General features: G+C 36.4%; 1 long non-coding RNA gene across 1 annotated transcript; it reads right to left on the bottom strand.

Annotated features, from left to right (window-relative positions):
- Nucleotides 1–22649: 22649 nt before the first annotated feature.
- LOC120227196 lies at nt 22650–73186 on the bottom strand. The gene is made up of 3 exons (XR_005527202.1): nt 73123–73186; nt 62306–62356; nt 22650–22767 (listed from the first exon to the last, which is right to left on the bottom strand). It is a non-coding gene; the product is annotated as an uncharacterized LOC120227196 (long non-coding RNA).
- Nucleotides 73187–114964: the final 41778 nt, after the last annotated feature.

Consider the following 114964-nt stretch of genomic DNA (forward strand, 5'->3'; position numbering starts at 1 on the left):
TTCGCACTCACGTTAGAAGGCTTTCTCAGTGGATTCTGTGTCCTTTTTCTCCCAGTCTCTCAGGTTTTGTAAGGTTTCCAATGGCTTCAGATCTTTTCTGTGTGATGCATGGGCGCGAGTGCAAGTACGGAGCTCATTACTTCTCCGCCATCTTGCCCCCTCTCCGGGAAGCATCAAAGCCTTATCACTGGACAGCTGGCATGAGTCCTTAGCTATTGTCATTCTGCTTTTCTCTTCTCCATTCAGGACAATGTATGCTTCCTTGGTATGAGAAAAAAGACTTCACTGAGGCTGATAGAGTAGTAAGCTGGAAAGTTCATGGTCCCCAAGGACATCAAGAAACAGAGGCCACTTTCACCTTGTGATGCATGCCTCCACACTTTCTTCTTTCTTATTTAAATCACTATAATCTGCATTACTTTCAAAGTTAAACTTAATTATAACGGATAATTAATATAGCTTTATCTTAGTATTGATTGTTCTCTATTAAGTGCCTTCAGAACTATATATACTTTTTATTTATTGATCTGAATTTCTTATATCTTGGGAAATTTTGTCTATTTCTGGCTTTAAATATTTTTCATTGCTTTTTATCTTTCTCATACCTAATATCCATGTTTGGACACATATTTTCTTATTTTCATATTCTTTTAAAGCTTGCTTTCTTGCTTTATTTTTTCTTTCCCATCTGTACTTTATTCTATTATTATATTCCCAGTACTAAAACAGTAGCTGGCATTCTTAATTTGTTGAATGAATAAAATAATGAATTAATTAAAAGAATTAATCATTTTCTGACTACTTTTAGCTGGATCTATTCCCCTTCAACCACTTCGTGATTTCTATTCATATTTCAACTTCTCTGGCCATCTCATATTTCTTTGTTCTCTTCTGTTTGTTCATGTCTTTAATACTTTTTATTAGTGTTTTCAGTGGTATAGTGAAATATTTTTCTGAAATTTTGTATGGTTTCTTAGGGATAATTTTTCTTCTTGTTTTTTGCAGTATCTATTTTTGGTTGGATTATACATTTGTGTTTTTTTTTCTTCTGTGACCATATACTTTTTCTTACTTTGTTTCAAGCCAGTGGTCATATTCTGTTGAATCCTTTTTACTTCAGAAATGTATTATGTCTCAGCAGTAGAAGCAAAGTTGCTTGTGTCTCTTTTCTGTTTTACAAGCCTAAAACTGATTAAGGGATTCAGTTTAGTGTCCTGTAAGAGGGTAGAGAGATTATTGAGAACTAGTGTTCGAGGCCATATTTGACCGAGGCTTCATAGAAGAGATATGGTGGAAGAGAAGAGGGACATTTTCCCAGTGATCACCATCAGCACTCTTGGGATATATCAGGAACTCAAGAAGGATGCCTTTGACCACCTGGTGCTATTAGGAAGGTGACTCTGAAGGCATTTGCACTTCCCTAAGACTTACAGAAACTAGCAGAAGTAGCAGCCTTTAAAGAATTTATGAAGGCCAAGACAGAAACCATCTCAGCCTTTTTTTAATGTTTGTTTATTTTTGAAAGAATGAGTGTGGGAGGAGCAGAGAGAGGGACACACAGAATCTGAAGCAGGCTCCAGGCTCTAAGCTGTCAGCACAGAGCCCAACGTGAGTCTTGAACTCACGAAACATGAGATCTTGACCTGAGCTGAAGTTGGACGCCTAGCCAACTGAGCCACCCAGGCGTCCTACCATCTCAGTTTTAATCAGTGTAAACTGCAGTCTGAGGATGCCAGTGGCCTCACTCATACTCAGAACATTGGTCTGATCAAGGAGTCCCAAGAAAGAGCTAGATTTTTCCATCAACTTCACAGTATGCACATTGAAGCCAGATCAAATTAATTTAAAGAAAACAAGGATATTCAATCTCTCTTGTACTTCTGATTCTCAATACTAAGATTTATTTATTTATTTATTTATTTATTTATTTATTTATTTATGAGTTAATTCCAAGTTGTATAGTTTCTCTATGTTGTTCTTTTTGGAATGGTGGTATAATCTAGGCCTATAATTTATGCTGGAATTGGAGGCAGTGACCTAAAAGTTGGCACTTTCACTTGAATATGTTGTCTCAGAACGATTTCTCCTCAACTTTTCTAATGACATGTCTTCTCTCAGCTTTCTGTGTTCACTGCTATTTCAGGCAAGAGGTGAGCTAAGTTCACAGTGACCATTAGTTGTGTGTGTGCACGCACACCTGTGAGTATTGGTGGTGGTGTTTACTGCAGATTAATTGACTGGTAAACAGTTTCAAAGCTGGTGACTATCTTTTTTTCCTCTCTGATTCTCCTCATAGTTTTTCTGAGTTAATTACTTGCGCCGTAGAAAAATTAATATGGTATATATAAACAATTCATTGCCATATCAGCTTTCTAGTTTTCTTTTCTTTTTTTTAATGTTTTATTTATTCCTAGGAGAGAGACAGCATGAGTAGGGGAGGGTCAGAGAGAGAGAGAGTCACAGACTCTGAAACAGGCTCCAGGCTCTGAGCTGACTGCCAGCGACGGGGCTCGAACCCTCGAACCGTGAGATCATGACCTAAGCGAAAGTCAGACGCTTAACCGACTAAGCCACCCAGGCGCCCCTTTCTAGTTTTCTTTTGATCAAATTCACTGTAACTGATAAATATTATTCATAGTTTGCAGTTTGGGATTTGAGCCTTTTATCAGTTTCATTACAAATGAGTCTAGTTATCAGTTTCTGTTCATTGAAAAGGTGTCCATAGGTTTGAAGAATATGGGTTTACTCTGTTACTATTTTACCAAAGCCTTTAGCCTCTGGAGTATGTATTTGTCTGTACTGATGTGTGTGTGTGTGTGTGTGTTTGAGAGAGAGAGAGAGAGAGAGGAGAGGGAGAGACAGAGAGAGAATACTACCAGGGACTCAGTTTTTATTTTTATTTTTTAATTTTTTTACATTTATTTATTTTTGTAAGACAGAGAACACAAGTGGGGGAGGGGCAGAGAGAGAAGGAGATACAGATTCCAATGCAGGCTCTGAGTTGTCAGCACAGAGCCCCACTTGGGACTTGAACTCAAAAACTTTGAGATCATGACCTGAGCTGAAGTCAGACGCTTAACTGAGCCATCCAGGTGCCCCAGTTTTTATTTAAAAAAAAATATTTTTTAGTCCTCCACCAACACCATTTTTCCTTTCCCAGTGCAGCGAAAGCCACAAAGTAAACAATTCAAATGTAATTTATAAAATCTTACCCCTTTCATTTCTCATACTGCAGTTTCTGCTCTTATACCTAGTTATTTGTTCAAGGCATCCTTTCCTCCTTTTCTGTCTGAATCAGTATCAGTAGGCAGCACTTGGCCAACACTCCTAATTGGTTTTCTGCTATACTTGAGCTCTGTCTCGAAGATTAGCAGTCCTTTCCCATCTCTCACATTTACAAGGCAACAATTGAATAGCAAGTGACTTTAATGAGGTTGAGTTAAATTTCTCCTGCATCTTAATATTGGTACCTACAAAATTAAAAAGATGAGGGGGTTATTAAAAAAAAAACAAAGATCATGTCTGGAAACTATATGAGCTGCTCATTACTGAGGCTGACAACTATTTAATTAATTTCACCAGATCAAACATAGAATTTGAACACAGGTCTCTCATTTCAAGTATATTACCTTAGATTGTTTCTGTTATCATGGATGCCAAGGACTATTGAGATTTACTTCAGGTCTGTAGCTGAGTATAGAATAATAATGCTACTGCTTTTCAACAACTGAATTAATTCAATGAAGAATGAAAGATCCTCACAGTTTGGCCATTTTCTGAACAGAAGTTACAAGAGACTATCTTTCAAGAAAGTCTATCCAAAACTTTGATTAAAACAAAGTTAATAATATAATAAATGTTTATTCAAATAAAACTCAGGGCTCAAAACTATGTATGAAAATTCTGTTAACAACTTTTTCAAAATTTTCCTTCTTTCTAAAAACCCATTTAACATCCTTTTCTTCGAGTTAACATACAGGTATTAAACAAAGCTGACTAGATGCAACTTAGAGATTCTCCGTAACTATTTCTCAAACAACTGTTTGAATGCAGGATAAAATCAAATATTTTACAAAATCAAATACTGATTCACTTTACTTACCAATTTTTTTAATGACAGGTGATTGGAAAAGTAAAATAAAATAGGCATTTTAAAACCTTTGAATAACTTGAAAATGATGTTGTCAATATTTTATCAAGAGGGACCAATAGTTTTTGTTGTTGTTGGTTGGTTGGTTGGTTTTCCTAGCCATTGAGTTGATTTGGTATTTTAATCATCTTAAAATAAATATTTTTCTTGTTCTAAATGTAAAGACTTTAAAAATCTCCAAGTTATATTGGTTGTGACTATTTTATAAATATGACTTTATTAAACACATCTCTGTAGGGACTTGTATCTTAAAGAACCAGGATAAAAAAGCAATCAATCACATATTTGAAACTAGTTGCATTGAGTGTCAGTTTATGGCTTTAATAGCTCTGAACAGTTAAAGTGGAGTCTCATTCCTGTAACTGATGGACTGTCTGCATGGACTAGAGCTCATTCAAATGATGCTCCCAAATAAGCTTCCAGTTATAATGGAGGCACATGCAAAAGGGCAGGAATTTCACATTCAATCAGAGTACAGGAGAAGAAAATTCTTCCTGTATAATGGAAATGATAACCTTGAAATACTTGGGCAATCACCCTTGAGAAAAGCAAAAAGACCCAAATTCTAAAATATGATGAGCCCGTGAAGCCCAGAATTATAGAGTAGATTTAATTTCATGGCATCTGACAGAAGAGCCTCAAATGGTCACTCCACACTCCTAAGTAACTTGTTAATCATCTTCAGTTTGTATTGAATTCATATAGTAGGCATCTTTACATGAGTGGACCTTAAATACAGGTAATTTTCAGGCACAATTTGTTACATACTGTTTAAACAAAATTTCTAAAATTATTTGAGGCTTTATCCTATTGCACAGCTAGATTCCATTTCAGTTGCAAAATACATGTCAAGTTGAAAGGTGTGAAATTATTTTTTAAGCCGGCACTATAAATTATATGCCAGATATACAGGGTCACTTTCCCTAGTCATAGCAATGTTCAGGTACCAAGTTAACTTTTAGAAAGCATATTTTTAGAGGATACATGGGAATCAACTGTCACACTGAATCAGGACCCAAGCAGCTGAAAATATTAATGTGTTTTTGATATAGTCAATAATTTCCATACAGGGTAGGGTCATATTCTAGAGGACAGGCTGCACATGGAGTCAAAACTAGATCTGAGTCCTAGCTTTGTTCACTTAAAAATCTTGAGTGATATTTAGTGTATTAGAAGCTTACTTTTCTATCTCCAAAATAAAGATAATGATATACATCATAAAAGGCTATAGTGAGAATGCACTGAGTTATGTATAATGTATATGTACATATGGCTGTAGGGCAGGCAAGACTTCCGTCTCCTTTACTTCACTTCCAGAGAGGAGAAGCACTTATTAGCATTATCATATTTGAGGACACAGACTGGATCACCTTTGCTAGTGAGGAACACTGTGCTAAAATATCTCTGGATGGGTATGACTTCTTCCCATCTCTGCACTGCAATGACAAAAGTCCAGTCATCTGTTTTTTTTTGTTGTTGTTGTTTGTTTGTTTGTTTTGTTTTGTTTTATTTTTTTCCCCAGTGTGGCAGCAGGGAATATAGGACTTTTGAGTTTGCTAAGACTCAGGACAGTTTTTACTATTAGGGGCTCACATGTCATCCTTTTAGTTAGAAAATCAAACTTCTCTGTGTAAGCCTGTGCATATTTGGATTGCTCTGTTTTAGTTAAAAAAATAATTTAGGCCTAAGAAGTTTAGAATAAAGGACTGTGACCTTCCCAGCTTATTGAAGCTCTCTGCAATGGAGGCTGCCAGTCTAAGCTCAACTAATAATAGCCCATGTTCCTGGTTCCATTAAACACTTTCCATTACACATAAATACAGTATTTTGTGGACCTTATGAAGAGAGATGATTCAGTTATTCCTGGGCCACCTGGTTAAATAAAATACTATTATTTTGAATAAAGTCTCAATTCCTCTGTTAATACCAATATATGTAATAGTTGCTTTCTGTATTTTAGGTGTTAATTATCACAATTTTTTGTTCAGTTAACTTTGTGTTAAACTATAGGACATTTGGCTCTTATAAGCCCTTCACTCCCTGAATGTTGAAGTTCATTAGTATTTCCTCCCGGTCTTCTCTTTATGCTTTCTGGAATATTCTCATCCACATCAATGATGTTAATTATTATTTCTTCACTGATTACTCTGAAATTCATATCTTTATTTTTAATCACTTCTTTGAGACTCAGTTCTATATTTCTCTGTGACTATTAATGTATCTACTGGGTAGAATCTTAATACGGCTAAAACAAATACACTTTTAGTATGACTTATATGTATTTCTCTTCCTATTTTAGTGATAGTAGTTGACTGCATTATCACCTTTCCAACATTCCATCCTATTCCATCTCATTCCATTGTGTTATGTTCTGTTTCCTCTCCTTTGATTTCATATCCATCCAGTTGCAAAATTTCAGTATATTCTGTCTCAGACCTGCCTCTTAATAAAGCCACTATGCTCCTTCATTGTCACTACCCTGCTCTATGGATATTTTTCAAAGTCATGCCTATTATAAGGTATTACTTCCTGCCCCTGGTCTCCTCCATTACAATTTCACTCCACTTTGCTTCTCAGATATTTTCCTAAAGCAGAAAGCAAATCTTGATTTCTTGCTTAAAGTCTGATTGCTTCCCATTATCTACTCAGTGAAGTCTACATTACATATTATATTAAACATTATTTATAATGATCTGTTGCCTACTCAGTCCTTTGGCCTCATCTCTACAATATTTATCTTACTCACCAAGGACTCAGAATATGCTATTTCCAAAGGCCAGGATATTTTCCCAGATGATCCTTTCCATCTAGACTTTTCCCTTCCTCCTCTGGTAATTTCTATTCATCTTTTAAGGCTCAGCCTAATTTCCTCTGTTGTGAAGCTTGTCTTTATTATTCCCTTGCCAGCCAGTCACTCCCTTGGCACCGTCTTTGGACCTGTACTACGGCACTGTGACATCTGCTGACGTGTCGCTCTCTCCCAGGATACTCTGTGGTATTTAATGAAGTATCGGTCTCCAGTTAGGTTCATAGTTTTTGCAACACAGCAGAAGATAAGGAAATATTTCTTTGTTGGCTAATAGGTCACGTAGCAAAGAACTTTGCCATTTTCTTCAGTTTTTGGGTTTTTGTTTTGTTTTGTTTTGTTTTTGCTTACCTAATTTTATAATCCCTTATTTCATTCCCAGTTTCCAGCCCTCCACTTCCTTGTCTTATCTCCCTAGCTACACTGCAAATGCAGCTATTCCTCTTTTTTACAAGGTTACATGGGGGCGTACGTAGATTATGTAGATGTATTTTAAACACTAAAAATAAAGAATAATTTTTGAAGTAGATGAAAATAAATTCAGGAGAATTTTATTTCATTTGGCATTTGTTCAATGCATCAGTTTTTTAAATACATACATCTTTTTCCCCCAGGTTTATTGAAATATAATTGATATATTATTTAAGTTTAACAGTATACAATGTGATGATTTGGTATATGTATCTGTTGAGAAAAGATTACCATAATAACGTTAGTTAACACTTTCATAATCTCATACAATTACCTCTGTGGGTGTGGGTGTGGGTGTGGGTGTGTGGTGAGAACGTTTAGGATCATATGAGTGAATAAATAAATGGATGGATAGATTCCTAGGATCTGTTCTGGGTGGTAAAAGACTAAGGGCAACTAACTTGAACTCCCTTACTTTGGCAAAGGCTATCTAAATGACTGGTGTATTGTGGGGAAATGATTTAAACTATGTTTATGCAGTAGTAAACATCTGTGTTATAATTACCCGAAACATTTTGTTCTGGTAGTTAAGTAGTATTTCCAGTTCAGAACTGACCAGCCTTTGGTGAAATACCTCTAATTAATCTAATTGATTAAATAAATCCATGCTTGAGGGATATTTTTCAGCCAAAGCCTCTTAATTGTTTATCAATGAGTGTGATTCACATTCAGCTTTATCTGTGAACTACTTGTGTTCCTTAAAGATAGCCAAAGAGAAGGGGAAAAATGATTTAGAAACACTTGGCCTCGTATTAAATGGACTTGAGCCAGTGAGTAGAATGGAAACTGGTGAGTCACTGCACTTGTTAAAATAGAATGCAGATAATCATGGGTTTTTGTTGCTTTATTTTGTTCCTTTTTATCTTGGAACCCACTATTTCAGTCATATGCTCATTCATGTATAATTGTCAAAGACCTCTTGATCATACTAGCTATTCCTGGAACTCTCTTAGGTGTTTTTGCCCCACCTCTTTTTCTTTTTTCTTTTTTTTTCTTTTTTAATATTTTTTATTTATTTCTAGGAGAGAGAGAGAGAGACAGCGTGAGCAGGGGAGGGTCAGAGAGAAAGGGAGACACAGACTCTGAAACAGGCTCCAGGCTCTGAGCTGGCCGTCAGCACAGAGCCCGACGCCGGGCTCGAACCCACGAACCGCGAGATCATGACCTAAGCGAAAGTCGGACGCTCAACCGACTAAGCCACCAGGCGCTCCGCCCCACCTCTTTTTCTTCATCTCATGCACTCTCTTTCACATCCTTAAAGGGGCACCCATGTGTCTCTAGTTGATTGAGCAACTGACTCTTGATTTGAGCTCAGGTCATGATCCCAGGGTTGTGGGCTTGAGCCCTGTTGGGCTCTGTGCTGAGTGCAGAGCCTGTTTGGGATTCTCTCTCCTTCTCTCTAAAAACAAACAAACAAAAAACCCTTTACTCCTTTTCCAAGTTCTTATTATATATTTTTCAAATTAGCAATTTATATTTTTGAAATTGAAAGTAAACAATAGATAAACAGTATATCATGTTAGAACGATTGCATTCAAACACATGAGTGGAATGTGGTTACTAACTTTCTCTTTGCAATTGGAAATCAAAGTTATTATGCATATGAATATGCTTTATATACTAGTATAGGAAATAATTTCATTGCTTACAAATAGCGCATTGTAGACTTTGGCTCTTTGAACAAAACATAGCATGTGGTCCTCTCAGCATTCAGTTTGTGAATCAAAGCACGCCTTGTTTTTTGGACCATTGGGGAATCAGGTATAAATTGTTTTCTAATTAAACAGACTTATCAGGATTGTCAGTGATTTAAATGCAGTGCTTTTTATTTTGAAGTTGACAATTTATTAGGATATTTATGAATTACTATGTTTGCTTTAATTGGCAAAAAAATCACCTAGGTTGGTTCTTAAAACATGTATTGTGAAAGCATGTATTAGTGTAACCGAATGTCTAGCACTGTGTGAGGAGTTGCACATACTCAAGAAATAATTTGTGTGTCTGTATGGAGATTATAATCCAGTTGGGAAGAAAAGATAAATACTTGGAAAAATTAGAAATCAGCTCCAAAGTGCGTATGCACCTTCTGTTTACATTTCAGAAGTCATGGTTTCCAGTCTTAATCTTTAAACCATGGTCCAGACCCAGAAGTTTTGCTGCCAACAGAATTTTCCTTCCATGTTCTAACATTCCATAACTGACACCTCAATACTGAAGGAATGATCTCCTACTCACCTCAAAATATTCCTTAAAAATGTCCTTTCCCATCAGTCATAGTAGCACTGTTTTTCAGATGATTAGACATTTGAGTTTGCTTTAACTCTCAGTCCCTTGTGAGTATGGCTGACATTTCCTATGCTGAAAAAAAAAAAAAAAGTTCTCTGATATCAATCTTGTGACCTCAGCTATTTCTCCTCTGTTGATGACACCCAAATTCATACCCCACTGCATTTAGTCACATGTTCTGAGTTACTGTATGTAAGGCATTTAGTACATGACATGGCATGTGCTAAGCACTGTAACGTTTTTGGCTGTTACTATCATCATCATCATCATCATCACCACTATTATTTTTTTTACATCTCCAGTAGGTTGTCTCAGAGCAAATGCACGTAATCAAATCTTTTCATCCTCCTGTATAATGTTTTAATGTAGATAGTAGCTTTAATTTTAACATTTATCAGGCTCCTTTCCCTTAACCTCACATTGAATTGCTATGGTTTACAACCTCTTCAAATCTCTTTTATCTATTCTTCTCCACAGATACCTTATTTGTCTTGGTTTAAATACTCATTTTGCTTTGCTTGGATTCTGCTGTAGACTCTTAATTTTTTCTCTCTCCCATATTTTGTTTTATGTAAGGTAATTGGATAATATTTTAAAAGCATAATTCCGTTTATGTTATTTCTATTCTCAAAAACTTGGAACAGTACTCTGTTGTCTCTTGAATAAAGTTCATAGTCCTTAACCTGACACTGTAGTCTTAATGTTCTGCTTTCAGAACATTTAAGATGATGATCAGCATTCCAGATGATGTTCCTAGCTTTGTCATACCATTTCCTCCTATAGTGCAACTAATTTGAATAGTATTTAGTGTTCATTCATTGCAAGTGTGTAGTGAAAGCTTCCTGTAGAGCAGGTTTCATTTTGAGGTCCTAACACAATGTGAATAAGACAGACCTGACCACTGCTACAACACATCACCTTGCTCATTCCTCCACCTCTGAGATACTTGTGTTATCATTAATCCACATTTTGTTGATCTGATATGAAACAGATAATAGGCCTTCTTACTTGTGAAGCATTCTGATCATTCTAACTGAAAGCTCTTTTTTTATTCTCAATTTCATATTTGCTTATATCTTTTTCATTGCACTCCATATTTTCATTTGGTCTGCCTTCTGTTTAGGGAATATTTAGAGACTTACCTGAAATCTAAATAAGCAGTGTTGAAGCTCTGAATAGTCTTTCTAAATCTGGAGGCTACTTTCTTCAACCATATGTGCCTTTAACAGCTTTCCAACCCTCATATGGAATGTGCTACTACTAAGTCTACTGTAACAGAACTAATACTGTCAGGTTAAGTGTAGAAATGCTCCTAAACTGGAGGCAATAACAAACACAGTCTAGTATAGGTGGATATTCCATATCTATATTTTTCTAGGAGTTTAAGAATTTCCCCTCCCATTTCTTCAAATAGAAGACTGCAGAAGAACTGTAAAAAAGGTGAAGATTAGCACCTGCCAAAAATTTTAAGCCAAGAAAAGTATATTGTTTGAAATATCCATATAACTGAAAGGAAAGTGGTATTTTAGCTTGAATTATCTGTGTCATAGATTCTAACGTCCACTTTGTGGAATATATGCAGACACAGCTTATGTTGCAACCCTGTTTTAACCACTCATCCTTTTTTAATATAGTTTCAGCGTTACAGGTATACTTTTTATTTTCTCTCATATTACCACATAGTTACCAATTTGCTGAAGAAGTAGTTTCAGAAGAATCCTGATTTGCAGAGCACAGGTTTCCTTAGTTCAAGGTTGTATATCCTCTGAAGTAAAAATGAGATTCTTTTCAATGATTGAACTCAGTGGAGCCAAATTTACAGTTCAGGGAATTTTAATAGCCATTTCTTGATGGATGTAGACCACCTCCCTCTGATTAAGTTTATATGTAAGTAGGCAAGGAGGAGAAAAGTCATGCTTCTTCTTCTACTGTCCAAAGTAACTTACAACAAAAACAAATAAAAAGCTACAGGGTATTGCTGTTAGAAAGTTCTGTCTATAGGGGCGCTTAGGTGGCTCAGTTGGTTAGGCATCTGACTTCAGCTCAGGTCATGATCTCACGGTTTGTGGGTTCGAGCCCCACATCAGGCTCTGTGCTGACAGCTCAGAGCCTGGAGCCTGCTTCAGATTCTGTGTCTCCCTCCCTCTCTGACCCTCCCCTGTTCATGCTGTCTCTCTCTCTCTCGCTTCAGATTCTGTGTCTTCCTCCCTCTCTGACCCTCCCCTGTTCATGCTGTCTCTCTCTCTCTCAGAAATAAAGAAAACATAAAAAAATTGAAAAAAGAAAATTCTGCCTATAAATATTATTTTAAAATATTATAGACAATTCACTGGAATGAAGTATTCCAATAATGTTTTCTTAACAAAAGTTAATAATAGGATGAATTGATTATAATGGCCTTTTATAATAATTTAAAATTGGTCCTGGATTCCTTTTTCAACATAGGTTATTTGTCAAGGGTAGCAGCATATCCATAGTGCTTAAGTATTCAGGCTCTGAAGACACTGGATTTGAATGCAGTCTTTTAGATCGCCTACTTGTATGGCCTTTTTCTAAGCCTTAACTTCCTTTGTAGTAAAATGAGATAACAGTTCTACTAATTTCACAGCAAGTGCTCTATAAATTTTAGCTCATGTATTTATTAAGAGAGCATTAGCTATATAGAAGGAAATGATATCTTTCAACATTCTTTCTGAACTTTATATATGTCTGCTGACTTAATGGATCTTTTTGAATCAAAACATGTAACATAATTTACCTATTAATCTGAGAGCAGCGTTTAAATACACATACTAGTGCTTCTTTTCCCAGGTCATCAGTGAACAATAATGGTCATCCAACAATTAGAAAATATGATTAAGTATCTGACGTGAGGTCTGATTTTAAATGTCAGTCACATTTTTTTATGTGTCTTTAATAGATGTTATATTTTGGAGTGGTTTTAGAGAAGCAGCAAACAATGAATAGAAACTACATGGACTTCCTCTCCCCATGTATACCTAGCATCCCTCACAAATAGCACTTTTAATGAAAGCTTAATTATGGATTGAGGATTGCTTGCTTTTCTGTAATCTATCATCTGTCTCTTGACTTTTGTGTCTTTTAAATCTAAATTGATAAATATTTCATATATATTTTAGTTAAAATCATAAAATTATAGTGTTAACTTTGAGGGATAGATTCAAGAGTATTTGTACCTTAGTACAGTTAGAGATACTCCTCCAATCTAAAGAAAATCTGGATCATTAAAACTTTTAAATTTCTGTGTATGTTGATGATACTCTGTTTATCACAGCATATCTGTTAACATAACTGAAAACCTAGGATCAGATGACAAAGTATCCATGTCTATAATCTATGGGTTCTGGGATAAATTAGAATACAAAATGTGGCTGATTATAAAACACTTTCATTTTTCACAAAGAAGCGAATCAGCAGTTCTTGTAGAATGTATTTGATTAAAGGGAAAGTACAATACAAATGAGAAGAGAAAAATACAAGCTATACAAATATATTTACATATTAGTACACAGAAAAATTCTCCACTAACCAGGGCATGTCTTCTGTCCCATCAGGCATTCCCCCCAGGACAAGCTCTTAATTCTTAGACCATCAGTGATTTCTGTGGCTTTAGTGAAATCAAAAGGGTTAATTAAAACTTAAACCTAGCCGTTCCCTCTCATTTTGAAAACATAGTCTAGGAGCACAGGGTTAGCTCAGTCAGTTAAGTGTCTGACTTTGGCTCAGGTCATGATCTCACAGTTGGTGAATTTGAGACCCACGTCAGGCTCTGTGCTGACAGCTCAGAGGCTGGAGCCTGCTTCAGATTCTGTGTCTCCCTCTCTCTCTGCTCCTCTGCTTCTCTCTCTCTCTCTCTCTCTCAAATAAATAAACATTAAGAAAAAAAAAGAAAGAAAACACAGTTCACCCTCTGGTCCTCAGCTCTTTCACAAATGCCACCTACCCTTTCCCTTGGGGGTCATACTTCTCTGACTAGTAAGTCCAGCTCTTCCTCTACCTCCTGCCCTTGACTTCTGTCCAGTGATTTAGACTCTCAGCAGCCCAGGTCTTAGTGCTAATACATTGTGAACTTCAGCACCCAACCCCTCATGAAATGTGGCCTGAATCTGTCAGTGGATATAAAGATGGATTTCACATTTAGAACCAGCACGACCATTGGTTACAAACATTTTCCAGAGTGAGACTTTTTTAAAAGAATGTTTGAGAATTCCCAAGAAGAGTTCTTTAATTGTTTTTCTTTCCCTTTTATGATTTTTGGCAGGAGAACTCTGTGATTTAAGTATATACATCCTTAAATCCATGTATGTATATAATTTATATCTATCTATCATCTACCTACCTACCTACATACATACACACACACACACACTTAAATACATAATGTATATATGTATATATATTTCTAATTTTACAGTTTTAGCTTCCTTGGATATGATTTGTGTTACTTTAGCTTTTAAGTATTAATTGTGATTTTTCTTGTGGTGCGAATGCATGGTTGTGTGTGTGCACTCGAGCATGTGCATGGACACATGAATGTGTGTAGCACTGTCCCAGAAAAGAGAACAAATTATTTTTACATAGAACATTTACATGTAAGTGTGCATGCACATGCGCATGTGCACACACACCCACAATACAATGTGTAATTGTGTGATCGTTATGGTGAAAAAGCAAGGACTTCAGGGTGAAGCCAGAAAGCAAATTTACTCTTTCTGTCCACTCCATTACTTCTTTAAATCTCTTCGATCAGCCTTTTTTCTTCTTTCCCTTGGATTTTCATTCAGGTGCCTTTTCCAGTTATTCATAGATACCAAAAAATTTCCGGGTTACCTTGAGATAGAAATTCTCATTTCGGTTACTGTGGGATCTAGCCTGGTGTAAAAATCAGTGCAGCAGATTTCTTTCCAAACAAAAGCTTCTTGTCCCTACCAGCTTGTTCTACTTCAGGCCCGAAGCCCATGGTAGGATGAGAAGGGCATATTTTTTCCTTAATTGTCCCTGTGAGCCCTTCCACCCTCTTACCTGCTCCCAAATCAAAGTTGGAAGAAATGCGGGAGGAGAAGGAGGTAAAATGCAGAGAAGGCCTTACTGCTTGGCATTCCTGTGACCAGGTGCAAGTTTATTCTGGCTGTTGCATGGGTTTAAAGCTCTTTCCTGTGTTCATTTTCACAGGTTACATGCATATTTTCTTGCTTGGATCTCTGAACTCAGCTCCTCCTACTAAGACCTTGCTTATTCTCCTGCTTGCTTAGCTGTACTGCAGCTTCTGTAGCAGAAGATTCATCTCCAGCTTCCTTCTGCTGAGAAGGTCTCACTTTTGGAGAATCTCTTTTGGCCAGAATTTCTTTTAACTGTACAAACTAGTGCATCTATGCAGGTTCCACGTCTCTAGGCACTGGGGGGATAGGCTTTAACTGCACCCAGGAAGACTATAATTTCCCCTTAAGTTTTCTTTCCAGAGGCCACTTGCTTGCAGACTGTTCTTTAAGTATATGAAACCACTTGTCAGGGTGATATAAGCTCTGGGGGCCACGCATCACCTACTCTCCATCAGGTCTTATTGAAACCCTTTTATTGAGCTAAGAATGAGAAGAAAGCAACCCTGACAACTTTTCCAAAGAAATATTCTAATTCTAACTCATACTCCTTTCATCTTTTATGTATCTTTAAATTTGAGCTAAGACTGTGAAACAGGTTGCCAACAGTGTCTTCAAGCCCTCTATGGGCAGTCTAGCACCTGACTTTGGATTGTAGAGAATGATATGCTCCTGTCGTCTTGGGGCTTCAGTGGGAGAATGAGACAGAAAGTGTCCCATTGAAATATCCTGTTACAATGGCGTCATTCACTTCCTTTACTGCCTCACTTTTTCTGCTCCATCTGTTAATTTCTAAGAGAGTCTTTGACTTTGCTCATGATTTTTTCATTTTTCTATTATTATTGTTAATTTATAGAATATATAAATTTATATATCTTGAAGTCACATTGTTTCGTACGTATAAGTTTAAGATAATCACATATAGTTGGTATATTTTAACTTTTTAAAAAATCATAAGACATTTAAAGCTTTTGACGCTTCAATATTTTTTCCCCTTAATCATTTTTTTCCAGCTCTATTGATGCATGATTGACAAATGAAAATAATGCTTATACGTAAGGCATATACTGCAGTGTTTTGGTGTAAGTATACCTTATGTAATAATTACCATAATCAAGATTATTAACATAGCCATCATCTCACATAGGTACGTGTGTGTGTGTGTGTGTGTGTGTGTGTGTGTGATGAAAACACTTAAAATCTATTCTCTTAGCAAATTTCAAGTTTATAGCACATTATTATTAACTAAACTCACCAGCTATATATTAGATCTCTAAGAACTTACCCATAAAGTTTATACCCTTTGGCCAACTTTTCCACATTCCCCCCACCCCCAAGGCACAAACACCATTCTACTCTTCTTTTTCTCACTTTAACTTAGATTCCACATGTAAGTATATCGTGCAATACTTGTCTTTCTGTATCTGGCTTATTTAATTTAGCATAATGTCTTCCAAGTTCATGCCTATTGTTGCAAATGGCAAGATTTCCTTCTTTAGGCTGAATTATATTCCATTATACACACACATACACACACATATATGTATATACAGTTGACTTTGAAGAACACAGGAGCTAGGGGCACTGACCTTTGTGAAGTTAAAATTTCACATATAACTTTGGACTCCTCAAAAACTTAACCACTAATAGCACTGTTGACCAGAAGGCTTACCAATAACATAAATAGTCTATTAACACATATTTTCTAGGTGTGGTATATAAACTGTACTCTTATGATAAATTAGAGAAAAAATATTAAAATCATAAGGTAGAGAAAATACATTTACAGTGCTTTATTGTATATATCAAAAAAATCTGCATATAAGTGGATATACCCAATTCATCCATCTTGTTCAAGGGTCAACTGTTTATATATACACACACATATTTATATATGTGTATAACATATATATTACAATCACATACAAGTATATGTAGTATAACATTATATATAAGTGTAAACATTTTTTATCCATTATATATAAAGATAACAGTTTCTTTATCCATTAATTCATTGATGGACATTTAGATTATTTTCATATCTTGGCTATTGTGAATAATGCTACAATGAACATAGGAAGTTAGATATCTGTTTGAGATACTGATGTCATTTCCTTTGGATATATGCATCCAGAAGTAGAAATTGCTAGATCCACTTCAATTTTTAATTTTTTGAGGAACCTCCGTACTGTTTTCTATAGCAGCTACACCAATTTACAGTCCCACCAACAGTGTACAAAAGTTACCAAAAGTTACAGTTACAAAAGTTATATTTTCACCAACACTTAACTCGTATCTTTTTTATAATAGCCATTTCTGTTATCTCACTCTGGTTTTGTATTTCCCTTATGATTGGTGATATTAAGCAACTTTTCATATCTATTGTCCATTTGTATATATTTGTTGGAAAAATACCTATTCAAATCTTTTGTCTGTTTTTTAACTGGGTTATTTGTGGGTAGTTTTTTTGTTTTGTTTTGTTTTTTTGCTCTTAGTTTTTTGCTATTGAGTTGTATGACTTCCTTATAGATTTTGGATGTTAACTCCTCATCAAATAGATGGTTTGCAGATACTTATCTCTCATTCTCTCATTTTGCTTATTCTTTCCTTTGCTGTGAAGAAGCTTTTAAGTTTGATATAGTTCTGCCTGTTTACTTTTGCTTCCATTGCCTGTGATTTTTGTGCCATTTCCAAAACATCATTGCCAAGACCCATATATAGAAGCTTTTCTCTTATGTTTTCTTCCAAGACTTTATCAGTTTCAGAATTTTCCATAAGTTTGCCATCCATTTTAAGTTGATATTTGTATATTGTGTAAGGTAAAGTTTCAGTTTTCTTTATACATGTGGAAATGTAGTTTTCCCAACACCATTTACTAAAGAGACTATCCTTTTCCCATTGTGTATGTTTGGTATCCTTGTTTAAGATCAGTGTTGGACTTATTTCTGGCTCTTCCATAGTATTCCACTGGTCTACGAGTCTGTTTTTATGTCTGTACCATATTATTTTGATTGCTAGACCTTTATAATTCAGCTTGAAATCTGAAAGTGCCATGCCTCCAGCTTTGTTGTTGATATATTACATATAGACTCTTCTTTTATATTTATTTAATATATCATCACCACCATCATTATCATCAAGGCAATAGAAGCAACAACAAAGAAATACAATAGAAAGAAACCTCCTTAATTATTACTTTGTCATTTCCAAGTAAAAGTGGTATGTTCTCTTTTCTTTTGGCCTAATGCGTTTTATCCCATTAAGGAAAATTAACTGGCATCAAAGGAAACATTAAAACAATTAGATAAAGCCTATTGAGATCATGTGATGTCTAAAAGAAAGCATTATCTTCTTATGTAGTTTTTCTGTCATTCTCTCCATTTTTGGAAGGTGTCACCGAATCACATGGTGGTGTATTTGAAAGAGGTCTCAATACCCTCGTGGTAAAAATGCACCTCTCTCTGGTTTTCCCCTCATGGCTTTAAGTGTTCTCAAACTAAAATGGAGTATGAAAAAATAGAAAGATAGCGAGATATGAAAAGAATATACTTTCCTTGCTTTATGTAATTGTGGTAGTAATAATCCTGTGGCACCTTAATAGAGACCATGCATGTTAAGTAGAAAAAGTTTTAACTTTTATACTAGGATATCTGTTGTTGTTTCACAAAAATAAAATATTTTTTCTTTGTCTTTGCATGGCTATTCTCACAACTGTTTTTATTATATGTACTCATTTTCTATTTCAAATATCGTATCATTATAAGTGGTAACCATATACCTACATGTTATAATTTTTTAACATAATCACATGCCATTATTTTATTTTGTCAGTAAATGTATCTTATCTTTAAATTTTTTTTAACATTTACTCATTTTTTGAGAGATAGAGAGAGACAGAACATGAGCAGGGGAGAGGCAGATAGAGAGAGACAGACTGAAGCAGGCTCCAGGCTCTGAGCTGTCAGCACAGAACCTGGACCAGGGCTCAAACCCCTGAACTGCGAGATCATGACCTGAACCAAAGTCAGAGGCTCAAGTGACTGGGCCACCCAAGTGCCCCCGTATCTTATCCTTTTAATTAACCCCCAACGTCTTTGAGCATACACCTTATCTTGTATGATACTTGTCCTATACAAATTTGGAGGGAAAAAAATGAATCATTCTTTTATGAAACTATCAGGGAATAAAATAAATAACTTACTGAAAACAACATTACCTTGGAGTTACTTCACTGGAGTTCAGCCTCCAAAGAGTGCTGTTTGGTTCGCTTTAGTTAGCTCTATAGGCTTAGGCAAATCACCTATTTCTCTCAGCCTTTCTTTAGTCATTTAAAATTGTTTTTATGTTTATTTATTTTTGAGATAGAACAGAACATGGGTGGGGTGGGGGGTGGGCAGAGAGAGAGGGAGACACAGAATTCCAGGCAGGCTCCAGGCTCTGAGCTGTCAGCAGCTCAACATGGGGCTCAAACCCACGAAACATGAGATCATGACCTGGGCCCAAGTCAGATGCTTAGCCGACTGAGCCACCCAGGTACCCCTCTTTATTCATTTTAAAATGAGGTCATTTGGTCAGGTTATCTCTAAACTTTCTTCATTTTAAATATTACTTTTGAAAAATAGTCTGTTTCATAAAAAGAATAGCTCAAAATCCACATTTTCCCAAAAACAAAAAAGGGACTAAGTTAAATCATGAAGTCTTATTCATATAAAGCTCTAACAAATCTTTCTCCTTTTTGATATTTAAGCGTGTTTTCCACATATCTGAATTTGCTGTGTACATATTAGATTATGAAACGATTCATTCCTAGGACAATTTAGTGCCTTAGGATATTTTCTTGATAATCTACTTATTGAAATTTGACTCTTTATAATATATGTCAAGAAAATACTTACATAATATGATTTTTAAATTCCAAATAATTAATATTAGATGAATATAATAAGAAGTCATTAGAACCACATTTTGACCACCTTTAAGAAATAGTCTTAAATCATGTTTATACATGCGTCCTTATAGTTTAGCTACCAAAATAATAAGCACTTTATCAAATCTCTATTTTCATAATAGGCACTCTTCTAAGAATTATTGGTCTCTAACAACGTTCTCAAAGAGCTACCAGGCAAGGCTATTAAAATGCAAACTATGGCAAATGTACTCAGAATATAAAACAAATACCAATTGTCACAGTTCATTTACATCCATTTGCACAATGCATTTATTTTATTTTACAAATAACTGATAGATAAATTAGTGGAAATAATACTCAACCTCCCATGATTTGAAAAAAAGAGAGGTGTCACTTCATTCTCAGAAGGTATTTTCCAGAGTTGTTTATATATAATATTATGCTATCATAAGACCTATAATTTTATTTTGCATCCTTATCTGACATTTATCTGGGGTTTATTCAAGGAATCTTTGAAAAAATTCTTATGTATTTGGACCTTTAGTACATTTAAGTTACATTTGAAATGATATTTATGGACATACTTCCTGCTTCAGATGGAGTTGAGGTAAGGGAAGGTGTTCATGATGGGAAGGCAAGGGAACAGGAACTCGGAGTGAAGCGTTAACCATATGGATATCTGAGAAAGCATTCTTGACCTCGGCATGAAAAAAAGATACGAAGAGACTCTGAAGTGAGTCTGCCCTAAGTGAATTCAAGTAACACCCAAAACAATGTAATGTAGCAAGGGCAGAGGAGCAAAGGAGAAATTTGGAGAGGGAGCCGAGGATGAATTTTTAGTTTCGGAGCCATGGTTAGATTTGGTCCTAAGAGCAAAGAGAGTCCTCAGGAGAGCTTTAAGCAAAGGAGTGACATAGTGTGAATTAGGCTTGAACACGCCCCTCTTGCTGCTAATGGGGATCAAGGGCAGGAGAGAGAAATATTAGGCTCAGATACCCATGAAACATATTTGTTGGTTTATGTCTTCTGAGAAGCAACTGCCAAACAGGATTGGATGTTGCAAGATATGTCTAAATAACTGGGAAAGATATAGGGACAGGGAGCAGAAGGAAGCAAGCGGAGCCTTCACACAAGAGTTGCTAACACCATAGACCTGCAGGGAGAGGGGAGCTCAGATGCAGCAGGGCTCTGAGAAGGTGTTGCTCCGACCAATGGGAGTCCTTAGTAGAAGTTGCCCTGTAAACAAATCCCATGTCAGGCAGGGATGACCCTGTGCTAGTCCCCCCCTCCCCTGCTACTGAACCATTCTCTGGAAGAGCCTGAAAGGACATGGCTTTGCAGACAGAAAAATGTGGCAGCTGGAGGCTGTCAATCATAATGCTCCTTGAAGGGAGGTCCAATCAGGACACCTCTGTGGCCACCACAACGTGGGTGCTTTGGACTAAGAGGTAGTAGTGGAGGTGGTCAAATTTGGTTAGAGTTGCAGTATAGGTTGAGAAAAGAAATAACGTTATTTACTAAAGGATAGCATGTGAGATAGAAATTTTTGGCTTGAGATCCTGGATGAATTATGACAGTTTCTAAAATGGAGAAGATTTGGAATAAATAGGTTGCAAAGTGAGGGAAGGAGCAGGAGTATGGGGAAAGCGAACTGTTTTGGACGTGTTAAACCTGAGATGATCATTCAGCATGTAAGCAGATATGTTATAAAAGGTAGTCACATACATTTCGTTGGGCAAATAGTGAGCTGTGGGTATTCAACAGTCATCTGTATGGTGAGTACAGTTGGAGAAGAGGAAAGGGTCATCCATGAGCCCTCGGTTCTTCACAACATCTAGAAATTGGAATAAGAAAAAGGACCTAGCCACAGTATAGAAATAGCCAGAGGAGAGTTATAAGTGGCATATATAAAAAGTGAGTATCTGACTCAGAGATAAAGCCACACAGATGAAAGAAGGGGAAAGATTAGAGAAATATCTATCTAGGGTTATCAAGTAAAAAAAAAAAGTACTTCAAGACAGAGGGAATGGTCTGTCATTTCAAGTACTGATGAGAGGTTAAAAGGATGATGACCTCAAGTGAATCATTGGATTTAGCAGTGTGGAGGTCAGCGGTGACATTGTCAAAAGTGGCTTCAATTGAATGCAGAATGCAAGCCTTACTGGCAAGAATATAAGAGAGAATGAGAAGGAAATGTAGACAGTGAGAATAGAAACTATTTTAAGGAAATCTGCTCTAACAGGGAACAAGAAATGGGAAATTGTGATTGTTTTGTCAAGGTAGAGGTTTGGATGGGTGATGTTACAGCATGTTTAGATACTTACAGGAATGATCTAAGAGTAAAATGTGTGGCCCAGCACAGAAAGGGAAGGACTGCATAAGCTAAGTCATTGAATAAATGAAGAGACTAAGATCCCGAACATGAACGAGGCAAGTTTGGCCATAACAACAAAGATAGTTCATCTATTTTGAACAGAGTATACTACTCTGGCTCCCAAACACTCTGAATATTTAATCTATAAGTCTTACCAAAAAAAAATTCCCCAAGTGTAGCATAGAAAGAAAAACTTATTTAAAAAGGCAGTTAATGAGACATGTACTAAAAGACACATTACACATAATACACATGCATTTACCCACATCCCACATGCTCAGACACACAGAAAGAGAAGAGAGGGAAGAGAGATGTAGTAACATAAGGGATTTAGCTTCCTACCTGGAAGGTAAGGAGGAGAGAAAGAGAGATGATTAATCATAATGATAATGCAAAAACTAAAGATGTTTCTTGCATATTCTCCTTTTATACTCTAGAGATTAATTACTACAAAATCTAGCCCCTGTCTCTTCACATTTCCTCCCACTGGCGCCCATTTGCCAAATGACTCATTTCCAAGGTGTTCCACTCTACTTCTTTTCTTTTCAGAAACATACTTTTCAGGGAATGAGGGCTCAATTGTCCTTATCCAATCTTCTTAACCACTTCTGTACTTTGTAAGATGGCCCATCTTGAATTCTTGTTCAGTGAATGCTTAAAAAAAAAACAAGGCAGTGAACAAACACATCATCTTCTATATCCTTCCCCAAGCATTCGGGGAAAAAACAGTACTCATTTTTTCATCATAAAGGATGGTTGCATTGTCAGTGCCACTACATCTGTCTTGTCCTTCTGCCCTGCATTTCATGCTGTCACTACTTGAGTCCCCTAAATCTGATGAAAGAAGAAAGACTGAAGTCAGAGGGAGTTGCATAGGTTCAATTTTATTGTTTGACATGAGAGGTTCTGATACCCCTGTTCGTGTCCTGTCTGTATGCACCAGCCTCAGGTGAGTGCCTTAGCCTGCAGGGCAGGCGCCTACTTGTAGCCCGAGTTACCGGGGAGGAATCTACTCTAGCACCTGCTCATAGTCTCAGAGAATCCTTCAAGGTCTCCGGTTTCCCCTCTAGCCCACTCTGCTCTTCCTCTCTAGTTCCCTATGATTCTGGGTTGTCTTGGTTTGCATTATTGACTTTCCCTTTTCATTTAGCCCAGCTCTAGGTTTTCTATTTATGACACCTTGGAGTTATCTGAGCCCCATTGCCAGGTCTCAAATCTCACTTTCTTTGCATGTCTGGCATTGTGAATGTGTGGGGTGGTTCTGGGGCAGTGTTTGTCTGGAACTGCAGATGCACGGGTGACAGTCATGGGTAAATGATGGTGCGCTGGCTTGTTTGGAGAACAAATGAGACTGATGCAGTTGCATGCATCTGAGAAAGGTAACAGTCTCTACGATGTAATCCTTTGTAGACAATCCTTACAGGTGTCTTTCCTTTTATTGTTGTGTCATGAAGTCACGACAAATGGCCATTTCCCACTATAAAATGTTTTGTTTTGTTTGATCTTCCAAAGTACGTTGACCATGGTTTTGTACAAGGATTTTGGCTATTCTGTTTTCACACAACAGTAGTCTTTTAGGTCTAACTATCAATTTAATGGCGCCAGTGACCATCAAAACAAAGAAAATTACACAGTAAGTCTGTCTGTCTTTCCTGACGGGAATCATTTGCATTGCATTGTGGCACCGCACATGGACTTTTCCCCAGTATTTCCGTAACCATCATTCACACAAAAGGGTGAACCAAGAATGTGAAGGGAATTTTATTTTCAACGTCTTTGTTTCTAGTAGGGAAACACTTTTCATAGCATCACTTTTATTGTTTGAACATTTATAGTACAGAGTGAACCAAGTAGAAAATAATAGCTTTCTAGAAGGATAAAGAAAGCATAAGCCTCATGATGGTGGTGAATGACATGCACATTGAAAAAGAGTAAACACACAAGTACACAGGACAGGAAAAATGTTTTACTGTACTTTAGATTTACATGAAACATTTTTTGGTGGATTTCAAAGTGCTTTAAAATAGTACTTTTATAGAATAAAAGAAAGGGAGATTTAAAGGAAAAGATGTTCATAAAAAGTAAGGAAAGAAAATGTCACTTAACTGGATATTTTAAGGGGAAGGCTATATGATTAAATTGTACTAGTGGAAGTTTGGCATAAAATTCCATTACCTGAGATGGATGTACATTTTCCAAGCGCTAAATTATGTGGTAGAAAAAAAATTATACCAAAAAGAATGGATGCTATATTGTTGTCATTAGTTATTGAGTGCCTTTTAACCTAGAAGGCAACACAACTCGAATGAAAATCACTTCAAAACAAAGTGTTAGAGACTATGACTTTGAGGTTTGAATAGGCAGAATGAAACTTAGTACATAGTAGTTTGAATTTTCTTGATTCTAACTGTAGCTTATGCCTTGGTTGTTTGCCATGTATCTATTTCTGACTTACATCTATGTTTGTATGTCTATCCATCCGTCCACCCTCCCACCCATACATCCATCCATCCAGAAGAGCAATTGTTACTTTAAAGTTACCGAAAACATCACAAAGCTAACCTCTGTCAATTAATTGTCTTTTCTTTCCACTTTAAAATGTTTGCGTACTGCAAACATCTATTTACTCTATTTACCTACCTTAGAGAATGAGATGCTGATCCTACACTGCAAAAGCAGTTCTTCCATCAGTGATTTCCGATCTCTCCCCTTCAACAGCCTTAGCAACTTTGTGTAATTAATTATCTCTTCCCTCTTTTGCACCTCAGATTTTCCCCCCTCACCTGGCTCCTCTCTTTGTCATTAAGCACGTTCAGGACTTCAGATCCTAAGTTGTTCGAGGCATCATTTTCTCCCATCTCACCACACACTGCTGGAGAAAGCAGTGTGTGCGGCCTCCACCCTCCCCCGCTAGTGCCAGAGGGGCCATGTGTGGTCTGGCAGGGACAGATCTGTTCTCCCGAAACCAGTGCCATGTGTTCTGTCCTCAGCCTAGATTGCTGGTTCAGAACATGGTCTCGAAGCCTGAGCTGCAGTCCTGGCTCCTACACATATAATCTAGGTTTACTTGGGCAATTTATTTAATCTTTCTTCTTGCTTCTGTTTCTTCAGCTGTAAAATGGGAATGCTAATTTTGTACATGTAAAGAGCATAGCCTTAGAATAGAAACCAGTATATAAGGACATTTTTCCTTTAAGGACATTTTTCCTTTCCTTTCCTTTTAATTTCAATTCAGTTTTATTTCATTCATTCATTTATTGTTACTATCATCCATTCTTTTTTTTAAAATGTTCATTTATTTGTTTTGAGAGAGAAAGAGGGTGCACATGAGCAAGTGCGAATAGGAGAGGGGCAGACAGAGAGAGAGAAAGAGGGTCCCAAGCAGGCTCCACTAACCAAACCGTGGGATCCTGACCTGAGCTGAAATTAGGATTGGATGCTTAATCAATCAAGCCACCAGGCACTCCTGTTATCCATTCTTTATTGCAGCTGCTCTCAGCTTCTGTAATACCACACTGTCATGTTTTTTCCCCTTGCTTCTCTTGTTACTCCCCTTTCTCTATCATAGGCTTATTATCCTAATTTTTTTAATGTTTTATTCATTTCCGAGAGAGAGAGAGAGACAGTGTGAGCAGGGAAGGGTCAGAGGGAGAGAGAGACACAGAATCTGAAGCAGGCTCCAGGCTCTGAGCTAACCCTCAGCACAGAGCCCAACGTGGGGCTCGAACCCACGAACCGTGTGATAATGACCTGAGCCGAAGTTGAACGCTCAACCAACTTAGCCACCCAGGCACCCCATAGTCTCCTTATCCTAAACTGTTTGCTATTTTTATGTTACATTAAGGGTCTGTCTGCCTTTCTTCATTTATCTATGACTACAACTACATGAATGACATCCATACATGATTGCTGAATTGTAGTGGTCAGCAGGACCTCAATCTGTGATCTAGTCTAGCACTTCCAGTTGCCTTCTGGGCATTTCTTCCTGAATATTTGAATCAACAGTATCCTACATGGCTTTAATTGATTTCATCCTTTCTTTCAAGGCTTCTGGTATCTGTGTTAGCACTTGTGTTTCTATTTAAAAAAAGAGTGTTGGGGCGCTTGGGTGGCTCATTCAGTTGAGAGTCCAGCATGGTCTCAGGTCAAGATCTAGCAGCTCATGGGTTTGGGCCCCATGTTGGGCTCTCTGCTGACAGCTCAAAACCTGGCGCCTGCTTCAGATTCTGTTTCTGCCCCTCTCTGCCCTCCCTCCACTTGAGCTTTGTCTCTCTCTCAAAAATAAACATTTAAAAAATTTTTAAAGTCTGTAAAATATCTTAGAGTTATTTTACCTAAAACATAGCAAAGTATTAGAGGCAAGGGAAACAAAAGCAAAAATGAACTTCTGAGACCTTATCCAGATAAAAAGCTTCTGCACAGCAAAGGAAACAATCAGCAAAACTCAAAGGCAACCGATGGAATGGGAGAAGATATTTGCAAATGACATATCAGACAAAGTGTCTGACATGGTGTCTAAAATCTGTGAAGAACTTACCAAACTCAACACCCACAAAATAAGTAATCCAGTCAAGAAATGGGCTAAAGACATGAACAGACACTTCCCCAAATAAGACATCCAGATGGCAAGCCAACATATGAAAAAATGCTCAACATCACTCATCATCAGGGAAATACAAATCAAAACTACAATGAGATACCACCTCACATCTGTCAGAATGGGTAAAAATCAACAAGTCAGGCAACAGTAGACACTGGCGAGGATGCAGAGAAAGAGGATCTCTTTTGCACCGCTGGTGGGAATACAAACTGGTACAGCCACTCTGGAAAACAGCACGGAGATTCCTCAAAAATTTTAAATAGAACTACCCTATGACCCAGCGATTGCACTACTAGGTATTTATCCAAGGGATACAGGTGTGTTGTTTCAAAGGGACACATGCCCCCCAATGTTTATAACAGCAGTATCAGTAATAGCCAAAGTATGGAAAGAGCCCAAATGTCCATTGACAGATGAATGGATAAAGAAGATGTGGTACACACACACACACACACACATTGGAGTATTACTCAGCAATCAAAAAGAATGAAATCTTAACATTTGCAACTATAGGGATGGGACTAGAGGGTATCTTGCTAAGCAAAATTAGTCAGAGAAAGACAAATATCATATGACTTCACTCATATGAGGACTTTAAGATACAAAGCAGATGAACATAGGGGCACCTGGGTGGCTCAGTTGGTTAAGCGTCCGACTTTGGCTCAGGTCATGATCTCACGGTTTGTGGGTTTGAGTCCCGCATCGGGCTCTGTGCTGACAGCCAGCTCAGAGCCTGGAGCCTGTTTCAGATTCTGTGTCTCCCTCCCTCTCTGACCCTCCTCTGCTCACGCTGTCTCTCTCAGAAATAACTATAATAAAAAAAAAAAAGATGAACATAAGGGAAGGGAAACAAAAATAATATAAAAACAGGGAGGGGACAAAAACATAGAAACTCTTAAATATGGGGAACAGAGGGTTACTGGAGGGGGTTGTGGGAGGGGGGATGGGCTAAATGGGTAAGGGCATTAACCTACTCATGTTGCACTATATGCTAAATAACTTGGATGTAAATTTTAAAAAATTAATAAAAAACATAGCAAATTATTCTTAATTAAAAAAATTATAACAGCACTCTTATAATCTTAAAAGCATAATTCCAATTCCAAATCATATGGTTATCATGTTAAAAGCATAGATCTTGCCTAAGATTAATAAAACCTGAATCTTTGGAAGTTTAGAAATTTATATTTTGTCAATTATTTCAAGGGTTTTTTATACATTTATGGAAGAATCATAATTCTAGGTAACAGGATATTTTTGATCAAAGGTATATCTGTATACAGTTGTGAATAACAAAGAGGAAAATAAAAGCTTGTTTGCGTATGATGGGAGATTCAAAGATCTCTGCCCTCAAGTGTGAAAATACATACACAAGTATTATGGATATCAAATAACTTGGGTTGAAGCTGGGAGAAACACTGAGAATTATTTTCTAAATATAATATTAATTAATATTTAAAATTTAAAATTAATTTGCATTATAGAGAGGAAAACTTTAAAATTCAGTAAATGAACATTATTGAAATTTTAGTTGAAACTAAAGAACAAGAACAGTTCATCTTAAGTAGAGTTTCACAGGCATGACCAAGTCAACAGCCCCAGGACCTGTGCACATATTTTAGGTAATTTTAATTATTTGTATTTGGGGGGTGATTCTGCTGAATCTTTCACACGTTCAAAAGTCAAGTGAGCAGAGGCTCTGGCAACTTTTGTTCTAGACTATCTTTTCAAGGATATTTGTATAGTCAACAGCCTTCGAACTTATATACAGTATCTCTCTCTAGGTTAGAGGGCAAGTTTGCTTGCTATCAAGGAACATTAAGAAACTATCTTTTTTCAGGAAATATTTTGAGCACATTTGCTTGCAGTCCATTATAAAAATTGGGGTTTCCTCAGTCTGGGGTTCTTCAGCTGTGAAGGAAATCCACTGTATATACAGAGTCCCCATGGTCCACTCCACATCACTTCCATGGGTGTGAACCTCAACTTCATGCTGCCTGCTATGTCATGAATGAGAAAGTTCTCTAAGGGTCTCTTATGGTTTGTTTCCCTCTCTCCTCTTTCCCAGCCCCTTCCCATTTGTTCATCTGTTCTGTTTCTTAAATTTCCCATCTGAGTAAAATATATGGTATTTGTCTTTCTCTAACTGACTTATTTGACTTTGCATAATACAATCTAGTTGCATCCATGTCCTTGCAAATAGCATGATTTCATTCTTTTTCTTTTTTATCACAAGTAGTAACCCATTGTGTATATATACCACAGCTTCTTTATCCATTCATCAGTCAATGGACATTTGGGCTCTTTCCATAGTTTGGCTATTGTTGATAATGCTGCTATACACATTGGGATGCATGTACCCCTTTGAATCTGTATTTTATAACTTTTTGGCCCAGTCTTATGTTTTATACCAGAATCCATCAAACAGTAATAATAAAATTTGTTATATGGCAAATAGAGTAGAATGTTAGATGTTTTACAGATGGCACTGCCTTTCCCCTCTTCATACAAAACTGAAGAATCAAGGCATGCTAATTTTTGTTTCTCCTCTTTATCTTTCACGTCTGGGCTTTCATAATACACTCCTAGCTCCTCTTCCTATGGTATATGATAGTTTCACAGACATTCACTGGAATCCTGTCTTCTAACAGATACTCTTCTAGGTCCTAAAAATGCAAAGATAAGTTAAAAATGTGATTATTGACCTCAAAATGCTTCCAGTGAGTAAAAGAGACAGGCACAAAGACACATATATGACCATAAACATTATTTTTCATATGGTTGAATATATGTTATAACAGTAATATTTAAAAGGTACTCTTTGAGCACAGAGGCTCATTTAATCTCAGCCTCTCATGAGGGTTCAGGAGAGCGTTCTGGAAGGCGATGATCAGGGTTTTTTTTGTTTTTGTTTTTTATTGTCAAGTTAATATACAGTGTAGTCTTGGCTTCAGGACTAAATTCCCATGATTCATCACTTGCATAAACACCCAGTGCTCATCCCAACAAGTGCCTTCCTCAGTGCCCATCACCCATTTTCCCCAAACCCTCTTCCCCATCACATCTCAGTTTGTTTTCTGTATTCAAGAGTCTCCTAAGGTTTACCTTCCTCTCTGTATCTTGTTTTTCCTTCCCTTCAACTATGGTTATGTATTAAGTTTCTCAAATTCTACATACGAGTGTAATGATATGATATCTTTCTCTGACTGAGTTATTTCACTTAGTGTAATAGCCTCTACTTCCATCTACATTGTTACACATGGCAAGATTTCATTCCTTTTCATTGCCAAATAGTATTCCATTGTGTATATATACCACATCTTCTTTACCCATTCATTAGTTGATGGAAATTTGTTCTCTTTCCATAATTTGGCTATTGTTGATAATGCTGCTATAAATAAACATTGGAGTGCATGTACCCCTTCGAACCAGCACCCTTGTATTCTTTGGATAAGTTCCTAGTAGTGCTATTGCTGGGTCGTAGGGTAGTTTTATTTTTAATTTTTTGAGGAACCTCCACACTGTTTTCCAGAGCAGCTGTACCAGATTGCATTCCCATCAACAATGCAAGAGGGTTCCCCTTTCTCCACATCCTTGCCAACATCTGTTATTTCCTAAGTTGTTTATTTTAGCCACTCTGACTGATGTGAGGTGGTATCTCATGGAGGTTGTGATTTGTATTTCCCTGATGGCGAGTGATGTTGAGCATCTTCTCATATATCTGTTGGCCATCTGGATGTGTTCTTTGGAAAAGTACCTATTCATGTCTTCTGCCCATTTCGTCACTGGATTAAGTGTTTTTTGGGTGTTGAGTTTGGTAAGTTGTTTATAGATTTTTGATACTAACCCTTTATCCAATACGTCATTTGCAAATATCTTCTCCCATTCTGTCAGCTGCCTTTGAGTTTTGATGATTGTTTCCTTTGATGTGTAGAAGCTTTTTATTTTGATGAAGTCCCAGTAGTTCATTTTTACTTTTATTTCCCTTGCCTTCAGAGACATGTCAAGTAGGAAGCTGCTGCGGCTGAGGTCAAAGAGGTTTCTGCCTGTTTTCTCCAGTAGGATTTTAATGGTTTCCTATTTCACACTTAAGTCTTTAACCCATTTTAAGTTTACAAAATTTAAGTTTACACACAAAAGTTGTGTGTGGTGTAAGAAGGTGGTTCGGTTTCATTCTTCTGCCTGTTCTTGTCCAGTTCTCCCAGCACCATTTGCTAAAGAGACTGTCGTTTTTCCATTGGATACTCTTTCCTGCTTTGTTGAAGATTAGTTGGTCTTGTATTTATGGGTTCATTTCTGGGTTCTCTATTCTAGCCCATTGGTCTATGTACCTGTTTTTGTGGCAATACCATTCTGTCTTAATGATTATAGCTTTGTAATACAGGTTCAAGTCTGGGATTGTGAGGCCTCCAGTTTTGGTTTTCTTTTTCAACATTACTTTGGCTATTCAGGGTCTTTTGTGGTTCCATACAAATATTAGGATTGTTTGTTCTAACTTTCTGAAGAATGCTGGTACTGTTTTGACTGGGTTTACATTGAATATATAGATCGCTTTGGGTACTATTAACATTTTAAAAATATTTGTTCTTCGAATCCACTAGCATGTAATGTTTTTCCATTTCTTTGTATCTTCTTCAGTTTCTTTCATAATCTTTCTATAGTTTTCAGTGTATAGAGATTTTGTTTCTTTGGTTAGGTTTATTCCTAGATATTTTATCGTCCTTGATACAATTGTAAATGAGATAAATTCCTTGATATCTCTTTCTGTTACTTCATTATTGGTGTATAGAAATGCACCTGATTTCTGTACATTTATTTTATATCCTACAGCTTTGCTGAATTCATGTATCAGCTCTAGCAGTTTTTTGGTGGAGTCTTTCGGATTTTCCATGTAGAGTATCATGTCATCTGTGAAGAGTGAAAATTTGACTTCTTCCTTGCCGATTTGGATGCTGTTTATTTTGTTTTGTTGTCTGACAACTGAGACTGGGACTTCCAGTACTATGTTAAACAACACTGGTTAGAGTGGACATCCCTGTTGCGTTTTGGATCTCGGGGAGGGGAATCTCTCAGGTTTTCCACTTTGAGGATGATATCAGCTGTGGGTCTTTATATATGGCTTTTAGGATGTTATGTTCCTTCTGTCCTAACTTTCTTGAGGGTTTTTATTAAGAAAGGATACTATATTTTGAGAAATCCTTTTTATGCATCCATTGACAGGATCATATGAATCTTATCCTTTCTTTTATTAATGTGATGTATCATGTTGATTGATTTGCAAATATTGAACCAGCCCTGCAGCTCAGGAATGAATCCCACTTGATCATGGTGAGCAATTCTTTTAATATACTGTTGAATTTTATTTGCTAGTATCTTGTTGAAAATTTTTGCATCCATGTTCATCAGGGATATTGGCCTGTAATACTACTTTTTAGTGGGTTCATTGTTTGATTTGGGAATCAAGGTAATGCTGGCTTCATAGAATGAATCTGGAAACTTTCCTTTTTCTATTTTTTGGAACAACCTAAAAAAATAGGTGTGAATTCTGCTTTAAATTTCTGGTAGAATTTCCTTGGGAAGACATCTGGCCCAGGACTCTTACTTTTTGGGAGGTTTTTGATAACTGATTCATTTTATTTGCTGGTTATGGGTCTGTTCAAATTTTCTGTTTCTTCCCATTTGGGTTTTGGTAGTGTGTGAGGGTCTAGGAATTTGTCTGTTTCTTCCACATTGTCCTGTTTGTTGGCATATAATTTTTCATAGTATCCGGTAAACATTGTTTGTATTTCTGTGATGTTGCTCTCCTCTTTTATTCATGATTTTATCTATTTGGGTCCTCTCTTTCTTTTTTCTTTTTGAGAAGTATGGCTAGCAGTTTATCAGTTTTGTTTATTCTTTCACAAAACCAACTCTTAGAATCATTGACCTGTTCTACTGTTTTGTTTTTTTTTTGGACTCTGTATGGTTTATTTCTGTTTTAATCTTTATTATTTCGCTTCTTCTGCTGGCTTTGGAGGGTTTTTTGTTTTGTTTTTCGTTTTTTTGTTTTTTGTTTGTTTGTTTGTTTGTTTTTTTGCTACTACCTCTCTAGTTCCTTAGATGTGAGGTTAGGTTGTGTATTTGGGACCTTTCTTGCTTCTTGAGATAAGTATGAATTGCAATGTATTTTCTTCTTTGGACTGTGTTTGCTGCATCCTAAAGGGTTTGGACTGTCATATTTTCATATTCTTTTTTTCCCTATATTTTTAAGTTTCTTCTTTAATTTCCTGTTTGACCCATTCATTCTTTAGTAGGATGTTCTTTAACCACCATGTACTTGGGACTTTCCAAATATTTTCTTGTGGTTGATTTCAAGTTTCGTAGTGTTGTAGTCTGAAAATATGCATGGTATGATCATAATCCTTTATACTTGTGGAGGACTGTTTTGTGACCCAGTACGTGATCTGTTTTGGAGAATGTTCCAGGTGTACTCGAGAAGACTGCATATTCTGGTGCTTTTGGATAAAAAGTTCCGAATATATCTGTTAAGTCCGTCTAGTTCAGTGTATCTTCAGAGCCTTTGCTTCCTTATTGATTTTCTGCCTAGATGCTCTGTCCACTGCTCTAAGTGGAGTATTAAAATCTCCTACAATCACGGTATTATTATCTATAAATTTATTTTTGTGATTAATTGATTTATATATTTCGGTATTTCATGTTGGGGTCATAAACATTTATAATTGTTCTTGTTGATAAATAGACCCCTTAATTATGATATAATGCCCTTCTTCATTTCTTGTTACAGTCTGTTTTAAAATCTGGTTTTTCAGATATAAGTATGGCTACTCCAGCTTCCTTTTGATGTCCAGTATCATGGTAGATGGTTCTCCATCCTCTCACTTTCAATCTGCAAGTGTTCCCAGGTCTAAAATGGGTCTCTAAAATGAATCTTCTGTAGGAAGCACAGATTTTATTTTTTTTATCCATTCTGATACCCTGTGTATTTTGATTGGGGTATTTAGTCCATTTACATTCAGAGTTATTAATTGAAAGATATGGATTTAGTTTCATTGTGTTATATGTAGGTTTTGGCCTGGGTTGATGCTCTGGTCCCTTGTAGTCTTTGCAGCTTTCTACTCACAGAGTGGATCCCTTAGGATCCTGCAGGCTGGTTTAGTGGTCATGAACTCCTTTAGTTTTTGTTTGACTGGGAAAGCCTTTATCTCTCTTATTTTAACCTTGCTGGATAAGGGATTCTTGGCTGTGTATTTTTATTATTCAGCATATTGAATATTTCCTGCCACTCTCTGCTGGCCTACCAAGTTTCAGTGGACAGGTCTGATCCTTGTGTGTCTACTCTTGTAGGTTAAGTTCTGTTTGTCCCTAGCTGCATTGAGAATTCTCTCTTTATCTTTGCATTTTGCCAGTTTCACTATGATACGTTGTGGTGTTGACATTTTTTTGTTGATTTTGAAAGGAGTTCTCTGTGCTTCATGGATTTGGATGCCTGTTTCCTTCCCCAGATTAGGAATGTTCTCAGCTGTAATTTTTTCAAATAAACATTCTACTCCTTTCTCTCTCTTCTTCTTCTGGAACTCCTATGATATGAATATTGTTTCATTTCATTGAATTACTTAGGTCTCTAATTCTTGCCTAGTAGTCTAGTAATTTACTTTTCCTCTTTTTGTCAGCTTCATCATTTTCCATAATTTTTATCTTCTGCTTTACATATTCTCTCCATTGCTTCTTTCTTCCTTATTGTCACTACATCTAGTTTATTTGGCTCATTTACAGCATTTCTTAATTCATCATGACTATTATTGGGTCTTTGATCTTTGTAGCAATAGATTCTCTGCTGTCTTCTATGCTTTTTTTCAAGCCCAGCTATTAGTCCTCAAGCCAGCTAACAGTCTAGACTGTTATTCTAAATTCTTTAAAAAAATTTTTTTTAATGTTTATTTATTTTTGAGAGAGACAGAGTGTGAGCCTTCATATTGGAGCAAGTAACCACCATGGACAACTGGAATTTAATCTTTCTGTGGAACTTTAGGAGCAAGGAAAAATATGTACCTGAATAATACTACCCAAGAGTCAAGAAAATTGTGATTTTTGTGCACCAATTTCCACCAATGGCAATTGCAAGCCGTTGCTTGAGTTAGCACCCATGAGTGTTCATTCTTCAGTATTTTAGGTCTAGAGTGGATCTGGCCAAGATGACTTCAGGGTCATAGAAAGCCTAGATATAGAAAAGTGCATGTGCTGGCATTTGCAAGTCAGAGAGGTGTGCATTGTTGAGAGCAAAGGGATATGGAGAGAAACATGCTAAATCTATGAAGAATAAACAAAGGAAAAACAACTAAATCGTAAACCACTTTATTGAGATAATTTAATAATTGTATCACTTTCTTTCAAAATGTAGTTAATTCCTTCTATCATTTATTTATGGTAGATAATGTAGAAATTTTATAGCATGCATTGTTCTCCCTGCCTGTGTTGTACCTTTTATTCCCATGACTTATTTATTTCATAACTGAAATCCTGTATCTCCTACTCCACTTCAACCATTTTTCCTAAACCCCTACCTCCCTCCCCTCTTGCAACTATCAGTTTGTTCTTTGTATTTATAAGTATGATTTTGCTTTTTGTTTGTTCATTTGTTTTGTTTTGTTCTTTAGATTATACATGTAAGTGAAATCATATGATATTTGTCTTTTTCAGTCTGACTTATTTCAGTTAGCATAATACCCTCCAGGTCCATCCTTGTTGCAAATCACATGACCTCATCCTTTCTCATGACTGCATAATATTCCTCTCTGTGTTTGTGTGTGTGTGTGTGCACATACACATGTACATAGACCACACCTTCCTTACTATTTGCTTATTAATGGACACTTAGTTGGCTTTTATATCTTTGCTTCCGTAAATACTACAAAAACCAAAGAGTTGCGCACATGTATATTCTTGAATTAGTGTTTTCATTTTCTTTGAGTAAATATGTAGTAGTAAAATTATTGCATCATATGGTATTTCTATTTTTAGTTTTTTGATCAAACTCCGTACTGTTTTCCACAATGGCTGCACCAGTTTACATTACATCAATAGTGTATCAACATTCCCTTTTCTCCACATCTTCACTAACACTCATTATTTTTTGTCCTTTTGATTTTAGCCATCGTGATAGGAGTAAGATGATATCTCACTGTGGTTTTGACTTGCATTTTCCTGATGATTGGTGACATTGAGCATCTTTTCATGTGTCTATTGGCTTTTTCATGTGTCTACATGTCTCCTTTGAAGAAATGCCTAGTCACATCATCTGCCCATTATTAAATTGGATTATTTGTTATTTTTGGTGTTGAGTTGTATAATTTTGGGTGTTAACCCTTAGTGGATATATCATTTCAGCATGCATTAATTTGAATCCTGTATTTGTACTAAAATACAACTTAGTTTTTAATCTTCATGTTATTACCTCATCTTTCTCCAGTTTCTTGGTGAAATATGACCCACTCATCAAGACCTACCTCAAATGATATAACTTTTATAATGTTTACTTGTCTTGAAAGAGAGAAGAGAGTGTGAGTTGGGCATGGGCAGAGAGGGAGACATAGAAATAGAAGCAGGCTCCAGGCTCTGAGCTGTCAGCAGAGAGCCTAACGTGGGGCTCAAACTCATGAACCATGAGATCATGATCTGAGCCAATGTTGAAAGCTTAATCAACTGAGCCACCCAGGTGCCCCAGAGATACCCTTTTACAAAGATTTCCCTAAACTTCAGTCTAAATCATTCACTCCCTACTGGGCTCTAGAATTTTACTCATGAATTTTATTTCATCATGTTATTATATCATAATTTATAACACATCTCTTTAAAAATTGCGAACATCCTCAAGATATGAATTGTATCTTACTCGTTTATACCTATCCTTCAATTGTTACACAAAAAAAGGTTTGAACACATAAATAGCAAATACATAAGTAGACACAACTCTGATTTCCTTGCAGTTAAGAAAGTTAATCCTGCTTTAGCAAAAATAATTAATGCTTCACATTTTTCAATGTACTTGTGGAAATCTCTTAATAACTATGTTTTTGTAAATATAGAGCATTACTAGCCAAGGGATTTATACATTTTGATGTATAATTACATATAAAATCACTTATATTTTATCAAATGACCATTATTATCATAATTCTTTAAGAGAAAATTAACTTTTAATCTCTAATAAATATTAGTGTCCTTGGGCTTAAATCACTGATGAAATTAAGTTCAAAGGTATTGCTTATTACCCTACGGACTAAGAAGATCTAATAAAATATAAGGAGTAGCCCACTTCAAATTGTAGAGAAGAGTTAACTACATTATCACAAACTTTTATATCAATAGCACTATGATAAAATGAGAAATTTGCAATATTTGTGCATAAATGAGCAGTTTCAAGTTGGAATGTCTAGTCTCTTAAATGTACTGGTTCTGCTCAATATATTTGGTGGTAAAATTCTTTTAAATTCAGCATAATTTAGAAAGCAAATTCAATGTATGTGCAACAGTATTTCCCTTTGAGACAATTTGTAAGGGGAAAAATTCCACTGGCAAGTCTCATGCAACATTAAGTCAAGGGGAACTAAAAAGTTACAGTTTTTAAAGCAGCCATTGGGGCTATATTGTCATAATTAAAACTTCTTAGGCAGTTTTTCCAACATCTTCAGTGTTCCTTTTCATAGTAGTACTTGTCATTTATAAAAAGGTATTTCATCCTTTCTTTCCTATGATATAGTTGGTCAAGGTTCATGGTCAAAATAGATTGCTCCCAGAATTACTGCAAGTGGTCTTTGGACAGCAGCAGAGTTATACCGGTAGACTTATTTATTTATTGTATATATAGCTCTACCCATCTTGAAGGAGAAATGCATGTGCTGGTCTCGATTTTGATGAATGAGGTGTGGTGCACAGATGGAGAAAAGGTGAGCATCTCCCAAAGCCAGACCTGGGAGGTTCATAAATTATTTATAAAATACATCAGTGTGCTGCAGCAGCAGTGGTCAGGGCTGGTTTCTAATACGGTCACAAGAGCTCTTTAATCACATCCTTCGCTTCAACAGAAAAAGACTGGCATTTAACAGAGAACTATAAGCCAAGAATGGGTACAGTATGACTATAAGGGTAAATCTCCATTTAGAACAGGAGTCGCTTATCATTTATAGACCTTGAGAGCTGACGGCCAATTTTATGCACCTACACAGTAGAGCAGTGACGTCTTAAATTTATCTGGTATTTTCTCCATAATATCTTGAAAATAGTTTTAACCTATTACCAGCCCTTTATAGATCTTTATAACAACAAGTAGAAAATAGGCATACACTTTTCTATGTTCCATATCAGAAAACAGTCACCATTTTCCTGGCTCAAAAATATGTAAGTTAAAAAATTTTAGTGCCAGGCCAGTAGTCAGCATTTACCAATAACATCTTAAAAGTTAAACAATACAGTGAGGGACTGAGAAATTGGCTAAGAAATTGAGACAAAGTATTCTAGTATCCAGAAGACTTCTGATTTGAATCCGCTGTTAGATATAAATAATCAGATTATTATTTATATTCCCTAATATTTACAAACTTAATTTCTTTATAAAATAAGTAAAATACCAGTGTGGTCACGCCATAGTTAATAGAGTATTTGGGTCTCCCTACAGCAAGTGCAAGAAACAAATGAAATAATCATTTGCTGATTGTAATCTGATTAAACTGCTAAGATTGTTGATGGTGGAGTCCAATTTCAGGCAAGCATTGCGTTCCTTCTTGTTTAGATTCTCCCCCAAAAGGTTCATTTGGGTGAACGCATAGGTAAAACTTTAATCAGTAAGCATACAGTTTACAATCATTAAGAGAGGTTTTATTAGCTGTGCAATCTCTGCCCAAGGGAAGGTTTGAAATTTTCTCCTAAAATGACCACAAGGAGTAGGAGCTCCCGGGAGTAGTACAACACAGTCAGTTTCGTGCACACTAGTAAGTTTTAGGTGGGGTCAGGGACCAAGGGTTAAAATTGCCTTCTCTGGGGATCTCTCTTTGAAGTTCAAGGCCTGGTGCAGTACAAATGGCCTGAGGCTGCCTCCTCTGGAAAAACCTTCCAAATCTATGTCACAGAAATATTTAAGGTTCCAGGGCTGCCTGGGTACAAGGCAGCCTGTGGTTGTTTTGGTGGGGGTGGGGGGGTGGGGAAGGTAATAATCATGTCAGCTTCTGAAGGGCAAGAATCTTGTCTGTTTGTCATATGTATAGGACACTGTCCTGGCATTTTTGTGACTCTGAGTAAGGATATTTGTTATTATATAACTTACACATTTAATATATAATATATACATTATATATAATATATATAATGTTAATATATACCTTATTATATAAGGTATATAACAAACATATTTATTTGTTAAATGGATAAGTAAACAAATGAAAGTAATTTATATGTTGCTGCTTTTCAAATATGCCCATATGTTAATGACTAGCTGGTTTTCTAGCTAATTCTAGCTGATTTTCTCATTGATATTATTGAGCTCATTAATAATTTAGTATCCTAAGCTCCAAGAACATAGATTTGTAATATTACTTATTTTTACAACAGGGATTAATAAAGTACTCTTTGTTTTTTAATTAAAAACTCAGTCTCTAAACACTTGAAATTTTTCTGTAATTGGTCCATTTGCCTAAAAATTTACTTGCCACTAGTGTAGCACAGTGATTCTCAAAGAGGCGGTTTGGCCACCCAGGGGGCATTTAACTATCTGGATACATTTCTCATTGTCACAGCTTGGGGGGAGAGCGTTACCAGCATCTGGTGGGTGGAGGCCAGGGATGCTGCTACACAGCTCCAGTGCCCAGGACGCCCCCCACCACAGAGCCATTCAGCACAAAATGCCAGGAGTCCTTCGGTCGGGCAGAACGACAAGTGAAGGGAAGTGGGAGTCTGCTCATTTCCTAGGGCTGCTGTAGCATGCTACCACAAACTGGGTGGCTTCACGTGGCAGAATTTATTCTCTCACAGTTTTGAATCAAGGTGTGGGCAGGGCTGCCCTCCTTCCAGAACATAATCCTCTCTTGCCTCCTTGATGGTCTGTGGACTCCAGGTCTTGGCTTCAGTGGCTTGTGACTGCATTACTCACAGGTTCTGATTTCTGTATTTGGTGTTTCAGTGTCTGGGGCTTTGCTGACCTGAAGTAGGGTCGTTTGCATGTAACTGTGAATCCACAGATACCTCAGGACTCTGTGGTCCAAGCAGACGTGACCTCTCCCGCTCTCAGGAACAGCCTCCCATTGAAGAGGGAGCTTCATGCAAAGCTTCTCTTGGCTCCTTGGATGAAGTTCAGAACCTAGGTGGTCTATTGTAGATTTCTCCATCTGTGATTATCTTTCACTTATTTCTTCCTTTAAGCACTCATCTATTTTCTCTAGTCTAGATTTTCCAAATAAGGTAGTTAGAAGGCTTACTTATTTCATGAAATTTCCCCCCAAAGAAGCAGTCTTTGAATTTTCTAAAAAAATTAATGCTATTATTTTGCTTTAGTCATTAAGTTCTTTAATTTTTCTTCCTTTTCTTTATTTTCTTCTATATTTTGTTATTTTAAACATATTTTTTCTTAATTTTGATAATCTGATTAACTAAAGCTAAGCTATGACACTTGTTGAATGCAGATTTGCCTATATCTTATAGATATTTTATACAGTTGTTTATATTATAGTTCTTTTAAAGACTTTCTGTAGCTTTATTATCTTTGACTCTTAGTGATATAAGAAAGCTTTTCTTTAAAAAAAAATTTTTTTAATGTTTTATTTATTTCTGAGAGAGAGACAGCATGAGCAGGGCAGGGTTAGAGAGAGAGGGAGACACAGAATCTGAAACAGGCTCCAGGCTCTGAGCTGTCAGCACAGAACCCACGAACCGTGAGATCATGACCTGAGCCGAAGTTGGATGCTTAATGGACTGAGCCACCCAGGTGCCCCAAGAAAGCTTTTCACAAAAGATACAGGTGTTACAGTATTTTTTGGAGCTTTACTTTTTTTTTTTTTTTTAACCTCAGTGCATTTTAATTAGAGAATATTGCTTGTATTTTTATTTGTTCTTTATTCTTTGGAAGTCATTACAGTACTTGTGGTCTAAAATATGCCCATCTTGCTTTTTAATGATCTGTGGATTCTTATGGGGGTAGAGGGGTATATTTTTAAGGTAATAAGTTTGGTATTGGTCAATTAGAGAGAACTAATTATGTTATTTAGGTTTTCATACATATATTTTGCTTTCTTTGGCAGTCAGTGTGATAAAAGTGATTTAATTTTGTGTCTTGAATACTACACATATTTTCTGTTAAGAATCTTGGTGCTATGCTATTTAATCTCTAGAATTCATAACTGGTATACTTTCATTGTGAATTGCACACTTATTTTTTTCCTCTCATTTTGTTACTTCTCTGCTCTTCTGCAGTTATTAAAAATAAGAGAAAAAGTGATCCCAGACAAGTCACTCACCTTTCTTACTAGTCATATCACAGCTATATTGATACCATTTACAGTGCTGCTATGCTTTTCCTGCCACATTCCCACATTCTGCTTCTCCTCCAGAGAGATCCAGTGCTCATTGCCAGGTCATTGGTTGCAAAGTCATATGTCATGTCAACATGTGGTTCACTGATGTTTGTCCTATAATAGATTATTTAAAGCAGTTCCCATGGAAACAACATTCTCTTATGTTTAAGCATTCAGAATCAGTGTTGGCTTTATATTTAAATAATATGGCTTAGTAAAAATTATTTCTGCCTTCCACTTTCTCATATGAGTTTTGTGGGTCTCACTTGTACTGTTGTTGAATGCTGCTCCACCCCCTACTTCTGTGAAGACAGATTCAAGATGGCAGTCAGCCGCACCAGACACAAATAGTTTTAATCTGATGCTTCACTTACCTAGCTTTATAGAAGGATACAGGACAGAGGGCACGGCTGGCACAGAAACTATCTCATTGGCATGGCCTTGCGTTTTGCTCTCTCCTCCATATGGGGCACGTGTGGTTGGCACAGACAAAAGTGAAGGTTCTTGGGGGCATCTCGATACTGAGAAGCCAATACTTTCATTTCCCATCAATCTTTTAAAATTTTTAAAGTTTATTTATTTATTTATTTTTGAGATAAGGAAAGCATGTGAGCAGGGGAGTGGTAGAGAGAAAGGGAGAGAGAGAATCCCAAGCAGGCCTGGCACAGTCAGCACAGAGCCCAGCACAGGGCTCAAACCACAAACCAGGAGATCATGACCCGAGCTGAAAACAGTAGTCAGATGCTTAACTGACTGAGCCACCCAGCTGCCTCTTCATCAGTCTTTTAAACTGTTTTAGACACAAAAACACAAGCTGCATGTCAGTTAACAGCTCCCTTGTCCCTGGGGCAAAGGAACATGGGAGATGAGTAAGACATTGCACATTTATTTTAAATATATAATTTCCAAGTGTGCCTGGTAGTTTCTTGCTGTTTAAGAATTGATCCCAAAACTTAGTAGGTTGAAATAAAAACCATACATTTGCTCAGGGTTCTGATGGATAGTTCCAGTGATCTGGGCTGGGTTGTATAATTTTGACCGGGCTGGCTCATGGGCCTCTGATCAACTGACACTTTGGTGGAACACTGGCTGGTTAGGGTGGCCTACCCACAGGCCTGCTACTCAGCTTTCTCTGGACTCAGGCATGATGATGACAGGGCCATGAGTCTCATCACCCAGCAGGCGGGAGAGACCTCACTCATATGGTAGCATGACGTTCTAAGTGCAAGAAAAGAAAATAGGTTCACCGAACAAGCATCTTCTAGACTCTGCTTGTGTCACATTTACTAACATCCTATTGGTCAAAGCAAGTCACATGGCTGAACCCAGACTCCAGAGTGGAAGGACACTTTGAAATCACCACACCACGGAAACAGTACTGCGACAAGACAGACCTGGAGGCCCTTCCCAGCAGGGACATTTTTACAACTGAAGATGTAAAACTGGAGATGCTGAAGACAGCTTGATTCCCACCCCACCCTCCACCCCCACACCGCGAAACACTTTATTTTCTTGCCCAGCTACCCAAAGGATTCTTTGCTTAATTTAAAGGTTTACCAGTTTTAGTGGGATATGTCTTGGTGTGGATCATTTCCAGTTTACTTTTCTTGGGACGTGGTGTTCACTTTCAGTATTTTATGCAGATCTTGTATTCAAAGACAATCTTCATTTACTGTAGCCTTAAAAATATGTTTTGTTCTCTGATTTCTTTTTATTCTTTAAAATGAGATTTAGGCTGTATCCCTTTTCCTCCTAATTCCCCCTTATTTTCTCTCTGATCATGTATTTTGTATGCTTAATTTTTACTTCTCTTATTTCTGTTTTCAGGCCCCTTACTATATTATCTAGTGTCTATTTTCCCTTAAGCTACTTCCAATCTTGCCATCATTTGTGAGATTTTTTAGTTTTTCTCCACTTTTCTCCTGAGTTACCTTTTTCAGATTTCATCCTCTACTTTCTTATTTATTTATTTTTTATTTTGAGAGAGAGAGAGAGAGCAAGTGAGGGAGGGTCAGAGAGAGAAACAGACAGAATCCCAACCAGGCTTTACACTATCCATGCAGAGCTTGATCTCACGAAATGTGAGCTCATGACCTGAGCCAAAATCAGGAGTCTGACACTTCACCTACTGAACCATGTAGGTGCCCCTCATCCTCTACTTTCTTACCAACTTTTCAGTGAGCTTACATATCCTATCATTTTGCCTTTTTTGGCTCCATGAGGTGACTGATCATTATGTGGTATTTTTAATTTTATTTTTTTAGTTAATTTTTATCAATTAACTAATGACAAATATTTGTTTACAAGTTTCAGCTGCATTTCAGTGATCATATATATATATGTATATATATATATTTTTTTTCCTAGTGAACTTTCTTTACCTCTTATATTTTGTTTCTTTTCTCCATTTGTTATGGGGTGAGAGTCTGCATTGTGTGAATGGAGATCTCATCCTTTGGATCCCCCTGGAGAGGATTTACATGGCGATGTGCACTCCAGAGAAAGGCAGCCAGGAGCAAAGTAGCAACCACAAAGCAGTTTATTAAAGAAAGTACCTTGAGAGGCTGGCAGTTTCGGGTGGTGGAACAGTAGGCCTATACGTTGTTTCGGGATTGAATATTATTTGGGTCTCCGGGCTGGGAGGAGCTACAGAAGCTCCATTGTACAAACAGGGCTTTTGCAATCATTTGGGAGACCCCTCCCACAGGTCAGGAGGGGGAGTTTTCCCTCCTACCAGGTTTGTACCAGAAACTTCGTGGCTGACTTTTTCCATCTAGAAAGGTTGCTCCTGCAGTGCACATGCATTATAAATGAGTCTTAGGGTTTCCCTGGGGCAGAGGTGGAAGAGGAGAGCACGTGTTCTGCACCTGCGGATTTTTGTCTGTCAGCCCCAAGGTCTTGGAAGCTACAAGGTCAGCATGTTGTGCCTCCAGGCTTATAATGCGTAGCTTATTTATCACTGTCCTTGCCTCCAGCTCCTGTCTCCTTCACTCCCCTTCAAGGACTTGGGACTCTGTGTTCCTTCCACTGCTCACGACCAGCTTCTACCTAACACATCTGTGACACACTTTTAAAAATAAATCATTTATAATTAGTTCTGGTTGCTCATTTTAGAATAGGTTTCATTTTTCCTGGATCAGCTCTTCATCCTAGGTGGAAGAAGTATTGTACAGGGAGGTTAAAGCCATAATTTATTTCAGTTTTAGTTTTATTAAATTTATTTTTAATCTTCTGTTTATTTTTTATTGAGATCTACTTGACATACAATACTGTGTAAGTTTAAGGTAGGTTGGAGGCGTGATGAGGATGGGGAAGAGCAGCAGAGTTGTGTCTGATGTGAGGCGGCTGTGCCTTTCTTCTGCGGCTCTGAAGCTTGGCTGCTGAGTGTTTGGTCCCCAGGTGTGTTTCTTGGTCTTCCTCCTCCCTCAGGGATCATCCCCTTCTTCCAAATGTTTATGTGTAGATGTGATTCCGTGTTTAACCCTGTCTCTGCTTTGAGAATTTCACCCGGGACTGGCAAAGATTGGTCACTGGTCCATGCCTGCCATTCTACTTTTTCAAGCAAAATTGATGTTTTGGCTTTAGAATGGACCCCTCACATGGGAAAGCTATTCTTTGCCAGAATTTCTGATGTCTGGCCCCGATGTTGGCTGCTTCTGCCTACAAGCAGCCCTGTCCAATTTGTAATGCGCTTACTGCCCCAGTTTTATTTTATGTTTCGGTTTTTGATTGAAATGGACTTTTCCTCTGTTTTCAATTCTATGGGTTGTTTGGGGGGAAATGTTACCTTTATCTCATCTTCAAATTACAAATACACCCCTTGTCTTTTTTCTCCCTACTTTCCAGGAGATTTCTCAAGTTTATCCAGTTCCTTTTTTAATTTTTGAAAGTATCTGGGGATGTTGTCAGAATTGTATTTTTCTAAGAGTACATCTCATTCTCTCATTGCTCTTTTTGCCCCTTTTCATTGTGTGTCTGTGTATGCATGTGTATGACACTTGATACACATAGAGAAAGGCGCACAAAATTTTAATGTGCAGTTTCACAAGTGGGAATAAAGCCAATAGCAACAAGCACACAAGTGAAGAAATGAAGTATGCCACATTTACACAATTCCCAATGTGTTCCTCCCCATCACAACACCCCCTTACGTTCAATAGGCAACTACTTTTCTTTTCATTTTTTTTGGCAATTCTGATTGTTTCATCTTAAAAAGGAGGCTGTATTTTCACATTTATGTATCACTTTTGACCTCTACATTTTGACAATACTTGTTCACAGTATTTGCTGTACAAAGTAATTGATTTCTCCTAATGAATTTGACAATTTTCTACAAGAAGAGAAAATAAATTACCTTTTGTTTTCCTTGAAACATCTGTTTTATCTTTTAAAAAAATCTTATTTTTATAAAGAACCATATAACAGAAACCACATCATTGGGAAATAATCTGGCTGTCATGTTCCTTCTTGTGGAAATAAAAACAACAACAACAAGAAATAAAGTTAAAATAAAGCTTAAAAAAAGAATAAAGTTAAAATCTTTACATTGGAGTTTTTAAAAATTTTTTTTAAATATTTAGTTTTGAGAGAGAGAGAGAGAGAGGGAGAGAGAGGGAGAATGGGGGAGGCGTTGAGTGAGGGGGAGACACAGAATCCAAAGCAGGCTCCAGGCTCTGAATTATCAGCACAGAGTGTGATGTGAAGCTTGAACCCAAAAACTGTGAGATCATGACCTGACCTGAAGTCTGACACTTAACTGAGTCACCCAAGTGCTCCTGCATTGGAGTTTTTAAAGTAAGGCCTATTGGTTTTGAACTCAGCAGTGGTTTTACAAAGATGAATTTCATTGGTTTTGGAAATTGACCTTAGGTTGTGTACACTGGGATCTCTTCACTTGCAAATGATCTAGCCCACTTATCCTGGTCCACTTATTCTAGAAGATTCTAGTGTATACATGAAACATTTTTACATTTGAAAGGCACCGCAGCAATCAGGTAAACCAGTCTTGTTATGTTCCAGATGAGGAAGCAAAGGGCCAGAGGGGATTAGGTAGCTCGCCAAGGTCAAGTAGATGCAAAGACTTCCAATCCCCTGACTCATGGTGCTGCATTCATCTTGCTTCCCAAGTCAGTGTATGTCACACTTGCTCACCTCTCCATTTTTAATCACCTACCAAGTATAAATATAGTTAAAGCTGACATGCCAGATTTGAACTATTTAATTTTGTGTATGTGTTTAAATCTTAATTCGTGTCTTCCATCCATTTTGTCTGTCTATCTATCTATCTATCTATCTATCTATCTATCTATCATCTATCTATCATATTCTCAAGTTAGTTAACATATAGTGTAGTCTTGGCTTCAGGAGTAGAACCCAGTGATTCATCACATATAACACCCAGTGCTTATCCCAACAAGTACCCTCCTTAATGTCTATCGCCCATTGAGCCTATCCCACCACCCACCTCCCTCCTCCCCTCCCGCAACCCTCCGTTTGTTCTCTTTTTTGAGTCTCCTATGGTTCGTCTCCCTCTCTGTTTTTATCTTGTTTCCCTCCCTTTCCCTAGATTAAGTTTCTCAAATTCTACATATGAGTGAAATTATGATATTTGTCTTTCTCTGACTGACTTATTTCGCTTAGCATAATACATTCTAGTTCCATCCATGTTGGGCAACTACTTTTCTGCCCTTAGTGTAATCATTTCTTAGTTCCGTTTCTAATTTTACCGCCTATATGCATTACTTAAAGATTTCTCTCCTTCATATTTTTTCTTGTTGTAGGTTTTCTTGTATGTTTAAGGATATTAGAAATAGTTTATTTAAAAGAGCACATTTTTGTTTCTGCAATATCTCTCTCTCTGCTGGGTACCTTTCACCTATTTGATTTTGTTCCTTTTCTATTACAAATTTGTCTCACATGCCACGTGATCCTTGGCTTTCCATTCATAAATAAGCATTATGCATTAGTAAATGTTTGGAAGCTCAGTATGTGAGTGGACTTGTGGGCAAGTGAATTCCTTTGTAAAATGATCCTTTTCTTGTTAGGCATCATTGAACTCCAGTGTCTAGAGTAGAACCTTCCCCTTACGGGTTATGTTTGAAGCCTTCTGGGGACAGAGCAGGAAAGACTTACATTTCATTATTCAAAATGTATATTCTCAATTTCTCAATTTTAGCCTCATATTTCACCCAATCCACCATGACGGCTAGTGTTCTGATGGGGCCTCTTCTGTTCAAATTCTCCAGAAATGGAAACCTAGTGCCCTTGCCTGGAGACCTGAGTATATGACTTCTTTGCATCTAGACTTTCAACCAGTCCCCAATTTTTAGCTTCATGTCTTTTGATCTACTAGGTGACTCCAAGTTATAACATTTTCTGCGATTCTTTGGGTGAATCATACTTCTTCTCTTCTCAAAATTAAATTTCAGCTTTCTTTATTTCACTAAATCAGTTACCACCAGTCTGTTAAATTCATAAAAAGCTACTCACCTTCTTATCTCCTATTACCACTTCTCCATTCTTTTTTGTGCTTGTGGATTTATACGTATTTAATTTCCTTGCTCTCCTGTTAGTTGGTTTTCTTGAGGGAGAGCAGATAACCTATGTACCCAAACTACAATAGTTAAATAGAATCTGAGCAGGGATAGTTCAAACAAAATTTCATATAAAATTTTCCCTTTTTTTCCATCCTTTTTCTAGAGGCTCTTTAATACTTTTGTTATTTATAACGTGTGTGTGTGTGCACTAAGATGCACAGTTTAAGTTTTCTAGTTTCAGAGTAGTAATAATGACCTTTCATTTTAGTATTCAAACTAAATTTTAACATTAAACTATGTTTGAAAGATTTAACCATGCTTTTTTAAATGAATCAATAATTAACATATTTCCACTGGTAGATATGATATTTTGCAGATGATATATTGTAGAATAGATACCTTTAGCAAAAAAAATTACAAACTTGTAGAGTTCAGTTACTTTTATATACTCTTCTCTTAATCTAATAAACTCAGTTTATTAAGATTTTGAGATTTACCCATTACCAGTTTGTCCATTCCTCCCAAAGCATTTGTTTCACTGCCTCATTTTATTGTTTTCAATTAATGAAATCCAACTCTAAAACCACCATTTCTTCAGGTGTTAGCCTCCAGTACTATTCTCCCCACTGTCATCTTCATTCTGTGTGTTCACCTTCTCTTTTTAGGGCCATCCCAAATTAAGGTTATTAACCTTACATAATGCTTCTGCTAGCCCTCCATTTGTGCTCATTTTGTCTGGCATGGGCAATTCCAATGTAAATTGTTTTGGTCACAAAATCAAGTCCTTGCTCAAAGCATACCTTCTATCTGCTTTTTGTAGTGAGCACTCAATCCTGGAAGGCATTTTGGAATCTTTCTGTGTCTGATGACATCTACCTCTGCCATGTCAGAATACTGCCTGCAGCTCTTGATTTGAATTTCAGTGAGGTCAGCAAAAGAGTGGTTTTCTCGGGGTGCCTGGGTGGCTCAGTTGGTTAAATATCCGACTTCGGCTCAGGTCATGATCTCGTGGTTTATGGATTCAAGCCCCGCATCAGGCTCTGTACTGATAGCTCAGAGCCTGGAGCCTGCTTCAGATTCTGTGTCTCCCTCTCTCTCTCTCTCTGTCCCTCCACCATCTCTCTCTCTCAAAAATAAATAAACATTAAAAAATTATTTAAAGAAGTTTAAAAAGAGTAGTTTTCTCTTCTTTGGTTGTCCGTGTCTTCTAACTATTTTAAAGGTGAAAGGGAATGGGAGGTCTTAAAGTACAGAAATAATTTTTCTCTAGTTTGATTTTAAAATATTAGTTCTGGGTGCTTTATATTAGCTAATATTTAGCTGGAAATATTGCTTTTAATTAGAGTGTATTTCCCTCACCATAAATAGCCTAGAGGATTTCTTGGGGAGATGATATGTTGTAGAAAGAGCATATTTTTTTTTTGTAGTATTTTATTTATTTTTATTTTTTTACAAATAGTTTATTGTCAAATTGGTTTCCATATAACACCCAGTGCTCATCCCCACAAGTGCCCTCCTCCATGCCCATCCCCCCCCCCCCCCCCCCCACTCCTCAGTTTTTGTCAGCATTCAAGAGTCTCTCATGGTTTGCCTCTCTCCCTTACCCCCACCATTTCCCCCCTTCTTCTCCCCCATGGTCCTCAGTCAGAGTGGCTAAAATGAGCAAAACAGAGAACTCTAGATGCTGGCGAGGATGTGGAGAAACAGGCACCCTCCTACACTGTTGGTGGGAATGCAAACTGGTGCAGCCCCTCTGGAAAACAGTGTGGAGGTTCCTCAGGAAACTAACAATAGAACTCCCCTATGATCCAGCAATAGCACTGCTAGGAATGTACCCAAGGGATACAGAAATGCTGATGCATAGGAGCACATGTACCCCAATGTTCATAGCAGCACTCTCCACAATAGTTAAAACATGGAAAGAGCCTGTGTCCATCAATGAACTAATGGATCAAGAAGATGTGGTTTATCGGGGCACCTGGGTGGCTTAGTCGGTTAAGCATCCGACTTTCGCTTAGGTCATGATCTCATGGTTCGTGGGTTCGAGTCCCGCGTCGGGCTCTGTGCTGACCGCCAGTTCAGAGCCTGGAGCCTGTTTCAGTCTGTGACTCCCTCTCTCTCTGACCCTCCCCTGCTCACGCTGTCTCTCTCTCTCTCTTTAAAAAAAAAAAAAAAAAGATGTGGTTTATCTATACCATGGAATACTACATGGCAATGAGAAACAATGCAATCTGGCCATGTGTAGCAACATGGATGGACCTTGAGGGTGTTAAGCTGAGAGAAATAAGTCAGGCAGAGAAGGACAAATATCATATGTTTGCACGTATAGAAGGATTAGGAGGAACTTAACTGAGGCATATTTTTTGAAATCAGATTGTTGTAGGATTAAATATGGGCCCCATCTCTCACCAGCTGTGATAAAGTAGGAAACTGTCTTTACTTCTTTATCTGTAGGACATGGATCCTATCTCCAAGTGTTGTTGAAAGGATTAAATGAGGCCATGTACTTAAAGTCCCTGAAAGATAAGAAGCACTCCATAAATAGTGAGCATTTTATCATTTATGTATGTATTGAAGTTTTCTAGGATATTCTGGGATTATATGCTCTATAATTCAGGACTGCTTTCCTATATTTAGTCTGATAACACTTCCCTAAAGCACTGAAAAAAGATTTCAGGACTGCCCGAACCCTGCTTAGATATTTTTCATTTGTTCTGGCTCTTCAGAAAGAAGAAACAGTTCATAGTTTTAAAAAGAATTAGCTCCTTTATTTTTCCACTTTACTCTCCCTGAGGGGAGAGCCCACAAATCTTCCCTCATCTATAGCTCCAAATAACCAAGTAATACACTGATAAGTCTAGTAAGGCTAGGAGGGGGCTAGAGATTTGCCAGAAATCAGGGCTTCCTGTTTTCCTGTGTTCCCAGATATCAATCCTCATATAAAATCTTTCTTTTTAACTGAAGTGTAATTAACATACAGTGTTAGTTACAGACTTACAATCCAATGATTCAACAATTCTTCTATACATTGCACATGCCCATCTAGGTAAGTATACTCTTGATCTCCTTTATCTTTTTCACCCATCACCTCATCCATCTCTCATCTTGCTACTACCGGGTTTGTTCTGCTTTTAATTGTCTGGGATTTTCGTTGTTTATTTTTTTTCTTTTCTTTTCATTTTGTATCTTAAATTCCACAGATGAGTGAAATTATATGGTATTTGTGTTTCTCTGACTTCTTTTACTCAGCATTATACCCTCTGGGTCCATCCATGTTGTTCAAAATGACATGGTGTCATTCTTCTTTATGGCTAAACAATCCATTGTATATATCTATACCACATCTTCTTTAACATTTTTTAATGTTTATTTATTTATTTAGGAAGGAAGAGAGAGTGCACAAGCAGGGCAGGGGCAGAGAGACAGAAAGAGAGTCCCAAGCAGGCTCTGGAGCTGTTAGCGCAGAGCCCGACACAGGGCTTGATCTCACAATGTGTGAGATGGTGACCTGAGCTGAAATCACGAGTCAGATGCTTAATCGACTGAGCCACCATTCCACATCTTCTTTAATCATATATATGTGTGTGTGTGTGTGTGTGTATATATATATACATATATATATATGGACAGTCGAGTTACTTTCACATCTTGGCTATTATAAATAATGCTGCAAATACATAGGAGTTCATATATCTTTTTGGATTAGTGTTTTTGTTTTCTTTGATTAAATATTCAGTAGTGGAACTACTGGAACATGTGGTGATTTTATTTTTAATTTTTTAAGGAACCTTCTGACAGTGAGGGAGTATCTCGTTATTTTGATGCATTTCCCTGACGATTAGTGATGTTGAGCATTTATTCATGGGTCCGTTGGCCATCTGTATGTCTTCTTTGGGGAGATATTTTTTCAGGTCCTCTGCCCATTTTTAAATCTATTATTTGGCTTTATTTTTGGTATTGAGTTATATAATTTCTTTACATATTTTGGATCTTAACCTCTTATTGGATATATCATTTGCAAATGTCTTTTCCCATTCAGTAGGTTACCTTGTTATGTAGTGGATGGTTTCCTTTGCTGTGCATAAGCTTTTTATTTGGGTATAGTCCTGATAGTTTAATTTTGCATTTGTTTCCCTTGTCTGAGGAGACATATTTAGGAAAATGTTACTATGGCCCACGTCATAGAAATAACTGCCTATGTTTTCTTTTAGGAGTTATATGGTTTCACATCTCACATTTAGGTCTTTAATCTGTATTGAGTTTATTGTGTATGATATAATAAAGTGGTACAATTTAATTCCTTTGCTTTGGTAATTCACCTTTCCCAGCACCTTTGTTGAAGAGAATGCCTTTTTCTCCATTGTACAGTTTGTCTCCTTTGTTATTAATTGACCATATAAGTGTGAGTTATTCTGGGGCTCCTTATTCTGTTCCTTTGATTATTATGTCTGTTTTTGTGCTAGTACTATACTATTTTGACTACAACAATTTAGTAATTTATCTTGAAATCTGGTATTGTGATACCTCTAGCTTTGTTGTTCTTTTTCAAGATTCATTTGACTGGTATTTTATGATTTCATACAAATTTTAGAATTATTCTAGTTCTGTGAAAAATATTGTTGGTATTTCAATGAGTAAAGCACACAATCTGTAGATTGCCTTGGGCAATGTGGACATTTTACAAATATCTGTTCTTTCAATCCATGGGAACTTGCCATTTGTTAGTATCATCTTCTCTTTCCTTCATCAGTGTTTCGTAGTTTTCAGAGTACAGGTCTTTCACCTCCTTGTTAAGTTTATTCTCAAGTACTTTATTATTTTGGGTGCAGTTGTAAATGAGATTGTTTTCTAAATTTTTCTTTTTGCTAAGAAGTTTTACTTCTTCCTTACTAATTTGGATACCTTTTATTTCATTTTATTTTTCTTATCTGATTGCTACAGCTAGGACTTCTATTACTCTGCTGAATAAAAGTGGTGAGAGTGGACATCTTTGTGCTTTTCCTGATTTTAGAGGAAAAGTTCTTGGCGTTTTTACCATTGAGTACGGTGTAGGCTGTGGGTTTTTCATACATGGTATTTGTTATGTTGAGGTATATTCCCTCTAAACCTACTTTATTGATAGTTTTTATCATAAATGAATGGCATACTTTGTCAAATGCTTTCTCTGCATCTATTGAGATGATCATATGGTTTTTATCTCTTCTCTTGTTAACGTGATGTATCAAGCTGATTGATTTGTGAATATTGAAGCATCCTTGTATCCCTGGAATGAATCCCACTTGATGTGGGAAGGATTTTTTTAAATATGCTGTTAGATTCAGTTTGCTAATATTTTGTTGAGGAATTTTGCATCTATGTTTATCAGAGATGATGGCCTGTAATCTTTTTTTGTAGTATATGTATGTGGTTTTAGGATCAAGGTAATGCTGGCCTCATAGAATGAATTTGAAATCTTTCCTACCTCTTGTATTTTTTGGAAATGTTTGAGAAGATTAGGTTTTACTTCTTCTTTAAATGTTTGGTAGAATTTACCTGTGAAGCTCTCTCGTACTGAACATTTGTATTATGAGTTTGTTGATTACTGATTCAATTTCACTGCCAGTAATTGGTCTGTTCACATTTTCTATTTCTTCCAAATTCAGTTTTGGAAGGTTGTGTGTTTCAAGGAGTTTATGTATTTCTTCTAGGTTGTCCAATTTGTTGGCATATAATATTTCATATTATTCCCTTAAAATCTTTTGTATTTCTTATCCAAGTTTGAGTCCTCCTTTTTTTTGCTAAAGGTTTCTCAATTTTGTTGTTCTTTTAAAAGAACTAACTCCTGGTTTCATTGATCTGTCCTATTCTGTTTTTGTTTTTTCCCCTCTCTATTTCATTTATTTTTGTCTAATCTTTATTATGTCATTTCTTCTACTAGCTTTGGGCTATGTTTTCTTTTTCTTTTTATAGCTCTTTTAGGTATTTGGTTAGGTTATTTATTTGATATTTTTCTTACTTATGAGGTGGTCCTGTATTGCTATAATCATCCTTCTTAAAACAGATTTTGCTGCATCCCAAAGATTTTGGACCATTGTGTTTTTATTTTCATTTGTCTCCATGTATTTTTTTTTTTAATTTCTTCTTTGATTTCTTACCTGACACATTTATTATTTAGTAGTATGCTATGTAGCCTCCCCATACTTGGGTTCTTTCCAGATTTTTTCTTGTGATTGATTTCTAGTTTCATACTGTTGAGGTTTGAAAAGATGCATGATATGATTTCAGTCTTTTTAAATTTACTGAGTCTTATTTTGTGGCCTGCCATGTGATCTACTCTGGAGAATGTTTCATGTACACTTGAAAAGAATATGCACTCTGCTGGTTTGGGATGGAATGTTCTGAATATATTTGTTAGGTCCATCTGGTTCAATGTGTCATTCAAAACAAGTTTCCTTGTGGATTTTCTGTTTGGATGATATATCCATTGATGTAAATGGGGGATGTGACAGTCTGCTATTACTGCATAACTGTGAATTTCTTCCTTTATATCTATTAATGGTTGCCCTATATATTGAGGCACTCCCATACAGGGTGCATAAATATTTATAATTGTTATATCTTCTTCATGGCTTGTTACCTTTATCATTACCTACTGTTTTTCTTTGTTTCTTGTTACAGTGTCTTTTTTAAATTCTATTTTGTCTCACACAAGTATTGCTATTCTAGCTTTCCTTTTATTTCCATTTGCACGGTAAATGTTTTTCCACCCCTTCATTTTCAGGTTGCATGTGTCTTTAGGTCTGATTTGAGACTCGTAGTCAGCATATAGATGAGCCTTGTTTTTTTTTGTTTTTTTGTTTTTTTGTTTTTTTTTAATCCAGTCAGTCACCCTATGTCTTTTGACTGGAGCATTTAGTCCATTTACATTCAGAGTAATGATTGATAGGTATGGGCTTACTGCTTTTTTGTAATTTATGTTATGGTTGTTTTTGTAGTTCCTCTCGCTCCTTTCTTCTCTTACTCTCTTCCTTGGTGGAAAGAGAGCACTTTTTTTAGTGCTCTGCCAGGACTTTTTTTCTCTTTATTTTTTGTGTATCTATTACAGGTTTTTTATTTGTGGTTCATATATAACACGTTATGCATATAGCTGTCTATATTAATAGTCCCTTAAATTTGAACCCCATTCTAAAAACACTAAATTTTTATTCTCCCCTGACATTTTATGTATTTTTCATTCTTTATATCCTTTTAGTTTATAAATCCCTTAACTGATTTTTATGGACATAATCGATTTTACTTCTTTTGAATCTTTGTACTGGGTGTATAAACGACTAATGTACCTATTTGTTATTTTTGAAATTACCTTTCAAATGTTTCCTTTTCATAATTTTCTTACTCTTGATTATGGTTCTTTCCACTGAAAGAATTCCATTTAATCATTTCTTGTAAGGCTGGTGTAGTGGTGACAAACTCTCAACTTTTGTTTGGTAAATTCTTGATTTCTCCTCTTCTGAATGATAACCTTGATGGGTAGAATATTCTTGGTTGCAGACTTTTTGGTTTTGTTTTTGACTTCTCATATTATGAATATATCATGCCACTGCCTTCTGGCCTGCAAAGTGTCTGCTGTGAAATCAGCTCAGAGCCTTATTGGGGCTATGTAACTTTTCTCTTGCTGCTTTTCAAGTTCTATCTTTATCATTATGTTTTGCCATTTTAATTAAAATATTATGTAATTATTATGTATTTTGCTGTGGAACTCCTTGGGTTGATTTTGTTGGGGATTCCCTTTGCTTTCTGCATCTGGATGTCTGTTTGCTTGCCCAGATTAGAAGTTTTCAGTGATTATTTCTTTAGACAATTTTATGCCCTTCTCTCTGTCTTCTAGAATCCCTGTAAAGCAAATATTATTAGGTTCGATGATGTTGCTGACTTCCCTTAACCTGTTCTCACTTGTTACTATTCTTTTTTCTTTTTGCTGTTCAGCCTTCTTATTTTCCATTGCTCTGTCTTACAACTCACTGATAAGTTCTTCTGCCTCCTCTAATTTGCTATTGATTCCCTTTAGTATTTTTTTTTACTTTTCTAATATTGAGGTATTCATCTCTGATTTTTTCTATATTTGCATCTCTTTGCTGAAAATCTCACTGAGATCCTTAACTCTTTTATCCATTGAGCATCCATTGAGTGTCTTTATGATGATTACTTTGAATTATTTACCAGGCATATTGCTTTCTTTTCTGTTTGATTTAACATTTTTGCTGTGCTTTTATCCTTTTCTTTCACTGGGAACATATTCGTCTCTCTCCTCTTTTTATCTAACTCTGTTTTTATGTATAGGAAAGTCAGCTACATCTCTTGATCTTGTTAAGTATTGGTTTATGAAGAAGTCTTGTGATGCTCTACAGCATCATGCCCCCGTTCACCAGAACCACACCCTTCAGCTATGTCTGCTGTGTGTGTTGTGTGCAGCCGATTGTTGTTGTTGAGTCATGTTTGTCTTTAGTCCTGTAGCCTGGAATGGCCCACTTTGTTTGTTGCTGGTGCACTGAGCAGGGTTTGGTCCCTCTGCTGTTAGGGGCCAGTCTGGGGCTGCTGTCGTATTACAGTAGGTAGTGTCCGCACTCACAGCAGAGGCCAGCCCCAGGCCAATCTGGCCAGGCTGCAGTCATACCAAACTATTGGTGCTCTCCCTGCCCTGTCTCCTGAGAGGAGGTTGTTGTTGGTTTGTGGGTGGAGCCAGCAGTCAGGCCAGATCCTGCACCCTGATTTTCTGCTAGAGATTCAGTCACGCTGCCCTTCAGGCTTTCTCTCCCTGCTTCCCCCTGAGAGTGGGTGGGACCAGCAGTCAGACCAGATGCCTACCTCCACTCTGTCTGTTGGGGCTTCAGTTGCACTGGTGTGTGTGATTATCTTTCCCTCTCTCTGGGGCAGGAGTCACTAGAGTGGTAGCAGTTCCTGCTGGGCTGCTTGCAGGAGGAGACTGGGCATAAGCCACTTTGGAGTGACTTCTGCCAAGTGGACTAGGTTGGATGGAGTAGATCTGAAGAAGGATGCAGGGGTGGTGTGCACAGTGTTAGCGAGTCAGGTGGAGGGTATTTACACTGGTTCCTTCAGGTGTCCAGCCATCTAGGCTGGGGGTGGGGGAGACATGCCTCCCAGCTCTTTCTTCTTAAACAAGTTTTGTAAAGATCCATGATCGTCAGCATGTGTTCTAAGATTGGTAGATAAACCTCCTTCACGTTTACCCCAAGTGCTTTTCTCAAACTGATGCTTCGATGCCGTATCTTCCAGGGGGTTGTTTGTTATGCTGAGTCTTTAACAGTGGACTGTTTCTTAATGCCCTCTGACCCTTCCAGTGCTAAGCCCACAGATTTTTAAAGTGCCTGGCATTAAGCTCCAATAATTGTCAAAACTCATGAAGTTAATCCCTGATGATTTTCAAACTAGATGTTATGGAGACTCATCTTCCCAGAGCAGAATCTCTGTGCCAGGGATATCAGCCTGGTGTGGGGTCTGCTCCCTTCCCTTGCCATGCTTGTGGTGTCCCTCCCATTTGAGGTCTCGCTGGGAGTTTGGTTCCTGACTGACTCTGTCCCTCCTACTATTTTCAATGTGGTCTTGTCTCTGTGGTTAACTGTGGAAAGTCTGTTCTGCCAGTCTTCAGATCATTTTCTGGTTAGTCTCACAGGGTGTGTCTGTGAGATGAGATGAACTTAGGATCATCCTACTCCATCCTCTTCCCAGAAGTCCTTGTATACAATCTTGATGTTTTTCAGTTTAGTGCTGGATAGTGGGTTCTGGCCTATCAACCAGATCATATTTCACTAAAAGGTTACATCTTCTAATTTCAGTATCTAGGACACTAAGTGAAATCTATAAATCCCTGTTCAGAATGTAATAAAATTTAAGATGATCTTTTCCCAAATGGATCATCATGATCATCATAGTATTTGGAGTTTCAAAGATAGAAATAAAAGCAATTAGTCGATGTGTATGTGTGTTGTATATGTTTAATTGAACATTAGATATGTCATTTGTCAATAAAGACTCTCATTTCTGAAAATTTTTTTCTTCCTCAAGATTGAAACACATATAACTCATTTCCTTTCAGGATGTAATCTGTATTTGGTATTTTAAGATAGTAATACCTTTTCAAAAATACTATTTTTTAAATTTTGTTTTAGTTTCTCAGAAAAGTCTGTACTCTGGAATCAGATTAACCAATACTATTTTTTGTCAAGTCCTTATATTTGTCTTTGGTACATCTGTGTTTTAAAATATGTATATATATAAATATATATTTATAAATATATATATATATATTTAAAAGGGAAAATACATTTACTTAAGAACCTAAATTGTCTTTATCAAGTTGAACACTTGCTATGTTCTGTGTTTTCATTAAATGTTTTCCTGATTTCTCTTAGGGGTCTTGGATATTTTGTTTACTTGTACCTAGAATACACAGACTTGTCCAACTTGTCTGTCCAGACAAGTCTAGATAGTCATATTTTTCACAGTTGTGGTCATTGTGCCACGTATTTGCCTCCTCATCTTCTTCAAAACTGCTGGCTAGATCTTGGCTAGAGTGTAAGATTTATTATCTTTGAGCTGCCTCTGCTTCTGAGCTGCTGACACCCATTAATCAGTTTGACTTACTGACCCTGGTGCTATCTGGAACTGTGTGCTTATATTAGATAGGTTGTACCTGGAGTCCATTCATTATATTTCCAGGCTCTAACTTCTCTGTACCATACCAGCTTAATCGTGCTGGCAAATATCACTCACCTATTATAGAACCCTCTTGTATTCCTTACAGAACTCCTTCACTCAGCTCTGAGGGGTTCTCTTGAGGAAGGGTCCACATGGGCTTGAATTATACACCTAATCATTCAAGACTTTAAATCTTTAAAAGCTTCAGATGTCATTTACAATCTGTAGGCACTGCAGAACTATATATTTTAAATAAAGACAAGCCCTCTGATGGTCTTTTTAAATCATGGAAAGCTAAACCAATGAAACCAAGTTCAGTGTTTCTTTGTCTTAGATAAAAAAGTCAGATTTGCATGGTTGCAATTCACCTCATTCACCTGTGGTGCATTGATTCTGACACCTAATTAAATTGATCAACCACAATGATCACTAAGGCAATTGTTTGCCAAGCATCACTGGCAAAACAAATTTAGCTTATACCTGTGATGTACTCCACTGTTTCTATCCAGAAGTGGAAACAAATAAGGAACAGGAAATTGAACATAATTTGAATTAGGAAACTGAACACAATTCTGTATCATAATTTGTACATGTATAATAACCACTGTGTATTTTCTTGTTTCTTACTATGTGACTCTCCATAATATTAATTTCAGGAGGCTTGCCATTTTCACAGTTAATTCAATTTTGCCATTGTTTTCTTTCAGAAAAATGTGCTATTCGATTTAATTGCCTTTAAGAAAAGACATTAGAATTGTCTTTCAACTTCTAACATATAATGTTTTGTTAAAATCAATCTTTATTAAACCAAGTATCATTTAAATATTCTCTGCAGATATTTAATTAAAATAGTTTAATGTATATTGAGCTTGAATATTTCATAAAAATACATCAATACTTTCACTCAGATTCTGTTAACATATGTAAAAAATATCCTTGAAAACAATAAAGAAATTATAGAAAAAGCTGTCAGAAGTAAGGATGACTTTTTGGCCTCAAGTTTAATATAGAAACAGATCCAATGGTGAAATCCAAATAATTAGCAGAAATTAAAATAATATGGAGGGTCTTAATTTTTCTCAATAGTTTTTTTTAATCATTGGTAAAACAGTAAGTTTATTCACAGGCACTTTTATTCTGTCCTCGTGTGAGTTAAGAAAATGTGTGTGGGGTCATGTGATACATATATTTTTTCTAACATCAGAGTAGTCAAGATATGCTTTTTTATTCAAAAACATATGCAATAATTGTCACAAAAAATAGTCACTCCCATTAATCAAAATTGTCTATGTGGCAGGAGAATATTTATGCATGTCTTTAATAATCTTTATTCCCTTTTTCCTTCAATAGGAAGGGATCTTTGTTAAAAAGAGTGAAGGGGCCAGCTAAGGCTTCGTGGTAATAGCATACATAATTCCCAAGACAAATGTTATGGGTGAAAAGGTGTCTATTTCTTCTATAGCTGTATGTAATTTATATTTTGAGAATCTCATTTCCTTAGGTAGTAGAAACTTATATTCATTCATTAAGAGTTTCTTCTTACACTTGGGGCTACCCTTTTTCTCTAGGGTTGAATCTAGATTCTTGGAAGCATTCTCTAAGTCAAGTCTGTGATGTAAAGGAACCTCCTGTCCTTGGTCATGACCATCCCTGCACATTATTGTCTGCACAGCTGTGCATCTTCTTGTTTGGATTCCCCGGCTACCACTGAATCCTCTCTTCTCTGCCGGTATCTCTCCTTCAGCTGTTTCTTCATCCCTTGTTGGTAAAAAGAAGTATTTGGCTGTTTAGTCAGTCCTCTAGAGGCCTTAGACCACCAGGTACAGAGCTCCATGAGCTTTGGGTGGGAGAGCTTCGAAATAGCATACAGACATCTTACTTTGTGATTTCTGGGTCATTTGGGGTCCCATAAGGGCTGCTCTTTCTCTGGACTCTACCAATGATGAGAGGACCCCTCTGGTCTCATATTTACCAAATTTAACTGGGATTTCTATTACATTAGTAGGAAGTATATGTCCTTTCATGGTGAGCAGAGGAGTAGAAATAATTAAGGGGAAGATAGAGGGGGTAGAAAAGAGCTGGTCAGAGAATGGCAGGGAACAGTGGCAACGTCCCATGGACATGACTCCCCTTGCTCATTCATGGGGGACTATTCCCTTTGGGCAAACAGTCTTCTTGAGGGGAAAAGTAGGGTCATGTTTTGTATTATATTCTAGATTTATGTGTGTGATTTGTCTTAATTTTTTTCTTTTGAAGATTTATACCCTTCCCAAACTATCCAGTGTAACTGAAGAAACTGAGTATACCTGTGTTTATACAAGCACACATACATACATAAATATGTATATTTCTTTCCTTCCAAATTAGGTATTTTTAAAGTAGCTGATTCTGAAAAATAAGTAAAAATTCATAAAATTCAAATAAAATCCTAAATGTTATGTATTGTTTCTGTAGATTCATTACCCTGGACCTCTACAAGCTTTCCTGTTTACCCTTATTCTAGTTTCAAACTCATAACACATACACACATAGGTTTTAGTCACCCTGATTACTTCATGTTATTTCTTGTATCAAAGACTTTAGTCTAGAATATTCTTCCCTTCTACCCATAATCAGTGCTTCACTTGGGCCATTTCTATTCATCCTTTAGGTCTTCATTTTGAGTAATATGGAAGTTTCCTTATCCTTAAGTATAAGCTAAGAAGCCCTTTAATGTGTGTGCCCATAGTATCCAATAGCAGTTTGTACTTTATTGTCATAGCATGTACAACATTGCTTGTAACTGTACACATTCTCAAAAAGACTAGGCTCTGAGGGAAGCTTTTATGTGTAATTTGTTCACTGGTCTAATCTTGTGCCTAGCACAGGGCTTGACATATGGTATAATTTTTGAAAAATAAATATTGAGTATAGGTGAGCCAATGCAAAAATCATAATCAAAGAATCTAAGAAAGTCAGTCCTAAGGAAAGTTACATGGTATAGGTGATCTAATGACATCAAGAAACTGGTCTCAGAAAATGGAAGTATACAGGTCTTAGAGATGAAGGACAACTTCTATTTTATAGTTTATTGAATAGAATATAGTCAACTAAAGGTTGTAAAGGTTGTAAAGTGGCTTAAAATACTAATTAAACCTAGGCCATGTAGAAGATGACTTTACAAATAGTGACTTGATTGGTACCAATTCAGTTTAAGTTACCATATGTAAATAGTTTGGCATAACAAAAATTATATAAAGAGGAGGAAAGCATTTAATAATTTGTTAATTATAAAAGAGGCAGTGAAAATAGTGTGAAAATAATTTTACTATAGTAGATATAATAAATATTTTACTAACAACCAAGTACAACCAAGAGAAACCTTGTCCAAAAGATGAAAAAGGAAATTGAATGCCCACAATGAATAAAACTTCATGTAAAATAAAATAATGAAACTAACAATTAGCCCTTCATATAATTTCATCCCCATCCAAGCTGTATCAATTATTTATCCTGTTTTGAAAGGTAAGGAGGAAAAGGTGCCACTAATTTATTGCAAATAGAAATGGTATAACAAAAATCATGATGACTTATTGCATTCTTATCAAGTACCCGTCCTTATGTTAAGTGGTTTACAGTCCTTATCTAATATTAGCCTCCTAATTATTCAATAATGTAGAACAAGGTTTTTAATAAGGTTATTAATTGCCTTCAAATACAGCATAAACTTTTATTATAATGTTAACTCTCCTGTCAAAATTTTTAATTCTTTGAAACAGTTGTTTTGGTTTTAAAAAAACATAATACAAAAAAAAGAGCCTACGTACCATTACAGTAATATGTGCTTCCTTTCCAATTACCCCAAGGGATCAGTCAGCCTAAAGAGAGATCATGATTTATTACAGAAGGCATGCCAAATTAAAAAGTTAGATATAATTTAACTTCTCACATTCAAAACAAGATTTTGCAGCAAAACAAGACTTGCAACCTGAACTCTATGAGAAAGAATTTTTTATACTTTAGTTCTCCTTTGGCTAAGTGTAATTCTGCATGATTGCAGTCATGGAGAAAATAGAGTTTACTGCTCAGTACAGAAAAGCATTTTCCACTATGATAATCAAGTCTTAGGTTTGTTGTCTTTACCTAGGAGGAAGATATGATCATGAAGACTAGGGAAAACCAAACTCCTTTCTAACCTTGGAGGATGGAGGAGAGGAGAGAAATAGGAAGTGAGATGGAAGGAAGAAAGACGTCAGGCAAGCATGTGTCTCTATATGTCTTCCTGACACACCAGCCCATGTAAACGTGAGCAAGAGGAGGGTCAGGTAAGCTGAGGGAATGCAAAGAGCAGAGGCGAATCAGTAGATTTAACACTTCTGAGCATTTGTTCTTTAGGGTTTCAGCATCATGTGAGATGACCACATAGGTAAAAAGAGAATCTGTTGACCCTGAAGGGAATGTCTACATTACCTTCCAAGCTTTCATCATGGATATGTATAGAAACTGCTTTAAACACTTTATACAGAAGTACCCATTTAATCTTCAAAAAAATATTATGAACTTGGGGTGGACATTTTTTTCAATGTTTTTATTTGTTTTTGAGGGAGAGATTGAGTGTGAGTGGGGGAGCTGTCAGCACAGAGTCTGAATTGCAAGATCATGACCTGAGGTGAAGTCGGATGCTCAACAGACTGAACCACCCAGGTGCCCAGGAAGACATTTTTTATAACGAGCAGACTTGCCTTAGATCACACGATAAAGAGGAGAAACAAGAATTATACCCTATGCCATTTAGAACTAGAATTTATGCATTTAATCACTATGCTACATGACTAGAAACTAAGATGTCATCCCAGAATGTTGACAAAGACTCTTCTTTAATTTTTATTTTAATTCCAGTATAGTTAACATACAGTGTTATATTTGCTTCGGGTATACAATATAGTGATTCAGCAATTTTCTGTATTACTCACTGCTCATCATGATGAATGTACCCTTAATCTCCTTCATCTGTTTCATCCATCTCCCTTCTGGTAACCATCCATTTGTTCTCTGTGGTTAAGAGTCTTGTTTGCTTTGAAACAATATTGCAACATTATTTACAAGAGCCAAGTGATGTACAAGTGCCCATCAATATATGAATAGATAAAGATGTGTGTGTGTGTGTGTGTACACACACAGAGATACACGCATACAGTGGAATATTATTCAGCCACAAAAAAGAATGGATTCTTGCCATTGCAACAGCATAGATGGATCTAGGGAGTTTAATACTAAGCAAGGTAAGTTAGATAAAGACAAATACCATATGATTTCACTCACATATGGAATTTAATAAGTAAAAGAAAACACAAGGACTCTTGAAACTATCAGATCTAATTTCAGTTTCAACCAGATTAGACATTTAAATTATTTTAATGTTCTCTTATGAATAGGACATTATTGGGTGTATAAAATGAACTATAAAACAGTAATAGGAAAATGAAATTCCTCTATAAACATGTTTTCTTCACATATACACAGATGTATACACACACACTCATATAAATACACACACACACACACACACATATGTATATATATTCATACACATTCACATGTGCCTTCAACTTCTTTTGTCATAGTACTGTTTAATTATCTCTGTGTGTATTTCGTAAGGAGCTGTTAACATGAGCTCCTGAGTCACCAAGCATGACTCTATCCAATAGAAATTAAACCTCAGAATAAGTAGTGAGTCCACCTGCTTTATATATGGTCCCCTGGCAGAAGTCAGTGATGCAGTTCATCGCCTAAATTTTTATTAAGCATATGTCATGGGATAGCACATTTCAGACTTTGGGATATATAAGCAACATATACTGCAATACGGGGAAAGCACAAAACACAGTATAAAGTGAATTATAGAGAATTTTAGAGGGGTATGAGTGTTACTGGAAGAATATAGTAAAAGGTAAGGATGATAGGGGTTACACATTTCAGATTTAAATTTCAAATAGAGTGCTCAATTAAAATATTTTAGAGTGTTGTGAATATATTTAACAACATTTTAAATAATCTTGGACAGTAACATATCTGGACTTAAATAGCTGTAAAATAAATTAAAAAATAATGTATTAGGAATGTTTTCAAACTTTTAAGTTACAGCAAAGTCATAAAATACCTTATTTTCATTAAGACTTTTATTTTGTTTTTAAGAATTGGGTAAGAGGATTATTTTAAATGAAATATAATTAACATACAGTATTATATTAGTTTCAAGTGTATAATGATTCTACAATTCTCCACATTACTTAGTGCTCATCACAGTAAGTATACTCTTAATCCCCTTATCTATTTTAACCACCCTTCTCCCTGCCCTCTGGCAACCCTAGTTTTTGTGGTTGTGTAATATTTCATTATATATATATTTATACCACAGCTTCTTTATCCATTTATGGATGGACACTTGGGTTGCTTCCATATTGGCTATTGTAAATAATGCTGCATTAAACATTGGGGTGCATTTATCTTTTTGGATTAGTGTTTTTGTTTTTAGAGGCAGATACCCAGTAGTGGAATTACTGGATCATTTGGCAATTCTATTTTTAATTTTTGAGGACCTTCATACTGTTTTCCACAGAGGCTGTACCAATTTGCATTCCCACTGACAGTGCACAATGGTTTGTTTTTCTTCACATCCTTATCACACTTGTTATATCTTGTGTTTTTTATTTTAGCCATTTTGAGAAGTATGAGGTGATAACTCATTGTTGTTTTGATTTTAATTTCCCTGATGATGAATAACATTGAGTATCTTTTAACATGTCTCTCGGCCATCTGTACATCATCTTTTGAAAAATTTCATTCAGGTCCTCTGAATTTTTATTTGGATTGTATTTTTGGTGTTGAGTTGTAGGAGTTCTTGATAGATTTTGAAAAATAGCTCCTTATCAGATATACCATTTGAAAATATCTTCTCCCATTCAATAAGTTGACTTTTTGTTTGTTGGTGTCCTCTGCTGTGTGTAGGGTTTTATTTCAGTGTAGTCCCACTAGTTTAATTTTGCTTTTGTTTCCCTTGTCTGAAGAGACATATCTAGAAAATTATTTGTATGGTTCATGTCAAATAAACCACTGCCTGTGTTTTTTACAGGAATTTAATGGTTTTACATCTCATACTTAGGTCTTTAATCTATGTTGAGTTTATTTTAGTGTGTGGTGTAAGAGTGGTCCAATTTCATTGTTTTATGTATGCTGTCCAGTTTTCTCATCATCATTTGTTGAAGAGCCTTTTTCCGATTTTATATCATTACCTCCTTTGTCTTACATTAATTGACCATATAATTTGGATTTATTTCTGGACTGTCTATTATAACACATTGATCAGTATGTCTCTTTTGTGCCAGTACCATACTGTTTGGATTACTTTAGTTTTGTAATTTATCTTGATATCTGGGATACTTCCAGCTTTGTTCTTTCTCAAGATTGCTTTTGCTTTTGGGTCTTTTGCATACCAGCTGTAGGATTATTTGTTCTAGTTTTGTGAAAGATGTTGTTGGTACTTTGATAAGAATGGCACTAAATCTGTGGATTGCTTTTGGTTGTATGGACATTTTAAAAATATTGGTTCTTCCAGTCCATTAGTATGAGATATCTTTCCATTTGACTGTACCATCATCAGTTTCTTTCATCAGTGTTTAATAGATTTTAACATACAGGTCTAGTATACACCTCCTTGGTTAAGTTTATTCCTAGTTTTTTTTTCTTTCTGGGGCAATTATAAGTGGAATTTTTAAATTTCTCTTTCCAGCACTTTTTCATTAGTGTGTAGAAATACAACTGATTTCTGTATATTTATTTTGTAACATGTGACCTAACTGAATTCATTTATCAGTTCTAGTAGCTTTTTGATGGAGTACATAGTGTTTTCTACAAACAGTGTCCTGTCATCTGCAAATTGTGAAAAAGTAATTTGGATTCTAATTACTTCTCTTTGATTGCTGTGGCTAAGACTTTCAGTGCTCTGGAATGAGAGTGGAGAGAGTGGACATCTGGTCTTTCCTGATCTTAGGGGAAACGTTCTCAAGAAGTTTGTCACCATGGAGTACAATGTTAGCCTGGGGTTCTTCATACATAGTCTTTACAATGTTGAGGTATGTTTTCTTTATGCCTACTTTGTTGAGAATTTTTATCATGAATGAGTGTTATACTTTGTCAAATGATATCTCTCCACCTACTGATATGATTATCTAGTTTTTATCCTTTCTATTTTTAATGTGATGTGTACACTGATTGATTTGCAAATATTGAACTATCTTTGCATCTCTGGAATAAATCCCACTTGATGGTGATGAATGGGTTTGTTTTGCTGAGGATTTTTGCATCTGTGTTCATTAGAGATATTATTCTCTAGTTTTCTTTTTTGTAATGTCTTTATCTTGTTTTGGCATGACAGTAATGCTAGCCTCATAGAATGAGCTTCAAAGTTTTCCATCCTCTCCTGTCTTTTGGGATAGTTTGAGAATAGGTGTTAACTCTTCTTGAAATTTTGGTAGAGATCACCTGTGAAACTTGATCCTGATCTTCTGCGGGTTGGGAGTTTTTACATTCATTGCTAGTAATTGGTCTGTTCATATTTTCTATTTTTTTCCTGATTCAGTTTTGGAAGATACATTTCTAGGAATTTATCCATTTCTTCTAAGTTGTCCAATTTCTTGGCTTATAATTTTTTATAGTATTCTTTTGTAATCCTGTGATATATTTTATTTCTGTGGTGTTATTTCTTCTCCTTCATTTCTGATTTTATTTGAGTCTTCTTTCTTGTTTTGTTGTTGTTGTTGTGGCCAAAGTCTCAGTTTTACTGATCTTTTCAAAGAACCAGCTCCTTGTTTCATTAATCTGTTCTACTCTTTTCTTTATTATTCTCTTCCTTCTTCTGGCTTTAGGGGTTGTTTCTTTTTTATTTTTTTTCTAGACCCTTCAGGTTTAAATTTAGGTTGTCTGAGATTTTTCTTGCATCTTGAGGCTGGCCAATATTGTTATAATCTTAGAAATAGCTTTTGTTGGATCTCAAAGGTTTTGGACCATTGTTTTCATTTTTGTTTGGCTTAGTGTGTTTTTAGATTTACTCTCTGATTTCTTGGTTGGCCCATTTATTGTTTAGTAGCATATTACTTAGTTTCCACATATTTGTGTTCTTTACAAATTTTTTGAGATTAATTTCTAGTTTCATACTATTGTGGTCTGAAAACATGCATGATACTATTTCAATGTTTTTGAATATATTGAGACTATTTTGTGACCTAACGAAGTCTATTCTAGGGAATGTTTCAAGATTATATACTTGCAAAGTATATATTTCACTGTCTTGTTGAGTTGTTCCTTTTATCATTATGTAGCGTCGTTCACTGCTGTTATACTGTTTGTTTCACAGTCTGTTTTGTTCAATCAAGTATTGCTACCCCAGCTTACTTTTTACCTTCATTTGCATGGTAAATGTTTTGCCCCCCTTTACTTTTTATCTGTGTATGTCTTTAGGTCTGAAGTGAGTATCTTGTAGCCAGCTTATAAATAGCTCTTGTATGTTTTTTTTTTTTTTTTCTATTCAGTCACCCTATGTTTTCTCATGGAGCATTCAATCCATTTATATTCAAAGTAATTATTGATAGAAAACCAACCATAAAACAAATTCCCATTTCCTGTTTGTGCCTTTCTTCTCTTGCTCTCTTCCCTTGTGGTTTGACTACTTTCTTTAATGATGATTGGATATTATTCACTTTATTTTTTGCATATCTATTATGGCTTTTTGATTTGTGGTTATCATTAGGCTCATAAATAAATCTTAGGCATATGGCAATATATATTAAGTTGATAGTGGCTTAAGTTTGAATCCATTCTAAAAGCACAGAATTTTTACTCCTTACACCCTACATTTTATGTATATATCATATCTTATGTCTTGTTATTTTGTGAATCCCTTTTTTTTTAATATATATATAATTGATTTTACTGCTTTTGTGCTCTAATCTTTGTACTGGTTTTATAAGTGATTAATCAGTTTTTTTCATTATGTTTATATTCACCTGTAATTTTTTTTTCCATTCCTAATATTTTCTTTTCCTAATTTTCTGCTTGATTATGACCTTTAATTGCACTGAAGAAATTTCTTTAACATTTCTCGTAAGGTTGGTGTAGTGATGATGAACTCCTTTAACTTTCATATGTCTGGGAAACTCATTCCTTCTCTTTCCATTCTAATGGTAGCTTTCCTGGATAGAGCATTCTTTGTTGCAAGTTTCTTTTTTTGTTTGTTTATTTTGTTCTTCCCTTTCAGCACTGTGAAAGTATCTTGCCACTCCCTTCTGGCCTGTGAAGTTCCTGCTGAAAAATCAAGTGATAGACTCATCCAGTTTCCCTAATACATGATTCTTCATCACTACGTTTTGCCATTTTAATTATTGTAAGTCTTGATATGAACCTGCTTTAATTAATTTTGTTGGGGGATCTATGTGCTTCCTGGATAGACATCTCTTTCTTTAGGGAAGTTTTCAGCTGTTCTTCCGTCAAATAATTTTCTGCCCCCTATTCTCTTTCTTCTCCTTTTGGGACTCCTTATAATGTGAATGTTGCTGTGCCTGATGATATAATTGAGTTCCTCTTAACCTATTGTCATTTTTAATTTTTCTTTTTTTTTTTTTTGTTCACCTTGATTGCTTTCCATACTCTTCCAGCTTGCTGACCCATTATTCTGTGTCCTCTAATCTGCTGTTGATTCCTTTTAGTACATTTTTTATTTTAGTTATAGAGTTTTTCAGTCTAGGTAGGTTCTTTTATTTATATTTTCCATCTCTTTGTTGAATATCACACTGAGATCCTCCACTGGTTTCTCAAGTCTGGTGAGTATCTTTATCAGGCATTATTGCTTATCTCTGTTTCAAAGCTCTTTTGCTTTATTTTGCCCTGTTCTTTCATTTTGGGATATTCTTCTGTCTCCCCATTTTGTATAACTCTCTGTATGTGCTTCTTTGTGGTAGGAAAATCAGTTTAATCTCCTGATTTTGATAGTAGTGGTTTCATGAAAAAGTGTTCCTGTGGTTCTTTATCACACAGTGTCTCCTGTTCATCAGAATCGGGCACTTCAAGCATATGTCCTATGTTGGTTGTCTGTGGTTGAACCTCATTTGCCTTCAGCCCGGTTGGTGCCAATTGGCCCACTTTGCCTGTTCTTGGTATACCAGGAGGCTTTTGTCTCTGCGCTGAAAATGAGATCTGCCTGGGGCTGTCATGGGCTAGTAGTTGGGTAATGTCAGCAATCCGACCAGATACCTGCCGCCTCCTCTACTGCGTGTGCAGTAGGACTGGTCTGCAGCGTGTTCTCCTGTGCCCGGTTTCTGGAGAGGCTTTCCTTGGTGGGTGAGGCCAGCAGTCAGACCAGATGCCTTTTGCCAGTCCATTTGCTGATGTTACAATTGAACTGATTGGTAGGGTGTTTTCTCTGCACTGCTGGCTATAAGGTTTGACTGCTGAAACTGCCAGCCCATTAGTTTGTTGTCACCTTCTCCTCTTACCAGGGCAGGAGTTACTTTGGAGTGGGCAAAGCTGGAGCTGCTTGCAGAGTGTGTTGGAGCAGCAGCTGCCTACCAAGCAGGGTAGGTTGGGTGAGGCAGATCTAAAGGAGAATGCCCTAGTGGGGCATGTGTTGCAGCAAGATAGATGGAGAATGTTCACACTGGTTTCTGCAAGTGTCTAGCTGTCTAGATTGTCTTGGGGGGAAGAAATGGCACCTGCCATCTCTTTTGATTTTGAACTGATGTTTAGGAGACTACTCCATATTCCGAGATTAGTAACTCTTAGGCAAAAAAATCTTTAAAAATACAGCTTAGCTCAGTAGGAATGAGAAAGTGATGCATCAAGCTATTGATAAGGAGTGCTAAAGAAACGAGGACCCACGCTAGTGCTTCAGGCAAGGCTCCAGTATGTTCACACCTCCCTGTATCCATGTGTCCCAGTAGTGCCTTCTCATTAACCACCCCTTCTCTGTGATTGGGTAACTGATTACTTTAGTAAATAGGATATATGCAAATAAGACGAGTGCAGAAGCTGTAGAAGTGCTTGTGCATTAATGCTTGTTTATTAGTGTGCTGAGACCACCAAGCAGCTAAGTCCAGACGAGGCCTCTGGAGTATGCCAGACACCCAACTAACAGTCATCCACCAACTCACTATCTGAGAGGCCAGGCTGTCTCAGCTGACCCTCATGCTGACATGCTCAGATGACTGTACCTGAGACGAGAACCTTCCAGCAGAGTCTAGCTCAAGTTCCCTACCTATAGAATAGTGAGCTAAATAAATGGTTGTTGTATTAAACCAGTTATGTCGAGGCATTGTTACAAAGCACAAGGTGACACTTATTTAACCACTTCAATGCTGATAGCCTGTTAGGATATTTTAGCCAGGAATTAGTTAATCTAATCCATAGGCTTTTAGATTTTCCTCAGTTTGGAAATATTTCATAAAGACAAGCTAGTTGCTATGTAAAGAAAATTACATATCCTTATTCATACATTTTGTTGTTGTTGTTACCAAGGTAGACGATCAATAAATACAATTAAAGTCTTAGGAATATTTACAAGTTCTAGGTAGGCATTTATCAAATTTTCATTATTGTGTCTAGGCATACTCTTTCCCTACCTCCTCCTATATAGTTACCTGCTAAGTGCACATCTATGGAATCCATTTGTCAACTCAGAAGAACAAGGCCAGCAGTTATGCTTGATTATACAGAATAAATACATAGTGTGAAAATTGAAATTAGACATGCTTATTAGAAACTGTGATGATTATTTCTATTCGAGAAGCAAATTAAATAAAACGCCTTATTGATCTAGATTGAATTTCAATTTGCTAAGGTTGGTGCCAGCCAACTTCTGTCCCACAATGTCTGAATAGAAACGCTTACAAGTCCAATAACCTATTCATCACAGGTGATAAAAAAAAAAAAGTCAATAAATTACTTTTTACTACAGGAGAAATTTCTGCTTTATATGCCAACAAAGAGTTGAAATGCCAGAAGCTGTTGAGGACTAAATTACTAAACACTTATTTTATCACATCAGAACGTTAATGCCACTGCTTGATTACAACAAGCAATCCAATTGCATGAATTTGGACTCCAAGGCACCCAGGCTTTTATATTCATTAGAAAAGTTATTGATTCTGGAAAGTTACCACTAATAAAACTACACTATTTTCTCAGGCATGTTATATAGGCACAGACAGATTATTTGATCAATGCTATTGAGCAAAGGCAAAGTACTCATTGCCTCTAATCTCTTTTCCCTCCCTTCTAAATTATACATTGGTCTCAACAGCAGCTTGATGAGTAAACATGGACCCTATGTGAGCCCAGAGTGGACCCCTCTGTGTATAACAGAAAGTTCTTATTTAGCCTCACACAGCTCTCTATGATTTTTGATAATAAAATTACAATGTTTTGATAAAAAATATTAAGAAAAACCTAAAGTTAAAAGGGACAATATGAAATTTTGTTAGTAAATTTGTACATTTATACAAAAGTACAATTTTGCTATGATTTGGCTTTTAGCAAAGTCATACACAAGTTATGCACTTGCATTGATCAGCTGCTTGAAGGTCTATAAGAAAATGTTTCTTTTTTTTCTATTTTTCTATGTATTTTTTAATTTTATTTTAGAGAGGGAATGAGAACACATGAGGGAGACAGGCAGTGGGAGAAAAGATAGACAGACTTTAAGCAGGCTCCACACTCTGCACAGAGCCTGACCCGGGGTTTGATCCCATGACCCTAGGATGTGAACCAAAATCAAGTTAGACACCCAACCAACTGAGCCACTGAGAAAATGGTGGGGAAGGAGGATCTTAGGTTCACCTTATACCACAGACACAACTAGAGTATAGCCACGTGAAGAACAGGAGGAGAGGGGGCAGACTCTCTAACTAGGAGTTAGAGAACCAAACTCCTAGTGAGAGTAACCACAAACAGAAGGGGCACCATAAGCAAGCAGAGGGTAGAATTGCAGAACCCAACCAGGTATCCTGAGCATGGGGGACCTGCCCTGTGAAGGCAAGTCCTTATAATATATGGCTTTTTCAAAAACTAGCAAGGCTTAATTCCAGTACTTGAAAAATCAGTGGGCTTGGCTCTGGGAGCACTGAAAGCAATAACAAATTGAAATTGCCCTTAAAGAGCCAGTATAACAAACAACCCCTCGGAGATACAGTATAGAAGCAGCAGTTTCAAAAGCACCTGGGGTATACATGAAGGGTTTTTTTTTTCCCATTCCCCAGATCATTTAATTCTATTGGATTTTCTCCTCAGCCTATAAAGATCTTCAAACATTGATCATCTTAAGATGGGGGGGGGATGGGACAAGCAAATAATATATTTCTAAAAGCCTTAACCTGTATTCAGCTATAGTCTTCTAACTATCACATCACATTTCTTTCCTTTTAGAAAAACCTCTGAGTAGAATTCCCATTCAGGCAGCTAACTTTGTCAGCCTCCAGATATCAGCTTAGCATGCTACCTTCTTTTTCTTTGGGTGGGGGAGGGAATTATTTTTTCCCAAATTTGTTGAGAAATAATTGATATATATTACTTTATAAAGTGCACAACATGATGGCTTTACCTGTATTGTGAAATTATTATCTCAACAGGTTTAGTTTCATCCGTCATCTCTTTGAGATAGAACTAAAAAACAAAAAAAAAAAACAGAAAACAATTTCTCCTTCTTATAAGACTTAGGATCTACTGTCTTAAAAACTTTCCTCTAGTCAGACAGCTGTATTAAGTACAATCATCATGCTGTACATTACATTCCTAGCATGTATTTGATTATCCCTCCCCCCACCTCCGACAGCCACAGGTCTGATCTATTTTTTTTAATGAATTTGTCTTGTTTTAGTTTTTTATTAGATTCCACAAGTGAGATCATCCAGTGTTTGTCTTTCTCTGACTTAGCAGAATGTCTTCAAAATCCATCCACGTTGTCACAAATAGTAGGACATTTCCTCATTATACACACACACACATATGTATATGTATATTAGGTTTTAAATTTTAATTCCAGAAGGCATACAGTGTTGTATTAGTTTCAAGTGTACAATATAGTAATTCTATCATTATTACCCAGTGCTCTTTATGAAAAGTATACTCTTACTCGCTTCATTTATTTCACCCATTCCCCCTCTGTTATGCTATATTTTAAATGTGTACACTCAGTTAAAGTCATTTTTCAACATTATTTTTTTCAACATTTTTTTCACTTGAGGCATACCTCACAGAATACAAGGTTCTAAAAGATACACATATAAAACATTCCATCCAAGAAAAATAGAATGCACATTTCTTCAAGTACACACAGAAGAATTAAATCACATGAAAAGAGACATAACAAGTATTACAGATTTAAGATACATGAAGACTTATTTACCAACCTCAGAAGTGCACTGAACAGGCAGGGTTCTTTAGGAGAGAGTTTTCCAAGAACAAAGGATCTGGTGGGCATCATTTCTTCCTTCTAACCTCCCATGGTAGCTAGACACCTGCAGGAACCTGCACAAGCATCTTCCACCTAGCTTGCTAACACCACAAACCCTGACCCCACATTTTCCTGCAGATTTGCCCCAATCTCCCTCATCCCCCGTCCCCAGGAAGGAGTTCCTTCGAAGTAGCTTCTGTACCATCTCATCCTGCAAGCAGCCTTAGCCAGGACTGCCAGCACTCCAGAGTGATTCCTGCTTTGGGCAGAGGGAAAAATGACACACAGAAGGGCAACAGCAGTGCAGACAGAGTGCCCTGTCAGACACTGCATCTGTAGCCCAAACAGATTGTCTGGGGGCAGGTAAGTAATCTGACTTTCTGTACCACCTGCCAACAAAAACCTCTCAAGGAATAGAATAGGGAGAATAGCTCTGCAATTTGGGGGTCATTGCATGTACCATAAATTGGGGGTGGGGTATTGTTTGCCTATAGGACCATCCCACCAATGAAAACCTCTCAGGACACAGCATAGGGAGAGAGAAAGTCCTGTGGTTTGGTATTATCACAGCCCCAGGAAATGTACTAAGGGGCAGGAATCCAATCTAAATGCTGATACTGCTCAACCCGTAAGTCCATGGTGGCTGCAGACTGGGTCCTTAAAAGCCCTGGGACCAAACCCTGCCCACAACAGGTAAAGTAGGCCATTGCAGCTGATTGGACTGAAGGCAGACAAGACTCAGCCAGAAAAGTAAGGCACATGCAACCCACATATGACACATCTATAAAGTGTCTTGGTTCAGATGAACAGAAGACATTGCACTACAAGGCACCCCAGGAACACTTCTTCAGAAGGCCACTACTTTCAAGATCAGGAGACGTAGTTGATTTCCTAATACATGGAAACACTCAAAGTTTTACAAAATGAGGAGACAGGAATATTCCCCAAATTAAAGAACAGGACAAAATCAAGAAAGAGAGCTAAATGAAAGAGTAATAAGCAATATGCCTGATAAAGAAATCAAAGTAATAGTCATAAAAATACTCACTGGACTTGAGAAAACAGTGGACAATCTCAGTGAGACCTTTAATAAAGAGATGGAAAATGTGAAAAAGAACCTGTCCAGGTTGAAGAACTCAAAAACTGAAATTAAAAATAAATTAGAAACAATCAAGAGCAGATTAGAGAAAACAGAAGAATGGGACAGCAAGCTGGAAGACAGAGTAATGGAAAGCAACCAAGCTGAACAGCAAAAAAGAAAATAATAAAAAAAAATACAGTATCAACCACATCATCAAGCATTATAAAAGTTGCATAATAGGGATCCCAGAAGAAGAGTGAGAATTGGGCACAGAAAAACTATTTGAAGAAATAATAGCTGAAAACTCCCTTAATCTGAGTAAGACAGATACCTAGATCTAGGAGGCACAGAGGTCCACATCAGTATATAATAACTAAAATGGTGAAATGTAGTGATAGGGAATTTTAAAATAAAAGAACATAGTTACATACAAGGGAAATTCCATGAGTCTGTCACTTGATTTTTCAGCAGAAACTCTGTAGGCCAGAAGCAAGTGGCATGATAGATTCAAAGTGCAAAAAGGAAAAAAGTCTGCAAACAAGAACGCTCACACATTTAGACTGTCATTCAGAATAGAAAGAGATCAAGTTTCCCAGACAAAAGTTAAAAGAGTTAATCACCATTAAACCAGCCTTACAAGAAATGTTAAGTGAATTCTTTCAGTAAAAATGATGGCCCTAAACAGAAGTAAGGAAATTAAGAAAGGAAAAACATTCACAGGTAATTACAAACATAATAAAAGAGGTAGGTTAATCACTTGTAAAACCAGTACAGAAGTTAAAACACAAAGCAGTAAAATCAATTATATAAATCAGGGTATTCACAGAATAAAATGATGTAAAATATAACATCATTTAGGGGAGTAAAAAATTTAGTGCATTTAGAATGGATTCAGACACTATCAACTTAATATAGACTGCAGTATTCCCAAGATGTTATATGTGAGTCTTAATGGCAACCACAAATCAAAAAGCTGTAATAGATACACAAAAAAGAAATAGAAAAAAATACAATTATATCATGAAAGCAAACTATCAAATCATAAAGGATGAGAGTAAGAAAAGAAAGGAACTAAAAGAAATAGAAAAACCACCATAAATCAAGTTAAAAAAATGGAAATAAGCATATACCTATCAATAATTACTTTGAATGTAAATGGATTAAATGCTCCATGGAAAAACACAGGATGCCTGAATGGGAGAAAAAAAGCAAGACCGATCAATATACTGCCTAGAAGAAGGTGACTCCAGACCTAAAGACATAGGCAGATTGGAAGTGAAAGGCAGAATACATTTAACATGAAAATGGAAGCAAAATAAAAAAACTAGGGTAGAACTACTTCTATCAAACAAAATAGAATTTAAAACAAAGAGTGTAACAATAGAGAAAGAAAGAAACGGCATAATGATAAAGGGAACAATCTAACACGAGGATATAACAATTGTAGATATTTATGGATCCTGTATGGGAGTGTCTTAACACATGAAACAACTATTAACAAACATACAGGAAGAAATTGTCAGTAATACAATAATAGTAGTATATTGTAATACCCCACTATCAATGGATAGATCATCCAGATAGAAAATAAAACAACAATGGTTTTGAATGATACACTGGGCTAGATGGACCTAACAAATATATTCAGAACTGTTCAAAAATAGTAGACTACACATGTTTTTCAAGTGTGCATGGAACATTTTCCAGAATCAACCACATGTTAGGTCACAGAACAAGTCTCAACAGATTCAAAAAGGCTGAAATCATACCATATGTATTTTTAGACTAGAACACAGTGAAATTAGAAATCAATCACAACAGGGGCACCTGGGTAGCTGAGTTCAGGTCATAATCTCACAGTTTGTGAGTCTGAGCCCTGCATAGAGCTCTATGCTGGCAGCTCAGAGCCTAGATCCTGCTTTGGATTCTCTGTGTGTGTCTCTTTCTGCCCCTCCTCTGATTGTGCTCTGTCTCTCAAGAATAAATAAACATTAAAAAAAAAAAAAGGAGGATGGTCAAAAAAAATCAATCACAAAAAAATCTGCAAGGAACATAAATACATGGAGACTAAATAACTTGCTATTAAATAATGAATGGATTAACCAAGAAATCAAAGAGGAAATCAAAGAATACATTGGCATAAATGAAAAAGACAAAGTTCTAAAATCTTTGAGATGCAGAAAAAACTATTCTAAAACTTATACAGAGAAAAAAAAAACATAACCCAAAGCCAGTAGAAAGAAGGGAATAATAATAATCAGAGCAGAAATAGATGAAATGGAGACTAAAAAGCAATAAAATAGATCAGTGAAACCAGGAACAGTTTCTTTAAAAAGATCAATATTGAGAAAACTTTAGTCAGACTCAACAAAAAAAGAAGAGTGAGGATCCAAATTAAAAAAATCAGAAATAAAGGAGGATAAATAAACTGACACCACAGAAATCCAAAGATTATTAAGAGAATACTAGGAAAGAAGTATAAGCCAAGAAATTGGACTATCTAAAACATGTGGATAAATTTCTAGACATATATAATCTTCCAAAACTGAACCTGGAAAAAATAAAAATGTGAACAAACTAATTACTAGCAATGAAAAACTCCCAACAAACAATAGTCCAAGACCAGATGGCTTCACAGGTTAATTCCCCCAAATATTTGAAGAAGAGTTAGTAACTATTCATCTCAAACTACTCCCCCCCCCAAAAAAAAAAGAGGATGGAAAGCTTCCTAATCCATTCTGTGAGGTCAGCATTACCCCAATGCCAAAACCAGGTAAAGACACTACAAAAACAAACAAAAAAACTACAAACCACTATGTCTGATGAACATAGATGCAAAAATCTTTGACAAAATATTAGGAAACCCAATCCAAAAGTATTTTAAAAAATCATTTACCATGATCAAGTGGAATTTATTTCAGAGATACAAAGATGGTTCAATATTGCAGATAAATCAACATGATACATCACATTAAGAAGAGGAAGGATAGAAGCACCTAGGTGGCTCAGTCAGTTAAGTGTCCAACTTTTGCTCAGGTCATGATCTCATGGTTCTTGGATTAGAGCCCTGCATCAGGCTCGGTGGACAGCTTGGAGCCTGGAGCCTGTTTCAGATTCTGTATCTCCTTCTCTCTCTGCCTCTCCCTTTCTCTCTCTCTCTCTCTAAAATAAAAATTTAAAAAAAAAGAGGAAGGATAAAAACCACATGATCATCCCAATATATACAGAGGAAACATTTGACAGAGTACAGTACCCATTCATGGAAGAACTCTCAACAAAGTATGTTTGAAGAGACTATACCTCAAAATAATAGAGACAACTTATGGAAGACCCATAGCTAATATTAGGCCCAGTGGTAAAAAAACTGAAAGACAATGAAGTTCACTCTTAGTTTTGTTCAACATAGTACTGGAAGTCCTAGCCACAACAATCAGACAAGAAAAAAAATAAAAATCATCCAGATTCATAAGGAAAAAATAAAACTTTCACTATTTGCAGATGACATTATACTTTATGTATTAAATCCTAAAGATGCCACTGGGGCGCCTGGGTGGCTTAGTCGGTTAAGCGTCCGACTTTCGCTTAGGTCATGATCTCGCGGTTCGTGGGTTCGAGCCCCGCGTCGGGCTCTGTGCCGACTGCCAGCTCAGAGCCTGGAGCCTATTTCAGAGTCTGTGCCTCCCTTTCTCTCTGACCCTCCCCTGCTCACGCTGTGTCTCTCTCTCTCTCTCCTAGAAATAAATAAAACATTAAAAAAAAAATCCTAAAGATGCCACCAACAAGCTCAACAGTTAAAAAATAATATAAAGAATTATGTTGTATTTTTATACACTGATAACAAAGTAGCAGAAAGAGAAATTAGGAAAACAATCCCATTTTCTCTCACAACAAAAAGAAGAAATACAAACTTAAGTGTAAAATTAACCAAAAGGGTGAAAGACTTGTACTCTGAAAACTATGAAACACTGATGAAAGAAATTATAGGTGACACAAAGAAATGGAAAGATATTTCATGCTCATGAATTGGAAGAACGAATATTGTTAAAATATCCATCTACCTATTGCAGTCTTGGATTTAATGCCATTTTTATCAAAGTACCAAAAATATTTTTAACAGAAGTAGAACAAATATCCTAAAATTTGTATGGAACCATAAAAGACAAACAGCCAAAGCAGTCTTGATAAAGAAGACTATAACTGGCACTATCACAACCCCAGGTTTCAAGATACACTACAAAACTGTAGCAGTCAAAACAATATAGCAATAGCAGAAAAGAGACATGTACATATCAGTAAAACAGAATAGACAGTCCAGAAATAAACCCACACTTATATGGTTATTTAATCTGTGACAAAGGAGGTAAGAATATACAATGCATGAAAGACAGCTGTTCAACAAATGGTGTTGAGAAAACTGGACAGCTACATGTAAAAGAATGAAATTTGACCTAAATGTGAGACTTGAAACCAAAAAACTCCTAGAAAAAAAAAACATAAGCAGTCATTTCTTTGAGATCAGACATAGAAACATTCTTAAAAGATACATCTCTTCTGGCAAGGGAAACAGGAAGCAAAATTAAAATATGGACAACACCAAAATAAAATGGTTTTGCACAAGGAAGGAAATCATTAACAAAATGAAAAAGCAATCTACTGAATAGAAGAAATTTACAAATGATATATCCTATAAGGGGTTATTACACAAAATAAACAACTTTTATAAGTCAACACACATACACACAAAATAATCCAATAGGCAGAGGACCTGTATAGACATTTTTCCAAAGAGACATACAGATCTCCAACAGACACATGAAACGATGCTCAACCTCACTAATTATAAGGGTAGTGAAAATCAGAACAATGAGTTACCTGTCACCTCACATCTGTCAGAATGGCTAAAATAAAAAACACAAGGTATAGCCATCCTGGGTGAGGATGTGAAGAAAATGTATCTCTTGTGCACTGATGGTGGAAATGCAAATTTATGTTGCCACTGTAGGAAACAGTATGAAGACTCCTCAAAAAATTAAAAATAGAATTACTACACAATCCATTAATTCCACTACTATTTATACCCTAAGAAAATGAAAATATTAATTCAAAAAAATCACCCCTATTTTTATTGTAGCATTATTTACAATAGCCAAATATAGACACAATCCAAATCTACTTTAATAGATGAATGGATAAAGAAGTGGTTATATATAAAATGGAAAGAATGAAATCATGTCAATTGCAACAACATGGCTGGATATAGAAAGTTACTTAATGCTAAGTGAAATAAGTCAGTCAGAGAAAGACAAACACTGTATGATTTCAATGATAATGGGTAAGTTAAGAAGCAAAACAAATGAATAAGAAAATAGAGACAAAGAAAAAAAAGGAACATAGTGAGGAAACTGCTGGTTACCAGAGACTAAGTGAATTGGGATGGGTGAGATAAAGGGGATTAAGAGGCACAAACTTCCTGTTACAGAATAAGTCAGGGAGATAAAAAGATAGCACAGGGAATGTAGTCAATAAGATTGTAAAAATATACTTTGGTGACAGATGATGATTACACTTGCTGTGGTGAGCAATGAGTAATGTATAGAATTGTTGAATCATTATATTATACATTGGAGATTCCTAACACTATATGTTAATTACACTTGAATAAAAAGATTTTAAATCAGTATTAATGTAAGGATAGTGTGCTACAGTAGATATAAAGATTGGAAATGTCATAAAAAATCAATATGGATATGTTAGTTACTTGTTATATTTTTTTAGAAAATCTGGTTTTAATCATTCTGTGGTTGTTTTCATTTTATTAAAATATTAGAGTCATCTTGCCAATGTCCACAAAAATCCTGCTATTTTAATTGGAATTGCATTAAATCTACAGATGAATTTGAGTAAAAAATATCATAATAACACTGCTTTTTCAAAGTCAGTGAACAAGGACATACCTCATCAAGTTATTTACCACTTTACATTCTCTTAGTCATATGTGTAGCTTCCACTTTGAAAATTTTTCCACACCTTTTGTTGAATTTATCTATAACATAAATTTTTGATGCTCTTAATACAAGGTATGTTTAACTTTTTTGTTTTCTAATTATTTTTCACTCATATATTTAAATGGGATAGATTTTTGTACATTGGGAATGTGTCTTACAGTCTTGCTATTGCTACATTCATTCATTACTTTTAATAGGCTTTTTCTAGATTTCTTAGAACTTTTTGTGTGCAGGAAGAAAAAAGTAAATGAAAAATCAAACCACCTACTGAGAGACAATGATTTTAACATGTATCTGACACAGGACTTATATCCAAAAGATATAAAGCATTTTTACAACTACTTCACCACAACCACCACCACCACCATAATAGTAATAAAAAGAACACTTGCAAATAGGCTAATGTTTGAAACAGATGCATAATGATGTAAGATATATGAACCACAAGCAGATGAAAAGCTGTTCAACATTATTAGTTATCAGAGAAATGCAAATTAAAATCTCAGAGCTATCAGTACACACACTACATTGACTAAAATCAAAAATCCTAAAAAATCTCAAGATTTTTCAAGGTTGGGGAGTTGTCAGAATTCTTACATGTTGCTGATGAATTTGTAAATCATACAGCCACTTTGGAGAGCTCTTTAGCAATTCCATAATCTTAACCCAAAGAAATGCAAATGCATGCCCACTAAAATACTTATATAGAAGCGCTCACAGTGGCTTTATTCATGGTAGCCCCAAGTAGGAGACAACCCAGTGTCCATCAGGCCATGAACATGACAAACAAATCATGATATGTGCATACAACAAAATAAAAGGGACAAAGTACTTTTGTTTCAGATGTCTTTTCTAAGAAGATGGATTTTTTACAATTCAGTAAAACAGTGTTTGCTAGAAAAATGAACATTCAGTATGTTTATTTCAACGTTTGGTATAATAGTCATTTTGAATTATATGTTTTGGTGGTATTTAAGAACACTGACTTTTTTTTTAACTTTTAAAAAAATGTTTATTTATTTTTGAGAGAGAGAAAGACAGAGACAGAGTGCAAGCTGGAGAGGGGCAGAGAGAGAGGGAAACAGAGAATCTGAGGCAGGCTCCAGGCTCTGAGCTGTCAGCACAGGGCCCGACATGGAGCTTGAACCTGTGAACTATGAGATCATGACCTGAGCTGAAGTCAGAAACTTAACCAACCAAGTCACCCAGGCACCCTCCAAAAACAGACTCTTGAGGCAGACTGCTTAGATTTGAATCTTGCTTTTCTCTTATGGATAATAATTTTCTCTCTCACTGCCTAAGGTTTGTACCTATAAAATGATTATAATAATAATAGTTGCCACAAAAGATTATTGCATTAAATTAATTGGTATGGTTAAGCAGGTTTCAAACATTAGCAAATCAAAGTATTGTTTAAGGCTAGATTTTAAGTATTATTAAACTTTCTGTATGTCCTGGTTTTCATGTTTCTTGTGTCCATATATTCTTTCTCTGGATCCTTATGAAGTGATTAAAGTTTTTAACTTTTGGCTCCTTAACTGTTAGGACCCTATGTCTTGCATTATAATGTTTTAATAGTTAGATTTACAAGTTGAGCTTGTATATATAAATTCTAAAGTTAATAAATATCTTTACTGGGGCACCTGGGTGGCTCAGTCACTTAAGCCTCCTACTTCGGCTCAAGTCATCATCTTATAGTCCATGGGTTCGAGCCCTGCATCAGGCTCTGTGCTGACAGCTGGGAGCCTGGAGCCTGCTTCAGATTCTGTGTCTCTCTCTGCTCCTCCCCATTTATGCTCTGTCTCTGTCTCTCAAAAATAAAAAGTTAAAAATATTTAAAAATAATATCTTTACTTCTCCTTAAATTCAAAGACTGTGAAGTCTTATTTCCCATCACCCTTAGAGCACATTTATAGTTGTCAAATTTTTTAAAATTTCTAGTTTGTGTTAGAACCTGCAAATAAACATTATAAGATTTTATTAAAAATAGATTTATCCTTCTGTTCCTTATTCTCCCGTCTTTGATTGGTTTTAGACCTGGTACTTTTCTTCCTCTATGTAAATTCAAGTTTCTATTTGGTATAATTTTTCTTGATCTCCAAGAGCTTTTTCACTGTTCTTTTACTGCAAGTCTACTAGTGACAAATTATTTCAGCCTTTGTTCCTGAAAAAATCTCTACTTCACCATCATTTTTGAAGGATGGTTTTTCTGTTTGCTAGTTATATAGTTCCAGGTTGACATTTTTTTTAAAATGTTTTTTCATTATCTTTTGTCTGGCTTTATTTCTGTTGAAAAGCCTCAGTCTTTGTTCCTCTGTGTGTAATTTGTCTTTTTTTTTTTTCTCCGGGAACTTTAAAGTTTTTCTCTTTATCACTCATTTACAAAAATTTCAGTTTGTGATGAATTATGGTATTTTTTTGTTGGTTTGTCCTGACTTTAGTTTGCCGAGTTTGTTGGATTAGGGAGTTTATGATTTTCATTTAACCAATGAAAGATTTAGTCATTATTTGGTAAATATTTTTCTTCCTTTGCAACTTCCCTCTGGGATCCCACTGACATGTGTGTTATATGATTTCTGTTTTCTCCCTAGTCTCTGAGTGGCTGTTTTCAGTCTCCCCCCATCACACGATTCATTTTTAATAGTTCCTGTTGTGATATCTTCACATTTATTGTTTTTTCCATAGTTTTTAATTTGTTTTAAACCTACTTAGTGAATGTTTCAAATTAGATACTATATTCTTTAGCTTTAGAAGTTGCATTTGGTTCTTTTTTTTAATAGCTTCCTTTATTTTTTTTTTTCACTTACCGTGTTTTAAATTCTTAGAGAACATTTGAAATACCTATCTTAAGGCTCTTATCCACCATCTCTGTTTTTTCCACATCTGTTTCTATTGACTGATTTTATCCTAGTTATGTCATATTTTTTTACCTGCCTAGCAATTTTGATTGAATGCTAAGATTTATTAATGTTCTACTACTGAGTGTCCGAATTTTGTTACCTTTCTTTAAAGTGTTGACATTATTTTAGCAACTATTTAAATTACATGTAGATCAGCTTGATCATTTGAAAGCTAGTTTTCAAATTTTCTTAGGTTTAGATTTTCACCCTTAGTATTCCATTCTTTCCGTCAATAATTATGGTAAGTTACATGGCAGAGAGGCTTTGCAGATGTAATTAATGTTATTAGTCAGTTGACCTTTAGATAGTAAGATTATCTTAGATATTCCAGGTGACCTTGAACTAATCAGATGAGCCTTTAAAAGATGAAGCAGAAAGGAAAGTAAGAAAGATTATAAGTACAAGAAAGATTGAATATGCCATTATTGGCTTTGAATATGAAGGAGACCACAAGCTGAGGAATGTGAGAAGCCTCCAGAACCTGAGAATAATCCCCATCTAATAGCACAGAAGCAGAGACCTCCTGCCTACAAAATGGAACTGAATCTGCTAACAATCTAAATGAGCCTTGAAACAGATTTTTTCCCAGAAGCTCCAGACAAGAGTGCAGATAAGTGGGCACCCTTGTGAGACCATAAGCGGAGAACCCAGTTAACACACACTATGCCCCAACTTGTGATCCATAGAAACTATAAGAAATGGACATTGCATTATTCAGTTAAGTTTGTGGTAATATATTATGGCAGCAATAGAAAACTAATATATAGCCTCAGGGACAACTAATTTCAACATGTTTTGTGAATCTTTTACTGTCGCCATGATATAAACAACACACCTACTCATATGCACATGCACACATACATGTAATCTCAGAGCTCTCAATTTGTGGTCGTTTAGATAGGCTCTTTCTCTGCTTTTAGTGCCTTTGATTATCAGCATTCTCACTGAGCCTTGCCATTAGTTTGTATCATGTTATATTAATCCTCTCTATTGTATGTCACCCTCAGCATTTTGTTTTACTTTTTTTCTTCCCCACTTCTTTCTCTTTCTGTGTGTGTGATGCTTCTCACAGTCCCTTGGTTTACTCTTAATCCAATAACATAATTATATACACAGTTAATTAAACAACATGTGTATATTTTTCTTCTCAGTCAAGAAAACACATTGCATTACATGAGGTGTTTATATTTTCATTGCATATGGACTGCAGAGTGGCATGTGGATGCCTCTCTAACGTTGGATAACTTAACAAAAAATCACTTACTAGTGGTGCATGACACTTGAGATTGAAGAAAATTTGGCTTCTGAGAAACTGAATTATTACCGTATTTGGTTTTGAGAATTAGATTTGATATGGTTTTACTTTATTACCATCAAGAGAAAGGTTATATTAACACCAACACTCATAATTTAAATGTGGTTTTAAGTGCTTTGTTGACAGAGGGATTATAATGCATCAGTCTGCATGTTTATGTGAATTGAAAATTTTATGTTTTCCTTTTTTTTCTATGTAGCTTGCTCCATCTTGTAATGATGAATACAAGCCATAAGTTTAAGAGTCACTATAGATTTCATTCTGTTGTTTACATCCAAGTACTGGTTCATCCCTGAGAAAGTTCATGTTTTCTGGTATCTTTACTATTGACCCGAAAGTGGTGAAATAGATTTGATTATTAAGAACTATATATTAGCTGCTATACCAAAAAAAAAAAAAAAAAAAAAAAGGCAAAACTTTTAACTATATACACTTTTCAGAGGTCTAACTTGCCCTTTGGAGGAAGATGTTTCTCCTATCCCTGGCATTTGCTGTGAAGAGCTGCCTTTCAAGAGCACCTTGAGTGCTCTCAGAACAGATTTGCTCATTTTTGGATCCTTACATTGGCACAGTCCTTCATGAAGAGAAGGTCCTCAGGAAATTGTTCTGAATAAACCTTTTAGGCATTTGCACTCATTTGTTGTTTAGAGGATAATTTTGAAACTGTTGAGTAAATTTGGCAAACAGGAACATTTTGACATTTTAACAGAATCTGATCTGCAGATTCCGTTGACACCTGGAAATAACTGTCACTACGTGTGTGTGTGTGTGTGTTAGGAGGAACAACACCTTTGTTTCCACAAAATGAAACTTTGAACTCTAATACAATCAATGTATGATTGAAGTTTATGCTTCTTAAAAACACTGATTTATTTGAAACCTGTTTTAGTTTGGCTAGGGTTTGTAGTTGGAGCAATCATTAACTAATGTAGTGCGAATGAGCTTATAAAATATAACTCTATGAAATAAAATATTTTTATTAAAGCTAGACGAAGTCAAAGACATTTGGTGTTTTCATTCTCCAAAGAAAGGACCTAAAATGTGGTCTCTTAAGTTATCAAAAAAGCCTATTTTAATACAGTTTGGAAATATTTTATCTACCCAATATTTATTCTTTTATGAGACTAGTTCTACAGAGAGTCATCTTCTTTTATGAAAATAACTCAGCAAAAGTCATTTTTCTTTCCTGTTGACATTTAAATCTTAGTATCCACATCTTTATTGAGTCATATTTAGCTGATCGTGTTTATGAAGCTAATCTGTAAGGTTAAAAAAAAGAAGAGAATATATGCATAGTATTTAAAAGATAGCACTAACAAAATCACTGCTATATTTAAAAAATAGAGTATAACAATGCTAAATAGCTTACTATACTCTAAACATTTCAAATGTATTAGTTAAAAAGTAAATCTATTAATGTTTTTCCCAGAAATTCGTTATTGCATTGGATTCCTCTAATATGAGCATAGTTTAGATGTATTATTAAGATACTGGTTGAGAAAATTCTCAGTAGTTATTTAATTTATTCTAATTAATAAATGCCTATATTCTAAATGTGTTTGTTGATAAGGCTCCCCAGGCTCTGATTCAGTAATTTCATACAACAATCATATATCAAATGACTACCGTATGTCAAGCCCTGTTCTGAATATTGAGAAAACAATAAAACATTCAAATTCATACCCTCAAGCTATATTGTAAGAAAGGATATAGGCAATGTACAATGTACAGACATATAGTAATGTCAGGTAATGATAACTTTGAAAAGAACAATCAACAAACATATGGGATAGACACAGGCAAGTAGAGAGACATGGGCGTGGCCAGGGAAGAACTGTCTAAGGAGGTACTATTTGAGTAGACGACTAGAAGTGCCAGGACAGAGCCTGCAGACTCCTGAAGAGGGAGGGTCCAGGGGGGGAGCAGCAGTTTGTCAGGCAAGATGGTGTGTCTGAGGATGAGGGAGGAGGCCTGCATGGCTAATGTGGAGGGAGAACATGGGAAGGAAGAGGGAAATGAGGTCAGCAAGGAAGCCAGTCATTTTTAAGTCATCCTTTCTATAGAGTGAGGTTCCAAAACTTTTAAAGAAATTAAGTCATGTTCTCATTTCAAACCCATCAGCAGTCTTCACTGCTCTCAGCTAAAGACTCAATGACCACAGCACATAGAACTGTTCCTTTCATTAGCTTTACTTTACTATAGCTTCCTGATCCAGCCTCTCCCTTTTCCTTTCATTCAGTATTGCAGATATACCAAACCAATTATACCTTCAAATGTGGGCTTTCTTAGTTCAGAATGTTCTACTTTTCCTCTTATTTTTACACACTGTTTATCATCTTCTTATGAGAAGCTTCTCTAATTTCCCAAGTCTAAGTTATATGCCCTCCTATGGTGCCCTAAGCCTTGAGCACTCACCTATTATAGAAGTATCACATTGTCTTGTAATTGCCTATTGACTTATATATTTCTTCCATTGTACAATAGGTACCCTAAAGCCAGGGACTTTTTCCCTATAATTTTATCCTCAGGACATAGTATAGTACAAGGTTCATACTAGGAGCTTGATAAATGATAGAACATTACATGAATAAATGAAAATTATTACACAGCAGAGAATAAAGTTTCTACAGAAACTATGTAGAATGAAAAGAGCACAAGGTTTGGGGAGTGCCACTATTTAAGGAATGAAGAGGAACAAAAAACATGAGGAAAACTACAAAAGGAATGGCCATAAAGATGCAAGGAGAATGTGCAGTGTACTGAATCGCAGTGGTCCAGGAAAAATAGAATTTTGAGAAATGGATGATAGTGTCAAACGGATATAAAAGTCAAGAATAATGACTGTAAAATGTCTAATAGATTTGGCAATTAAAAAGATATTGATGATTTTATGAGAGCAGTTTCAGTATGTTCATGGATCCAGAAGCCAAACGATAGAGTAATAGTATAGTAAATGGGACAGAAGGATTTGATGACAGCACAGCTTTGCTATAACATGGAAAGAAACATTTTGTGTTCTGTGTTATCCTACCCACCACCTTCTACAGATGATGAATTCTGGGAACTAAGCGATGTTTAATTCCCTGAGTGGCTAGGTCATGACTCTTTAACATCACTGAAAATGATGATGGATGTTGCAAATTTGGATGAGCCTGCAGAAGAGACAAGAGAAAGAAAGAAATGTAGAAAAACTCTGAAGAGGGAGAGTTCTCAAGTCAGAGCGCTTTGAAAGATTAGATCAAACAAAGGTTCACTGGGGTGATGGGTGGCACTTTGATACTGGAACAGAGAGATTGAGAAGAGATACCTATCCATGGTGGCTGTGAAACTCCACTTCACAGGTTTAGAGTTACTGACCTAGAGTCTGGCTCATGAGCTTTGAAATCCATCTTGTAGTTGGGCTGTGAATGCACATGCCATGGGCTGCTCTCAGCCAGTGCCTGAGGGCAGCAGGGATGCTAACTAGCCTCTTCCAGGGAGGCATGAGCTCACCATGGCCACCTTTGGCTCATGTCTCCCCAGTGGCCTTGATGCAATTTGTTGAGGCTGGACGACTGCCTCAGATGCTTTCCATAGTCTTCTCTGAGCCCTTTACCATTTTCTTTCATTTTTACCCCAAATCCTTGCATATTTAATCATGCATTAATGGTTGCTTTCCAGAGGACTCAGACTAACAGTTGAATTGCTATGCTGTTTGTGACACTGCCTCTCCCATTTGTGTTCCAAATATACTTAATATAGTGTCAATTTCTCACCGAAGCTCACTGAAACAGGTTCTTTGTGCAGGGAGGGATAAAGTGAAATGATGACAACGGTTTGGGAATGCCATAGGTTAAGGATAGAAGCTGCTCACAGCACAGAGTCACATGTAGATTACGCAGTGATATGAAGTCCCCCACAGAAGTAAAACTAGGAGTATCAAGGTGAAGCTTCTTAATGCTGAAGATGCAGTTATGTCATCCTGGAATCTTATTTTACATCTCGAAAGAAAAGATGTGTTCCTGATGGCAAAATATCCAAAAAGTAGAAGGAATATAATAACATAGTAATAAAACAAAATAATACTGTATAGGGTATAGCTTCAAATATTCAAAGGATATATGAGCCACAGGGCACTTTTGTGACCGCTTACTATCATCTCCTAATTATAAATATAGGAAATGGACAGCAAGTATATGACTTGCTCAAGGTGTTGCAGACTGCAGTCAACGAGCCAGAAACAGAAGCCATTTCTGCTCCTGTATCTGGCAGACAACTGTGGTCTGGTGCTCTTTGGAACACACTAGTGAGAGAAACTGTAGCCCACTGAGATCCCACAAGATCAAATATACAAACAGAAATACGAGTAGATCCAGACATAAAGAACTACATTCACATATATTTCCCTTTTAGATAATAGTATACATTGTTAATTGAAGGATAACTATATGCCTTGCCCTTACTATACATGGACTCGGGGATTCCTCAAAAAACTTACAAGAGGTAAATAATCTTCCATAAAAATGAATCACCCAAGGTTACATGGTACCCAAGTTTATACAGCTAAGCCCATTTCCTCCTAAATTCAAATTGGGGACTGGCTAATGAACCTGAGGTATCTTTTGAACTTATTAATTTGCTGTCTGAAAGCCTTTCTAAATTGACTTTAGATACTTATGCATACTTATTTTTTCATATAATTTATCACAGGAAAAAAGTAACAGATGCATTTAATGGATTTGAAAACATTTAAACAGGTGGACCTCAAAATATATGAAATGACCATATTGCTATTGTTTACTCTAGTTTCCCTTTTTTTCTGTTTTTTTTCCCCAAAAAACCCAAGCGTCAAACCCTATGAAAACTTAAAACAAAGTGGGATTTGTTTTATTATGTGCCTTAATATAAACAATTTTTTTAAAGGGTTGATTTATGCAGTGACCAAAATACTAATTCTAAACAATAAAGGCAGATGTTACAAACTGGACAAGATCTGGGAATGTACTGGACTGTCTTGCAAATAAGCCTCTTTTGTTCAAGTACAAAAATTCGATTCAAAACTTCATTTTAATATACATTTCTGACTTGAGCACTGCTAGTAAATATTAATACCTTTGTCTAACAGTGTTAGTTTTCTTTCTGCAACTCTCCTGATTATATGTTTTATTGAAGCATTTCACTGTTATCAAGAGAAGAAAGAGTGCAATAAACCATGTTTTCAGAAATGCATGGCCACAGGCCAAAAAGTTAAGTAAACTAATGTTTTCCCCCTCTTTCTTTGTGCTATGCTATAGCCTTCCTTAATTTTAAAACTCTACTGTTCTTACTTTTACAATTTATGATATAGTTAACTCTATGCACGTTCTGTAGCAAGGTAGACCAGAATTTTCTCATCCCACATCTCTTATACTGTGACCTGCACTTTTACCTCTTCAACCATAGATATCTAAGGTAATAAATAAGGTGATTGAAAAGATGAGGACACAGTTAGAGAGGTAATAATGTCCTGAAAGTTTGTGTTAGCATTTTTGGCCAGAATCAGCAAGAGGAAGTTTCTGTGCCTGGTAGATGTATCCCTGTAAGTTCTGAAGGAAGAGCAGATTGCTGTCATATTTTCATGACGTGAAGTTGGAAGCCATATTCTTCTAGGTTTAATAAGGGAAGGCCCACATGAAACTGAATGGCAGGGCTTCCAAGATGGGGGAAAAGAGAAAAAAAGTGCAACTCCATGGTGACACCAAAGAGGCAAAGAGACTGAAGGAGGAACTGTGAAGTGTGGGAGAAAGAATGCAGGAGCCAATGCAGTAGACCTGCTATGGAATAATAGATAAGGAAATTCAGGAAAAGGCATTTTGAACTATTTTCTGCATTCTTTGTGTGTATTTGATTTTGTAACAGACGTACGTTTTCCTTCCTGGCATGGGATTCTACCCTCCTTCCTTTTTAAATGTCATGCCCATGAAAGTGTTGAGTAGGATAGGAATTTAGGTATCACATCCAACCTTTTGATTTTAGACATGAGGAAACTTAAAGAAGTAAAGAGATTTCCCCAAATTTGTAATATCAATATTAGTGAATCCAGGACAAGAACCCATCTGACCTCCAATTTGAGTTTTCTTGCTGCAATAAGTTGTCTTATTCTGGGATGCTCTAACAGAACGCCATTGCTTCTCACAGTCTGGAGGCTAGAAAACCAGAAATGGAGGGGCTGGCAAATTTGGTGTCTGGTGAGAATCCACTTCCTGGTTCATGCATCACTATCTTGCTGTGTTTTCACACTCTGGAAGAGGAAGGAGTTCTGGGGCTCTGTTTTATAAATCCTATTCAAGAAGGCTCTACTCTTATGACCTAATCATCTACCAAAGGCTCACATCCGAATACTATCATATTGGTATTTAAGATTTCAGCACTGGAATTTGGGAGGGGATGCAAACATTCAGTTTATAATAGAAGGTATTTTTTTTTCTTTGATGAAACCAACCAGTAAAACAAACCAAACAAGCAAACAAAAAACCCTAGTTTCGAAGGTGATCCATACACTACTTTAAACAATGGAGTAAGGGAAAGTAAGACAAGAAGCTATTGAGTCCTCCAGCTGCCTTAGAGAGTTGACACAGTTGGTGAACACGGGTGGATATACAGGTGGCATGTGAGAATTCAGGGATGGAGAATAGTTACAGAGAGGGAAAAGGAAAGAGAGAAAAAGGATGACCACAAAAATCAAGAAAACCTCTAGTAGGTGATATGAGTAGGAGTATTTGGGAAAGAAAGAAATGCCGACCAGGCTTCCTATAGAGCTATCTACACAAAGAACTTTCTATGCAAAGCACTGGGGTGGTCATTGGTCTGGTGTTATGCTCTTTTCTGTATCACAGGGGCAGGATATCTGCACACTACCTTTAACAGACTCCTTTAGGGCAGATTTATAGTAAGCTGCTCATAAAGGGAGACACTGGCAATAGATTAGGAGGTGAGAAGGACAGACCCATGTTTTCAGCCAATGTTTCACTCCTGGCAGTGCACTTGGCAAGTGACAAGTGAGTGCCAGCCTGGGGCCCTGCATCAGCAGCACTGGATGCTCCAGTAGCTTTGTTAGCCCAGCGCTGCTGGGCTCTGACTCCTGCAGTGTCACAAGGAGTGTGGGCTCCTGGGCTCCATCAGCAGTGACTCTGCATCCGCAGCAGAACAGCCACGTGGACACGGGGTCACACTATCTCCCTTTTGTGTTCTTAGCCCCAGGAGTAGTCATGGCATCCTGTAGTTACTAATAGCATAAATTCTGCAGTTACCGATATCTAGGGGAACTTACCCCTTCTTTCTTTTTTGTTTTTGTTGATGCATTTTTTTTTGGTTACTTTTATAACCAATTTTCTAATCAAATCTGTCTGAAATACCTGGAGTTGGTTTTGCTTTCCTAACTGAACACGCATAGACACAAACAATGTATATTCCTACATCCTGCTCTCAAAAATAATACAGGAAAGCTTTAAGTTATTCACCAAGTGTTATGTTTTCTGGGACAGTGACAATATACAAAGACTAATTTATGTGAAGCCCCGGAATCCGCCAGCTTATATTTTTATTATGCCAATTTCTGTAGAGTATATAAACAATGAATGCAAATATTACTCTTATGATTAAGTAGCTATGCATTTTCATATTAGAGTTCATTGTGTTACTTTCTTAGTACAAGTTATTTCTGGAAAGACTTATGCATATGTGTATATACTGTGCAGTATAGCAGGTCAGCTCCAGGTAGGCTGGCAGCAATATACCACATGAACATAAGGAATTTCCTAAATATGTTTACTTGAGCCAAATGGACGCTGCAGTTATACATGGTTGGAGATTTACTAAGATATATGGAGCACAGAGTGGTTTAGCTTTATTTGCTGAGTACGGGAGGAGGACACAGTGAGGGGCACAGAGAGATTCTAAGAGGCATACAACTGTCATTTGGAGGGGGCAGGAGCCAGCACTGAGCAGAGTGGTTCCCTGGAAAAGATGAAGGGAGACTTTTGAAAGACAGGACACACAGATCAACCAAACAAACAAAACAAGTGAGGTGACAGGAAAGCCAGGGACCTGTTCAGTTTATCTGTGTGACTCAGCATAGACAAGTAGGTATGTAATAGCATGATGAAATTTTTTGGCATTGATGATAATGATGTTGATGATTTTGAATACAAACATACTATGATTACGATGATCTGTTCAAAGATTATGCTATGGGGAAAAAACACCAATTTTGATGGTCTCTCTCAATTGGAAGTCAAGAAAACTCAGGATACTCCCCCATTTACTTTTGGTTGATTGAACAATTGAAAAGCAGTCACTATAAAACCTAATATCTAAGTCCTTCATAAGCATAATGATATTTTAAATTTCACTTGGATAAATTTTCATCCCAAACTGTATTCTATTGCTTCATAGGAATGTATTAAAAGCATTTCAAAGATTAATGAAAATAATGAAGCGTACATAGCTTGAATATACATGTCTCATATTATCATTGGTTGGCAGTCTTATTTCTGAAAACAAACAAAAGGTCCTAGGATACAAGCATAGTTGAGAGCACATTTTGAGCTATTCCACTGTTCCAGAACCCTGCAGAAGGCAAAGTGAAGAGACGGTGGAGAGAGATGCATGAGAAATAGGGACATTTTAGAAGTCCAGAGAACCTTCTCTTACCTACCCCTGCCTGTTCCCTTCCTCCAAACCTTTCTCCTGTCAGGGCCTTCTCTCAGATCTGTCTCTCTCTAATTGAAAGGATAGGAAAGAATTTAGGTTGTTACTGTCATACTTTTAAAAGAAAAGTTAAGCAATTCAGCCAGCAAAATAGAGTTTATTCAGAAATGGCAGACAAACTGCAATTTGGGACAAGCAAACTATGGCAAACCACAGGCAAGTCCAGAGAACAAAGGAAGAGAATGTCCTTTTATAGAGGAAAGGAGGAAGTTGGGCAAGGGGGAAGGGGTGGTTGTTTGAACAGAAGTTCATTGAAGGAAAATGAGAGTTCAAAGTGGTGATGGTTTTTCATTGGCTGCCAGGGATTGCAGCTTGCTGGAGCCAAGTGGAAGGAAATCTTCCTCTTCTTGCTGAACTATGCAAGTTGCAATGAGTGATACCTGCATGAGAGCCCTCCCTTCATGGTTTCCTGCTTCCAGTTTTAAGTTAGGCTTTCTTCTACATTTTCACATTAGTAATCTATACAGGGATAACTAGCTTGCTTTGTTCCTAAAAGTTTCAGGCCTTAATCCATAAGCATAGGTGAATGGTAAGCAGAGGCCACAGAGGATATCCACCTGTGTCTTTCTTACCTGCCATCTCCCCACTCACCGAAGACATTTCTTGGGGACATGCACTCCTCTTGGCACAAGCTGCTCAGACTTGAAAGGGAAATTGCAAAGGAGCAACTCATGAAGCAGGTTTGGGTGGCAGAAAGCAGAGACAGGCTTTTTACTATTTTTGCCTTGGAAGAGGTCAGAGATTTCTTCACTTGTTGGGTGTTTTCAGGCATCTGGCACACCTAGTGCTGAAGGCAACTTTCTCTACTGACCCTGATTTAAGGCTGTCTCTAGGTGACATGTTCTGCAACCTTTTGTGCGCTTAGAGAGTAATCATCGTGTTTACCCACTTGAATAATATCTGTCTTTCACTGAAAGTGAGGTTAGGTTAATGAAGGACATTGTGATCCTTAACTCCAGGGTGACTGTATTATCCTCTTAGCTGTGGATGAACACCTTGGTGCCTTCTCTGTCTGCACCCTTTACTTCCTGTGTTTCACCATTCCCAAATATTCCTAAGAACAGAAAGGTCTTCACAACCTTGACTCTGTGACATAAGGGGTGATGGTCTGTGTAAAGCATACATGTATTTTCTTTTTCAGGGGGTGTCTCAACCCCAATCTTGTCCTCTGAATCAGTAGTACAGTGCCTCAAAAAGCCTGCAGAACCACATCTGCCTGCCCAGGTAATACAGAATATGTTTTCCATTTGTTATTCAGATAGTCAGTTCTTCTTGCAATTGCTATTTACGGATTCCCATCTGTTAGAGGTTTTCCTTGTACCCAATGGCAGTTGAAACAGATTGTGAATGTAACAAAGTGTTTTCTTGGCACAGGAAAGGAGTATTTGTTTTAATTGACAAGGTGTAACATTTATGAGATAAAAATGAATTTTAGCCACCTCATTTATTTTACTTCAGTCTATTCGAGACAACTATTGGCATTTAGGTGTATATAGAGGAACCTTAGGAAATTTTGGAAAAGAGAGAAAAAGAACTCTCAAGAAACTCATTTCAACCTTGCTGATTTAAAAACTTGCAGGGAAATAACAGATTTGGAGAATGGGGAGGGAGAATTAGAGTGGTAGAGGAAATTCTTAGTGTCTTATGTGCTGCAATAATTATCTTTTTCTTTTTTTCTTTTTTTTTTTTAGAAAATAAAGGAGTGTTATTATTTTAGAAAAGCAATTTCCCCTGCTCAGCAATGATAAATAAATCATTTTATTACAAATGAGCCTGAAGTCAATGCTTTCAAATGAGAAAAAAAATCAATCCCGTATTTCTCCTTAAGAATGATCATTTATTTGATGAGTATCTTTCATCTGATAATGATTTTCTAAATCTTATTTCTTGGTACCCTCATGAGTAGTAGAATATATTGGACAATAAAATGCTAAATAATTTTTGAGGTTATCCTAGTTAATAAGTGAACTGAGAGTACCAGATTCATACTGGATTAGACTAGTTTAAAGGGATATTAGGAAGATATCCACCCCCCAAAAATAAGTATTTAAAAAAAGTAAAGTTGAAACGTAGTAAAAAGAATTAAAGTTGAAATTAACTATTCTTATCAATGGAAAGTCCCTATATTTCTCCCAAAGGAAATAAAGTGATAGCAGCTTTCTTATGAGATCATTTTATTAGAAAGAAAACAAGAACACCAGGGAAACTGGTTCTATCCCATTTGTACCCCAGTGAGGCTCATTAAATCATTATATGATGCTAAACGGAGAAAGAAGTATCTATAATGCATCCCACTTTTCAATTTTGGAAAACATTAGGTACAATTTGAAAGAACCCAAGGCAAAGGTACTATGGTACGGGAAGCATGATTTTGATCGATACTACTATTTTTAAACCCCAAGGGACACAACAAATGTCCTTTGAGAGTCAGAGTATAAGAAAACACCTACTGTCTATTCTGTCTTCATGAAGCAGTGTTATCCAACCATTTCCCTGCTTCCTTGAAACCTTTCCTTCATCTGAGTGACTCTTTGCCCAGAGCTGTTAGCCTGGTCTTCTAGTTGGTTTAGGAGTGAGGATGACAGAGGAGCATGAGGAAGTAGGACTTCAGAAACCCTGTGAGAAGTGTCCCCTCAGTAATCACTAACTTTCCTGATTAAGCAGACAAATGCATCTGTGCTTGGATGCTTTCAAAAGCAAGACTTGTTAGACTAAAATAACTTTTACTAAATGGTGTATACAAATATAGGATTTTCCTCCTGTCGCTTTGATTAATGCTGTTTGGATTTTCGTAAGCCACCTAATAATTGACAAAGGGGGTGGGGGGTGGCCAGAATGTCTACAGAGATGACCCTGCACATTCCTGACCTGGCTTCATGGGGTGCTGGCATTTAGAGAATGTTCTTTAATCTGTTTCCCATTGACCTTTCAAATCCTGTTAATTGCTTATACAGTAAGCATTAAAAGTCAAGCCTTGAAAAATCAAGAAAGCTGAAAGTTTTCATTCAAAGGATGAAACAAATGACAGGAACCATGTCAAATGTGGACCAGGTGGGGAACAGAGGACATTGGCTTAGGAAACTGTTCAGTAGAGAGGAAATGGACTCATTCAGGTTGCCCCAAGGGGAACTCAGGAGATAGACTCCAGGAGAAATTACTGGGACCCTTGACACCTCAAATATGTAACAAAGATAAAACCATCAATTCATGGAAATACTTTCAAGAAGATTCGAATATCAGATGGTATCGGGTTATTTCTTATTTATTTCTAATTTCAAGGTTCTGTATTCTATTCTGAAATTACTTCAGAACTTACCATCTTTAAAATTCTGTTAAAACATCTGACATAAGGTTGGATTTCAAGGTATAAGGAGAAATCAGGTGTGAGTAATTTTTTTTAAAAATCACATATCCTAATCCCTGGTATTTAACCACATAACGTTTATAATATTCCTTCCTATAAATTGGTTCAATATTCCCTATCATTAAAGGGAGAATTAGTGAATTTTCTACCAAATTATTTTGGGCTTACAATCTGTTCTGCCAAATTTCAAATTTTGGACAAAATTGACTTTGGCCATAGAAAGTAGATAGCTTTTGATAGTAAGCTATTGAGAAGAGATGGAAAATTTACTGACCAGGAAATTTATTATTTTTCTTAGCAACTATATCATGAGACTGAATTAAGTCTCCATCCCCTTTTCTTGGGCAGGAAATAATGTTTGTCACAATTGTAACGCTTCCATAGTTGTTATCTGACACTTAAATGCAGCAGAAGACTTAAAGACTGAATCCTTAAGCTTACAAATAATTAGCAAAGTGCAGGTTCAAAGAAATTAATGGAGATTTTTCATCTTTTTGTATGAAGGAAATAAATGAGATAAGGGAAGCTGGCTTATCATCTTGAGAGAAAACAAAGGAAAATTTAGGAAAAACATAATATCTAGTTCTAGTACTACCATACTATATTATATATGCAAGCTAAGCATATTTGCAGAGTCTAATTTTGCAGCCATATGTACTGTTAACCTGATATGTGTGTAAGGACACATGTAACTGTTACAGAATGACAGAGTAAACAGGCTTGAACAATACTGCAGTTCATATAGATGCTGCCATTATGTTACTCCTCAACATCCAAACTAAACTCCTTTGGTCCCCTTGCCTTGCTATAGAATTGGCCTTTAAAAATGTAAATCTGCTCTTGTCATTCTCCTGATGATCACCCTCTAATGGGCTCTCATCCCCCTGAGGATATAGACCAAATTCATTCTACAATAGTTCCCACATTCTGGTCCTACTCATTGCTTTGCTTATTTCCTGCTCTGGTCATAAGGGAATTCTGCTCACTCTGTCTCTTGTCTCAGGGATTTAGCATCTGTGATTCTCTCATCTGACCTTCCCTTGCCTGCCACTAACAGCTACCCTTCCCTCACGTTTTACCTTAAACATGAGTTTTTAGAGCTGACCAGACCATTCTTGTATGTTTTCACATAAGCTTTTGCATTGCATGACGGCAGATACTCACTATATGTCTGTTGGGTAAACAGATCCAAGCTAGATCTAGTTCTAATCACTGGTCTAAGCACAGTCTCAGAGCCAGGTGGGCATTCTAGGTGAAATTTAACTTCTTTATTTTTCTTTCATTTTAAATACAGACACACTCATAGACGTACATACATGCTCACACACATCCACACCTTGCTTGCTTTTTTTCCAAAAGGTAAATCCCAGCACTGCAGGTCCCTTATCTCTCATGTTGCCTCGAGTCCCCATCTGACCTCACTTGCCCAACACCGCAGCACCTGGGGATTGTGAACGGGCACACTCAGGAGTTCCCTGCTTCCCTCCCTTGTGCCAAAAGATCAGGATACACTGAGCCACACGGTAGATGGCTTTATTCCTGCGGAGGAGGACACACAGTATCCTCCTCCTTTGGGAACAGAATCTAAACATTCAGGCAGAGGCATGCTATTGAAATGGAGCTCTGGAAATTATAGCTCTCAAGATGCCACTCTCTGGAGGCTTTGCTGTGCATCCTCATTAATTATTAGTGAGTAGAAGAAGAAAACTATTTGGGCACTGGAACCTATGATCTATGGAAGGTGCTATGAAAAGGCAGACTGTGATACAAGGATCTGAACTGCCTGTGCCCCTTTCTTCAACCCCATCTGGGCAAAAGCAGATACAAAAGAAGAGAAGTCACACAACATTATCTCTAAAATACCCTGCTTATCTTGAATACTTGAAAAACAGTCTTGATGAGAAGAATTACAGTCTTAGAATATTCAGGATGCTCTGGCTACCTCAAACCTCAGTGAGGCCTATTGCACAGGGCTTGTGGTGAGGGATGGTAAATCCTTCAAGCAGCCACTTTTCATCTTGCTCCCACCACATGGAAGGCACTATAGTAAATATTCAGACAAATAAAGAGGGAGATTGATATGAAAATCTCCATCTGCAGTGCTTTTCTTTTGCATTTAGGTAGAGGAGAGAGCAATCTAAGGAAATAAGTGTAAGAAATAAAGATAAAAGTTATGCAGGCAAAGCAACATGTAGTGGAAAATCAAAGGAGGGAGGAGGTTAATTCTGAATAAGGGTAATGGTGGAAACTTCGGTGAGAACGTGCCATCTGAGAGGAGATCCTGCAAGGTGATGTGGAAGAAAAGAGGTCAAGATAGAATAAAGGAGAGCATGAACAAAGGATGAGTTATAAATTTTCTTAGTATTTTAAGGAAATTCAGTACTCTCTTGTGCTGGAACACAGAATATCTAGACAGAAGGATCTGGAAAGAAACTTAGAAAGGTAAATTTAGGGCAAATTATATAAGACCATAAGACCTTGACAATAAGGCTAGGACTTTCAACATTATACCACAAGCAATACAAAGCTAATATGGAAAGCTAATATGGTTTTGTGTGTGTGTGTGTGTGTGTGTGTGTGTGTGTGTGTGTGTGTTGGAAGTTTAGCTAAGCTACCTGATGGCATTGCCACTTTAGCATTCATTTTATTTGGCGAGGCAGGCTGTGGTGACCTTAATCTGATACTGGCCTCTTATGCACATGACCTACATAGCAGCTCTGAGAGTCATCAGGTAGAGAGAGAGAGGTAATGAGGGCCAGATGGAGACCACTCTAAGAGGCAGAAGGATTTGAGCCTAAGCAAGGAGACCTGTCTTTACTGTGACAGGCTAAGGATTGGTATGGACAATGGTAATGTGAATACCACAGAGTCAGTCAATATTAGGGAAATCAGAGCCAGTGAGATATGAACTCAAGAGAGAAAGGGTGATGCTGAACTTGAGTTTGGTGAAGGAGAAAATGGCAGCATCATCAATTACAACATCAAACCCCAAGAAAGAGCAGGGTCAAAGAGGAAGGTAATCATTGAACAGGCCCATTTCCCTTACAGTGTTTAACTCCATGCTACAGGATTTAGAGCCTCCCTAGATTACTATTGCTGGAGCCCTCCCTCAGAATAAAGGGGCACAGCAGCATGGAGTCTATATAATCTAGTGTATTATGTAAATCTCAAAGAACTAGAGAGAACTGTTACTAAAGAGAAGGAAGGAGGACTATTTGCCTGATAGGAAAGTTACAAAACTGAACTTAGAGTGATTTAAAACTGGTTAAAAACAGCATGCTGAATATTTTGTTACTAAAAAGCATTTTTAAATGAGACAATATTAAAATGAGTAGATCTCCCCAAAGCAGAACAAGAGAACCACTAATCTCCCTTCTAATTACATGATTATTTAATTTTATGAGAGCAGGTTAAGTTTTGTTTTAAATATAATTGCTGAGTAATAGGAATATGAACCAAATATGGAGGATTTGAAATAAAAAAGTGTCCATATTCCCAACTCCATAAAATCTGTGTCAACTGATTATAGATAATAAAATATTTTATGTATGTATTTAAAAGAAGATAATTAATAGATGTAACAACTATTGTCAAATTAGCCAAATTTATACTCTTGGTTTCTAATTTTCAGTTCTCTCCAGAAAGTACAGTTATTCTTAGCAGTTAGTAACATAAGTCTCAAAGGATACATGCAAGTCTTTACTTTGATTTATAAGCTTCAGTGTTAATTAAACTAATGCCAACTATGCTAACAGCCTGGAAATCCTTTGACAAATACCAATGTAAATGACAGACCTGGCTCATGCACAAATAGATAGAGGCTTGCCTAATTTTTAAAAGGTATTTCACAGATTTGGCCATATAATACTTAATCTATAACTGCTCATTTTATCTTGGAATATGTTGTCTATGAAATCCTGGAGAGAAATCACCCTAGAGTACAGGTTAGCTTTATATAGAATAAGTCAATTGTTCCTGAGAAAAAGTGCTATTGAGGATGGAGCCCAGAAATGGCAGAAGCAACCTTAGCTCCATCAGCTCTTCCTCTCATCCTCCCATGCATGTGCCCTTATACACTTCAGGGTTTTTTTAGTAGCAGTCTTCAATGAACTCTATCCCAACTTGTGCATCCCTCCTCTTACCAGGGACCTATATATCAGGCTAGTTTGATAATTGCCTTTTGCTCCAGCTATCTCTTAAACACTATCATATATACCAATTCTTGAATTTACTTATTTTTTTTAATGATTTATTTTTGAGAGGAAGCGAGTTCAAGCAGGAAAGGGGCAGGGAGAAAGGGGGAAAGAAGATCTGAAGCAGGCTTTGTGCGGACAGCACTAACCCTGATATAGAGCTCAAACTCACAAGTCATGATCTCATGACCTGAGGTGAAGTCAGATGCTCAATGGACTGAAGCACCCAGGTGCTCCTTGAATTTATTTTTAAATAGCCTCCTGTAGGGGTGCCTGGGTGGCTCAGTCCATTAATTATCTGACTCCAGAATTTGGCTCAGGTCATGATTTCATGGTCATGAGATCAAGCCCCATACTGGACTCCACACTGGCTATGGAGCCTGCTTAAGATCCTCTCTTCCCCTCCCTCTACCTCTGCCCCACTCATGCAAGTGTGCTTTCTCTCTCTCAAAAATAAATAGTCTCTTTTCTTATTATGTGAGAAGTTATATTCAATATTATATTCAGGATTCTAAAAACAGGCTTAGGAAACAATATACGCTATATTTTGGGTGGCACAGTGGGGATTTAGTCAAGAAAATGTGCATTTGTTGCTAGGTGTGCTACTTCCTAGCAGTGTAATTAAGTCTATTCCATCAACCCATCCTTTCATTTTATGATTGCAATATATTTTCAAGCTAATAGCTTTGAATAGAAGTATAAACTAGTAAAGTTAATATAAATACTAATGAACCCTCCAAACTAAAAGTTGGTTCTTCAAACATATCAACAAAATTGACAAACTTTTAGCTACAGTGATGAAATAAAAGAGAGGGAGAGGAGTCTCAAATAACTAAAATCAAAAGATTTTAGGGACTTCTGGGGAAGATGACATAGCAGGAGGACCCTAAGCTCACCATGTCCCATAGATACAACTAAGTAAAAGCCGTGTCAGGGTAAAAAACCCAGAAAATGGCTGAAAGACTGGCAGAACAGGACTCTCCACAGCTATACGTAGAGAAGAAGCCACATAAAAGAGGATAACAAAGGCAGCGATTCAGGATCTAAAGGGATCCACTGGACGGTGTCCACAGGAGGGAGGGACACCACAGGTTTAGAAAGCGGGAAGAAAGAGACCCTCACCTCAGGCACTGGGAGCCCACATGGGAAAGACAAATCCTGATAACTAACATTTGGATCTGAAAAACAGATAGGGGAGTTTCATGAGTTCTTATAGTCATCAGGTTTAAAACTTGAAACTTTAAAAATTCGTGGTCTCATAGGAGAGCTCGTAGGTTAAGAGGAAACAGCCCCTACTCTTAAAAAGATAGCACAACCAACAGCCTGTAGAGATATAGCATAGAAGCAGCAGTTTGAAAATCACCTGGGGTATATAGGAAAGAGCTTTTGTCACTAATTTCAGAGCATGCACTGGAAGCGCTGGAATCATTGGGAGACTTCTCCAGGAACAAAGGAACTGGTGGGCACCACTTCCCTCCTCTGCCTCCCAGCCTACATGCATAGATGCTTACAAGAACCACCATGGTGCCAGCACTTGCCACCTGGCTTCCTAATAGTGTACCCTGCTGCCATGTTTTCCTGAAGATATGCCCCCTCTAGCCAGGTGTCAGATCCAGGTGCCCAATCACAGCATACCTGCACAAACCTTGCTAACACCATGTTTCCCATCCCACATGCTTTTGTGGATCTTCCTTCTACAACCCAGCCTGCCTTGATCCCCCATGGAAGCAGGTCTCCTCCTGCTCATGTGGATCTTCCTGACACTGACTGCCCCTGTGCTCTCCTGCAGTTTGGTATCTCTGGCAAATGTCTGCTCTGACTCAATGTAAGCACAAGGTGGCCCCAGACTGGCCCACTGAAAACACAAGGACCAAATCCTATGGAGAACAGGCAACACACCTGATATGCGAGGTTCTAGTGAACAGGGGACATTGCATTGCAGGGTGCTATAGGACCTTTTCTTTTTAAGGTGACTACTTTTTTTTTTGTTTTTACTGTTTGTTCACTTTTTGACACACACACACACACACACACACACACACACACACACACAGAATCCAAAGCAGGTTCCAGGCTCTGAGCTGTCAGCACAGAGCCTAACGCAGGGCTCAAACCCAAGCTGTGAGATCATGACCTGAGCTGAAGTCAGATGCTTAATGGACTGAGCCACCCCAGGGCTCCTTAAGGCCAATACTTTTAAGACAAGAGATGTAGCTGACTTTTCTAACACATACAAACACAGAGATTTAGAAAAAAATGAGACAGAGGAATACATCCCAAATGAAAGAACAACACAAAATCACAGCAAGGGACCTAAAGAAAATAGAGGTAAGTAATATGCCTGATAGAAAAAGTAATGGTCATAAAGATATTCACCGAATTTGTGAAATGGGTTGATGACTTCAGTGAGCACTTTACCAAAATATAGAAAACATAAAAAAGAACCAATCATAGATGAAGAACTCAGTAACTGAAATTAAAAATAAACTAGATGGGGGCTCCTGGGTGCCTCAGTCAGTTAAGCATCCAACTCCTGATTTCAGCTCAGGTCATGATCTCATGGTTTCCAGACTGACCCCAGCAATGGGGCTCCATGCTGGGTGTGGAGCCTGCTTAAGATTATCTTTCTCCCTCTTCCTTTTCCCCTCCTCCACTCACATGTACACACATGCGATCTCTCAAAAAAAATGAAATAAAACTAAACTAGATGGAAGAAGAATAGATCAGTGACTTAGAGGACAGAGAAATGGAAAACAATCAATCTGAATAGGAGAGAGAAAAATGTAAGAAAAAATGGAAAGAGACTTAGGGAACTCAGAGACATCAACATCCTAACAGCATAATAACATTTACATTATAGGGATCCTAGAAGAAGAATAGAGAAAAGGGAGCAGAAAATTTATTTGAAGAAATATCTGAATACTTCCTGAATCCAGGGAAGGAAACAGACACACAGATGCAGAAGACACAGAAAGCCTCCCCCAAAAATCAACCCAAGGAGGTCTACCCCAATAAACATAGTAACTAAAATGGCTAAAAGTAGTGACAAAGAGAGAACTTTAAAAGCGGCAAGTGAAAATAAAATAGTTACATACAAGGGAAACCCGATAAGGTTATCAGCTGATTTTTCAGCAGAAACTTTTCCAGCCAGAAAGCAGTGATATATTCAAAGTGCTGAGAGAAAAAAAACCTGCAGCCAAGAATACTCTGTCCAAAAAGGCTAGCATTCAGAATAGACATAGAAAAAGAATTTCCTAGATAAACAAAAGTTAAAAATTTGTGACTACTAAACCAGCCCTACAAGAAATGTTAAGAGGGATTCTTTGAGTGGAAAGCAAAGACCATAAATAGGAGTAAGAAAGTTAGGAAGCACAAAAGCAATAAAAATAAATATATCTATAAAAGAATTAGTCAAGGGATTTACAAAATATAAAGACATATAGTATGACACCATATACCTAAAACATGGAAGGGAGAAGAGTATAGTATGGGTTCAAAATTAAGCGACCATCAACATAACATAGACTGCTATATACAGAAAATGAAATTTACAAACCAAAAGGTAACCACAAATCAAAGAACAGTTATATGCAAAAAATAAAGAGAAAGGAATCCAAATATATCACTAAAGAAAGCCACAAACCATAAGAAAAGAGAGCAAGAGAAGAAATAGAGGACTACAAAGACAAGTAAGAAAATGCCAATAATTACATATCTGTAAATAGTTTGAAAAAAAAAATACACTAAGTGCTCCAAACAAAAGACATAGGATGACTGGTGTGCCTGGGTGGCTCAGTTTGTTGAGCATCTGACTCTTGATTTCAGCTCATGTCATGATGTCATGGTTCATGGGTTCAAACCCTGTGTTGGGCTCCATGCTGATGGTATAGAGCCTTCTTGGAATACTCTTCCTCTCCCTCTCTCCCTCTCTGACCCTTCCCCACTTGACTTGTGCTCTCTTTCTCTCTCTTAAAATAAATAAATTTAAAAAATTAAAGACATAGGGTGACTGAATGGACAAAAAGAGCGAGAGCAAAATTCATGTATATCCTGCCCATAAGGGACTCATTTCTGACCTAAAGACATATGCAGATTGACAGTAAAGCAATGGAAAACGATTTATCATGCAAACTGAAGTAAAAATTAAGCCAGGGTAGGAATACTTATATCAGAAAATATAGAATTTAAAACAAGAAAGACTGTAACAACAAAGAAGGACACTATATGATAAAAACAGGAATGATCCAACAAGAAGATATAATAATTATAAATATACACCAAACACAGAAGCACCCAAATTCATAAAGCAGCTACTAACAAACATAAAGGAAGTACTTGATGCAATACATTATTAGTATGGGCTTTTAACGCCCTATTTACATCAATGGACAGATCATCCACACAAAAAAATCAACAAGGAAACAGTGGCTTTGAATGACACATTGGACCAGATGGATCTAAAAGACACTTTCACAACATTCCATCCTTAAGCAACAGAATATATGTTCTTTAGAAGTGCACATAGAGCATTCTCCAGTAAAATTCACATATTAGGCTGCAAAACATGTCTCAACAAATTTACAAGGATCAAAGTCGTATCCATGCATATTTTCCAACCACAACACTATGAAGCTAAAAATAACTACAGTGTTTTCACTCTAAGGTCAGGAAGAAAACATGATGTCGACTTTTGTCACTTCTATTTAGCATAGTTTGGAAGTCCTAGCCAGAGCACTTAAGCAAGGAAATGAAGTAAAAGCCATCCCAATTGAAAGGAAGAAGTAAAATCTGGAAGGAGCACAAATACATGGAAGTTAAACAACATACCACTAAACGAATGAGTCAGCCCAAATATCAAAAAAGAAACTAAAAAACACATGGAGACAAATGAAGATGAGACACAACAATCTAAAATCTTTGGGGTTCAGCAAAATCTGTTCTGAGACAGAAGTGTATAACAATACAAGCCTACATCAAGAAGCAAGAAAAATCTCAAATAAATAACCTAACCACACACCTAAAGGAGCTAGAAAAAGAACAAACAAAAACCCAAGCCAGTAGAAGGAAGAGAATAAAAATTTCAGAGGAGAAATGAATGAAACAGAAACTAACAAACAGAAAACAAAACCCCAAAAGAACAGATCAATGAAACCAAGAGCTAGTTCTTGAAAATTTTTAACAAAATTAATAAACCTTTAGCTAGACTGATCAAAACTGTAAAAGACGTCTCAAACTAACAAAATCAGAAGTGGAAGAGGAGAAGTAATAACCAGCACCACAGAAAGCACCATTTCACAGAATGAAAAATTATATGCCAACAGACTGGACAATATAGAAGAAATGGTTAATTCCTAGAAACATATAACCTCTCAAAACAGAAGCAGGAAGAAATAGAACATATGAACAGATCAATTACCAGAGATTATAGTAAATCAGTAATTGAAAAAGTCCCCTATAGAAAAATTCAGCCCAGACAGCTTCACATGTGAATTCTACCCAACATTTCAAGAAGACTTACTACCTGTTCTCAAACCATTCCATAAAACAGAAGAGGAGGAAAGGTTTCCAACTCATTCTTTGAGGCCAGCATTACCCTGAATCCAAAACCAGATAAAGACACCACAAAAAAGACCAGGTGAATATCTCTGATGAACATAGATGTAAAAATACTCAACAAAATATTAGCAAACCAAATACAACTATAAATTTAAAAAATAATTTACCAAAATCAAATGGAATTTATTTCTGGGATGAAAGACTGGTTCCATATTTGCTAATCAATTACTATTATACATCCCATTAACAAGAGAAAGGATAAAAAGCACATGACCATTTCACAGATATAGAAAAAGCATTTGATAAAGTACAGTATCCGTTCATGACATAAAAGTTCAACAAAGTAGGTTTAGGGGGACTCACCTCAAAATATTAAAAGTCGCATATGAAAAAACTAAAGCTAACATCAGACTGAATGGTGAAAAACAGTTTTCCGTGAAGATCAGGAATAAGACAAGGATGTCCACTCTTACCACTTTTACTCAACAAAGTACTGGAAGTCCTAGCCACAGCAATAAGACAAGAAAAAGAAACAAAAGAAAATCCAAATTAGTAAAGAAGATGCAAAACTTTCACTCTTTACACATTACATGACACTATATCTAGAACACTTGAAATACTCCAGCAAAAAAACCCTGCTAGAACTGGTAAATAAACTCATTAAGGTTGCAGGATAAAAAAATCAATGTACAGAAATCTGTGACATTTCTGTATACTAACAATGATGAAATAGAAAGAGAAATTAAGAAAACAAATTCCATTTAAAATTGCACCCAAAAATAATAAACTACCTAGAAATAGGGGAGCCTGGGTGGCTCAGTCGGTTGAGCATCTGACTTCAGCTCAGGTCATGATCTCACAGTTCGTGGGTTAGAGCCCCGTGTCAGGCTCTGTGCTGACAGCTAGATCAGAGCCTGGAGCCTGTTTTTGGATTCTGTGACTCTGTCTCTCTCTGACCCTCCCCTGCACACGCTGTCTCTATCTCTGTCTCAAAAAAAATTAAAACATAAAAAATAAGAAATTAAAATACCTAGGGATAAATGTAACAAGAGGTTAAAGACATGTACTCTGAAAGGTATAAAATTCTGATGAAAGAAGTTATAGATGACAGGAACAAATGGAAAGATATTCCGTGCTCATTGAAAGGAAGAATAAATATGGCTAAAATGTCCATACTACCTAAAGCCATATACAGATTTAATGCAATTCCTGTCAAAATACCAATAACATTTTTCATATAACTAGAAAAGATAATCCTAAAATTTGTATGTAACCACCAAAGACTCAGAATATCCAGTGTAATCTTGGAAAAGAAGAACAAAGCTAAGAGATATCAAAATCTGATTTAAAGATATACTACAAAGTTATAGGAATCAAAGCAATATGGTACTGATAACAAAAAGAGACACAGAGATCAAAAGAACAGGACAGAGAGCCCAGAAATAAGCCCATGATTATATGGTCAATTGATTTGTGACAAACGAGGCAAGATTATGAAATGAGAAAAAGTGTCTTGAATTAATGGTGTTGGGAAACTTGACATCTACATGCAAAGAGTTAAACGGGACCATTTTCTCACACCATGCACAAAAATAAACTCAAAATACATTAAGGACCTACATGTGAGACCTGAAACTATAAAAAATTTAGTCGAGCACACAGGCAGTAATTTTTCTGACATTGGCCATAGTAACATTTTTCTAGATAGGTCTCCTGAGGCAAGGGAAACAAAAGCAAAAGTAAACTATTAGGACTACAATAGAATAAAAAAAGAAGGAAACAACCAACAAAACTAAAAGGCAAGCTACTGATTGAGAGAAGGTATTTGCAAAGGGCTTATTTGATAAATGGTTAGTATCTAAAATATATAAAGAACTTATAAAACTCAACACCATAAAGCCAAAAACTCCAATTAAAAAATAGGCAGAAGACATGAACAGACATTTCTCCAAAGAAGACATACAGATGGCCAATAGATACATGAAAAATGCTCACTATCACTCATCATCAGGGAAATGTAAATCAAAACCATGATGAGATGGTCACCTCATACCTGTCAGAATGGCTAAAATAGAAAACATAAGAAACAAGAAGTATTGGTGAGCATATGTAGAAAAAGGAAATCTGGTACACTATTAGTAGGAATGCAAACTGGTACAGACTCTGTTGAAAATAGTATGGAGGTTCCTGAAAAAACTTAAGATAGACCTACCAAATGATCCAGTAATTAGACTATTGGGTATTTACCCAGAGAAAACAAACAAACAAACAAAATTTCAAAGGATATATGCACCCCAATGCTTATAGCAGCATTATTTATAATGGCCAAAATATGAAAGCAGGCCATTTCCATTGATGGATTAATGGATAAAGAAGAGGTGGTATACTCTTTGTGTGTGTGTGTGTGTGTGTGTGTGTGTGTGTGTGTACACATACAGTGGAGTCATTTGCAATAACATGGATGTAAATAAAGAGCTAAGTGAAATAAGAAAGCAAGAGAAATATAAATACTGTATGATTTCACTCATACGTGGAATTTCAGATACAAAACAAAGAAAAAAAGACAAACCAAAAAAAGAGACTCTTTACTATAGAGAAAAAACTAATGGTTGCCAGAGGAGAGGTAAGTGGTGAGATCAGAGAAATAGTTGAAGGGATTAAGAGTACACTTATTATGATGAACACTGAGTAATGTATAGAAGTGTTGAATCACTACATTTTACATCTGAAGCTAATATAACACTGTATGTTAACTATAATGGGATTAAAATAGAATAAAACAAATGAAAAAATAAAAATGGAAATAAAAGTGATTATAAAAGAGTACTGTGACAACTGTATATCAACAGATTGGGGAACATAAATGAAATGGACAAACCGACCAAGACTGAATCATGAAGTAATAGAAAATCAGTAATAATGATATTGATTATGTAACAAAACACCTCCCAACAAAGAGAAGTCTAGGAACACATGATTTTCCTGGTGAACTCTACAAAACATTTAAAAACAATTCATATCAGTGCTTCTCAAACTCTCCCAAAGAATTAAAAAGGAGTGAATACTTCCCAGCTCATTCTTTTAGATTAGCATCATTGTGATGCCAAAGTTAAAGACCAAGAAAACTGTGGACCAATATCCCTGATAAAAACTGATGCAACTATCCTCCAAAAATACTTGAAAACAGAGTTTCACAGCACCCTAAAGGGATTCTACAACATGAATGAGTAGGATTTATTATTGAATGCAAGCACGGTTCAACATTTGAAAATCAGTAACTATATTATACCACATTAAGAGAATAAAAGGAAAAAACCTACATGGTTATCTTAATGTGGACAAAGTTTTTGAAAAAACTCAATCCCTCTGCAAGATAAAAGAAAGTTAATAAATGGGAATAGAAGAAAGCAACCTCAACATTATAAAAGCATCTATGTAAAACTTAAACCTAATATTATACTCAATGGTGACAAACTCAATGCTTTCACTCTAAGGACAGGAATAAGACAATGATGTCCCGTTTTGCCACTTTAATTTAGCATAGTATTCAAAGTCCAGCCAGAGCACTTAAGCAAGGAAATGAAATAAAAGCCATCTCAATTGAAAGGAAGAAGTAAAATGCAGTCTGTTTACAGAAAATATGATGTGATATATAGAAAATCCTAGATTTCAACCACAAAAACCATTAGAATTCAAGAGCATTTGCAAGATACAAAATGAATGCACAAGAATAAGTTACATTCCTGTATACGAACAATAAACAATTTCCAAAGGAAATTAAGAAAACAGTTATCTTTAAAATAGCATTAGGAATAAATTCAACTAAGAAGGTGAAATATTTATCACCTATTTATCAGTCTTTATATATATAAATTTACCTTATACAATGTGGCTCAAAGATATTAAAGACTGATAAATAGAAAGCCACTGTGTTCATGGACTGAAATATTTAATAATGTTAAAATGATCTGTAGATTCAATGCAATCCCTATCAAAACTCCAATGAGTTTTTTTTTTAATAGATAAAAATTCAACCTCAAAGTGATGCAGAAACTTAAAAGACCCCAAATAACCAAAACAATCTTGAGAAACAAAACTGGAGGTCTTACATTTTCTAATTTTAAAACTTTGTGCGTAGCTGCAGTAAAGCCGTGTGGTAATAGCACAATGACAGGCATAAGTCCAATGGAATAGAGAACATAGAAATAAACCATATATATTTATTTATTTTATATATGTATTTATTTTATAAATTTTTAAATTTATTTTGAGAGAGATAGAAAGAGTGAGTAGTGGAGGGACAGGGAGAGAGAGGGAGAGAGAGAATTGCAAGCAGGCTTGAATCCACAAACTGTGAGATCATGACCTGAGCCAAAATAAAAAATTGGACACTTAACTGACTAAGCCACCCCGGTGCTCCTATATAAATGATTCTCAACAAGGGTACAAAGAGGTTTCAACAAGGAAAAGATAGTCTTTTCAATAAATGGCACTGGGAAAACTGGATATTTACAATTAGAATGAAGCTGGACCCTTACTTTACACCATCTATAAAAGTTAATTCAATTTTTTTTAAAAATATTTTTAATGTTTTTATTTATTTCTAGGAGAGAGAGAGAGACAGAGTGAGCAGGGGAGGGTCAGAGAGAGGGGGAGTCACAGACTGAAACAGGCTCCAGGCTCTGAGCTGGCAGTCAGCACAGAGCCCGACGCGGGGCTTGAACCCACGAACCGCGAGATCACGACCCAAGCGAAAGTCGGACGCTTAACCGACTAAGCCACCCAGGCGCCCCTATAAAAGTTAATTCAAAATAAGTCAAAGACCTAAACATAAGAGCTACAAGTATATAACTCTAAGAGGAGCACAAAGAGAAAGCTTCATGTCAATGGATTTGGCAGTAATGTCTTAGATATGACGATGAAAGCACAGGTAGCACAGGAAAATGGATGGATGAGATTATACCAGAATCACAAACTTCTGCACATGAGAGGTCACAATCAACAGAGTGAAAATACAACTTACAGAATGGGAGAAACTCTTTGCAAACAGCACTGTATCTGATAGAATATATAAAGAACTACTACTCTAAGTAAACAACAATTAAAAACAAACCAATTAAAACAACCAATTAAAAAATGGACAAAGTACCTGAATAGCATTTTTCCAAGGAAGATATACAAATGTCCAATAAGCACAAGACAAGATGTTTAACATTACTAATCATTAGGGAAATGTCAAAACCATAATGAGATAGTACCTCACACCCACTAGGATGGCTACTAACACCAACAACAATGTGGAGAAATTGGAATATTTGTGTACTATTAATAGGAATATAAAGTAAAGCTACAATATAAAACATTATGATGGTTTCTCAAGATATTAAAAATAGAATTATCACAATGATCTAGCAGTTCTGCTACTGAGTATATACCCAAAAGAATTAAAAGCAGAGACTTGAAGAGAACCTTATATGCCTATGTTCATATCAACATTATTTACAATAGCTAAAAGGAGGAAGTAAGCCAAGTTTCATCAACTGATGAATAAATAAACTGTAGTCTATACACAATGGAATAGCCTTAAAGAGGAAGGAAATTTTGACATACGCTACAACAGAGATGAACCTTGAGGACATTACACTAAATGTAAGAAAATAAATACAAGATCACAAATATTATATGATTCCACTTATATGATGTAATGAGAATAAATTCATACAGAAAAAGTACAATGGTGGTTTCTGGGGCTGAGGGGTGGAGGGAATGAGTTCTGTGATGAGTACAGTTTCTGTTTGGGATGATGAAAACACTCTGGAAACGGGATGGTGATGATTGCACAAAAATGTGAGGTACTTACTGTAGTTGTATACTTAAAAAATGTTAAGATATTAACTTTTGTAACTTTTGTGTATTATTTTATAATTAAATTTTTTAATTGATGAAGTTTAATAAATTTAGTAAGCACAAATTGATGAGATAGCATGGTGTTTTAGTCAGAATAAAGAATTTTAAGCTAGAAAGACATTTAATGATTAAAATACTTCTACTTTCTAGTGTTGTTATTTCAGTGATATCACCTGATGTTGTTTTCACACTCAGGTCCCTGGTATTATACTGTGACTACCTTGTAAGGGAATGATAGGGAGTAATTGAGATATCTATTTATAGTTCCTGTTATAGCACCTGGCCCTTGATAGACATGAAGTAATGATTATTCCTTTGTGTTTTCCTTAGGTAATAGCATGGTGTAATCGACTACAAAGGGTCTGTATCAATATAATGACTTATATGACTTAATACATTTTTTACAGCACACAGGGATTTTACATGATATTTTATTTTCATAACCATTTGAGGTAGACATTAACATTCTTATTTTACCAATCCGTGGTCTAAAAATGAAATGATCATATCATTAGCTTACGATCACACATTGCCATGATTCAACACAATGTTTCCCTACTATAATTTCAATGTTACTTAGTTGTACAACAAGAAAAGGAAAACAACAAACTCCAAGACCTGCATAAAACCATACTTTGGGAGAAAGATTTTTCTTAGAAAGTAAAAACCTATTGCTTGTTTGGATGATTAGGTGCCTTGAACTCAGAGATTTTATCTTACTTGCCTTTCAGTCTTACTCTAAACTAGTAGTTCAAAGCCTTCGATATATTAGGCACTCAATAAACATTTGTGGAACTGAAATGGTAAAAACTATTGACTTGAAACATTGCATCGGAGGCTTGGTTCTTCATGCATCCTGTTCATATCATTTATGCAGTAATTTAATAGTTTAGATTTTACATTCTGATTTTGTTTCATAAAAATACACTCAAATGCTAAAATTTAACATTGATAAATTACAGCTTGGAAAAACAGTTTTAAAAGCTTACATTTACCTGCTATAGTTATCACACTGCAGAATCTCTGGCAATATGATATAATGGAAAGAAATTTTGGTCAAGAGTCAGGAGAAGTGCCTCTCATTTTAGGTCTCAGGATGAGCTCTGTTCCTATCCAGCTATCCTTGAGCAGAACATTTAAATGCTTCCTGCTTAAATTCTACATTTGCCCAATGGAGATGATAATATTCTATCATCATATTCTATCTATGCTGTCAACTTGCTTTTTCCAAATCATGAGACTCAGTATAACACAGTAGTTCAAATCACTTACTAGTTTTATCATAGGCAAACTGCTGAAGGTCTCCATCTGTATCCAGAGATAATAATAGTACCTACTTCTAGTTCATTATGAAAATCAAACCAGTTAACATTTATAAAGGATGTAGAACAGTATTTGGCACATAGCAAGCACTGTATAAGTGTTAAATAAAATGTTACATGCACACTCAGAAAAGTACAAAAATGTATTTGTAATATTAAGTTCAGTTAGAATTTTTCTCTTTAAATGCTGCTTTAGTTCTGTATATGTATTTCAAGTACTTGAGTCCATTTCCACATTTGAAAAAATTTATTAAATTATCTTTATTTAACTAGTGTTTCTGACCATTAAATGTTCTTCCATCTCCATGCTCAGGAAGATAGAGGTAAATATAGAAATCTGCCTGATGTTAGAAATTAAGAAGGTCTGTCTTTTCTTTCCATTAAAAAAGGGACAGTTTTGACTAGGAAAGAGAGAAGACAATCAAGATGATTGAAACCAGAGAGAGGGCAAGATGGCGGAGAAGTAAGGAGCTCCGTACTTGCACTCGCGCCCATACATCACACAGAAAAGATCTGAAGCCATTGGAAACCTTACAAAACCTGAGAGATTGGGAGGAAAAAGACGCAGAATCCACTGAGAGAGCCTTCTAACGTGAGTGCGAACCGGGGAAGATAAAATC

This window comes from Hyaena hyaena, unplaced genomic scaffold, assembly GCF_003009895.1.
Source record: "Hyaena hyaena isolate Hyena2069 unplaced genomic scaffold, ASM300989v1 scaffold_2069, whole genome shotgun sequence".
In the NCBI taxonomy this organism is placed as follows: domain Eukaryota; kingdom Metazoa; phylum Chordata; class Mammalia; order Carnivora; family Hyaenidae; genus Hyaena; species Hyaena hyaena.